At 45.1% G+C, this 133580-nt stretch overlaps 3 protein-coding genes and 1 long non-coding RNA gene across 4 annotated transcripts; 1 reads left to right on the top strand and 3 right to left on the bottom strand.

The window, feature by feature from the left end:
- Positions 1–14206: 14206 nt before the first annotated feature.
- Positions 14207–14978, bottom strand: LOC105260516 (programmed cell death protein 2-like). Its single transcript, XM_045042103.1, is given in 2 exon segments — positions 14207–14573; positions 14576–14978. Coding segments are annotated over 2 exon segments (753 nt in total). The 3' UTR covers positions 14207–14223.
- Positions 14979–16205: 1227 nt separating this feature from the next.
- LOC123381388 (zinc finger protein 669-like) lies at positions 16206–76049 on the top strand. The gene is made up of 4 exons (XM_045042095.1): positions 16206–16236; positions 20169–20314; positions 58389–58494; positions 75822–76049. Exons 1-4 carry the CDS (start codon positions 16206–16208, stop codon positions 75863–75865), a joined length of 327 nt encoding a protein of 108 aa, XP_044898030.1. The 3' UTR covers positions 75866–76049.
- Positions 76050–88468: 12419 nt separating this feature from the next.
- Positions 88469–131179, bottom strand: LOC101084776 (zinc finger protein 77-like). Its single transcript, XM_019815693.3, has 4 exons — positions 131087–131179; positions 99088–99214; positions 91375–91534; positions 88469–90729 (listed from the first exon to the last, which is right to left on the bottom strand). The coding sequence occupies exons 1-4, from the start codon at positions 131087–131089 to the stop codon at positions 89460–89462; spliced, it is 1560 nt and encodes a 519-aa protein (XP_019671252.2). The 5' UTR covers positions 131090–131179; the 3' UTR covers positions 88469–89459.
- LOC123381669 lies at positions 117589–130919 on the bottom strand. The gene is made up of 3 exons (XR_006588957.1): positions 130845–130919; positions 122634–122760; positions 117589–119104 (listed from the first exon to the last, which is right to left on the bottom strand). It is a non-coding gene; the product is annotated as an uncharacterized LOC123381669 (long non-coding RNA).
- Positions 131180–133580: the final 2401 nt, after the last annotated feature.

Here is a 133580-nt window from a genome sequence, read left to right as displayed (position 1 = left end):
GCTGAAGTCGGACGCTTAACCGACTGCGCCACCCAGGCGCCCCTTTTTCAGTCTTTATTAATGAAAGATACATTTTCACATCACTTCTCTTTTTCTTCAGTTTAAAAATATTTTTTTTAATGTTTATTTTAGAGAGAGAGAGAGAGAGAGAGAGAGAGAGAGAGAGAGAGAGAGAGAACAAGTGGGGGAGAGGCAGAAAGAGTGGGAGACCCAGAATCCAAAGCAGGCTCCAGGCTCTAAGCTGACAGCACAGAATCCAATGCAGGACTCAAATCTATGAACTGTGAGATCTTGATCTGACCCAAGTCAGACACTTAACCATCTGAGCCATCCAGGTACCCATTTTTCATGAAGTTTAAAATTATGATATTGGTTTAGCTTTACTGGGACTAATTATTGGTGTCTTTGGTTGATTTTGTTGCAAATTATGACTTTGAAGGACATCCCTTTGGACCATGACTCAGTTTTGCCTTTTTGTTTCCATGAGCAGTGACTGGAGTGGAAATACAAGTGGGGTTCTTTCCTCTTTCCCCCAGGAGGTAAAGTGTGTTGTGGGTTGGGGATGGGTGTCCATCTTCCTGTCAAATTCCTGTCTCCGGGTTTCCCTGTGATCAGCTGAATCCTACCTGGTGAAAGGAGGGAGGACCGCCACATCCAGGGGTAGTAAATCTTGGAATGGAGATCAGGGGGCTCACCATGGTCCCGGTAGGTAAACTCAAATCGAACTAGGCTGAGGACACTTTAGTGCAAAGTGCTAACAAGAACCAGGTGCAGTCTCAGATATCCTCCAGCATCTTCAGTGAAATGGAACCAGGCTTTGCTTTTTTGTGTGACAGAGATGGAGCAAGAAAGCCCACTGTCCGGGTCCAGCCCCTGTGGTGAAGGACAGATTTGTTGGCTCAGTTCCCCATGGCCTTGTTCCTCAGCTCATGGATGCTCAGAGTGTGGGCCACCCACAGTTCAGGGGCCTGTGGAGAGGACAGTGGCCTGGGTAACGTTTGGGTAGGAAAGGGGTGTTGTTGGGCAGTGTCAAATGAAGAATCCGAATTGAGTAAGGAGAGTCCTGTATTGAGCAGAATGATTGCATAGCCTGGGTGGGGAGATAGGCACTGTTGCACTGGGGGCAGGGGCCGTGTAGTGGGAGCAGAGTTGCTGTTGTATTAGAGGCAGTGACTACATCAGTGGGGAGAACACGGTGATCATAAGACCTGCAGGTGTCTGAAGGCAGGAAAGGAGTAAACAAACCGGGCATAAGAAGGTGTGGTGCTGACATGGTGGTTCCCTGAGGCCAGCCTGTCCTTCTGTCCCCCAGGAGGGGCTGTGTGTGGCTCAGTCTGAGAGCAAGCCCATGTTAAGGGTCTGGAGGAAGGAGAAAAGCCAAACCAAAGTGGGACTAGCAAGCTTTTGTGCCCCTGTTCAGTGGGACGAACAGCTGAGCTAATCATGGATGAGCCACAATGTGTGGACTTGGGAGGTCTACACCTGGTCCTATCATGGGTGAACAGGGGGACTTCCTGTGAGTCTTCTCCTGGTCTGATGGGGGAGGGGCCCTCGTACATCCTGCTGTTTTCCAGACCCAAACAGGGTGGGGGAGGGAGTGCCTTTCCCTTCCACTGAGGTTTTCCAGGGAGAACAGGGCTCAGGTAGGCGTCTGCACGTCACCTGTCACCTGTGAGTAGCACAGTCCCTGTCTAAGCACTGATGGCTTTCTTTTATGCCAGCCTCATGTTTAGCAGGCATAAAGTTACTGAATTCTTTCTGCCTCCTTTCTTCCCCTTCAGGGCAGAGGGTAGTAAATGTGTCAGGTCTTTCCTGTTCTTACTGACTCAGGTTACTCTGAGACTTATCCAGAGAATGTTCACTGGGGAAAAGTGTCTCAGAACAAAAAATGCATGGATTTCCACACCTTCATGCCAGGTGGGTGTAGTCATGGATTAAAAGGATTGAACCAAATGCTAGTGACTGTTCCATGCAGAGTGGAGTTAAAAAACTGTGATCACAACCCACTTCCTGTTCATTGCTGGTGGTCGGAGATACATGCAAATTCTGTGAAGTGGGATGTATTCAGTCTGTCTTCCAAATTGCTATCATGTGGATAAAATTAAAAAGTAAGTTCTGAAAAGCATGGTTTCCTTTTTTTTTTTTAAACCATAACATGCCTGAGAATTTACCTTCTTTCTTTTATCTTGAACACAGGGAGAAGCAGTGATTCTGCATGTTTTTCTTCATATGTTGGGATGAGGTCTTTATGTCCTTGAAATGACCCAGGGTGCTCAATTGCTCAATACAGGTCTCAAGTTCATCTTTTGCTTTTGTTGGCAGTCCTGCTTAGTGGTTTTGTGTCTCCAAAAGTAAATGCATGTAATTTTTACACATTGTGGTAATGGCATATTGTAGATTGAGGGAAAGTTAAAATTTATGAAGAAATGTGAATGCAGTGTGTGAATCACACATCAGTGCTGATTCCTTTCACTTGTGGCAATGGGTGTTAACTGGCTTTATTTTCTCCAGCTGAACTATGTGACACGGGGTCTCCTTGATAGCACACATTTATTTTTCTAATTCCCCTGTGGCTCAGCATTTCTTATGTGTGGGGTTCCCTCTTCTGTGGAAGCATTTACAATGTGTTGTCACCTGTAACTCACGTGTCTGCTTCCTGATGTCTTCTGTTTCCTTCACGTCCTGTGGACACTGATGCTATTTCATTTCTATGTGTTGAAAATGTTTTCTCCAGGTCAGGGTGTATGATTTCTCTCTGTTGTCTGTGTGGATGGGCCTTTCACATTGTTAGTAGACTTGAAATTCCCCAACTATTCCTGTGTAGAGTACCTCCTTTTTAAAATATTTATTTATTTTAGAGGGAGAGAGAGAACATGTGCATGCCCTTGTACACGCCAACACCAGAGATGGACAGAGGGGGGGGGGGGGGCAGAGAATCCAAAGTAGCTCTGTGCTAACAGTAGAAAGTGATGTGGGGCTCAAACTCACGAACCCTGAGGTCATGACCTTAGTCTATGTTGGACACTTAATTGACAAAGCTACTCAGGTACCTCTAGATTACCTTCTGTTGTTCTGTGAGAAAACTCCACCATCACTCAGATCATAATTACACATGCTGGAAGTTCCTTTCTGTGTGTTCTATTTGTTTCCATGACAGTTAAATCCACATGACTTGGTTAATGTCCATGAAGTTGATGAGAGAAATGAGTCCTTTCTTCCCTTAGATAACCAGTTTTCCCTGGACCATTTGTCGAAATGTCCCCATTTCTGCTGCTGCCCTGTGATGACTGCTGGGTGTACATCCACTTGTGAACCAGGGGTGCCTGTCTCTGTAGTCCCTTTTGTCCATCAGGGTTTTGTCTGTGTGTTAATGCCAGTTGTTCTAGTTAGACCAAGATACATCTAGGATTTAGCTTCCTTTTTTTTTTTTTTTTGTTTTTGACCTCCAAAATGACAAGACAGGAATTCAACTCAAAAGAAAGAACAGGAAGAAATCATCACAAGGGATTTATTCAGCACAAATACAAGTAAGATGTCTGAACTAGAATTTAAAACAACAATTATAAGTCTAGAAGACACTATAGAATCCCTCATTGCAGAGATGAAAGGACTAAAAACAAGTCAGACTGAAATAAAAAATGCTCTATTAGAGATGGAAACTAGTTGAGATCCATGACAGTAAGGATGGATGAAGCAGAGGGATGAATCAGTGATATAGAAGACAAAATTATGGTAAGTAATGAAGCCGAAAGGAAGAGAGTAAGATAGGTATTGAATCACAAATGAACACTTAGGGAACTAAGCAAGTCCTTAAAGCATAATAATATTCCTGTCAGGGAAGTCCCAGAAGATGAAGTGACGGAAGAAGGGGCAGAACAGTTATTTGAGCAAATTACAGCTAAAAAGTTTGCCTAATCTGGTGAAGAAAAAACAGACCTCAAAATGAAAGAAACGCAGAGAACACCCATTAAATTCAACAAAAGGAAGCCATCACCAAGACATATCATAGTCAAATTCACAAAATACACAGACGAGGAAAGAATCCTGAAAGCAGCAAGGGGGGAAAAAGTCCTTAACGTACAAGGGAAGACAGATCAGGTTCAAAGCAGGTCTGTCCACAGAAACTTGGCAGCCCACCAGGGAGTGGCTTGATATATTAAACATCCTGAATGGGAAAAAATGCAGCCAAGGATACTTTATCCAGCAATGCTATCATTCAGAATAGAAGGAGAGATAAAGATGTCCCCAGACAACCAAAAACTAAAGGATTTTGTGTCCACTAAACCAGCCCTGCAAGAAATATTAAAGGGGACTCTTTGGGGGAAAAAAGACCAAAAGCAACAAAGACTAGAAATAAACAGAAAACGTCACCAGAAACACCAACTTTGCAGGAAACACAATAGCACTAACTTCATATCTTTTAATAATCACTCTGAATGTAAATGGACTAAATGTTCCAATCAAAAGACATAGCGTATCCATGCATAAAAGAGAAGACCTATCTATATGATGCCTACAAGAGACTTGCAGACAGAAAGGCACATGCTTGCAAGTGAGGAAATGCAGAACCATGTATCTTGCTAATGCACATCAAAAGAAAACTGTAGCATACTTAAATACCTATATATCCAAGGACTTATATACATGCTTATAGCAGGCAACATAGATTTTATTTTTAAAATTTTATTTTTATTCATTTTGTCAGAGAGAGAGAGAGCAAGCAGGGGAGGGACAGAGAGAGGGAGAGAGAATCCTAAGCAGACTCCACACTGCCAGTGCGGTGCCAAATGTAGTACTCAAACTCATGAACTGCGAGATCATGACCTGAGCTGAAGTTGAATGCTTAACTGAGTGAGCTGCCCAGGAAGCCTAGAGAAACTGGATTTTCAACCAAAAAACTAGAACAACAGATGAATAAGTGCATTACATCATAATTAAGGGGCTTATCCATCAATGCCTGCAACTTGAAAGCAGCCAGAGATAGAAAACAATTAGTAGCAAATTAGTTGTTTGTAGTAAACTCATTAAGGGGCATCTGGGTGGCTCAGTCAGCTAAGTGTCTGACTTTGGCTCAGGTCATGATCTCACGATTTGTGAGTTTGAGCCTTGCATTGGGCTCCATGCTGACAGCTCAGAGCCCGGAGCCTGCTTTGGATTGTGTCTCCCTCTCTCTCTGCTCCTCCCCTGCTTGCACTCTGTCTCTCTCTCTGTCTCTCAAAAATAAACAAACATTAAAAAAAATTTTAAAGGCACTCATTGATAATAATATAATAATGGTAGGGGATTTTACCCACAAGTAGCAATGGGCAGATTATATAAGAGACAATGAACAAGGAAACAGTGGCTTGACACACCGGACTGGATGGACTTAACAGAAATATTCAGAACCTTTCATCCTAATGCAGCAGAATACACGTTCTTCTCAAGTACACATGGAACATTCCAGGGTAGATCACAAATAAGCCGTCAAGAAGTACAAAAAAATTGTCAACGCTATGAAACTTGAAGTCAACCAGAAAAACATTTTGGTAAGGCCACAAATACATGGAGATTAAAGAACATCCTACTAAAGAATGAATGGGTTAACCAGGAAATTAAAGAAGAAATAAAAAATTACATGCAAGCAAATGAAAATGAAAACACGGTAGTCCAAAACACTTGGGATGCAGCAAAAGCGGGCCTAACAGGAAATTATAGTGCAATACAGGGCTATCTCAAGAATCAAGAAAAGCCTCAAATACACAACCTAACCTTATGCCTAAATGTGCTAGAACAGGAACAGTAAATAAAGCCTAATGCTGATACAAGATGGGAAATAATAAAGATCAGAGGAGAAATAAATGATATAGAAGCAACAACAAAGAATTGAACATCAATGAGACTAAGAGCTGGTTCTTTGAAAGAGTTAATGAAATTGATAAGCCCCTAGCCAGACTTATCAAAACAAAAAGGGAAAAGACCTAAATAAGTAAAATCACGAATAAAAGAGATTATAACTAACACTACAGAAATACAAACAATTATAACAATACTATGAAAATGTATATGCCAACAAACTGGACAACCTGGAAGAAATGAACAAATTCCTAGAAACATATAAACTACCAAAACTGAAACAGGAAGAAATAGACCCATTACTAGTAATTGAACTAGTAATAAAAAAATCTCCAAACTGGGGGACCTGGTGGCTCAGTCAGTTAAGCATCTGACTCTTGGTTTTGGCTCGGGTCATGATCTCATGGTTTTGTGTGTTCAAGTCCCATGTGGGGCTCTGTGCTGCCAGTGTGGTACTTTCTTGGGATTCTCTGTTTCCCTCTCTCTCTCTCTGCCAGTCCCTCATTCATGCTGTCACATAGTGTCTCTCAAATAAATTTTAAAAGGTCAAACAAAAGAAACAAATGTCCAGAGCCAGGTGGAGTCCCAGGGGAATTCTAGCAGCTATTTAAAGAAAAGTTAATGCCTATTCTTTTCAAACTGTTCCAAAACATAGAAATGGAAGGAAAACTTCCAAACTCATCCTATGAGGTCAGCATTACCTTGATTCCAAAGCCAAAGACCCCACTAGAAAGGAGAATGACAGGCTAATATCCCTGATGAACATGGAAGCAAAATTCCTCAACAAGATGCTAGCAAATTGAATACAACAGTACATTAAGGAATTATTTACCATGACCAAGTGGGATTTATTCCTGGGCTGCTGGGATGGTTCAATATCTTCAAATCAACCTATCTGATACACTACATTAATAAAAGAAAGGATAAGAACCATATGATCCTATCAGTAGATGCATTTGACAAAATATAGCATTCATTCTTGATAAAAACCATCGACAAAGTAGGTATAGATGGAACATACTTCACATCATAAAAGCTATTTATAAAAGACCCACAGCTAATATCATCTCATGTGGGAAAAACAGAGAGATTTATGTCTATGGTCAGGGTGAAGACAAGGATGTTCATTCTCGCCGTTACTCTTTAACCTAGTTCTGGAAGTCTTAGCCTCAACTATCAGACAACAAAAAGAGATAAAAGGCATCCAAATCAGCAAAGAATTCAAACTTTCACCATTTGTCCATGACATGATAATCTATGTAGAAACCTGAAAGAATGCCAAAAATATAAGAATATATGTATTCAGCAAAGTCACAGGATATAAAAAATGTACAGAAGTCTCTTGTATTTCTCTACACCACTAATGTAACAGCAGAAAAAGAAATCAAGGAATCTCTCCCATTTACAATTGCACCAAAACACTAAGATACCTAGGAATACTAACCAAAGAGGTAAAAGATCATACTCTGAAAACTACAGAAAAATTGTAAAAGAAATGGAAAAGGACAGAAAGAAATGGGAAAACATACCATGCTCATGGATTGGAAGAACAAACATTGTGAAAATGTTGACACTACGCAAAGCAATCTGCACATTAATGCAGTTCCTATCAAAATACCATCAGCATTTTTCATAGAGAAAGAGCAAATAATCCTAAAATTTGTATAGAACCACAAAAGACCCTGAATAGCCAAAACAATCCTGAAAAGGAAAAGCAATGGTGGAGGTATCGCAATTCCAGACTTCAAGCTATGTTATAAAGCTATAGTCATCAAAATGGTATGGTACTGGCACAAAAATAGGCACTTAGATCAATGGAAGAGAATAGAAAATCCAGAAATGGACCCGCCACTCTATGGTTAACTAATCTTTGATAAAGCAGGGAACACTATCCAACGTGAAAAGACAGTTTCTTCAACAAATGGTGTTGGCAAAGCCAGAGAGCAACCTGCAAAAGAATGAAAATGGGTCACTTTCTAACACCATACACAAAAATAAATTCAAAATAGAGGAAAGACCTAAATGTGAGACAGGAAACCATCAAAATCCAGGGGGAGAACAGAGGTAGCAACCTCTTTGACCTCAGCCGTAGCAGCTTCATGTTGGTGGGGGCAAGGGAAACAAAAGCAAACATGAACTTCTGGGACATCATCAAGATAAAAAGCTACGGCACAGTGAAGGAAACAAACAACAAAACTAAAAGACAGCTTAGGGAATGGGAGAAGAGATTTGCCAGCAACATATCTGATAAAGGGTTAGTATCCAAAATCTATAAGAACATAGCTAACTCAGCACACAAAAATCCCAAGTAACCCACTTAAGAAATGGACAGAAAACATTAACAGACATTTTTTCCAAAGAAGATGTATGGATAGCTATCAGACACATAAAGAGATGCTCAACATCATTCATCATCAGGGAAATACAAATCAAAACCTCAGTGAAAGTGGCTCCTGGGTGGCTCAGTTGTTTAAGCATCCAAATTCAGCTCAGGTCACCATCTCACAGTTCATGAGTTTGAGTCCTGAGTCAAGCTACAGGCTGACAGCTTGGAGCCCAGAGCCTGGAACCTGCTTTGGATTGTGTATGTGTCTCTCTCTCTGCCTCTTCCGCTTGCACTCTGTCTCTCTCAGGAATAAATAAACATTTTAAAAAAATTAAAAAACCACGATGAGAAACCATCTCATACCCATCAGAATAGCTAAAATTATCAACACAAGAAACAACAAGTGTTGGCGAGGATGCCGGGAAAGGGGAGCCCTCCTGCACTGTTGGGAATGCAAATTGATGCAGCCATCCTGGAAAACAGTATGGAGGTTCCTCAAAAAGCTAAAAATGGAACTACCCTTCAATCCATAAAGTGTATTTATCCAACGGATACAAAAGTACAGATTCATAGAAGCACATGCACCTCAATGTTTATAGCAGCATAATCAACAATAGCCGAACTATGGAGAGAGCCCTAGTGTGAACTGACTGATGAATGGATTAAGAAGATGTAGTATAGAGGCACCTGGAGGCTTTGTTGGTTAAGTGTCTGAGTCTTGGTTTGGGCTCAGGTCATGATCTTACAGTTCATGAGTTCAAGCACTGTATTGGGCTCTGTGCTGACAGTGCAGAACCTGCTTGGGATTCTCTGTCTCCCTCTCTCTCTGCCCCTCCCCTGTTTGCTTTCTCTCTCTCTCTCTCTCTCTCTCTCTCTCTCTCTCTCTCTCTCTCAAAAAAAAAAAAAGATGTAGATACATACAATGGAATATTACTCAGTCATCAAACAGAATGAAATCTTGCCATTTGCAGTGACGTGGATGGAGCTAGATGTATTATGCTAAGCAAAATAGTCAGAGGAAGACAAATACCATGATTTCACTCATGCGGTTTTTAAGAACCAAAGCAGATGAATATATGGGAAGGTGGGGAAGACAGAGAGGGAAACAAACCATAAGAGACACTTCACTCTAGAGAACAAACCGAGGGTTGATGGAGGGAGGTGGGTGGGGAATGGGCTACGTGGGTGATGGTTCTTATGGAGGACACTTGTGAGGAGCACTGGGTGTTGTATGTAAGTGAGGAATCACTGAATTCTACTCCTGAAATTAATATTGTACTGTATGTTAACCAACTAGAATTTAAAAAAAAATTAACGAAACAGTCTTTTGTAAAGAGGCACACTTAGATTCCTGAAACAATTTGGAAGTATGTACATGTACCCATTAAAATGTGTATCAAATACAGTGCTTCAGAATTATGACTTTCTAATGTAATTTTCAATAAAACAAGTTTGGGGAGATTGGATATTCCCCATAAAAGACGTTGTAGTTCTAAATTATCTTTGGCTATGTTGGTTCATTTTGCTAGAAATACACATTAGGAGAGACCTTGGTTTCCAAACCTAAAACTGTCCAGGGTCGCGGTTGGGGGTCCCTGCACAGTGCTTTGATGACTGAAATCCATTTCTTGGTTGTTTTCTCTAAACAAAATAAAAATTTCTTAACACTGGTTTCTACAGGAGTAGCCTCTTTGCAGAAGAAATCAGACTGAAGTCGAGTGCATTTCCATCAGGCACAGTTCCAAGGGGAACAGTCCGGTTCTGAAAGGTAGTCAGAATAAAAGCCAAATGAGTTGTCTCAGAAAGAACAAACCCATAAAACAGATCTGAAATAACTCTGGACAGCATAGTCACAGAGTGTGGCTGTGATCCCAGGACAAAACTTACATTCCATTTCAGGTTGTGAGAAACCATGAGCTCAATGGGCTCTGTGAGACCTGCACCTGTTTGCTCATGAGCTCGAAGTGGTTTGGGTCTTCCCTGGGTCCACTTGTGATCACTAAGTAATGTTAACCTTAAAAAGAAAACCGTCTTTGTGACCATCCTAGTGAATGGGTCTCTGCTTGTAGTTTGATGAGCGTTTCCCTGATGACTGTCTAGCATCTTTTAATGAATCTATTGACCATTTGCATATCTTGTTTGTAGAAGTGTCTGCTGAAATGTTAGGTGTGGACTTTTCCTAGCTGCCCCTTACCTGGGTGAGGAAGTTCCTTCTGTTCTTGATTGGCTCAGTATTTTTGCCAGAAAGGGTGGTGGGTTTAGTCAGATGTCTTTTCTGTCTGTTGACATGATCATGGGGGTTTGTTTCTATTATTTATGTTCATAAGGTTGATGACTGCTATTTTCTTGCTGAACCAACCATTTTATTCCCAGATAAATCCCACTTGGTCAAGTTGTAGAATCCTTTTTACATACGACTGGTTTTGGTATGGGGACTAACTGGCCTCATAGACTAGGTCAGAAGTGTCTGAGCACACACACATAAGATTTTCTAAAGCTTCGCCGCCAGAAACTTTGTGTTTTTTAAATTTTAAGTCTGTTTATTTATTTTGAGAGAGAGAGAGAAAAAGCACGGTTGGGGGAGGGGCAGACAGAGAGGGAGAGAGAGAATCCCAAGCAGGCCTCCCACTGTCAGCACATAGCCTGATGTGGGGCTCAAACTCATGAAACCTGAAATCATTACTGAGCCGAAGTCGGACGCTTAACCGACTGATGACCCAGGTGCTCCTGTTCCCCAAACTTTCTACAACATTCTTTTACACTCAGATTTTGTCCTCAGATTGTCGTCATTTTAAGACAACCTCATTTTAAGACTTTCTTTTTTTTTCTTTTTTTTTTTTTTAATTTTTTTAACGTTTATTTATTTTTGAGACAGAGAGAGACACAGCATGAATGGGGGAGGGTCAGAGAGAGGGAGACACAGAATCTGAAGCAGGCTCCAGGCTCTGAGCTGTCAGCACAGAGCCCGATGCGGGGCTCGAACTCACGGACCGCGAGATCATGACCTGAGCCAAAGTCGGCTGCTTAACCGACTGAGCCACCCAGGCGCCCCAGACAAAATTACTTTCTATGTCAACAAAATGTATTCCCATCCCTTACATCTTTCTTATCATGTCCTTCTTTACTATATGCAGACTTGTTTTCCTCATTTCCGTCAGTCATAATTACATTGGTACAATTTTAACACTTAGAAACCTTGTTCTCCAGTAAAACTAATTGTAAACTGTCTATTACACCAGGATTCTTTAGATGACATACTTACGAATACATCTTACAGTTTTTAGCAATGTGCCTTTTTCGTCGAACAGTCTTATAGTGAGGTACAAAACTTGTTTTCCAGTTATCCTGATCATCTTTGGTTTCTCTGCAAGAAGAAGTCAAAAGCTCTTAAAACTTATGCTTGATAACTAACATGTCAGTATTTTATTTTCTTTAGAAAAGACTGCAGTGCCTGAGTGACTCAGTTGGTTAAGCATCTGACTTCGGCTCAGGTCATGATCTCACAGTTTGTGGGTCCGAGCCCCATGTCAGGCTCTGTGCTGACAGCTCCAAGCCTAGAGCCTCTTTGGATTCTGTGTCTCCCTCTCTCTGCCCCTCCCACTTGCACTCTGTCTCTCTCTCAAAAATACACACTTAAAAAAAAAAGACTTATATGCCAAGTGAATTATACCCGATTTATCATTGAACTTAGGGAAACTTCAAAGTTTCAGGTTATGAAAGATTTTGAAATCTATCTTAACATTTACCCAGGAGAACTTCATGAGATAGACAAAACGGACTATGATTTTAAGCTATCTTTTCCTGACAAATTACAATAAAGATAATGTGAGCTCATTTGATGTTTAGTAAACCTTGGTAGAATATAAGTGTTATGTGTGATGTGGATAACTCTAACAGAATGTCTATTTAATCATATCACAACCTTACATTAGCTTTAATACCAAATAGTTTGTAACTGTGTCCACACAGGTCAATCACATTGTTCCCCATTGTCAGTTTTTACCTTGGGTTCCCATACATTATTCTAAAGGTGACAGATTAAGTCCATTAGAAGCCCCCTGCAGGGGCTGAAACTAGAAATACTTATATGAGATAAAGCAGACTTCAAAACAAAGACTGTGGTAAGAGACACAGAAGGCGAATGCTTGACGATAAACAGATCAATCCAACAAGAGCACAACAATGGAATATAACTACACACCCTGCAAGGAACACCTCAATATATAAGCAAATATTAATAGAAATAAAGGCAGAATATGACAGTAGTACAATAATTGTAGAAGAATTTAACACTCCATTAATGTGAACGTGTAGAACATCCGGACTGATAGTAAGTAAAGGGTAGATTTCAGTGACACATTAAATAAACCTGGTGGACTTAACAGATACATGTGGACAATCCACCCCAAGCAGCAGAATACACATTCTTTTCAAGTGCACATGGAACATTCTCCAGGATAGATCATATGTTAGGCCACAAAACAAGTCTCAGTAATTTTAACAAGACTGAAATCATACCAAGCATGTTTTCCGTGCACAGCAGTATGAAGTTACAAGTCAAGTACAAGAAAAGAATAGGAAAAAGCTCAATCATGTGGAGGATAACAGCATGCTACTAAAAACCAACAGGCCAACAGAGAAATTAACATGGAATCATCAAATACTCGGAGCCAGATAAAAATGAATGAATGCTGTGATGGAAAATTTTTTGCACGTGTGGCACACACAGTCCTAAGAGGGAAGTGCATACTGACACAGGCCTACCTCTGGAAACAAGGAAAATCTCAAACATTCTAACCTCACACCTAGAGTAACTAGAAAAAGAAGAACAAGCAAAGCCCAAGTCACAGAGAACAGAGCAGAAAGAGATGAAATGGAGATTTAAAAATAGAAAACATCAAGACAACTAACAGCTGGTTCCCCACCCCCTTTTTTGGTCTTAATTAGGCCATGAACCCATTTTATTGTAGAAAGAAACAAACATACAGATAAAACAATTATTTCACTTACTCCCACTATTCATAGTTAATTAGTTCACACCGAGTATGTGTCTTTCCAGATTTCTGTGGACAAACACACATATAAATACTTTTACAAAGATACATACTATGAATATCTTGTCAGCTGAAAGCTGTATGTTTTTTCTAATACAAGTTGCTTTAAAAATTTTTTTTAGGGGCGCCTGGGTGGCGCAGTCGGTTAAGCGTCCGACTTCAGCCAGGTCACGATCTCGCGGTCCGTGAGTTCGAGCCCCGCGTCGGGCTCTGGGCTGATGGCTCAGAGCCTGGAGCCTGCTTCCGATTCTGTGTCTCCCTCTCTCTCTGCCCCTCCCCCGTTCATGCTCTGTCTCTCTCTGTCCCAAAAATAAATACACGTTGAAAAAAAAATTTAAAAAAAATTTTTTTTTTAATATTTACTTAGTTTTTGAGAGAGAGAGCATGAGCACGGGAGGGAAGACAGAGAGAGTGAGTCACAGAATCCGAAGCAGGCTCCAGGGTCTGTACTGTCAGCACAGATCCCAGCATGGGGCTAGAACCCACAAACCGTGAGATCATGACCTGAGCTGCAGTTAGACGCTCGATCAGCTGAGTCACCCCGGTGCCCTGTAAATCTGTATCTTATTTGATGTGCATATAGGTCTGTATCATTAAGACTCCACTGGGGCTCCTGGGTGACTCCATCAGTTAAACATTTGACTTTGGCTCAGGTTATGAATTCCCAGTTCATTAGATCAAGCCCTGCGTCAGGCTCTGTGGTGACAGCTTGGAGCCTGGAGTCTTCTTTGGATTCCGTGTCTCCCTCTCTCTCTGCCCCCACCCCACATTCTCTCTTTCTCTCTCTCTCTCTCTCTCAAAAATTAAAAAATATATATTAAAAAAGAAAAGACTGCATTACTTTCTGCTGTAGGGACCCACCAAAATTTATTGAATTACTTGTCACTGGACCTTTTTGTTTCACTAATATTTACATATTGTAAACTCACCTAAAACAACATCTTTGTCTCTGGTATAGGTATTTCCTTAGGATACAGTCCTAGCACGGGAATGGTAAGGTCTAAGAGGTTATGAGAATTCGTAAGGCTTTATGACCTTGTCTTCAGGTGTATCTGTTATATCTTGCTTCCAAACCAGTTCCTCTGTGTAGCCAATCCCCTGTCTAAAGCTTTCAACACAGGTGGAGACAGCCAGAGCACCCCAATCAACACTCCTGCCGAGTCTGTTGGCCTTTAGGTGGTTGAGCCACTGAGGCATGACCTGGAATTCAAATATTCTCTTGGCCCCACAGGGGCAAACTGGAATATCCTTTTCTTGAGGGACATTTTCACCAGAGATCCAGATGGGTGCAATCCCTCTGGCATATCTAAGAATCTGTTCTGGCTCTAGGGCTATTTTAGTTTTAAACTTCTGGAATTTTTATCTTCCTTGGGTTCATATTTTGCCGTGGAATCCAATTCTTCATCAGGTGCTTCACCCATGCTTCCTGTAATTTCTGCTTCCCTTCCCTTTTCAACATCTTCAAGTATAACCTCATCTTCTGTTCTTATTACAATTTCAAATTCTGATTGTCTACAAGCCTGCTTATGTCCCCATCTCCAGTCTGGAGTATGATGCTCCTTAGTTCGGTAACATGCCTCGTGACATCTGGAGCATGTTTGGGGGCTTAAACTGCCACCAACCCTGCAGAGATGAACCCCAGACTTGAGCTGGAGGCACACAGACTCCCCTGTCTCTGGAGGAGGGTCCTCAGAAAGTGGCTGATAAGAGTAAAAGTCATTTTTCCTGGGTAGCTGATTTCTAAGAACTTGCTTGGGATCCATGCTGACACTGCTTCCATGAAGCTCTGCTCAGCTGGTCTGGCTGAGGTGACAGCCACGGAGAAAGAGCGGAGGACTGCTCATGTGCTCGCACTCTTAAGAGCTGGTTCTTTGAAAAGATACAATTGATAAAATCTAACAAAACTAATCAAGAAAACAAGAGAGAAGACTCAAGATCAGAAATGAAAGAAAATTACAGTCGACACCACAGAAATAAATGGATTAAAAGAGATTACTTTGAGAAAATTTATACCAACAAATTGCACAATGTAGAAGAAATATACACACATTTAGAGGCTATAATCCTCAAGAGTAGATCAGGATGAAACAGAAAATGTAAACAGATCTATTACTAGAAACAAAATTGAATTACTAACCAAACCACTTCCTGGAAAAGTTCAGGACCACCCAGACAACCTCTCAGGGGCATTCTACCAACATATATAGAAGATGTAGGAGCCACACTACACAAACTATCCCAGACTGTAGAAGAGGGAGGAATACTTCTAAACTCTTTCAAGAGGGCAGAATTCCCCTCATATTAGACACCATACAAAAAAATTATAATATATAATATAATATGTCTACATGTTAGACTACTACATATACAGACTACTACATATTAGATGTATACTATATGTCTACATTATATAATATAATATGTCTACATATTAGACATCCGTACAAAAAAATTATGGATGAATTTCCCTGATGAAGATGGATAGAAAAATACCAAGCAAAATATCAGCAAACGGAATTCAAAATACATTCAAAAGAGCATTCTCCACAATATAGTGGGGCTTCAGGGATGCAAAGTTTTTTTTAATATACGTATATCAATCAACATGAGATACCACATTAATGAAATAATTTACAAAAATCATGTGATCATCTACATGGATGTAGAAAATCATTAGACAAAATTCAACCTCCATTCCATTGTTTTTTTTTTAAGTTTATTAACCTATTTTGAGAGACAGAGTGAGTGCGAGGTAGGGGAGGGCAGAGACAGAGGGAGAGAGAGACCCCAAGAAGGCTCCCTGCTATCAGCGTGTAGAACCCACCAACAGGGACATCATGATCTCGGCTGAGACCAAGAGTCAGAGATTCAACGGACTGAGCCACCAGAGTGTCCCAATCTCCATTCCCAATAAAAACTCTCAAAATGGGGTGTACACAAGGAATGTACCTCAAAGGCCATATATAACAGACTCACAGCTAACATACTCAATGGTGAAGAGCCAGAAGCTTTTCCTCTACGGTCAGGAACAAAGCAAGGATGTCCACTCTCACCACTTTCATTCAACATAGTCCTGGAAGTCCTAGCCATACTAGTCAGAGAAGATAAAGAAATAAGAAATATGGAGACTGTTAAGAAGGAAGAGAAAATTATCAGTATATGCAGATGATAAGAAACTATATATAGAAAGTCCCTAAGACTTTACAAAATTATTAGAAATAATAAATGAGTTTAGATTCATTACAGAATACAAAATTAATACACCCAAATCTGTTGCATTTCTATTCCTAATAAAAAAAATAGCAGATGAGAAACTAAGAAAACAAACTCATGTTCAATGTCTTCAAAAACAATAAAAGACAGTAAATGTATCCAATGAAGTTGAAAGACCTGTACTCTGAAAGGTATAAGACATTCAATGTACAAAATTGAAGATGATAAAATAAATTCAAAGATATACTATTGTCATGGATTGCAAGGATTAATATTGTTAAAAATGCCCATAGTGTGAAAAGCACTCCACATATTCAATGCAATCCCTATCAACATACTAACAGTATTTTTCAAAGATCTAGAGCAAGAAATTCTAAATTTTGTATGGAAACAGAAAAGATTCCAAATAACCAAAGCAGTTTTGAGAAAGCATACCAAAGCTGAAGATATAACAGTCCCAGATTTCAGACTCTATTAAACAAAACAGCATAATACTGGCACAAAAACAGACACAGAGCTCAAGGCAACAGAATAGAGAGTCCAGAAGTCAACCCATGTTTATGTGGCCAGATTATCTGCAAAGAAGGAGCTGAGAATATACAGTGGGGAAAAGACTGTCTCTCCAGTAAGTGGTGTTGGGAAAATGAGACAGCTCCCTGCAAGATGAAACGGCCAGCTTCGTACCCCTTACCTGGAAGGAAACTCCGTATGGATTAAGTACCTACATGTAAGACTTGAACATGTACACCTCTTAAGACAAAACAGAGGTGCTGAACTCATGGATGTCAGCCTTACCAATATTTTTGTGGAATTATCCCTTCAGTTAAGGGGAACAAAAGGAAAACTTAAAACTTGAAACAGCATAACATTTTCCCACAGAAAACATAACATGCCACTTAATTCATGAAAAGCTGCTCACTATCACTAATCATCAAGGAAATGCACATCAAAACCACAACGAACTATCTCTTCACAGAAGCCAGAATGGCTAGTATCAGAAAGATAAGAAATAACAAGTGATGGTGAAGGTGTGGAGGAAAAAATCTCCTTATTGTTGTTGGGATTTAAATTGGTGCAGCCACCTTGGAAAACAGTATGGAGTTTCCACAAAAAAGTAAACACGATTACCGTATGTCCATAATTCCACTTCTGGGTAGGTAAACTTAGCAAATTGGGGTGCCTGGGTGGCTCAGTCGGTTGAGCATCTGACTCTTGGTTTGGGCTCAGGTCATGATGTTATGGTTACTGGGTTTGAGTCTTGCATAGGTCTCTGTGCTAACAGTGCAGAGTCTACTTGGGATTCTCTCTCTTGCATTCTCTTTGCCTCTTCCCTGCTCGTGCTCTGTCTCAAAATAAATACACACGAAAATAATTTTTTAAATGCAAATAAATTTTTTAAAAGCTTGCTATGATTGGGGCACCTGGGTGGCTCAGTCGGTTAAGCGTCCGACTTCAGCTCAGGTCATGACCTCACAGTTTGTCAGTTCGAGCCCCAAGTCAGGCTCTGTGCTGACAGCTTAGAGCCTGGAGCCTGCTTCATATTCTGTTGTCTGTCTCCCTCTCTGCCCCTCCCCCACTCACACTCTGTCTCTGTCTCTTGCTCAAGAATAAATAAACATTAAAAATTTTTTCTAAAAAGCTTGCTATGAGGGAAGCATCATGATGAAGGTATGGACATATAGAAGTATATTCAATAGGAGTCAAAGTCATCACTTAAGACAGAAGTTCCGTTACAATAAATTTCATGTTTTTTCACATTAAACAACTGTCCAGGGACATGTGTGTTATGTGGAGCATCTCAGTTCCAGGCCTTGAAAACATCTCTGCTGAAAATCCCCAGCCCTGAAGGGCCTGTCCTGGATAATCCGAGAGTGAAAGAAACTCAGGGAGAAATCTTCATGAACTTGCATTCGGTAAGGTTTCTTAACTGACAGGATAATCACAAGGAACACAAGAAAAGTAGGTAAACGAGGCTTCAGCAGGATGAGAGTCTTGTGCATCAAAGGTCATTATCGAGAGATTGAAAGGACACCCATAAAATGGGAGAACAACCTTGTAAATCACATCCATGATAACATTTTATCATTCAGAATACACAAAGTCTTAAGTGAGTAACAAAAACCTGGCCCAGTCAGAAAGCGAGCAAAACCTTGATCAGCCATTTCTCTTAAGATGACGCACAAATGTCTAATAGACACATGAAACGATCCTCCCATCAGGACGATGCGAGTCAGAACCACGATGAGATGCCACTTCCCACTCAGGAGGACGGCTAGGAGCCAGAATCCAGAAAAGAAGTGGCGTCCAGGATGTGGATGGAGAAAGCGGAACCCTGCGCTTGGCTGGTGGGAGTGTCAGGGCAGCTGATGTGGAAAAAAGTTTGGTGGTTCCTCAAAAAGTGAAACACAGAACGGCAGTGTGACCCAAGTGTTTCAGGCCTACGTAAACGGAAACAGACACTCAGATGTGTGTACAGGAATGCCAGGTGCAAAACTTTTCTTGCGTTCCCCGCAAAAGAGGGAAACGTCCCAAGTGTCCCCCAGTGCGTGGATGGATGAACAGGGTGCGGCATAGACACAAGACGGACGGTGATTCAGCCCCAGAGAGGAATGAAGGACAGACACATCATGCACGTGAACGTATGGTGACAGTGTTATACCACGTGGAAGACACCAGCCACACAGACCACGTGGTGTGAGTCACTTACATTAAATAGAGTGGGCAAATCCGTAGAGACACGAAATATTTCAACAGTGCCCAGGAGGCATGATTTCCTGGCTATTGTGGCCTTTAAATTTGCTTAGGAAAATGGAGATATAAGTCGCACACCATGGGACTCACACATGTTTTTAAATGTTTATTTATTTTGAGAGAGGGAGCAGGGGTAGGGGCAGGGAGAGATGGGGACAGATCTGAAACGGACAATATACTGACAGCAGTAAGCCCAATATTGGGCTCCAACTCACTAACCAGGAGCTCATGACCTGAGCTGAAGTCCTTGGCTCAAGCAACTGAGTTGCCCAGGTGCTCCTGTGCTCACACTTTTAAGAGTAAAACTCAGTGTTCTCCCCTCCCCTCCCCTCCCCTCCCCTCCCCTCCCCTCCCCTCCCCTCCCCTCCCCTCCCCTCCCGTTGCGTGTTCCCAGAGCTGTCCCACATCAACACACCACCTGAAGAAGGAAATGGAGCTTTTACGTTCCACATTCACAGGGACTGATTACAAAGTGGATCTGCGTGACTTTCCTTGCAGAATATAACGCACACCTGAGTGTTGTAACGTGTCACACCTGTGGCTGTGCCCGGGCGACATTGCCTTCCGCTTGGTGACGTCACCGGTCATTGAGCTGTTCCTAAACACAGTGGTCCAGTGTGGACCACGGACAGAGGGTCACCGGGCCCTTCTGTCGCATCCTAATCCAGCGCCGGACAAGGGAGCCTCCGCAGAGAAACTGAGCCAGATTCCTGGGACAGAAGAGGGATGCGGCGGGGGAGGGGGGGGCGGGGGTTCAGCTCGCCCGGAGCGAATACCGCTGCGAGTGGAGCTGGGCGCGGACTGGGCGCAGGGGGTTGGGACACGTGTGTACCCCCAGCCTGTCACTCAGGGAGCAGGAGGCGGGGCCTGGAGGAGCTGTCCAATCTGGGGCCACAGGGGGGTTACCCTCCAATCAGACCGTGAAGGGCCGCAAGCCGTCCTATCACGGCGCGGGGGCCGCAATTATATCCCGGGAACCCTCCAATCAGGCCCGGGGGCGGGCGCGATCCCACCTCGTGGACGTGAACCCGCGTTCGCCGCGGGCTCTGGCTCCTCTGCGCGGAGCTGGCACCCGCCTGGGGCCGCAGTGCCGAGTGGAGGACGCGTGGAGAGCCCGGAGCGGAGCCGCCAGAGGGTGAGTCCGGCCCAAGTGAGACCCGGAGGGGCTCGTTCCCACCGGCAGGAACCCCTGGGAGGGGCCGCGGGCCCGGGTCTCCCAGACCCCGGGGGTCTGGACCCGATTTTCAGCCCTCGTCGGCGGGGTGGAGTTCCGGCGTTCTGTCCGCTCCCCGCGTCTTGGTTCTGGGGTCCCCTCCCGATTTTCTGCCGTGGGTCTCGGGTTGGGCTCCAGGTGTCCCGTCACCTCCCCGCGTGCGGGTTTTCCTGTGACCACCTGAGTCTCTTGCTGGTGGAAAGAGGAGGGGACCACCACGTGCGGGGGCAGTAAAACCTGGGAATTGGGGTCGGGGAACTCACGATGGACCTGAGAGATACATTCAAATCTGCGCCTGGCTGAGGACAGTTTATTACAATCAATTCCAACAGGACCAGCTCCCATCTCAGGGACCTGCCAGTGAAACAGAACCGGGGCGTGGCTATTCTGCGAGAGGGGGGTGGGCAGGAAGGCCCAGTGTCAGGATCCCGCCCCTGCGGTGCAGGAAGGCCTCGGTGGCTCAGGTCCCCAGGGCCTTGTTCCTCAGCTCAGTGGATGCTCGGCGTGTGGGCCTCCCACAATTCAAGGGAGGACAGTGGCCTGCGTAAAGTTTGGGTGGGAAAGGGGCGGTGGTGGACAGGTGGTCAAACCAGTGTCAAATGAAGATTCCCAATTGAGTAGGGAGACTCCTGTATTGAGGAGAATGATTACAAAGAGGGGCGAGGGGACTGTTGCACTAGGGGCAGGGGCTTTGCAGGGGGATGGTGTGTGTGTGGGGGGGGGGGCTGTTGCATTGGAGACAAGGGCTGTGCAGGGGGGTGGGGGGCTGTTGTATTAGGAGTAAGAGATACATCCACAGAGAGGACACTGTGAGCGTAAGACCTGTGAGTGTCTCAAGAGTCGTGTAGAAGGGAGGAGAGGAGGAAAGAAACCAGGCGTGAGCAGGTGTGGTGCTGACGTGGAGGTTCCCTGAGGCCAGCCTGTCCCCCTGTCCCCAGGAGGGGCTGTGTGTGGCCCAGGATGAGGGCAAGCCCACGTTCAGGGGTCTGGAGGAAGGAGAGAAGCCAAAGCAAAGCGGGACCAGCCAGCATTTTGTGCCCCCTGGTCCCGGGGACAAGCAGCTGAGCTGATCGCAGATGAGGCACAAAGTGTGGGTGTGGGGGTCTGTGCCAGGCCCTGTCGTGGGTGAGCCAGGGGGACTTCCTGTGAGTATTCTCTCTCTCTCTTTTTATATTTATTTTATTTATTTTGAGGCAGAGGGTGTGAGCAGGGGGAGGGGCGGAGAGACAGGGACGGAGAATCCCAAGCAGGCTCTGAACCCTCAGCTCAGAGCCCCATGTGGGGCTCGAACCCACGAACCATGACGTCACCACCTTAACCAAAATCAAGACTCACTTGATTTAACACTTAACCAACTGAGGCACCCAGGAGCACAGGGCTCAGGTAGGCGTCTGCAGGTCACCTGTCACCTGTGAGCAGGACCTGTCACCCTGTCCAGCTCAGCACGGATGGCTCTGTCCTCCACCAGCCTCGCGTTGAGCAGGTGTAAGACGCCCGAGTTCTTTCTGCCTCCTTTCTTCCCCTTCAGGGCAGAGGGTGGTAAGTGTGTCAGGTCGTTCCCGTCCCTGCTGACCCGGGTTACTGGGGGCTTTATCCGGAGAGCGTCCCCTGGGGAAAAGTGTCTCGGGACAGAACTGTCCTTCTCCATCAGGGTTGGGGGCTCCACGCCTTCATGCTGCTGTGGTGACTCCGGTGTTCACGAGCACTTCAGACCTTTGGGCCGTGTTTGCAGGTGTATGATTTTCCTCTTGTAGTGCGTGAGTGTCTGTCCCTGGGGACTGCTGTTCTTCTTTCTTTGCAGCCCCACCTCTGTTCTCATCACCAAGCAGTGCACGGCTTGATTTTGCCCCTGTTGAACTTGCAATGAGGGGGTAATCCTAGAATAGTCTTTGATGTCACGGGAGCGTGTGGTTTCACAGCCCTGCTCTGTCTCACCTGGGCAGGTGTCTGAGGCTCAGGTGGTTCGGCCAGCGTACTCCTTTCTAGTGCTTCTGTGCCGTGGGGCACGTCACGGTTGGTCAGTGCTACTGCCTTCGTTCTTATTTTTGTATCCAAGCGCACAATGCCACTAACATTTCTATACTTTAGGGAAAAATTGTGGGATGGAACGTTGTGGCTAACTTCAGTTTACCAGGAAATGCTGGTGGGTCGTAGGAGTTGTGCCCTCTGTTCCCCCACTTTGTGCCTTCCACGTGATTGCCAGCACGTAGAAATGCCTCGCGTGTTTCTTTCCATCTAACATGTGAGCCAGGATCTCCCTGTTTTGACATATAGTCTTGACTTGTAATTAAGGTAGTGCAGGCATTTTCTCCTGGAGGGTGGTTTATACTTTCACTCTCTTTATTCAGTGCTACTGAATATATATATATATTTTTACATATTTATTTTGAAAGCGAGCACCAGGGAGAGGGGGCAGAGAGAGAGAGAGAGAGAATCCCAAGCAGGCTCCCTACCGTCAGCACGAAGCCAGAAGTGGGGCTTGAACTCACGAACACGTGAGATCACAGTCTGAGCTGAAGTGTGACAGTCAACTGACTGAGCCACCCAGGCACCCCCTGGGCTCCTCTTAATTTTAAGACAATCATGATTATCAGTACCTTCCTTTAGAACTTACTCTTCTTCAGGGGTGCCTGGGTGGCGCAGTCGGTTAAGCATCTGACTTCAGCCAGGTCACGATCTCGTGGTCCGTGAGTTCGAGCCCCGCGTCGGGCTCTGGGCTGATGGCTCCGAGCCTGGAGCCTGTTTCCGATTCTGTGTCTCCCTCTCTCTCTGCCCCTCCCCTGTTCATGCTCTGTCTCTCTCTGTCCCAAAAATAAATAAATGTTGAAAAAAAAATTAAAAAAAAAAACTTACTCTTCTTCCCTTTATATAAGGTAACCTTGTAATAGGAAGTCCTAGAACACTTGTGTTGACATTCTTCTGGCCTACTGCACTGTCCCAATTCTTTGGTTATTTAAATGCCTTAATGTGTTTTAGGGAAAGTCTCTTCCCCCTTTTTCTGTAGAAAACTCAGCTATTTACGGACATTTGCCTTCAATTTCAGGCTTTCAAAGTAGTTTATCTTTTTTGATGTTTATTTTTGATAGAGACAGAGCATGAGTGGGGGAGGGGCAGAGAGAGAGGGAGACACAGAATTCAAAGTAGGCTCGAAGCTCTGAACTGTCCACACAGAGCCCTACACAGGGCTTGAATTCAGAACCGTGATATCGTGACCTGAGCCAACGTCAGACGCTTAACCAACTGAATCACCGAGACGCTCCTTAAACTAGTTTTCCATAAACTCAAAACTAAAAAGTCCAACCTGGTTTGGATTTAATGGAATTTCATCAAAGGTCTAGAGTTGGTGTTGTGGTGGGTGGTTCTCTTTCCGAGATCATGTGCCGACCTTCCATTTCTGCCTTTCCACTTTGGTGTCATCCAGTAGCATTTTATGATTTTTCCTTTATGGTCATTTTGTGTTTTTATTAGACCCTGCATCTGCAAAGCCTCTGGCTTTCCTATGTCTTTCAACTTTACTCAGAACGCCAGCTCTGACCCTTCTGGTCACTGCACTGGTAGGGATTTGCCCCACCTCAGGCAATGCTGGGCACCAGCTGGGTGTCCTACAATCTAACTCAATTCCAACACTTCCTACCTTGAGACAGTGTCAGACCCCACCAGAGAGGGGCTCAGTCCCATAAGACTCCCCACTCCACATGCCTACTGTGGTTAGTAGAGCTCTAGGTTACCCACAGCTGCCCCTTGGCTACGGACCAGAGGTTCCCATGATCCCCTCCTTGGATTTATTTGCCAGAGCATCTCACAGAACTCAGGGACCAAACACTTAACACTTTCCAGTTTATGAAAGAATATGATAAAGGATACAGATGAACAGCCAGACAGAGAGGTGCATAGGGGAGGACTGGGAAGGTCCTGAGCCCATCATCTTCCGGGTGTGGTTCAGATCACCCTGGTGGATGCTTTCTGAACCCCATACTGTTGGGATTCTAAAGGCTTCCTCACCTCAGCATACTCAATGATTAACTATGATTCCAGACCCTCTCCTGAGACTGGAGGATGGGGAGTAGGGATGAGAATTCCAGGCTTGTAATCATGGCTTGATCTTTTTTTTTTTAAGTAAATTTAATTTAATTTAGTTTTTAATTATTATTATTTTTAATTTATATCCAAGTTAGCATATAGTACAACAATGGTTTTCGGAGTAGATTCCTTAATGCCCCTTACCCATTTAGCCCATCCCCCCTTCCACAACCCATCCAGTAACCATCTGTTTGTTCTCCATATTTAAGAGTCTCTTATGTTTTTGTCCCCCTCCCTGTTTTTATATTATTTTTGCTTCCCTTCCCTTGTGTTCACCTGTTGTCTCTTAAAGTCCTTATATGAGTGAAGTCATATGATAATTGTCTTTCTCTGACTAATTTCGCTTAGCATAATACCCTCCAGTTCCATCCACATAGTTGCAAATGGCAAGATTTCATTCTTTTTGATTGCCGAGTAATACTCCATTGTATATATAGACCACATCTTCTTTATCCATTCATCCGTCGATGGACATTTGGGCTCCTTCCATACTTTGGCTATTGTCGATAGCACTGCTATAAACATTGGGGTGCATGTGCCCTTTCGAAACAACACACCTGTATCCCTTGGATAAGTACCTAATAGTGCAATTGCTCGGTCATAGGGTAGTTCTACTTTTAATTTTTTGAGGAACCTCCATACTATTTTCCAGAGTGGCTGCACCAGTTTGCATTCCCAACCGGAAATGCAAAAGAGATCCTCTCTCTCCGCATCCTCGCCAACATCTGTTGTTGCCTGAGTTGTTAATGTTAGCCATTCTGACAGGTGTGAGGTGGTATCTCTTTGTGGTTTTGATTTGCATTTCCATGATGATGAGTGATTGAGCATTTTTTCATGTGTCGGTTGGCCATCTGGATGTCTTTGGAGAAATGTCTATTTATGTCTTTTGCCCATTTCTTCACTGGATTATTTGTTTTTTTGGGTGTTGAATTTGATAAGTTCTTTATAGATTTTGGATACTAACCCTTTATCTGACGTGTCATCTGCAAATATCTTCTCCCATTCTGTCGGTTGCCTTTTAGTTTTGCTGATTGTTTCCTTTGCTGTGCAAAAGCTTTTTATTTTGATGAGGTCCCAGTAGTTCATTTTTGCTTTTGTTTCCCTTGCCTCTGGAGATGTGTTGAGTAAGAAGGTGCTGCAGCCGAGGTCAAAGAGGTTTTTGCCTGCTTTCTCCTCGAGGATTTTGATGGCTTCCTGTCTTCCATTTAGGTCTTTCATCCACTTTGAGTTTCTTTTTGTGTAAGGTGTAAGAAAGTGGTCCAGATTTATTTTTCTGCATATCTCAGAAAACTGCACCACTTGCTGAAAATACTGTCTTTATTCCATTGGATATTCTTTCCTGCTTTGTCAAAGATTAGCTGGCCATACATTTGTGGGTCCATTTCTGGGTTCTTTCTTCTGTTCCATTGATCTGAGTGTCTGTTTTTATGCCAGTACCATACTATCTTGATGATTACAGTTTTGTAGTATAGCTTGAAGTCTGGGATTGTGATGCCTCCTGATTTGGTTTTCTTTTTCAAGATCGCTTTGGCTATTCGGGGTCTTTTCTGGTTCCACACAAATTTTAGGATTATTTGTTCTAGCTCTATGTAGAATGCTGGTGTTATTTTGATAGGGATTGCATTGAATATGTAGATTGCTTTGGGTAGTATTGACAGTTTAATATTGTTTGTTCTTCCTATCCAGGAGCATGGAAAATGGAATATTTCCCCCCCCCCTTTTTTTTTTTTTGGTGTCTTCAATTTCTTTCATAACCTTTCTATAGTTTTCAGTGTATAGATTTTTCACCTCTTTGGTTGGATTTATTCTTGGTATTTAATGGTTTTTGGTGCAATTGTAAATGGGATCGATTCCTTGATTTCTCTTTCTGGGGCTTCATTGTTGGTGTATAGGAATGCAACCTATTTCTGTGCATTGATTTTATATCCTGCAACGTTGCTGAATTCATGGATTAGTTCTAGCAGTTTCTGGTGGAATCTTTTGGGTTTTCCATATAGAGTATCATGTCATCTGCAAAGAGTAAAAGTCTGACCTCCTCCTGGCCGATTTCGATGCCTTTTATTTCTTTGTGTTGTCTGATTGCAGAGGCTAAGACTTCCAATACCATGTTGAATAACAGTGGCAAGAGTGGACATCCCTGTCTTGTTCCCGACCTTATGGGAAACCTCTCAGTTTTTCCCCATTGAGGATGATATTAGCATTGGGTCATTCATATATGGCCTTTATGATCTTGAGGTATGATCCTTCTATCCCTACTTTCTTGAGGGTTTTTATCAAGAAAGGGTGCTGTATTTTGTCAATTTTTTTCTCTGCATCTATTGAGAGGATCACATGGTTCTTGTCCTTTCTTTTATTGATGTGGTGTGTCACATTGATTGTTTTGTGGGTATTGAACCAGCCCTGTGTCCCAGGTATAAATCCCACTTGGTCGTGATGAATAATTGTTTTTAAATGTATTGTTAGATGCAGTTGGCTAATATCTTGTTGAGGATTTTTGCATCCATGTTCATCAGGGAAATTGGTCTATAGTTCTCCTTTTTAGTGGGGTCTTTGTCTGCTTTTGGAATCAAGGTAATGCTGGCTTCATAGAAAGAGTTTGGAAGTTTTCCTTCCATTTCTACTTTATGAAACAGCTTCAAGAGAATAGGTGTTAACTCTTCCTTAAATGTTTGGTGAAAGCCATCTGGCCCTGGACTCTTGTTTTTTGGCAGATTTTTGATTACTAATTCAATTTCTTTATTGGTTATGGGTCTATTCAAATTTTCTATTTCTTCCTGTTTCAGTTTTGGTAGTGTATATGTTTCTAGGAATTTGTCCATTTCTTCCATATTGCCCATTTTATTGACATATAATTGCTCATAATATTCTCTTATTATTGTTTTTATTTCTGCTGTGTTGGTTGTGATCTCTCCTCTTTCATTCTTGATTTTACTTATTTGGGTCCTTTCCTTTTTCTTCTTGATCAAACTGGCTAGTGGTTTATCAATTTTGTTAATTCTTTCAAAGAACCAGCTTCTGGTTTCATTGATCTATTCTGGGTTTTTTTTGTTTTTTGTTTTTTTTTTGGTTACGATAGCATTAATTTCTGCTCTAATCATTATTATTTCCTGTCTTCTGCTGGTTTTGGGTTTTATTTGCTGTTCTTTTTACAGCTCCTTAAGGCGTAAGGTTAGGTTGTGTATCTGAGATCTTTCTTCCTTCTTTAGGAAGGCCTGGATTGCTATAAAATTTCCTCTTATGACTGCCTTTGCTGCATCCCAGAGGTTTTGGGTTGTGGTGCTATCATTTTCATGGACTTCCATATACTTTTTAATTTCCTCTTTAACTGCTCGGTTAACTCATTCATTCTTTAGTAGGATGTTCTTCAGTCTCCAAATATTTGTTACCTTTCCAAATTTTTTCTTGTGGTTGATTTGAGTTTCATAGCGTTGTGGTCTGAAAATATGCACGGTATGATCTCGATCTTTTTGTACTTAGGGCTGATTTGTGTCCCAGTATATGGTCTATTCTGGAGAACATTCCATGTGTACTGGAGAAGAATGTATATTCTGCTACTTTAGGATGAAATGTTCTGAATATATCTGTTAAGTCCGTCTGGTCCAATATGTCATTCAAAGCCATTGTTTCCTTGTTGATTTTTTGATTAGATGATCTGTGCATTGCTGTGAGTGGGGTGTTGAAGTCTCTTACTATTACGGTATTACTATTGATGAGTTTCTTTATGCTTGTGATTAATTGATTTATATATTTGGGTGCTCTCACATTTGGCGCATAAATGTTTACAATTGTTAGGTCTTCTTGGTGGACAGACCCCTTGATTATGATATAATGCCCTTCTGCATCTCTTGATACAGTCTTTATTTTAAAGTCTAGATTGTCTGATATAAGTATGGCTGCTCTGGCTTTCTTTTGTTGACCATTAGCATGATAGATGGTTCTCCATCCCCTTATTTTCAATCTGTAGGTGTCTTTAGGTCTAAAGTGGGTCTCTTGTAAACAGCACATGGATGGATCTTGTTTTCTTATCCACTCTGTTACCCTATGTCTTTTGATTGGAGCATTGAGTCCATTGAGTTTAGAGTGAGTACTGAACAATATGAATTTATTGCCATTATGATGCTTGTAGAGTTGGAGTTTCTGGTGGTGGTCTCTGATCCTTTCTAATCTTTGTTGCTTTGGTATTTATATACCAAATATACTGGAGAGGTCCTGTTAATTCCCCAGAGTGTTGTGTCTGTTATGCCTGCTTGCCCAGACTTTGTGAGACAACTGTAGTTTTACCCCTAAGAACTGTGCCATAGACCTGGTGTGACTTATCCCAGTAGAAACCCTTCGGAGTGAAAGTAATCAGAGTGGCCACTGGATTTCAGATGAGGACGAATCCCAGGCCAGGAGTCACAAGCACCCAGATGGGAGAGTCCCTTCCAAGGAATCTGCCCCTGTTCCCAGCAGAAATCAGGATACCAGAGGGCAGAACGTCAGAAGGACTATAGATAGTCCCCCATGTGGGTCACCAAATTCGTAATTGAACCAACAGGGTTTTTCTCCTTGGTGACTCATACATAGAAAATACATCAGGTGAGTGGCCACACAAAGGAAACTTTATTGGCAGCCGATGCAGAGATCAGGAGATCATGGAGAATAACTTCCAAAGCCCTGACTCCCTGGAGGAAGGGTGGATGGGCTCCTCTGGTTTAGGGCTGGGATGGATATTTCCATGGGGAAGCCTCGTCATCCTGTGTGGGGTGGGCAGGAGGGGTGCTACGGGTGAGCCTTAGGGCAGCAGGCCTGTCCCCACATTGTAGGTCACGTAAACGAGATTGTGCTCCTCCCCCAGGGGAGACTTTAGTGTGATAATGAGGTAAAGGTAATTGCCAGTCACTCCAGAGGTCACTCCAGGTCCATTTGCACAGGCGTGAGTCTGGGACAAGACCGTCCAGGCAGTCAGTGTCACCTGAGGGGTGGTTTTAGGTTTCATTTGCCTGAGATAAACCAGAAAGAAGAACTTAAGGAAAAATGTGGGACAAAGGGCAGTGAGTACAAGCGGGTGCACAGTAGAGGTCAGGTCTTGGGGTGTAGCTGGTGACAGTATTTGTTTGCAAAGGTAAAGTTTAGCTTAACAGAGAGTCTTTTCCTATCTGGAAGCACAAACATTAGGTAAACATGAATGTTCCCTGGCACCTGGGGGGCTCAGTCAGTTAAGTGTCCGACTCTTGATTTCTGCTCAGGTCTTATGGTTCATGAGTTCGAGCCCTGCATTGGTCTCTGTGCTGACAGTGTGGAGCCTGTTTGGGGTTCTCGCTCTCCCTCTCTTACTGCCCCTCCCTGCTCTCTCTCCCTCTCAAAATAAAGAAATAAATTTAAAAAAACCGTAATGTTTTTTTTTTTAATTTTTTTTTCAACGTTTATTTATTTTTGGGACAGAGAGAGACAAAGCATGAACGGGGGAGGGGCAGAGAGAGAGGGAGACACAGAATCGGAAACAGGCTCCAGGCTCCGAGCCATCAGCCCAGAGCCCGACGCGGGGCTCGAACTCACGGACCGCGAGATCGTGACCTGGCTGAAGTCGGACGCTTAACCGACTGCGCCACCCAGGCGCCCCAAAAACCGTAATGTTTTAAACAAGAGGCATAACAACTAGAATCCTCCTCCTCAGTTCATCCCACCCTGTGTTATTCTTGCTGTGTTGGAATCCGGTTTTTCCACTAGTTCCAGTAATGCTTTCACAGTTCAGTTCCCTGATTCTATGGTTATCAGAATCCTGTCTTGTCAAAAGTCCTTTCCACAAATCCCCTTGAAAATGAAGCACTTTTGCAGAAGCATCAAAGCAAAAACAATAGCTGTAAATGACAAAAGACTACATACAATATGGCCATGGTTAAAGATCTGACGAGAAGCTTTGAATGTGGCAGACATGGACATTTGGTTATTTCTGTGACACTCACAACTTCAGTAATTAGAATTACAGGTGCTTCCATACCAGGGCATATCAGATTTCTAGGAGTTTCATCTAATTTCTAGAACACTTATATACCCACACAAATACAGCCTAAAGAAGGCTTAATATTACTTCTTATTTGACAGAGCTTCCCATGTAGTTTAATGTATCCACTAAGTCTACTTCAACATAAATCCTCTAGAATGTTCCAGGAACCCTTCTGGGGAAATCCCAACTTTTTTTCCATGTCAAGAAGATTTAGAATTTGATTTGGGGAAGTTTATCAGAAACATCAAAAGGAGTTTTAAAGCACTTGGTCAAGTAGAACCATAGGTCACTGTGAAACAACATGTTGGTTATTAACCAAAATGACAATAAAATAAAGACAAATACAGCAGATTATGTGGTGGTTGGCAAAACTTAACTTTTAATATTCTTAAGTAATCAAAGACCTGATAAACACAGGAAATTACGTTGGTGAAACAGAATCCTTGTTTTCTAGGCATGACCATTAGAAGATTAAAAAAACCCTTCATAATCTTTTATCAAGAACACTACAATAGTTCAAAAAAACTTAATTTTCTTTTATCTGTTAAAAAGATAAAGTTCCAGTTTTACCTAAGTGCACTATTGATATTAAAGCTTATTTTGAAAATCCTTATAAGAAATCCATTCGATCTTATCTGTTTTGATCACACATAAAATTTGTTTGCCAAGATTCCTTTTTCATAAGCCTACAACTTCCTGTGTCTATTTTAGCCGGTCCCTTGTTCTCTCCCATTCAGAAATAATCAGCTTTACTTTAGAACAAAATTACTTTTGTTTCCCTCAAAAAAAAAAAAAAAAAAAAAAAGAAGCATTTCCATTCCTCATACCTTTTCTTACCAAAAACATTCTAGTTTCTTACATAGAGAGTTGATGCTGTTATTATTTCTAGAATTAAATATATATTAATTATATTTCTTTAAAAAAATTTTTTTTAACGTTTATTTATTTATTTTTTTTAAATTTTATTTTCAACGTTTCTTTATTTTTGGGACAGAGAGAGACAGAGCATGAACGGGGGAGGGTCAGAGAGAGAGGGAGACACAGAATCGGAAGCAGGCTCCAGGCTCTGAGCCATCAGCCCAGAGCCCGACGCGGGGCTCGAACTCACGGACCGCGAGATCGTGACCTGGCTGAAGTCGGACGCTTAACCGACTGCGCCATCCAGGCGCCCCTTAACGTTTATTTTTGAGACAGAGAAAGACAAAGCATGAATGGGGGAGGGTCAGAGAGAGGGAGACACAGAATCCAAAACAGGCTCCAGGCTCTGAGCTGTCAGCACAGAGCCCGACGCGGGGCTTGAACTCATGGACCGCGAGATCATGACCAGAGCTGAAGTCGGCCGCTTAACCGACTGAGCCACCCAGGCGCCCCAATTATATTTCTTAACTTTTAGAACCTCCAATTACTAGTGAAAACTAATCAGTGAGCAATTGTGAGCTGTTTATTACATCAGCATTCTTTAGATTGGCAAACTTATGAATATGTTTCATAATTTCTAGAAACATATGCTTCTTACTAGTATGATCTTTCAGTAAAGCATAAGATGTGTTTATCAACAGACTCAAAATTATCTTTTTGTAATAAGACAAAAGTTAGGTAAACTTGGACTTGTTTAGCAATTAAATGTTTTAGCATTTTATTTGCAAACATTTATTATTCAGTGAACTCCCATCACTTAATTTAACATAGCAAAATTCTTAGCTTTATTTTATCTTTCTATCTATCTATCTATCTATCATAGCAAAATTCTAAGAATGGGAGTTACCAAAGAGATTTGGAAAGCCATTTAAGCAGACATACTGTAAAACATAATTATTACTAAAAAGTTCACCTAAAACTTCTTACATCTATCTAAATAATTTGCTTCTGGCAATTATGTTTAGATTATCCAGGGACTCTTCATGAAACGATGAAAAAAAAATCAGCCATCATTCTAAGTTATTTTTGCTGGCAAATTTTGCGACAGAGTGAACTTATGAACTTATTTGATGAGTAAGCGTAGGTAGGATAAAAGTTTTCTATTTAATGTTATTAACTAAAGACATGCTTATTTCAGTCAGCAAACTTCAATTAGCTTTTATTTATTAAAGGTTAATTCTAGATCATATGAAACTGAGAAACATTTGGATTAGTTTTTATATTTCTGAAAGTTTTAGAATAGCCACCCCTTATCAGTTCTTGCCTTCAAACCAGATAAACAGAACTCTTCCATAAATTAATTTTGGCAAAGCCATCCAGAAGCAGAAAAATACCATACAATGCATGGTTGTTTTTTTTTTTGTTTTTTTTTTTTGTTCGTGAATATTTATTAAGTGGCTATGATCTGCCAGGTTCAGGTTAATCTTCATTGTGGGGACAGAGGAAGAACAAGAAAAGTCTGTGCCCTCAGGGAGTTTACATTCTGGTGGGGATAGAAAATACGAGGTATACAAATAAATGGAGACAGCCAGTGACGAGGTCATCAAGAAACTAGGCAGAGACAGGGTACGAGCTTGGGTGGCAGGGAGGGCCTCTGTCTGAGGTCACTGTGGAACGACAGGACAGAGCCAGACAGTAAGCAACTAGGGGAAAGCATGTATGAACAGATGCAGAGACCTTATAGTCCCTAAGATTTGTGGAGATGTTTCATTTGTTCAATTTCCAGTTACTTCCTCTCCCTCTTTGTTTGTGATGAGAAACCTCTCCCTAAAGTTTGCACTTCAAAGAATGGCTCTTAGATGTTAGACAAGATGGGTAGAAAGTCTACATGACAGAGGCACAAAGAAAGTGTCCAAGTTTCTCCAAGGACTTTGGTTTCTCAGGACAACATGAACCTTTGGAGACAAAGAGGGGAGGTTTGGGAATTGGCCAAAATGACAGGCTGAAGGAGTTTGCCTTGTTTTTGGATAATTCTTGGGCCGTAATTAAAGATAAGGACATTCGCAGGGCACCTGGGTGACTCAGTTAAGCGTCAACTTCAGCTCAGATCATGATCTCATGGTTCATGAGTTACAACCTCACGTCGGGCTCTGTGCTGTCAGCTCAGAGCCTGGAGCCTGCTTCAGATTCATTCTCTCTCTCTCTGCCTTTCCCTCCCTTGTACTCTCTCAAAAATAAAACATTTTTTAAAAAGATAAGGACATTTGCTCTCAATTCCTCAGAGAATTATATTGCAACTTAAATGACATCTTGGGTTGATCTACCCATCCAACTACATTATCCTCAGTTTACTTCTTTCTCTCTGGGTACCTGGTTTTATTTTACCTTAGGAGAGAAAGCCTAAATTCCTATCAGGCTGAAAATATCAGCTTCCAATGTTGCCAACTTTTGACCACAGAGCTACTTTAAAAAAATTCTTTTGGGGCGCCTGGGTGGCGCAGTCGGTTAAGCGTCCGACTTCAGCCAGGTCACGATCTCGCGGTCTGTGGGTTCGAGCCCCGCGTCAGGCTCTGGGCTGATGGCTCAGAGCCTGGAGCCTGTTTCCGATTCTGTGTCTCCCTCTCTCTCTGCCCCTCCCCCGTTCATGCTCTGTCTCTCTCTGTCTGTCTCTCTCAAAAATAAATAAACGTTGAAAAAAAAATTAAAAAAAAAATTCTTTTGAAGATCGTGTCAGTTTTCAGCCCAAACAGTAAATAACTGATGGCAGTATTGAGTAACTTATCCCCGCCCCCTCCAAAGGAGGATGCAAAGGATACTGCCTTCCCAGGATACAGAGTCACTCCCAAATTTAGCCATAAGGAAGAAGTGACAACCTGTGTGTCCCAGGCAGGCAGACAAAATGAGCCAAGCAAGAAAGCAACAGCTATACCTGGGAGAGAAAGGACCAATAACCAGTGGGTCTGGATTTGGAAAGGAGGAGGCATCATGGAATTTTATCGTCTTATCCTGCCAGCCCCTGAACATCAGCCTTCAGCTGGTCATTTGTGGGAGAGCCCAGGAGAAATTCTAGTCCTCTGTTCCCTCTGTGATGGTGGGGGTGAGGGTGAGTAGCCACTGATTTTTCTAACTCTTCTCTGAATTTCGTATAATCTGCTGAAAAGATCTGCTGCTGTTCAGAGGACAAGAATTCTTTGGGTAGGGGCCCAGGACAGATCCATAAAGAACGTTACAGAGGAAGACCAGAGGCTGGCAAGCCCTGCCTGTCCCGGGTGCTTCTGACTTCCAGCATTTACCTGAGAAACCTGCATACCCCCAGGCCTAGAGAATGAAGGGAAGCTAAAACAGGCAGATGGGGCCGCATTGTGATAAGGGGAATTTGCACTGAATTTAATTTTTGTTCTAATTTCTGTTCTTCATCTTAAGGGACTCCCTAAGGCTAGCCGTTACATTTTTTTGGTGCTAGGTGTCTCCACAGGTGCCAATAAATTGATTGTTTAGGATGACAACTCTTCTAAGTTTTTTTTTTTTTTTCTCTCAAATATAGCCAATTCAAAGGATCCATCATCTGGTCATTGATGCATTGATGAGTGGTATCTGTCAATAGCGATTCAAACCATGAAGGCTTTTTGTGGCCCAAAGAGGCCTCACACAAGAGACTATGAAATATGCAGTGTTTACAAGATCCAGAAAGTTCATTCCCAGAGAGTGTAAGAAAGCAAAGGCCTTCATTCATAAGCAGCAAGGATGGTGTAGTCCAGTTCCCAGGAGAACATGAAATGCCTCCAGCCACAAACCCCCTTCACTGGGCAGGTGCTCACTAACAAAGTAATGACGATTGAAATGACAAAGACCCCTCATGGACTGGGACCCTTGATGACAATTCCCCTGAGGCTTGGCATGGCTCAATTGTGCTGCTTGGAACCCCAGCCTATTCAACGAGATGCGATGTCGCACCCCATTAAGTGTACCATCCAGATGGTGGAGCCCAGAAAGAATATTCTCAGTGGTCACAAAACCATATTCTCAGGATATAGAACAAGACAAAAGTTTTTTTTACATGCACATTAACAGCTTTAGCTGAATCTTGGGTCTCTCAGAGCCAAACTACTACCTCTCTCTCTGTGCCTGTCAATTGTGTGGCTTTGGCTTTCAGATGTCCCTTAGCAGCAGACTTCCCCTCGTGTGCACGTTAACCCATGGCAGAGTTTGGCCAGAAAGACGTGGTCTGGTGAGAGCAGAGCAGCCACCAGTCTGGGACACAGGCTTGGACAGCAGCCTCACGTGCAGAGTTGTGCCCTGTGGTTTCCCTTATAACAAACAACACAACAGAGAAAAACTAGGACCATCTCTGAGAAAAAAAGGACCACTAGAGTTGCTAATCCCAGGGAACCAGTTCCACAAATAAGTTCTCCTGCTAATCTAAGTTTAGAAAAGGAAAAAAAAAAAAAAAAGGGAAGGAGACTCACCACTGCTTCCACTGGACTGTGCAGGTAGACACCCAAGACTCCAATGTAAGAATTCTTAGTTTTTGCCAGCTCTTCTCAGAGGTCCCAGGATCTTTCTACTGCAACAGGTGTGGGGTGAGCAGTACCCAGATAGTGAGGTCTCCTGGCTGGCTTGCCAAAAGTGTTGGGGAGGAAAAATCTTCCTGTACCCTTCAAAGGTTCTTCTGGCTGGTGTAAGAATTACATTGACATGGGACACATTAATAGGAAGAAATCAAACTTAATTTTGTAACATATGGGAACCTAACATACAAGAGAAATTCAAAGACAGGTAAAATGAGGTATGTATGCCATCCTGAGCATAGGAATGGGATAGGGGCCTGGGGCTTCAAAAGGGAGGAGGGCAAATTCACAGGCCAATAAGAAGAGATGTTTGGGGGCACCTGGGTGGCTCCATCAGTTAAGTGTCCGACTCTTGATCTCGGCTTGGGTCATGATCTCATGGTTTGTGAGTTTCAGCCCCATGTTGGGCTTTGCACTGACAGCACAGAGTCTCCTTGGGATTCTGTCTCTCCCTCTCTCTGCCCCTCTCCTGCTGTCTGTCTCTCTCAAAATAAGTAAACAAACCTAAAAAAACAGATGTTTGGTAATCAGATGTTTGCCTTGTCATACAGATAGGTCACTCAGATAAGATTTATCTTTTTAATTGACTCTTATCTGGGAAAGGCCCCCAACTTGGATTTTTCTAGGTAGTTAAGGGAGGGACCAAAGTTTCTCTCCGGGCATTAGATTCACAGGGTCTCTATTGCCTGCAGCTCAAAATAGTCCTTGTGCAAAAGTGGCATGTTTTAGATTTGATCTGAATCCCTTCAGGAGTGAAATATATTGAGTGAATCTAGGCCGGCCAAATAGAGGCCCTGAGCTTCTAGGATGTCATTTATCATCATCTCTATTACATTGGGGATGGGAGAATTAATGGCAGGAACATATGCATCTAAACTTCCATTGTTAGAGTCCATTCACTGCCACCCAGTTTTAACCTGGCACATTAGGCTACTGTGGGGCGGGGGGGGGGGGGGGGGGGGGGAGGGGGCGGCTAATGACCTCAGGATTAAGTGTGTTTTTCTTATGTTTGTTTATTTTTGAGAGAGAGGGTTGGGGGGAGGATCAGATAGAGGGAGAGAGAGAGGGAGACACAGAATCTGAAGCAGGCTCCAGGCTCTGAGCTGTCAGCACATGTCTTACACTGTGCTGCATTTACTGTTTGCAATGGCAGGGCAGTTGCTAATGCCAGTTGGCATTCCCTATGGATGATTAGCATCCTGTCTGTGGTGCCAGCTCTGATTTTTTAAGTTAGCATTTGTTAGGTGGAGCCCAGAGCCCTAGGGTTTCTAACGAACAGTCCTGGTTCAGCAAAAATCCAAGGGGAACTGAAGTAGAATTGATCACACACAGCTCTAGAAGAGGTGCATGGCACACTTGAGGGGCCAGCTGGGAGGTCACTGCAAGTGCCAGCAGAGTGTCTCCTGTAGAGAGAATACAGTCAGGTCATGTTTCATGATGCATTCTGACCACCTCTGCCTTTTGTTGTGTTGTATGGTCCTTTCACACTTAATGTCATCATCGATGTGGTTGTCCTGTGTCCCCATTCACTCCTGGTGTGTCTCGTGCCTTTGTTCCTACAGTCCTCTACTACTTTGTTTTGCATTAATTTTTTCCAGTAAAGCATTTCAATTGGTTTAATTACATTTTTCAGTATTTTTTTCTTTTTAAAAACTTGGTTGTTTTATGATTGCCATATACACCTAATCAGATCATCTTCAGATTTAGGATTGCTCAATTCCAGTGAGGTACAGAAATGTTACTCCTAGGTAGTTCTTGTCCCCCCTTTATGAGACATTACTTCTCTATATGTTACAAAGCCAACAATGCATGTTTTAATGTATACTTTATCATCTTGAATCATTTTCACCTCTTTTCCATTACAGTTTTGCTCCTACCACCGCCTTTGTGCTGTTTTTGGGAAGTAGATTACAAATATTTAATACATCATATGTGTTATACACCCAACAATACATTATAAACATTCTACACCATTGCCTTTGAAGTCAGGAAAGTTAAGGAGAAAAATATGCATTTATGTCACTACATTTATCATTTTTCTTTATTATTTTAAAAAATTTAATGTTTATTTATTTTTGAGAGAGAGAGAGAGACAGCATGAGCAAAGGGGGTGGGGAGGGATGAGGGAGAGGGAGACACAGAATCCAAAGCAGGCTGCAGGTTGTGAGCTGTTAGCACAGAGCCCGATGCAGGGATTGAACCCATGAACAGCGAGATCATGACGTGAGCCGAAATTGGACACTGAACCAACTGAGCCACTCAAGTGCCCTGTTCTTTATTTTTTCATGTGGATTCAACTTTCCATCTTGGAACAATTGCTATCATTTTTTTGTTTTGTTTTATTTTTTTCAAGTTTTTATTTAAATTCCCATTGGTTAACATACAGTGCAATATTAGTTTCAGGAGTAGAATTCAGTGACTCATCACTTACATACAACATCAGGTGTTCATCATGACAAGTGGCCTCCTTAAAAAGTGCCCTCCTTAATACCCATCACCCCTTTAACCCATTCCCCTGTCCACCTCCCCTCCAGCAACCCTCAGTTTGTCTCTATAATTAAGAGTCTGTTTTCTGGTTTGCATCTCTTTTTTGTTTTTTGTTTATCTGTTTTGTTTCTTCAGTTCCACATATGAGTGAAATCATACGGCATTTGTCTTTCTCTGACTTATGTCACTTAGCATAATACTTTCTAGCTCCATCCATGTTGTTGCAAATGGTAAGATTTTATTCTTTTTATGGCTGAATAATATTCCATACACACACACCCCACATCTTTACCCAGTCATCAGTCGATGGACACTTGGGCTGTTTCTATATCTTGGCTATTACAAATGATGCTGCTATAAACATTGGGGTGCGCGAATCCCTTTGAATCAATATTTTTGTATCTTTTAGGTAAATAGTAGTGCATTTACTGGATCATAAGGTAATTCTATTTTTAACTTTTCGAGGAAACTCCATACTGTTTTCCAGAGTGGCTGTGCAGTTTGCAATCCCACCACAGTGCAAGAGGGCCTCCCTTTCTCCACATCCTTGCCAACACCTGTTGTTTCCTGTGTTGTTAATGAGGTGTGAGGTGATACCTCATTGAATTTTATTTTTATTTCCCTGATGCTGAGTGCCATCAAGCGTCTTTTCATGTGTGTTGGCAATTTGTATGTCTTCTTTGGAAAAATATGTATTCATGTCTTCTGCCCATTTTTTAAAGTGGATTATTGGTTTTCTGGGTTCCGAGTTTTATAAATTCTTTATATGCTTGGATATTAACCCTTTATCAGATATGTCATTTGCAAATATCGTCTTTCATTCCAAAGGTTGCCTTTTAGTTTCGTTGATTGTTTCCTTTGCTGAACAGAAGCTTATCTTGAGGAATTCCCAATAGTTTATTTTTGCTTTTGTTTCGTTTGCCTCAGGTGACCTATCTAGTAAGAAGTTGCTACAGCTGATGTCAAAGAAGTTACTGCCTGTGTTCTTCCCTAGGATTTTGATGGTTTCCTGTCTCACATTTAGGTCTTTCATCCATTTTGAATTTAATTCTGTGTATGGTGTAAGAAAGTGGTCCAGTTCCATTATTCTGCATGTTGCTGTCCAGTTTTCCCAACACCATTTGTTGAAGAGACTTTTTTTTCTTTGGATATTCTTTCCTGCTTTTGTCAAAGCTTAGTTGACCATACAGTTGTGGGCCTATTTCTGGGTTTTCTATTCTGTTCCACTGATCTATGTGTCTGTTTTTGTGCCAGTACCATTCTGTCTTGATGACTACAGCTTTGTAATATGACTTTCACAATTGCTTTGGCTATTTGGGATCTTTTGTGGATCCAAACAAATTTTAGGGTTGTTTGTTCTAACTCTGTGAAAAATGCTGGTGGTATTTTGATAGGGATTGCATTAAATGTGTAGATTACTTTGGTTAGTACAGACATTTTTTAAAAAATGTTTATTGGGGCGCCTGGGTGGCGCAGTCGGTTAAGCGTCCGACTTCAGCCAGGTCACGATCTCGCGGTCCGTGAGTTTGAGCCCTGCGTCAAGCTCTGGGCTGATGGCTCAGAGCCTGGAGCTTGTTTCCGATTCTGTGTCTCCCTCTCTCTCTCTGCCCCTCCCCCGTTCATGCTCTGTCTCTCTCTGTCCCAAAAATAAATAAATGTTGAAAAAATTAAAAAAAAATGTTTATTTATGTTTGAGAGACAGAGTGTGAGCAGGTGAGGGGCAGGGAGAGAGGGAGACACAGAATCCAAAGCAGGATCCACGCTCTGAGCTGTCAACACAGAGCCTGATGCAGGGCTCTAACTTACAGACTGCAAGATCATGACCTGAGCCGAGGTTGGACGCTCAACCTACTGAGCCACTCAGGCGCCCCATTTTCTTTCGTCAGTGTTTTATAGTTTTCAGAGTACAGGTCTTTACCCTCTTTGTTAGGTTTATTCCTAGGTATCTTAGTGCGTTTGGTCTAATTATGAACGAGAATGATTCCTTAGTTTCTCTTTCTGCTGCTTCGTTATTCGTATAAAAATTCAATGCATTTATGTATGTTGATTTTGTATTCTGAGACTTTATCTAATTAATGTATCAGTTCTAGCAATTTTTTGTGGAGACTTTTGAATTTTCTATATAGAGTGTCATGTCATCTGCAAATAGTGTAAGTTTGACAACTTACTTGCCAATTTGGATACCTTTTATTTTGTTTTGTTGTCTGTTTGCCGTGGCTAGGACTTCTAGTACTATATTAACTAACAGTGGTGAGAGTGGACATCCCTATCTTCTTCCTGACCATAGAAGAAAAGCTCTCAGTTTTTCCCCATTGAGGATGATGTTAGCAGTGGGTTTCTCACATGTGAGCTTTATGATGTTGAGTTATGTTCCCTCTATCCCTACTTTGTTGAGGGTTTTTATCATGAATGTATGTTCTACTTTGTCAGATGCTTTTTCTGCATCTATTGAGAGGATCATATCATTCTTATTCTTTCTTTTATTAATGTGGTGTATCATGTTGGTTGATTTGTGAATATTTAACCACCCTTGCAGCCTAGGAATAATTCCCACTTGATCGTGAATGATTCTTTTAATGTACTGTTGGATTCAATTTGGCAGTATTTTGTTGAGAATTTTTGCATCTATGTGCATCAGGATACTGTCCTGTAGTTCTCCTTTTTAGTGGAATCTTTAGTTTTGGAACCAGGCTAATGCTGGCCTCATAGAATTAGTTTGGAAGTTTTCCTTCCATTTCTATTTTTTTGGAACAGTTTGACAAGAACAGGAGTTCACTCTTTCAATGTTTGGTAGAAATCCCCTGTGAAGCCATTTGGTCTTGGACTTTTGTTTGTTGGGAGATTTTTGATTACTGATTCAGTTTCTTTGCTGGTTATCAGTCTAAGTTTTCTATTTCCCCATTTTGGTTTTGGTAGTTTACATGCTTCTTACATGCTTTTACATGTTTTTATCCATTGCTTCCAGATTGTCTGACTTCGTGGCATATGATTTGTCATGATATTATAATTGTTTTTATTTCCGTAGTGTTTGTTGTTATTTCTCCTCTCTCATTCGTGATTCTATTCATTTGGATCCTTTCTCTTTTCTTTTTGGTAAGTCTGGCTACGGGTTTATCAATTTTATTAGTGTTTTCAAAGCACTAGTGTTCCTTGTTTCATTGATCCGTTCTACAGTTTTTTGTTTGAAGTTTCTGTATCATTTATTTCTGCTGTAATTATTATTTCCCTTCTGCTGGCTTTTGGCTTTGTTTGTTGTTCTTTTTCTAGCTCCTTTAGGTGTAAGGTTAGGTTATGTATTTGAGATTTTATTGCTTCTTGAGGTAGGCCTGTATTGCAATATACTTTCCTCTTAGGACCACTTTTGCTGCATCCCAAAGGTTTTTGACCATAGTGTTTTCATTCCCATTTGTTTCCATGTACTTTTTAAATTTTCTTCTTTAATTTCCTGGTTAATCCTTTCATTCTTTAGTAGGATGTTCTATACCCTCCATGAATTTGTGGTCTAAATTTTTTCTTATGGTTGATTTCAGGTTTCAAGTGTTGTGGTCTGAAATTATGCAGATATACTCTCAATCTTCGGTACTTGCTGAGGCCTGGTTTGTGACCTAGTATATTATCTATTCTGGGGAATGTCCCATGTGCACTGCTTTAGGATAAAATATTCTGAATATATCTGTTAAGTCTTTCCCATCCATTGTGCCTTTCAAAGCCTTTGTTTCCTTGTTGATTTTCTGATTAGGTGGTCTGTCCACTGATGTAAGTGGGGCATTAAAATCTCCACTATTATTGTATTATTATCAACGAGTTCCTTTATGGTTGTTATTATTGATTTATATATTTGGGTGTTCACAAGTTGGGGGATAAATATTTACAATTGTTAAATCTTTTGAAGGATAGATTCCTTAATTATGATGTAATGCCTTTCTTCATCTCTTGTTACAGTCTTTGGTTTAAAATCTAATTTGTCTGGGGGCACCTGGGTGGCTCAGTTAGTTAGGTGTCTGACTTTGGCTCAGGTCATGATCTCACGGTTCATGGATTCGAGCCTTGCATTGGGCTCTGTGCTGACAGCTCGGAGCCTGGAGCCTGCTTCAGATTCTGTGTGTGTGTTTCTATCTCTACCCCTCTCTAGCTTGTGTTCTGTCTCAAAAATAAATAAACAAACATAAAAAAATAAAATCTAGTTTGTCTGATGTAAGTGTGGCTACTCTGGGTTTCTTTTGATGTCTGCATGATAGATCGTTCTCCATTCCCTTACTTTCAATCTGCAGGTGTCTTTAGATCTCAAATGAGTATCTTGTAGGCAGCATATAGATGTTTGTTTTGTTTGTTTGTTTGTTTGTTTGTTTTGACACAGAGAGTGCAAGTGGAGGAGGGGCAGAGAGAGAAGGAGGCACAGAATTTGAAGCAGGCTCCAGGCTCTGAGCTGTTGGCATAGAGCCGGATGCAGGGCTCAGACTCATTGATCATGAGATCATGACCTGAAGTCAGACGCTTAACTGACTGAGCCACCCAGGTCCCCCTAGATGGGTCTTGTTTTCTTACCCATTCCGATATCTTTTGGTTAGAGCATTTAGTCTATTTACATTCAGAGAAATTTGTCATTGTTTCTGGGGATATTTCTGTTTCTTTCTAGTCTTTGTCACTTTTGGTCTTTATTTCCCAAAGAATTCACTTTTAATATTTTTTGCAGGGCTGGTTTAGTGGTCAGTAATCCTTTAGTTTTTGCCTGGGAAATTCTTTATTTCTCCTTCTATTCTGAATAATAGCCTTGCTAGACAGAATATTCTTGGCTGCAGATTTTTCCCAATCAGCACATTGAATATATCATGCTACTCTCTTCTGGTCTGCCAAGTTTTGTGGAGAGACCTGCTGCTAACCTTATTTGTCTTCCCTAGTAAGTTAGTGACTTCCTTTGTCTTGCTGAATTTAGAATTTTTCCTTATCTCTATATTTTGCAAATTTAACTACACCATGTCTTGATTTTGATGTGAGTTCTTTGTGCCTTCTGGATTTGGATGTCCATTTTCCTCCCCAGCTTAGGGAAGTTTTCAGCTATTATTGCCTCAAATAAACTTTCTGCCCCTTTTCTTCTTCTTCTCCTGGGACTCCTATGATATGAATATTATTACATTGGATCGAGTTACTGAGTTCCCGGAGTCTACTCTCAAGATCTATCATTCTTCTTTCTTTATTTTGTTCAGCTTCATTTTTTCTCCATAATTTTATCTTCTATATCACTTATTCATTCTTGTGCTTCTTCCATCCTTGTGTTCATTACACCTACATGGTTTCAAACCTCAGTTACAGCTGAAATCCTGACTAGGATCTCAAGTTCTTTGTTGCTTTAAATTCAGCATCAGGCATATTATTTATGTCTGCTTCAGTTAGATCCCTGGCCATGACCTCTTTTTATTCTTTCTTTTAGGATGAATTCCTCTATCTTAGAATTTTGTCTAGGTCTCTGTCTTCTTCTCTGTGTTAGGAAAGCCTGTGTCCTCCTCCTGGGCCAGCAGTACCTGCAGAGCACAAGGAGGTGGGACTTGGTGTAAGCAGGTTAGGTAGCCAGTGTTGATGCTGTGCTATTTACTGAAGTTGGTTTATGCTAAGGGGTGGGGTAGGGAAATGGCACCAACCAGTTCTTTTGCCCCTGAATTTGCTGCTCTCAGGGATGCCCTCCCAGAAGAGTGAACAAAGGCGCCCTAGGTTTTTTTCAGATCGCTATTCTTACACTGTCTGTGTCTGGGTTGCTTCTCTCCCTGGAGTGGTGCAGTGTACTTTGGGCTCTGTCCAAAGCTGGCTGATGTTTATTTTCTTTAAAAATTTTTTTAAGGGGCGCCTGGGTGGCGCAGTCGGTTAAGCGTCCGACTTCAGCCAGGTCACGATCTCGTGGTCCGTGAGTTCGAGCCCCGCGTCAGGCTCTGGGCTGATGGCTCGGAGCCTGGAGCCTGTTTCCGATTCTGTGTCTCCCTCTCTCTCTGCCCCTCCCCCGTTCATGCTCTGTCTCTCTCTGTCTCAAAAATAAATAAACGTTGAAAAAAAAATTAAAAAAAAATAAAATTTTTTTAAATGTTTATTTTTGAGAGAGAGTGGGGGAGGGGCAGAGAGAGAGGAGGAGACAGAGAACCTCAAGTAGACTCTGCACTGTCAGCACAGAGCCCAGTGTGGGGCTTGAACTCACAAACCAGGAGATCATGACCTGAGCCAAAACCAAGAATTGGATGTTTAACCGACTAAGCCACCCACGTGCCCCACAAGCTTGCTGACTTTTAAAATTACAAATTTCGGGGACCTGGTGTGGCAGGGACCTGCACTGGTCCTATGGGAAGGGTCTCACCATGCTGGGATTGATGCAGGTTTGACTCAGAAAGGCAGCCATACCAGATCACAGGGGCATGGCATTTGGAGCAAGCAGGCTAAACAGCCAGTGTCCATTTAACCACCCCTCAACAGGTGTCTCTGTGCCTATGCTGAGGGGTGAGGGAAATGGCACCTGTGGGCTCTTCTGTCCCTTGAGAGGTGACTCTGCGAATGTCACCTCTCACAGATGCACTCCATAAAGAGGAAAGTCTCTCCCTCTGCCCCTTTGGTGATCCTGAGATCATACAGTCAGCCCCAGGATTGTTTGCCTGCCTTCTCTCTAGGAGTAGGGCAGTGGTCTCAGGTCTTTATCCCAGACAAACATGCCAACCTCTGAAACTCCAGTCTTTGAGCCCTGCTGGTCCGCTCCTCTCATTTTCCCAGACAATGGTTTTGGAGAAGTGTTCTTGTCCATATCCCTGTGTGATCAATCTTCTCTCACCTTTCTCTGCAACCGAGGCTCCCTTTCCTCCATGGCACCCGCCATCTGTTTCTCCCCCAAACCACATCTCCACGCTTCCTAACTTCCTCAGTGTGGCCTCACCTCTCCCTCTAGTTACGTGCGGTTTGTTCTGTCAGTCCCCAGATTGATCTCTTAGGCATTCAGAGTGATTTGATGCTATCTACCTGCATTAGAGGGAGGAGGCAAGCCTGGAGTCCTCCTCCTATGTTGCTATATTAGCGCCACCCTTCGATTGCTACCAGTTGAAGGGATTTTCTTAGTATTTTCTTATAAGGTGCTTCTCTTAGGAAAAAAAATTCTTAGATTTTTGTTATTTGGAAATGCGTTCATTTTTGCCTTCACTGTTGGAAGTTAGCTTTCTGGATGCAGATTCTTTATTGGCAGCTGCCCATTCTCTCCGCGCTCCACAAACGTTATTCCATGCCCTTTGACCTCTGCTGTCTCCGCTGAGGATCAGCACTTGTCTTACTGTGGTTCCCTTTTAGGTGACAGGTTTTTCTCTTGCTGCTTTCGTGATTCCTCCTCAGGCCTAACTTCCACAATTTTTACTACGATATATCTGCTCGTGGATCTATTTGCAGTTTTACTCTTTGGAATCAGTCCATTGAGCGTCTAGATGCGTATTTGATTTTCAATAACTTTGGATCATTTTTAGCCATTATTTCTTTAAAAATTTTTTAATATTTATTTATTTTTTTTTTTAATTTTTTTTCAACATTTATTTATTTTTGGGACAGAGAGAGACAGAGCATGAACGGGGAAGGGGCAGAGAGAGAGAGGGAGACACAGAATCGGAAACAGGCTCCAGGCTCTGAGCCATCAGCCCAGAGCCTGACGCGGGGCTTGAACTCACAGACCGCGAGATTGCGACCTGGCTGAAGTCAGACGCTTAACCGACTGCGCCACCCAGGCTCCCCTAATATTTATTTTTGAGAGAGAGTATGAGCAGGGGAGGGCAGAGAGAGAGGGAGACACAGAATCCAAAACAGGCTCCAGGCTGTCAGCACAGAGCCCGACGTGGGGCTCAAACTCATGAATGGTGAGATCATGACCTGAGCCAAAGTCAGATGCTCAACCGACTGAGCCACCCAGGTGCCCCATTTTAGCCATTATTTCTTGAGTATTTGTTCTCTCCTGTCCTTGTATGGCCATCACATGTATGTTGGTACACTAGGCAGTACCCCACATTCCTTCCACATTTTTATTCTCTCTGTTCTTTGGATTGTATAGCCAATCAGTCTGTCTGCAAGTTCACTAATTATCCTGACCGTTTTAAACTACCATTAGCCCTTGTAGTGAATTACTTTACAACCCAGGGAGTTGATGGTTCTCTGTGTCAGGTCTTCAACACCAACCTCAGATATGAGGACTCACTATGAGGACTCAGGGAAATATTCCACAGAAGGACTTATTTCAGAAGAGCTGTTATGCACAGTGTTGCAGTTTATTACTGGGAAAGGGTCTGTATTGAAATTAGTGAATGGAAAAGGAACATGGGGCAGAATCCAGGAGATATCAGGCTCAAGGTCCAACTCATCCCCTCTCAATGAAATTGTACAGATAGAGCTTAATGTGTGACAACATTTGTGAAATATTTGTAGTCGGTGAACCTTGGAGGCCTTGGATTTTATTTGAGGATTGGTCATGGGCATCCCCATGTTGCTGGTCTTAGCTTCTTAGCATCCAGTTCCTCTAGAAGTCTGATACAATGTGCCCCAAGGCCCCAGGTGTACAAAAGGAGGCATGCATCAGAAATCACACTGTTAAATACTTGGAGACTAAAGAACATCCTACTAAAGAATGTATGGGCTGACCAAAAAGTTAAAGAGGAAATTAAAAAGTACATGGAAGCCAATGAAAATGATAACACCATAAACCAAAACCTCTGGGACACAGCAAAGGCAGTCATAAGAGGGAAGTATATAGCAATCCAGGCCTTCCTAAAGAAGGAAGAAAGGTTTCAGATGCACAACCTAACCTTACACCTTAAAGAGCTGGAAAAAGAACAGCAAATAAAACCCCAAACCAGCAGAAGGCCGGAAATGATTACAGCAGAAATCAGTGCAATCGAAACCAAAAAAACAAAAACAAAAAAAAAACGGATTAATGAAACCAGAAGCTGGTTCTTTGAAAGAATTAACAAAATTGATAAACCACTAGCCCGTTTGATCAAAAAGAAAAAGGAAAGGACCCAAATAAATAAAATCAAGAATGAAAGAGGAGAGATCACAACCAACACAGCAGAAATAAAAATAATACAATATTATGAGCAATTATACGCCAATAAAATGGGTAATCTGGAAGAAATGGACAAATTCCTAGAAACATATACACTACTAAAACTGAAACAGGAAGAAATAGAAAATTTGAATAGACCCATAACCAGTAAAGAAATTGAATTAGTAATCAAAAATCTGCCAAAAAACAAGAGTCCAGGGCCAGATGGCTTTCACCAAACATTCAAGAGTTAACACCTATTCTCTTGAAGCTGTTCCAAAAAGTAGAAATGGAAGGAAAACTTCCAAACTCTTTCTATGAGGCCAGCATTACCTTGATTCCAAAAGCAGACAAAGACCCCACTAAAAAGGAGAACTATAGACCAATTTCCCTGATGAATATGGATGCAAAAATCCTCAAAATTAGCCAACCGGATCCAACAATACATTAAGGAAACTATTCACCATGACTGTTGCAGGGAGTATGGCCGGAGTCGCAAAAGAAGAGTCTGCAAGCAAAATGGTTAAGTGAAGGTCCTCATACTTGAGTCGGAATGAGGCCCAACTCCAGAATGAAGCCCCCTTTTACTAGGGAAATTGCTAAAGGCTACGTGCATAAAGTCAGCTCAGCAAGTGTATTAATCAACTTAATAGTTTTGTTTTTCAAGGTTGAATTTATAGATAATTGTTCTTTATGAAGCCAGGAAGGGTCGGGAGTGAAGGAGGATCCGGCCCTGGACAATGCTAATGCCTCAAGGCATTCCTTAAGAGCAGCAGCCATGTTCAGCTGTGAAAACATGTCCTAAGGCCTTGCACCTGCTCCAGCCTTTCCCTTTTGAAGTCTTTTCCTTTGATGTTTTTCTCCTACATCTTCCACATCTTCCCCTTTTTCTTTCATTTGGCAAAGCTGAACTACAAAGACAGAGGCTTGTGAGGCATATTCTTGGCTTCGTCATTGGCCTCTTCTCCAGACTAGGTATATCCAAATAAGACAAAGATTAATATAAGAATACCAATTGCAGAAAAGCTTAAGGGTTTTGTATAATTCATTGGATTCAATTCTGAGATTCAATTAGTTATCTCAGCTAGAGAGGGAGCACCAGAAAGCATCTCAAGTTTATTTTTGAATGTATCATAAATGTCCTTTTGCAAGTGGGCTATATCCGTGGAGGTATTACCTTAAGAAGGTGTCGATGCACAAGGTCCCATGATATCTTGGACTGATTATATACATGGAGAGTGACACAAAAGGTGGTTACATTCCAATCACATTGAAGCTTTACCTGTTGTTGTAAACTAATCAGTTGATCTCCTAGAAAAAGAACGGCTTGTTGCAAGTCAGATGATTGGCTCTCTAGTTGGTTATCAATCAACCATTGGCTGTTCCATAGTCTTTCTGAATTTTGATGCCAGTGTTGTACAAAGTGGGTAGTTTGTACTGTCTGGGGCAGCACAAAACCAGCTGTAGCTGCAATAGCTATAATCCCAAGTACAGCGGTTACCAGTAAAGCTACAAATAGTCAGGTGCGATGTAATATGTTTCAATATTTCATCTATGAGAAACATTTCAGGGGAGTGTTGCCAAGACCAATCCATAAGTACAGGCATCCAAACCCGATTTCATGCCTTAAGGATATATAAGCTTTGCCTCTCCTGTTTAAAGGGATAAAATTATAAAAAGAGCAATCATGGCAAGTAAGAAGATTGTTTTCAGGGTCCCAATGAGGCATACCTAACATAAACAGAAAAGGAAGTCTGACACACGCTTGAATTTTATGAGTCTCATTTAATCTAAAAGAGAGGGAGAATTTACTTGAGACATTAAGCAGCCTTTCCAAGAGGACATGCCTAATGATCCAGTACCAATTTTCCAAAGCTCAGACAGAATGAACTGGCCCATCAGGTAAACCTGGGCTGGGGGGTTGTCATCCCTCCTTCATGCCATACAGTGGGTTCAGATGTTATATCCGAAAGGATGTCATCATGATATCGACACCATCAGAGTTCTTTTTTGGAGTATTTGGTCTGAGCAGAGCCTATAGGGGCCCAATCAATGATGCTTCCTTTGGAAGTATTAAGAAGAACTCTACCAACTTCTCTACAGAGCTCCTAATTAATCCGTTCCTCAGGATTTATGGTTTTTCTTGACATCAAGGCAATTTAGGAGGGTAATGGTATGTAGTTTTTTGACTTCTCATGGAGACCCCTTGTAGTAAATACAGTATGGGGACATTAGTCCCATTGGGTATTTCTGCTATCCATGCCTATGAATGAAACACAGTGGTCACCTGTTCCAAAGCATATAGGTGGCCCCTCTGCACCTACAGAATATTCAGGGATTACTTTTCCTTCTTCTTCTGGTTTAAATGGACCTCTATTATCATAAGGTCAGGCAACCAGACTGAATCATTTACGTAAGCCTGGAAAGAGGGATCATCCTATGTAATTAATCTATTAAGAGGTGGATTTGGAATATAAGCCTAATATGTGTGATTCTCTTTAGCACTCCCAGTTAAAGTAACAACCGACATCATGGCAATAAACACAGTAGAAGTCTTAAGTGTTCCCCTTTTTTGGAGGATCTGTTTGGCTTCTTGAGTCATCTTCACTTGTCCCCATGTTGGAGGTTTGGCTTTCATTGTATTTTTGGTTCTTATTTCTACCTTCCTTATAATCTTGGGTTCCAGGCTTAATTCTTCCATATCTTCCTCCAGTGGTCAAAAATTGTCGAATCTTTTCCTCTTTGTCCAACTGTTCATATCGTGGTTTTGATCACCAGGCTGGAAGCCAGATATCTCTATCTGTGGATACAAGAGCAAATCCTTGACCCCACAATTTAACATATCCAGGCACCATTGGTTATTATCATTTTTCCAAAATATCGGTTATGAAAGGGGTCTGGCATTAAAGATTGTGTGAGGTTTTCCGGCTGCGGTGAACTCTTGTTCACCTCTTAAATCCAAAAAATTAAGTGTAAGTAATGTTTTCATTAACTGATTCTTTGGATTCAAGGCCATATCCCCGTTTTTGTTTTTGTAACATGGTTTTTAATGTATGATCAGTGTGTTCAATAATGGCTTGACCCTGTGGATTATAAGGAATGTCCCATTTTTGGCAAAATACAAGGAAAGTGTGAGAAGTACAAGCCGGGCCATTGTCAGTTTTAAGATTCCAGGGGAGCCCCGTCGTGGCAAGCGCTTCTGAAAGATGCTGTATAACGTGGGCTGGTTTTTTCCCTGTCAAAGGTGTAGCCCGTATAAAACCGGAATATGTATCTACTGATACATGTACATATGCAAAGCGGCCGAATTGCAGAACATGAGTAACACCCATTTGCCATAAGTCATTAGGTTACTGACCTCTGGGATTAACCCCCTGGGAGTATGGAGGAATGACAATAGGCCCACAAGTAGGGCAGTGTGTGATGATTTCTCTAGCTTGTTTAAGGGGAATAGAAAAGCGTTTACTTAGGCCTTTAGCATTAAAATGAGTAAGATTGTGAAAATCTTGTGCTGTAGGAACAGGGGCTGTCAATAAGGAATCCGCTGTAGCATTTCCTTCTGCCAAGGGGCTGGGGAGGCCAGAATGAGATCATATGTGAGTAATGTATATAGGATGGCATTGGTGCTGAAGATATTATTGGACCTGAAGGAATAAGTCAGACAATTCTGAGCCATCTGAGTAAATATTAATGATTTCCAAATTTTCAATCACTTGCTTAGAATAGGCTGAATCCATTAAGATATTGATGGAGGAGGGAACGTCTTTAAGCAATAGAATATGGCCAAGTGTTCAGCCTTTTGTACTGAGGCTTACAGGGATTTTACACATTTAGAAGTAGGATCATAATATGCAGAATAGCCAGACTTGTTGGCATCCATGAAATAATTAGGTCCATTTACAGGTACTGATTGTACAACTCGAGGCGTGATGAAGGATTAATTTGGATTTAGATAATGGTTGTCAATGGGACCTATATAATCTGCAACTCCAAGTTGCCATGAAATGCACTGTCGATATGCCATGGATATTTGTGTGCATGAGATAGAGGTACTATGATTGTCTCAGGGTCTTGGGCTGTTATTTCCCGAAGTCTCTCTCAACCCTTAAAAATTAACATTCCTATTTTGTCTAAATATGTAGATAATTTTTTAAGGGCTTTGTTGGCTAGAAATATCCATTCCATGATTCCATTAGCTTGCCAAAGCACTCCTGTAGGGGAATGCGGTGACGGTAAAATTAACAAAGAGATGGGTAGTGAGGGGTTAATTCGAGGAAGCTGATTGGAAGCAATTTTCTGCTCAATCCACTGTAATTCTTGGGATGCTTCCGGAATTTTCTAGGGCTATTTAAACTGGAATCCCCTTTAAGTAGATCAAAAAGATGAGTCAGTTGATAAGTAGGTATGCCCAGAGTAGGCCGTAGCCAATTAATGTCTCCTGATAACTTCGGGAAGTCATTTAAAGTATGCAAAGTATCTCTACGAATTTGAACATTTTGAAGCATTATTGAATTTTGTACTAATTTTTGACCTAAATGGAATAAGGGATCTTCACGCTGAATTTTGTCTTCTGCAATAATAAGGCCATATTCTGAGAGGGTTGTCTGAGCTGCTAAAAAGAGTGCATATAAATCATGTCATTCGGGTAAAGCTAATAGGATGCTATCCATGTAATGGATGGTCTTAGCATGAGGAAACTGAGATTGTAAAAATCGGAGAGGTTCTGCAACAAAGAGTGGGACTATTTAACATTCCTTGGGGTAAAACCTTCCATTGAAATCGGCTTATGGGCTCTTCATGATTAACCACAGGAATGGAGAATGCAAATCGCTCAGATTCTTTAGGGCTTAAGGGAATGGAGAAGAAGTAATCCTTAAGATCAATAACTATAATTTTCCAATCTCGAGGGATAACAACAGGCGTCGGAAGGCCAGGCTGTAGAGCCCCGTTTGCTGTATGATTTTATTTATGGCTCAGAGATCACTCAGCATTCTCCATTTCCCAGATTTTTTTTTAAATAACAAAACCTGGAGAATTCCAGGGACTAGTTGAGGGTTCAATATGTCCCGCTTCTAATTGTTCGGAAACTAAAGATTTTAAAGCTGCCAGTTTTTTCTTGAGAAAGCGGCCACTGCTGTATCCATATGGGCTCATCAATAAGCCATTTTAAAGGCAGCGCATATTTTTGTTCTCTGGCAGTGGCCGTTAGGGTAAATTTGGATATCCTAGCCCTACGGTTTTATGTTTGGGGAAAATATCAAGGGGTGTTTTAATGCCCGTTGATTTTTACCTAATCTCTTCAATGGATCATATCCCATGATGCACATTATATTTTTACTTTGAATAGATATAGACGGGATATTAATATATGCACCCCATTGTTGAAGTAAGTCTCTGCCCCACAGATTAATGGCAATGTTAGCCACATAGGGTTTAAGAGTTGATCCTTGGGTCCTTCACATCTCATAATTTGTGGGCTTCTTTTTATTCACCCTAAGGAGCCAAGTCCTGTAAAACTTACAGGTATGTTGTCGACAGGCCAAGATGAAGGCCATAACTTTTCAGATATGATGGTTATGTCAGCTCCAGTGTCCAATAGTCCTATAAAATATGTATTATTAATTTTAAGATGTATTTCGGGGTGAGGATCTTTCAAAAAAGTTTGCCAATATAGTTGTTTGCCAGTACTACCAAAACCTCCATTTTGAAGAACAGGATTGCTTTGGCCCCCTATATAAGGAAGAATAAGTAACTGAGCAATTTTATCCCCTGGTTGAATAGTATAAGGGTTATCGGTCGATATCATAACTTGAATTTCATTTTCATAATCACAGTCAATAACACCAGATACACATGAATACCTTTGAGTGTAAGACTACTCCGTGTAAAAATAAGGCCTACTGTGTCTTTTTCCAAAGGCCCATAAACCCCTGTTCTAACTTTAACAACACCTAAAGATGGCTATGAAACAACTGGGTGAATAGCAGGGAGATCGAAGGCAGCACTCCCAGTTGTTGCATGACGGAGGTCTGTGACCCGTCGGTGTTGCGGTGTTGAGACCCATTGCTGACTGGATAAAGGCTCATTTTGTTTGTTAGGCCCTGAGCTAGGCCCCGTGAGAAGTTTCCCTGATTTTGATCAATATTAGAAGATTAAAGAGAATGCCCCATCTGTGTGATATTTGGAATGGCGCCGATTGGCCCGATGATGTCCTTTTTCGCAATGAGGGCATAAAGCAGTTGGAGGTATCGATATGGGTAGATTATTAGTACTGGTACTGTTATCATAAATTTGTCCTTCATTTTTTGACAGTCTTTCTTCCTATGGCTGATTTTCCCACAACCAGAGCATTCGGTATTAGACTTAAAAGGGCCCATCCCTTTTAAAGTAGGTTCATATTGTAAAGTGGGGTGCCAAAATCAGCACATGCTTTCACATAGTCAGCTGTGGACCCAGCAGCCGCTCTTACCGGACAGACGAAGAACTTGCTGGCATTCCAAATTAGCATTATTGGAGGCACAATGGGAAGCAACAAATCCCTTAGGCCCTCTTGAGGAATTGTTTTCCAAAACATCTCTTAATCTTGCTAAAAAGTCAACATAAGGTTCAGTAAATGAGGGGGTAACCTCGCCTGGAGTAGCTATATGTGGCCAAGCCATCTTGCAACAATTTTGTACTTGTTGTGTCGCTTGATCACTCATACCACATTGATCTCTTAGTTGAGAATATTCTCCTTGTCCAAAAAGTTGTTCTTTGTCAACAGGAATATCATCATGAAGGTTTCTTTCCCCTTGAATCTTAGCCTGATCTTCCCACCAAGTCATAAATTATAAATATTCAGCATGGGATAAAACAGTTCTAGCCAACATTTCCCAATCTTTAGGGAGCAAGCGTTCGGTGTCAGCAAATGCTGAAAGTAAGCTCTGCATAAGGGGAGTTAATGCTGTATTGGGCACAAGCCATTTGAAGATCCTTCAGGATTTTTACAGGGATCTGAGAATATTCAGCATTATAGCCTCCATTAAGATATTGTGCATTTGGCGGGAAAGCATTCAGAGTAACCGGAAATAGTTCTGATACCGGTTGTATCAATTCTAAATCTCCTTCCTCTTTAGCCTTTATCAACCCTCGCATCAGAGGTGTAATGATAGGGCCCTCATACTCCCTGCGAGGAACTAATATGCAGGGCTGGTTATTAGAAAAAGGATTGAAAGTAACTGAACAGGCAGTTTTTTGTTTAATATGAGTAGGAATTTTTGTATCCTCAGGTAAAGGAGGGGGGGGTGTCCTTTAATATAAGGGGGGGGCAGTAGCCTCCAAATTATCATTTGTGGGTGGTGGCGGAGGCCATCCTGGTGAAGTATTTTCCTCAGGTGCTACAGCCTTGATTCCCTCAGAAGGAGACTCATCCTCAAAACTATTGGATGTAAAATCCGACTCGTCTCCTTCATCCGGATGAGTTTTCATTTAGGTGAACCTATATTTTGTTCTGTGTCAGATGTAAAGGCTGTAAAGCCATCTCAATTAAGGAGCATAAAGACCAGACTTTTAAGGAAATGGTATCTCCATTTTGATGAGTGCATCTAAGCATTTTCATAATCAATCTCCATTGTTTAAGGTTTAAAAGATTTTTTCCAGAAGGGGTAAATCAATAGCAGTGTTTTCTAACCAACTACCAGAGCTCATCAAAAGTTCCCCTTTTTACTTTGACTCTTGAACTCTAATAAAGTACAGACTAATTTAGAGTAAGGCTCTTAATCATGAGATTGGGAGTTTCCCGTAACTTCACTATCCCAAAGCTGAGATTTACCTGTCCTACCGCTCCACTTTGGTCCTTCGCGACTGTAAACCAAAAGTAGTCTCGAAAACTGTTTGCCGCACTGTATCCTGCCGACTACACCAGATGTTGCAGAGAGTATGGCTGGAGTCGCAAAAGAAGAGTCTGCAAGCAAAATGCAGTTAAGTGAAGGTCCTCATACTCGAGTTGGAATGAGGCCCCGACTCCAGAATGAAGCCCCCTTTTACTAGGGAAATTGCTAAAGGCTACGTGCATAAAGTCAGCTCAGCAAGTATATTAATCAACTTAATAGTTTTGTTTTTCAAGGTTGAATTTCTAGATAATTGTTCTTTATGAAGCCAGGAAGGGTCGGGAGTGAAGGAGGATCCGGCCCTGGACCATGCTAATGCCTCAAGGCATTCCTTAAGAGCAGCAGCCACCTTCAGCTGTGAAAACATGTCCTAAGGCCTTGCACCTGCTCCAGCCTTTCCCGTTTGAAGTCTTTTCCTTTGATGTTTTTCTCCTAGATCTCCCACACATGACCAGCTGGGATTTAGACCTGGGATGCAGGGCTGGTTCAATATCCACAAAACAATCAATGTGATTAATCACATCAATAAAAGAAAGGACAAGAATCGCACGATCCTCTCAGAAGATGCAGAGAAAGCATTTAACAAAATACAGCACGCTTTCTTGATAAAAACCCTCAAAAAGTAGGGATAGAAGGATCATACCTGGATATCATAAAAGCCATATATGAAAAACCCAATGTTAATATCATTCTCAATGGGGAAAAACTGAGAGCTTTTCCCCTAAGGTCAGGAACACGACAGGAATGTCCACTCTTGCCACTGTTATTCAACATAGCATTGGAAGTCTTAGCCTCTGCGATCAGACAACACAAAGAAATAAAAGGCATCGAAATCGGCCAGGAGGAGGTCAGACTTTTACTCTTTGCAGATGACATGATACTCTATAATGGAAAACCGAAAAGATTCCACCAAAAAACTGCTAGAACTGATCCATGAATTCAGCAACGTTGCAGGATATAAAATCAATGCACAGAAATCTGTTGCATTCCTATACACCAAGAGAAATCAAGGAATCGATCCCATTTACAACTGCACCAAAACCCATAAAATACCTAAGAATAAATCCAACCAAAGAGGTAAAAAATCTATACACTGAAAAGTATAGAAAGCTTATGAAAGAAATTGAAGACACCAAAAAATGGAAAAATATTCAATGCAATCCCTATCAAAATAACACCAGCATTCTTCACAGAGCTAGAACAAACAATCCTAAAATTTGTATGGAACCAGAAAAGTTCTCAAATAGCCAAAGCAATCTTGGGAAAAAAAAAAAAAAAAAAAAAAAAAAAAAAGCAGGAGGCATCACAATCCTGGACTTCAAGCTGTATTACAAAGCTGTAATCATCAAGACAGTATGGTATGGGCACAAGAACAGACATGTAGATCAAGAATAGAGAAGACAAAGCAGGAAAGAATATCCAATGGAAAGTCTCTTCAGCAAGTGGTGCTGGGAAAACTGGGCAGCGACAGGCAGAAAAATGAACCTGGACCACTTTCTTACACCCTACACAAAAAGAAACTCAAAATGCATGAAAGACCTAAATGGAAGACAGGAAGCCATCAAAATCCTCGAGGAGAAAGCAGGGAAAAACCTCTTTGACCTTGGCTGCAGCACCTTCTTATTCAACATGTCTCTGGAGGCAAGGGAAACAAAAGCAAAAATGAACTACTGGGACCTCATCAAAATAAAAAGCTTCTGCACAGCAAAGGACACAGCAAAACTAAAAGGCAACTGGCAGAATGGGAGAAGATATTTGCAAATGACATATCAGATAAAGGGTATCAAAAATCTATAAAGAACTTATCAAACTCAACACCCCCAAAAAAATCCAGGGAAGAAATGGGCAAAAGATATGAGTAGACACTTTTCCAAAGAAGACATCCAGATGGCCGAAACATGAAAAAATGCTCAACATCACTCATCAACAGGGAAATATAAACCACAATGACAACCTAACTCACACCTGTCAGAATGGCTAACATTAACAACTCAGGCAACACAGATGTTGGCAAGGATGCAGAGAAAGAGGATCTCTTTTGCACTGCTGGTGGGAAACAGCCACTCTGGAAAACAGTATGGGGGTTCCTCAAAAAATTAAAAATAGAACTACCCTATGAGCTAGCAATTGCACTGCTAGGTATTTATCCAAGGGATACAGGTGTGCTGTTTCGAAGGGGCACATGCACCCCAATGTTTATAGCAGCATTATCAACAACAGCCAAAGTATGGAAAGAGCCCAAATGTCCATCGACAGATGAATGGATAAAGAAGATGTGGTATGAGTATTACTCAACAATCAAAAAAAAAAAAAATGAAATCTTGCCATTTGCAACTATGTGAACATTTGCAACTAGTGGGTATTATGCTAACCGTAATTAGAGAAAGACAAATAATCATAGGACTTCACTCATATGTGCAATTTAAGATACAAAGCAGGTGAACATAAGGGAAGGGAAGCAAAAATAATATAACAGGGAGGGGGACAAAACATAAGAGACTCTTAAATATGGAGAACAGAGCATTAATGGAGGGGTTGAGGGTGGGGGATGGGCTAAATGGGTAAAGGGCAGTAAGGAATCTACTCCTGAAATTACTGTTGCACTATATGCTAACTAACTTGGATGTAAATTAAAAAAAATAAAAAATCATATTGTTAGCATGAGCTCTGCCACGGCCCAAGGCCCCACCTATATGCACAGAGTTACCATTGTATTTCAAGGGCTTGCATGTTTGCTCCCAGGAGCTGGTCAAGGGCTAGTCCTAAAGAATGTGCTTTAGAACTCAGTTTAATGAGTCCTAAAGGATTATTGAAATAGGTTTGGATAATTGAACTCTGTTACCCTTTTACTGCATACTTTCCAACAGAAGTATTTATTTCATATGCATGGCATATCTGTCTGGGGCCTAATGATAGAAAGAAGTAAGACAAGAGTGGTCATAATAAATGTAGAGTTAAGGTTGATTCCTTAGTGGTTCAAGAAAGCCTATTAGCAGTCAGGTCACGTATTGTGAGACCAGAAGTTCCGTTTTGAACCTTCTATGAATTGATTTAGTTCCCCAGTGCTTTCAGACTTACCCTTCTTCCTCCACACACTTGTATATGTCAGGACTCAGTGGTCTTTGAGGATGTGGCTGTGGACTTCACCTTGGAGGAGTGGTCTTTGCTGGATTCTGTGAAGAACCTCTACAGAGATGTGATGCTGGTCTCAGTGGGTAAGGATGGCTTCAGGCCAACAAATATCTCTCATCTGTGCTTTTCCTAGGTTTGAAATGTGGAAAAGGAATACACTGGTAAATAAGACAGATGTGGTCACAGCCATCACAGACCTAGAATCTAATAATGTCTCCATGGTAGTGGAAATGTATTCATTAAACTGAGGTTTTATCAGTGTGGAGGTTCCTCAGAAAATTAAAAATAGACCTACCCTATGACCCAGCAATAGCACTGCTAGGAATTTACCCAAGGGATACAGGAGTCCTGATGCACAGGGGCACTTGTACCCCAATGTTTATAGCAGCACTCTCAACAATAGCCAAATTATGGGAAGAACCTAAATGTCCATCAACTGATGAATGGATAAAGAAATTGTGGTTTATATACACAACGGAGTACCACGTGGCAATGAGAAAGAATGAAATAGGGCCCTTTGTAGCAACATGGATGGAACTGGAGAGTGTTATGCTAAGTGAAAGAAGCCATACAGAGAAAGACAGATACCATATGGTTTCACTCTTATGTGGATCCTGAGAAACTTAACAGAAACCCATGGGGGAGGGGAAGGAAAAAAAAAAGAGGTTAGATTGGAAGAGAGCCAAAGCATAAGAGACTCTTAAAAACTGAGAAAAAACTGAGGGTTGATGGGGGGTGGGAGGGAGGGGAGGGTGGGTGATGGGTATTGAGGAGGGTACCTTTTGGGATGAGCACTGGGTGTTGTATGGAAACCAATTTGACAATAAACTTCATATATTGAAAATAAATAAATACACATATTTAGAAAAAAAGAGCAATGAGTTTGGAATAAAAACTTGAGTCTTTTCCAAAAAAACAAAACAAAACAAAACTGATGTTTTATTTTTGTCTTGGTTTAGAAGCCCTGAAGCTCTTTTGGTTTCAATAGTCTGGGTATTGGCTTCATGTGTTGTTTTGGTTCACAGAGAGGTTTCTTCTTGGAAACCTTGTGACAGTCATTACTAGTATACTATGTTGACCCCTTTTGCCTACCATTGATGAAGTTTTGAAAGCACTAAAGTCATAAAAATCTCTCTTTGCTCAGAAGTGCCTTCTTCCTCTAATATGTTCATTCACCTTTTTGTTTCTGATTAGAAGACACTGTTTAAAGCCAGTGGGTTGGTTCCACAGGATGCACTTGAGAAAAAAATATCTAATGAACAGAAAATGGCGAAATTCACAAGAAATAATTCTTGTGCCTACGTTTTAGAAAAAATTGGGAAGACCATAGCATTGAAGATCAGCATGGAAACCATGCAAGACATCTGAGGTGAGTTGCGTTCACAAGATAAAAAAGTCGCAATCCCAGGACAGAATTTTAGTAGGTCATGAACTTTAAAAAAAAAAATCCAGCTCCAAATCTATTTATTTAGAATTTTAAGAAAGTTTTCAAAAACTTGACTGAGACATTGAATGTTTGAAGCATAATTCAGTTAGAAATGATTCTAGGAAGACCCCATACATAACAAATAGTAATGAACAGTGAACATGCTGAGGTCACTTCCAGGGCTTTTAATGAACTCTGAGACAATCCACAGAGGGTAGAAAAACTTCCTGTATACTAAAATGAAGTTAATCATCTAGTTATAATACTTACTAGTTGCTAATAACAAATCACTAATAAACATAACATTGATAATGTACTTCTGACTTTTAACAGAAATCCTGTGACAGATTCTGTGAAAGCAATGAAGGAAATCAACACAGAGACACGTGCAGCCACTGTCCCCATCTTAATTCCCGCAAGAATATTTCTACTGGAGTAAAACTCTATGAAGGCACCAAGTGTGGAAATGGCTTCATACATCTTTCTTCCCTTAAGAGGCATGTCAGATCTCACTGTGGGCAAAAACCATATCCATGTCAGGAATGCAAGCAGGCCTTCATTTGTCCCACAAGCCTGAGAACTCACACTGGAGAGAAACTCTATGGGTGTAAATTATGTGGTAAAACCTTTCTTTATTTCTGCTCCCTCACTCAACATATCAGGATTCACACTACAGAGGAAAACAATGAATGCAAGCAATGTGGGAAAACCTTCCATGAATTCTCCAGTCTCACTAGACACATGAGAACTCACACTGGGGAGAAGCCATATAAGTGCAAGAAATGTGGGAAAGCCTTCATTTATCCCTCAATCTTTCAAAGACACATGATAACACACACTGAAGCCATATGAATGCAAATTATGTGGAAGAGACTTTTACCAGTCTTACTCCCTTACTCAACATAGGAAGATACACACTTCAGGGGGAAACCTATGAATGCAAGTGGTGCAGGCAAGCCTTCAGTCAGTTCTCAAGTTTTACTGGGCATGTGCAAATGCACACAGGAGAAAAGCCATATAAATATAAGGAATGTGGAAAAGTCTTTATTTATCCTTCAGTCTTTCCAAGACACATGATAACACACACTGGAGAGAAGCCTTGTGAATGTAAGTCATGTGGGAAAAGTTTCTGGCATCCCTACTCCCTCTCTCAACATATAAAGAGTCACACAGGGGAGAAAATCTATAAATGCAAGCATTGCGGTACAGCCGTCCCAGAGATCACCAGTCTTACCAGACACATGAGAACTCATACTGGGAAGAAGCCCTGTAAGTGTAAACAATGTGGAAAACCCTTCAGTTATCCCCAGTCTTTTCAAAGACACTAAAAGACTCACACTAGAGAGAAGCCCTGAGTGTAAGGAGTGTGGGAAAGCTTTCGGCCCTAAACCTTCCATATACATGTGAGAGTGCAAATTGGGGAGGAGCTGTTTAACTGTGGGCACTGTGAGAAATTGTTCAGTTCCCCCAAGTCCTTCCAGGGGCATGTGAGAACCCACACTGGAGAGAAACCTTACGAGTGCAAACAGTGCGGGAAAGCCTTCAGTTGGCCCTCAACCTTCTGAGAACATGTGAGAATTCACACTGAAGAGAAACTGTATAAATGTAAAAATTGCGGGCGAGCCTTCACTTCTTCCAAATCCTTCCAAGGCCACATGCGGACCTACACCAGAGAGAAGCCTTATGAATGTACACAATGTGGGAAAGCCTTCAGCTGGTCCTCGTCCTTACAGAAGCACTTGAGGATGCACACGGGAGAGACACCCCACATGTAAACAGTGTGGGAAAGCCTTCAAGTGGCCCTCATCCTTTCGAAACTATGTGAGGATGCACACTGGGTAGTAGCTCCAGAAAGGCATGGAATATTTGAAAAATTTGTTAAGTCATACTTTTTAGAGGGGAGTTCCTTAATTGTAAGTAATGTTGGAAAACCTTGCACTGATTTATATATAATATTCCAGAAAATTCATGCCAGGAAAGAAATATAGAAGATATAAATATGGTATTGTGTTTGTCATTACCTCATTTAAAAAATGGACCCCTGGGGCGCCTGGGTGGCTCAGTTGATTAAGCGTCCGACTTCAGCTCAGGTCACGATCTCACGGTCCGTGACTTCGAGCCCCACATCGGGCTCTGGGCTGATGGCTCAGAGCCTGGAGCCTGCTTCCGATTCTGTGTTTCCCTCTCTCTCTGCCCCTCCCCTATTCATGCTTGCGCTCTCTCTCTCTCTCTCTCTCTCTCAAAAATAATAAATAAACATTAAAAAAAATTAAAATTAAAAATGGACCCCTACGAGTGCCTGGGTGGTTCAGTCAATTGAGTGTCTAACTCTTAACTTTAGCTCAGGTCATGATCTCACAGTTCGTAGGTTCAAGCCCTGTGTTGGGCTTTGTGCATGGAGCCTGCTTGGGATTCTCTGTTTCCCTCTCTCTGTCTCTGCCCCTCCCCTGCTCTCTCTCTCTCTCAAAATAAATAAACTTAAAAAAATGGACCCCTAAATAGTGAATTTCCAGTTCTTTCACAAAAAAATGTTCATGTCAGAAATAACTCTCCAAGTCTTTCAGCTAGAGTGCATATGTTTGAATAGTGTTCCCCCGATTTTCCCGTTTTTCTTTCTTTGTAGTTTATTTGAACCATAGTAATTTCAAGTGTGCTTTTAATGTTACAGAAAGGTGCTTTTTTTTAAAAATGTTACAGAAAACTTAACTCTTCTGTATCGTAGGTAAGTGCCTGACAGTACATCCACTTCAAAGCTCCATCTGGAATAAACCTTGCTGGTTGTATAATACAGCTGCCAATAGAACCAATAGGTAGGGAACCACCCTCCACCCTTGACCCCAACATATGTAGAACACCCGGTGTGCATGCTCTCTGTACTCACAACCTTGCTATGTGGCCCAGGTGTGCTATGTACTCTCCAGGACTTGTATTAAACCTAGTTCTTGTAAGTTCCATGATGGCCATTGGTGAGGTGCATCTTACAGTCATATGAAGAACCACAAGGAACAGTCCAGTCATAACACTAGCTCTGGATGGGACATGTCTGTGGGGGCTCACCGCAAGTAGTATGGCTCAGGGGAGTGCCCCCAGGCATTCCTAGCCAATAGCATGGCTACTGACAGGCTGAGATGAACAAAACCATAGTTTTTCTGTATCATTAGAACAACAGAACTTTAGCAATTTTCTTACTGTTCTAGTATGGCACATAGTGGATATCACTTCTGTATTTTTCTTACTAAAATAGTCTTGTTTGATGCAAAATTTGGTAAGTATGCAAAACTCTACAAAGAGCAATCTTTATCTCCTGCAATTTTCTCTTTTCCTTACTTCTCCGTATGACCTGGACAGTAAGTTTTGAATTAAGAATAGAGACCTGTGACATAATGAAATGTATAGATGGAGTTGGAGATGGTTATACCGGATTTCATTACACAATTCGTGGGTAAGTCTGGGAATATTTCCCTAAATGTCTTCCCCACAGACTTCTCGGTTCAAATTCATTAACTGTCAAATATGCATGAGACATACAAAAAGCAGACTGAACACTGACTTCTAGACTATTGTAGTGATTCCTGCCCCTTTTAATCAAGAGTACCCTCAAAACAGACAGCGAGCACTTGACTTTCATTCTCAGGCTGTCAGCATTTCCATGTGATCCCCAACATGGATACTAAGAAATGTTCTTTTTTACTTTTCACTCTGGGGATATATTAAAACATCCCATTGCGATTATGGACTGTGAAATCAACTAATTACCAACTTAGGCAACACTTATTCTGTCAGGTTACTAGGTTTGTACAAATTCAAGGACTTTTCTTTCTGGTATGATTTTTTTTTTTTTAAGTTTTTATTTATTTTGAGAGCAAGTGTGTGCATGCAAGTCGGGGAGAGAGAGAGAGAGGGAGAGGGAGAGGGAGGGAGAGGGAGAGGGAGAGGGAGAGGGAGAGGGAGAGGGAGAGGGAGAGGGAGAGGGAGAGAGAGAGAGAGAGAGAGAGAGAGAGACTCCCAAGCAGGCCCTGTGCTGTCAGTGTGGAGCCTGATGCAGGGCTCAAACCCACAAATCTTGAGATCATGACCCAAGTCGAAACCAAGAATTGGATGCTTAACTGACTGAGCCACCCAGTCGCACCTTGATGCTGTTTTCTGAGCAGCCCTCATGTACCCAGCATTTTAGTCTCAAAATGTATACAGTTAGGTTTAAAGCTAACCAGGACATCCTAGGCCCTGGATGTAGAGGCATGACACAAACAAGTGTTAACACTCCTGGTCTTGTATTTTTGTGAGAAAAGAGAGATTGTCAACATGGCAAAGGTGTGGTTTATAAGGAAATAGGGACCTTTCAGGAAAGCAAACTGTGGCAAGTCAGATAACAGGAAATGCATGGGGTGTGATGTGTATTTTCTCTATGGACAGTAACAGTTGCAGTGAGGAGCTCATCATTAATTCATACAAACACACTGAATAAATTGTGAATGAAGTGTTTCAGGAACTGTTGGAAGTATTTGTAAATATTGGGAAGAAATACTTACAGCTGTGAATTTGTGGAGTTTACATGAATGACGTCGCATGAAAATAAAGGTAGGGGCATGCCTCAAGCTTAAAATCTTGACGGTTAAAAGTTTTAGGCCACCTGATGTGCACTCAGACTTTGGAAATGGGTATTACAGATCAGGGTCTTCCCAGTGTGGGTGTGAACTCAGAGTTACAAGCTGCGTTTGTAAAAGCTCTTGCCTTGGCGTACCACTCCCCTAGCCTCTCCTGCATTCTAGCCCATGATCTTACTTGGCAGCCCTAATGCCAACACTATAAATGCCAAATTTACTGCTCGGGGTCTGAGTAAATTTGTAATGATTAAAAAAAGGAGGGGGAGGTCGCAGGCTTTCTGTTTTGTGCTCTTGCTTCTGGATCGATGCGTGGATGGTAAAAACAGACACAAATGTTTGCAGCGATCATCTGATACACAGACCGACTGTACTGCTAACTTGTGATTCCTACCAAAAGCTGTTTGTTTGGGGAGGGCACAACACAGGGACAGTGGCCTCTCTGTCCACCCCTGACATCAGGCTCTGATGTCACAACTCTCATCACAACTCTCATCTGCTTTCTGGAAGCCTGACCCACCTCCCTTGCCCTTCCTCCTGGTATGCACACTGTACTAAGGTGGTGGTCTCCAGAAACATACTCCTCTCTTCTGGGCTGCTTGCTGGATAAATCATCAGGACAAAATGAGTGGGAGGTTGTGCAAATTCATTTTTGAAAACTTAGCATCTCGTCCTGAACAACTTTTAAATGGGATGTGTCTGAGTAAGTTGTATCAAAATGTTTTCCGTGGAAATGTTGTTATTCCTCTTCTGCACGCCTCTTCCACGGGAAAGGTCTGGATGAGAGGAGGGGCTGGTTTTGAAATGTCATGTTATAATGGCTAAGTGGGACACAAGTCTGGTGTCTAGTGAGGTGATGGGGAAGGCAGAGGCCAATGTCAACCTTGTTTCTCAGAATCCTTCCTGAAGGAAACCTCACGCCACCTTTCTAAAGTGCTGTGAGTGTCTGAGCGCAGATGGCTGGGCTGACCCATGTGAGTCTGGCTGGCACTGCCTGGCTCTGTTATTCCCATATGGAGCACCTGGAGACACTGTCCAGGCGAATGAAGCAGGGGGTCAGGGCAGGCAAGCCATCTGGGAGTGAGGCAGTCCTTCTAAAGTCAAGGACTGAACTAAATTATCTGGACAGGACAGAGAACTCTAGAGGCAGAAGGGGCCACATTAGAAGCCACACAGGGACCTCTGAGCCTGAACTGCCTGATGCACCAATGTGTGCTCAGGACACCCTGACAGCTGTGCCCTCTCTGCCTCCTTTGGGACTGTACTTCCTGTGTGTGTCACATGTGCTGACACTGCCTGAGCTGTGGGAGACATTCAGGTCAACTTCCAGTTACTGGGCAGAGTTGTGTTGTGTCTGAATTGATAGGCCAGCCAAAAAGGTGGATACAGAAGTTTAAGGAGGAATCCAGCTGGCTTTCTAAGAAAAGCCTTTCTTTTTTCCAAAGTCCACTATCCTTAAACATCATAACAGAGATCAGCACCAGCAGATGGTCTCATCCTGCCATATGGTTCCCACTGATAACTATTTTGCTGTAAACCAAGGGCCAAAGGCCTGGACTGTAGACAAGAGTTAACACAGCAGGCCCGACTGCTGTCCTTTGAAAGGTTGGCTACGTCTATACTGTTTGTATAAGCAATGTAGTTCAAGCAGAAGTCCTGCCCTCCTTCTGGGAGTCTGGAATGTTGGCATGTGACAGGCAGTCAGTACTTGTGTGAGCTGTTCCCCGATACAAACCTTGGCACTGTTTCTGTACTGAGCCTCCCTGGCTGGCAACAATTTACATGAGCTGTCACAAAAAATTCATGGAGTGCACCCTGTGTGCCTCCAGTGGGAGAACCCAAAAGCTTGGGCCTTGCTTCCCAAACTTGGGCCCATGGACCTATTCCTCTCACTAATCCTTTCCCTGTATCCTTTCCCTATGAGAGATCTTGGCAGTGACCGTGACTAGATGCTGAGTCCTGTCAATCCTTTGGGAATGCTGTGGCCATGAAACAAAAGCCCAGCCCAGTCTTTCCTATGGGGAATCGTAATCCTTGGGCCTCAGCAGCATGTCTCTCTCTCTCCAGGGCCTGTCCCGAGGTCTCCTCGAGCTCCAGTGTTCCCATAAGGAACCGAAGTGTCCTCCTGCTGAGAAGCATCATTAGTGATGCACAACTGCACCCACTAGGGAGCAGGTCTCTGTGGCATGAGGTGCGCAGGCTGGAACAGTGGCAGAATCCATGTCACAAGGACACACACTCCTCAGCCACAGCAATCCCCACGGCCACACAATCAGCTCAACACATGCACAGTCACATCCAACAGTGTCACGACTGCCAAGGATATCACAAAGGTACATGCACCCATGTGTCCTTCAATCACCCGCTATTCTGTTATGTACCCCAGCCTATTTGTAAAACACCAAGAAACAGAGGAGAGCATAAAGACAATGACAGCTATTCTCCACGCAGAACTTGCATACTCTTTGAAGCATTTGGTTAACTTATCTTTTCTCATTATTTTAGTTAGATTTTACTTCCAAGTATTTCAAATTGCTATCATTTTATTCAAACACAGAGAAGCGGATGGGTGGGTGCAGTAACTGTAACTGCACGAGGACTTCCTTTGCCCTCATCAACCCCAACAGCATATGGTTTCTCTTCAGCGATGGCACCTTTTCTCTGACAGCAGTGTTAATTACCATACTTTAAAATAGCTCAAATTGGGGCACCAGGGTGGCTTAGTCGGTTAAGCGTCTGACTTTGGCTCACGTTACAGTCTCATAGTTTGTGAGTTTGAGCCCCACGTCAGGCTCTGTGCTGACAGGGGAGCCTGGAGCCCGCTTCCGATTCTGTGTCTCCCTCTCTCTCTCTCTGTCCCCCCTGTTCACAATCTGTCTTTCAAAAATAAACATTAAAAAATAGCTCAAATGGGTCAAAGAAGGCATCACAAGAGAAATTTACAAGTACTTGAGAGAGGGGCGCCTGTGTGGCTCAGTGGGCTGAACATCGGACTTCAGCTCAGGTCATGATCTCGCAGTTCTTGAGTTCAAGTCTTGCATCAGGCTCTGTGCTGACAGCTTAGAACCTGAAGCCTGCTTTGGATTCTGTCTCCCTCTCTATGCCCCTCCCCTACGCACGCTCTGTCTCTCCCTCTCAAAAATAAACATTAAAAAAAAAAGTTCTTGAGAGAAATGAAAAGGATAAACTTACCAAAACATACAGAGAGCAGTAAAAGCATTGCTAAGAGAGAATGTATGTACATATGCTTACATTAAGACACAAGGACGACCTCAAATCAACAACCTGACTTCACAACCTCAGAAATCAAGAAAGAGGGACGAAATCCAAACCTAGCGGAAGAAAGGAAATAATAAACATTAGAGCAGAGATAAATGAAGAAGAAAATAGAGAAAATCAATGAAACCAAAACTTGGTTGAAAAGATCAACAAAATTGGCAAACCTTTAGCTAGGTAGACTGAGAAGGAGAAGACTCAAATTACTAAGATCAGAAGTGACAGGACATTGCTACTGAATCTACAGAAATAAAAAGGACTGGGGCGCCTGGGTGGCTCAGTCGCTTGAGCGTCCGACTTTGGCTCAGGTCATGATCTCGCGGTTTGTGGGTTCAAGCACTGCGTCAGGCTCTGTGCTGACAGCTCAAAACCTGGAGGCTGCTTCGGATTCTGTGTCTCCCTCTTTCTCTGCCCCTTCCCTGCTCATGCTCTATCTCTGTGTCAAAAATAAAAAATAAAACATTAAAAAAAGCAGTAAGAAAGACTACAAGAGAATACTATGAAGAAACGTACAGCAAAAACTTGGACAACCTAGATGGAATGGGGGAATTCCTAGAAACACAAAATGTACCGAGAATCAATCATGAGGAAACAAATTCCAAATAGAAATCTAATGAGGTTGAATCAGTAGTCAAAATTCTCCCAAAGAAAAGTCATGAACCTGAAGGCTTCACTGGTGTATTGTACCAAACACGTGAAGAAGAATACTAATCCTTATCAAAATTTTCCAAAAAATTGAAGAGGAGAGAAGGAACACTTCTCAAGTTATTCTGTGAGACAAGCATCACCCCCCAGGAAACAAAACTACAAACCAATATCCTTTATGAATTTGTATGCAAAACTCCCCAACAAAATGCTAGCAGATAGAACTCAGCAGCATACTGGAAGGATTGTACACTGTGATGAAGTGAGACTTATCACTGGAATGTAAGAATGGTTGGGCGTACAAAAATTGATCCATGCAATATGCCACATTAATGAGAAAAATGAAGAGAAAAAATCCAAAGGATTATCTTAAACTGATGCAGAAACAGCACGCAACAAAATTCAACACCCTTTTATGTTAACATTCCATCGACTAGGAGTAGAAAGGTACCACCTCCATTTAATAAAATCCGCATGAGAAAAACCCCCAGAGAACATCCCACTCAGTGGTGAGAGACTGAAAACTTATGCCCTCAGATCAGGAATAAGAATGAATTTCACCACTCCTGTTTAATGGAGTACTGGAAGTTATACCCAGAGCAATTAGGCAAGGAAAAGAAATAAGCATCCAACTTGGAAAGGAATAAAGATGATCTCCGTACAGCTTAGGTGTAGAATACTCTAAAAATCACACACACACACAACCATTAGAAATAATAAATGAACTTAGAAAAATATCAGGATAAAAACACAAAAGTTTCTTTTCTAAATCAAATAAAAAATCTGAAAAGGAAATTACAAAAACAATTCCATTTAAAACATCATCAAAAAGTATTAAGTGTTTAGGAATTAACCAACAAGGCAAAAGACTCATATAAGATAAAACTACAAATCATTGCTGAAAGAAATTAAAGATATGAATAATGGAAACATCATATATTCATGATTCAAAGACAATTTTTTAAGTATTTTTGTATTTTTAAACTTTTTATTTTTTTTAATTTTTTTAAATTTACATCCAAATTAGTTAGCATATAGTGCAACAATGACTTCAGGGTAGATTCCTTAATGCCCCTTACCCATTTAGCCCATGCTCTCTCCCACAACCCCTCCAGTAACCCTCTGTTTGTTCTCCATATTTAAGAGTCTCTTCTGTTTTGTCCCCTTCCCTGTTTTTATATTATTTTTGTTTCCCTTCCCTTATGTTCAACTGTTTTGTCTCTTAAAGTCCTCATATGAGTGAAGTCATGTGATTATTGTCTTTCTCTAATTTCACTTAGCATAATACCCTCCAGTTCCATCCACATAGTTGCAAATGGCAAGATTTTGTTCTTTTGATTGCCGAGTAATACTCCATTGTATATATATACCACATCTTCTTTATCCATTCAACCATCAATGGACATTTGGGCTCTTTCCATACTTTGGCTATTGATAGTGCTGCTATAAACATGGGGGGGGGCGGTGCATGTGTCCCTTCAAAACAGCACACCTGTATCCCTTAGATAAATGCCTAGTAGTACAATTGCTGGGTCATAGGGTAGTTCTATTTTTAGTTTTTTGAGGAACCTCCATACTGTTTTCCAGAGTGGCTGCACCAGGTTGCATTCCCAGAAAGACAATATTTTTTAAGGGCACCTAGATGGCTCAATTGGCTAAGCATCCCACTCTTGATTTCGGCTCAGGTCGTGATCTCATGGTTTGTGAGATGGAGTCCTGTGTCAGGCTCTGTGCTTGGAATTTCTCTCTCCCTCTCTCTCTCTGTCCCTCCCTATTCACACATCTGTGTGATCTCTCAAAATTAATCTTAAAAAAAAAAGACTTTTTTTTTTAAGTTTATATATTTTGAGAGAGACAGAGATAGCGTGACTTGGAGGGGCAGAGAGAGGGAGACAGAATCCCAAGCAGGCTCCATGCCACCAGCACAGAGCCCAACATGGGACTCAAACTCACAAAACTGTGAGATCATGACCTGAGCCAAAACCAAGAGTCAGATGCTGAATTAATTGAGCCATCCAGGCGCCCCCCCCAAAAAAAAAGAGACAGTATTTTTTAAATGTCAGTACTACTTGGGGCGCCTGGGTGGCGCAGTCAGTTAAGCGTCCGACTTCAGCCAGGTCACGATCTCGCGGTCCGTGAGTTCGAGCCCTGCGTCGGGCTCTGGGCCGATGGCTCAGAGCCTGGAGCCTGTTTCCAATTCTGTGTCTCCCTCTCTCTCTGCCCCTCCCCCATTCGTGCTCTCTCTCTCTCTCTCTATCTCTGTCCCAAAAATAAATAAAAAGACGTTGAAAAAAAAATTAAAAAAAAAAATTAAATGTCAGTACTACTCAAAGCAATCTACAGATTCAATGCAATTCCTATCAAAATCCCAATGGCTTTTTCTTTGCAGAAATAGAAACACCCATGCTAATATTCATAAAGAATCTCCAGCAACCTCAAATAGTCAAAACAGTCTTCAAAAGGTGTGGGGAATAAGCTTAGGAATCCCCTGGGCTTACACCAATGGGTTAACAAGGCATAAAGAAATACAAAGCCATAGGATACTCACAACCTGGGTTTGGGTAAACAAGAGTAGGGAGGTGCAAAGGCACCCCAGAATAAAGAGGAGGTGCAAAGGCACCTAGAGACGGGGTGCAGATCCCCCCACTCAGAATAGAGAGGGGTGCAAAGACCCCCAATACAAAGGTATATGAGGTAAGCAAGATTAGGGATTCAGGGCAAAAGTGCCCCCCAATTTAGTAGTATAGCAGAAAGCTGCTTTCATAGGAAGGAAGGACCAAATTAGGTAAGCAGGTAAATTGGGCTATAGACCTGCACTTCAGGTGAAGCAGCCCAGAGCAGAGATGATTAACAAAAGAAAGGTGCCTTGTTAACCCTGAGGTTATTTGTCCTCCCTGTCTCATCCCCTAGGCTAGCTAAGATAAACAGCTGGTGCCTCAGGTCCACTGTAAACAACCTCCTGCCCACCTGCCCAGCACCAATATTTTGTTTTGTATTAACCCAAACCCCTAACCCCAAATATGCTCAAGACCCCCTTTCCCTCATGTCCACAAGTTAATGTTCACAGATTCATTGTCTCTTTGTGCATGTCCATAGCCATGTTTGTAAGTCTTCTGATCCTAATAAAAACTGGGCAAGGACCCTTATTCTGGGCTCTTGTCTTTTCCTGGATATTAGCCATCTCTCGCTTTTCATCCTGCATCCCACTCTTTTGCTGGCCAAAAGAGAACTTTAGACTTAGAGTCTATGACAAAAAGGAACAAAATTTGTAAGTCTCCCTCTTCCTGGCTTACGAGTTAACTACAAAGCTACTATAATCAAAACAGTGTGGGAAGGGCATAAAGATAGACATATAGACCAAGCAGATAGAATAGAAAACCCAGAAGCAAATCCTTGCATACATGGTCAACTGATTTTGACAAGTGTGCTAAGACCATTCAATGAGGAAAGGATGGTGATTTCAATATATGGTGCCAAGGAACTGGAGATCTACATGCAAAAAAACAAAGTGGAACCTTTACCTAACACCATACCCAAACATTAACTCAAGATGGATCAAGAAACTACATGTAAGCCCTAAAACAACAAAACTCTTAGAAGGAAATATAGGAAAAAACCTTCATGACATTGGATGTGGCAGTGACTTCTTAGCTGTAACATCGAAGTCACAAGTAACGAAAGAAAAAATAGGCAAATTTGCCTCCATCACCCTCTTCCTCTCTTCCCGCTGAAAGTCCCTGTTCCTCTGAGTCTTGCCCCAATCCTTCCTCTCCTGCACCTGTTAAAACCTGCCCCTTTAAAACTAAATCTGATGATCCAAACAAACCCCAGTTTCTTCCCTGGATGAAAGCTGAACTGTGAGCCAGAGTGAATGAGTTTCCCAAAGTGACTGAAGACCCCCGTAGATTTGATGACGAATTTAACATACTTAAACTCCCCAAACTGATTTCTCAGATTGATATCAACTAGTCCCTATACGTGTTGGTGAGGGTCAGGCCACACACAGGATGAAGCCAGTCTGCCAGGAAATCCTTGAAAGGTATTTAGAGAAACAGACCTCTCACTTCTGGCAAGATGCTAGAACACACAATGAAAGTCTCCACCGGGCAAATGTGGTAGCTTTTCCTAAGCCTGCTGACTGGAACAGGGTTTAGGATTGCAAACAGCACCTGATGAATGAACCTGTTGATGACAATTACACTCAACTCCAAGTTGTCCTCAAGGAAAATGCTGCTCTTCCTTTAAGACGGGGAATCCGCCCAAGTAGCCTTTAACTAACTCCATGTTTGCTAATCGTCTGAACCAGGAACATGCTCTTCTGGTTAACAGGACCAGGATGGAAAGGGAAGACATATCCACTCCAGACTGAGTTAATTTGGCCATGCTGACAGATCACCTTTTGACTCCCCATTGCAGTGTATGGAAAACTAACTAAGGGATAGTTTTGATGGTTTACTGCAGGTTTTACCTAAAGGATGATAATGTTGAATGGGTTGAGTGTGCTATTGCAACTTATTTTTGAAATCACTGAGGGAGCACCCTTACTTGTGGCTACTTCAGCCTAACAGGTGAGTTATATTCCCTTATTTGAGCTTGTACTTTAAGGGTAAAACCACAGACTATACCAATCGTCAGTATGCCTTTGGGGTTGTTCATACTTTTGGAATATTGTACAAATTGTGTGGCTTCCTTACCCCCAATGGGGATAAAATTAAAATGACTCCTATGTCCAAAATGTATTAGATGCTATACTTTTGCTAGCTGCTTGGGCCCTACTAAGGTTCCCGGGCACTCCAGGCTAAACCCCATGGTGGCCCAAAGGAAATCACCTCGCTGATATTTCCATGAAAAGCACTACTCTCCAGGAAACCAAAAGCCAAATATCTGTCTTGGTCCAAAGGGATGTTCTCCCAAATGATAATTTGGAAAAATTAACAAAGGATACCCAATAATTGGCCTCAGAGAGGGAAAAACAATACTGAAAATCTAATAATTATTGATTCAGTAAAAAGAGAGAACATTGGTTTGGACCAAATAACACTCTGGCCCTACTGGAGATTCAACAATTCCCACTACTCAGCACTGTATATGCATTAAACCCTGGCCTAATGACACAGTGGTAATGTTCATGAACTAATATTGGCAAGGAAACATTAATAAAACCACAGAAAGTGCCTACCTCCCTGGTCCCACCTGTCCAAGTACAACCCAGGGAAACACATTTGCATTAATGGATTTCACACAGCTCCCTCTCTCCTGGACATGAATACAGTTTAGTCATGGTTTACGTGTTTTCTCACTGGACTGAAACTTTCGCTTGCAGACAAGCCAGTGCTTGTCCTGTGGCTGCAGTGCTGTGAGAAAACATTATCCTTACCTGGGGAACACCTCTCAAACTTCATAGTGATTGGTGAACCCATTTTGCCAGTCAGGTGCTTCCGTGAACCAGTCTGTTAAGCTGTTTTTACAAAACATTCCCTGCACATACCATCCACAATCCTCAGGCTTAGTTGAACACACTAATGGCACTATCGATGCTCAATTGACAAACTGGGGAGACATCCCCCCACCCCCTACACCATGTCCGAAAGCACTGTGGTTAGTCCTAAATCTCATATCCACCCTCCAGAACTCCTAGACTCCCACCCTGAGATATCACAGCACGTCCATTGCACTGGTCCCTGTTGACTTTGACCCTCAATGAGAAAGGGAGGTATGCTTCAGTATTGGAAAAGATTGGTCGCTTCTATTTGAAATAACCATGCTTTGGAAGAGCAGTCTTCATGGTACCCTTCTGGAGAGAGAGGAAGACCTGGATCCTCCCACCTTGCAACCCCAAGATTTCGCCTACTGACAAGACACCTCCTGGTTCTCTCCAGTCTCCCCCCTCTCAGCATCTGCCCGCCAGCCCTTGTGTCACCACACTCTAGGGCACAGACTCTTGGATGCACGTGACATGTCTAGACACACAGCAAACCCTGACTGCCTTGCACACCACGTGGTGATGTGACAGTAAAGGTTTCCCGGAACAGCAGCAGACCATATCTGTGCCACAGCCTTCCTGTGATGTTTGGCCCTGGTCTGGGGTCCTTTAGCTCACTGTTGTTTTCTTCTCTCTTCACCGAGAGATGCCCTGCCCTTGTCTGCATTTATAAAACACTTGAGGGAGGGGGAACCCTTTTCTTGGTCTTCTGGCCTTTCAGGAACAGGCTCATGAGCATCCCATGAGTTTTTGGAAGGGATAGAAAGTTCAGAAAATCAAGTCTTTCCTTCACTTGACCTATTAACTGACTTAGGATTCGTACCCAAGTTCATGGTCTCTTCATTTGCAACCTTACAGGCTGTATTATTGAGAACACATTTGGTTCCAAGTAGTTTGAGATAAAAATACTATTTCAAAATACCTTTCAAGTTTTGCTATTTTTTTTTCAAAAACTTCACCACTAAGCTTTGTGTTCTCCCCCGCACTGTCTCCTCCCATATGCCCTGGGTTCGTTCTCACCCTGTGCTTCTGCAGGGCCCACTATCTGCCCTCACAGTCTCCCAGGTGGGAACTTCCAGGAGGCATACAGGACTCTGGGTCTGCCTCCACAGGGAGAACTTTCCCCCTGAGGTTGGAATAAGTGCCAATAAACATTTCAGTGAGCTGCCTTCAGACTTGGGGTCCCGGATTAGATTCATCTTACAATTTGGATTTGTCATGTTACTTCTTTACTGTATAATATTTTAATTTTATTTGTTTGTTTGTTTGTTTGTTTATTGCCTCTCAAAACATTTTAAGAAAATGATATACCTGAGGGCACCTGGGTGATTCAGTTGGTTAAGTGTCCAACTTCAGCTCAGGTCATGATCTCATGGTTCACGAATTCGAGCCCCACAGTGGGCTCTGTGCTGACAGCCCAGAGCCTGGAGCCTGCTTCATATTCTGTGTCTCCCTCTCCCTCTGCCCCTCCCCTCCTCATGCACTCACTCTCTCTCTCTCAAAAATAAACACTAAAAAAATAAAAAAATAAATGATATACCCAATAATGTGATGTTGGCTCAATGCTTTGAGATAATTTCCAAAGCTTATCACCTCCAGAAGATAGAATATTTAATTGGCAAGTGCCTGAGAGTTTCTCCCTCCCAACCTTCCTTGTGTCTCAAATGTGGCCTTAACTGGTTCCCACTGCTCTGTACGTTCCCCCAAACATAAGACACAGGTAGGAAAGGTTCTTCTTGGCAAAAGACAAAAACACTAAATACGGAAAAACTGACTCTTGATGAGCAATGCTTTTGAGGAAGGAGCTTGATTGAAAGGGGCAAGTGTGAAAATTAATAAATGGAAATGTGCTTTAGAATGGACTCAGGAGAAGAGCAAGGCAGCCCTTGTCCACTATGACTCGTGCTTAATTGCAGATCCCACAGAAAGAGAAAAGCCTTACAAGTCAGTAGGACCTTAGCTAATACTTTACTCCCCCAGGAGCAGGAAGAAAGGCTTTCACCCTCTGCCAGCCCAGCCAGTGAGCAGCCACAACGCGTCCAACTGCCAGTTTCCTACAATGCACCCTTGGTTCACAGCAACCCTCCCAACCTTCACATTCCACTAGAAGACTGTTTGTCTCCTTTGTTCTCTGGACTTGTGTGGTTCTGCCATTGCTTGTTCCAGACTGTAATTATCTACTGTCTGTAAATAAACCAATTTACCAAATTTATTTACTTATTTGCTGGTAAAATAACTAAGAGTTCATTTTGAAGGTTAACAAGGTTGACACTGATTTCTCACTTGAACTAATGGCAGCACAAATACAGTGCAGTGGCATATTTAAAATGTTAAGAGCCGGTGCGCCTGGGTGGCTCAGTGGGTTGAGCCACCGACTTCGGCTCAGGTCATGATCTCACCATCCGTGGGTTGGAGCCCCATGTCTGGCTCTGTGCTGGCAGCTCAGAGCCTGGAGCTGTTGCAAATTCTGTGTCTCCCTCTCTCTGACCCCACCCCACCCCCACTCTCACTCTGTCTCTGTCTCTGAAAAATAAACAAAAAAAAAATTTTTAAAGGCTAAAGGCAAAATTATCTGTCAAACTAAATGTCTATACTCAGCGAAAACATCCCTCAAAATGAAGAGGAAGCTAGAGACTGGGTCAGACAGATGAAAGGGGAAGGAATCCGTCCAGGTAGACAGGCTCCACAGGCCTGTCTTTCAGGCAGAAGAGACCTGAGTCCAGCTCAAGTTGAGGTCCCTACAAGATGTCTTTCTTGCCACTTAAACCTAAGAAACGTTTAATTATTTCAACGTCATGCTGACCCAACATATTATAGGGCAAATACATGCCTAAAAGTGTGGACAACCAGGTGCAGCCTCATGGCTTCCACTCTGCGGTCACGGCTACGGTGGGAGGGGCAGTCTAGGGCACCTGGGTGGTTTTAGGGAAGCGGAAACTGTTCACACCTTCACGAAGCAGTTAACCTTTAACTGTATCCTCATGCTAACAAGTCTTAAATTAATGAGAATTGACCACATCTTCCTTCACTGAATTTTCAGAGTCCTAAGGATTTTATGAATTTTTAATCGCTCCCGCACCCACTTCCCCTTAGGGTGCGGAACTGTGTGTGTCGGCTCTTCCAGGACCTTCCTGAGACCCTGCTCTGGTGGCACTCCCACAATGAGCCCCAGAACAACATGGGACAACACTTGGAGGTACTTCCTCAAGGACAGAAACTTACTCTTCGCCAGAGAACAGCAGACAAGGCCGTTTACCCAAACCTCAGGCCTGTGTGAAGTCAGTACTATCAGCCCGTGCAGGACACAACTGTCGTTACAAGACAGATCCGTGGGGGGTCGTCCCAGACCCGAACCCCAAAGCAGCAGTGGGCCCCTTCGCCCTCTGCCCCCCTACGTTGCCGACAACTGGGGTTGGGGGTCCTGGGACCACCACTCCTGCACCCCACCTTGCGGACAAGGACGGAGAGTCAGGTGAGGACCGACAGTGACCCCAAAACCAGTATGGGACACCGAAACCCCACTCGGGAAGACGCCTATAACTCGGGGCCACACCCCTGGGATCTGGGAGACCTGGGCCCATGACTCAGCCTTTCTCAGTCCCACTCCAGGCTCTCAGAGCATCTTCCTGGTGGTTCTGGGACTGTGGAAGGTAAGAATGTGGACACCACACCTAGAGCAGAGGGAGGCATGTGGTTATGACCCAGCTGCACTGGAAGAGCCACCTTGGAAAGCATAAGATCCCGCCTGCCCCCGAGCCTGATTGGATGGTTTCTGAGCACAATGATATAATTGCGCCGCGTTATGCACCCCTGTGACCTGATTGGGCATTGCTTCAGGTCCTGACACCTGATTGGACACTGCTCTGAGAAACCCGCTCCCACCCGTGATAGGACGGCCTGCAGCCCCTTCACGTTCTGATTGGAAGGTGATCCTGGCACCACCCCTGTGTCCCAGAATTGGGCAGATCTGCTAGGTCCCACCTCCTGCTCCCTGATAGGCTGGCGGTACACACGTGTTTGACCCGCCTACCCAGAGGTCAGCTCCCAGCAGGATGGCTCCTGGCCAGGGGATGCACCGGCATCCTCCTTCCTTCAGGTAACTAAGTTTCTCCAGGAACCTCCCTTCTCCAGGAAACCTGCCCAAGTGAGACAGAGCAGGGCTGTGAAACCGCACGCTCCCGTGACATCAAAGACTATTCTAGGATTACTCCCTTATTGCAAGTTCAACAGGGGCAAAATCAAGCCGTGCACTGCTTGGTGATGAGAACAGAGGTGGGGCTGCAAAGAAAGGAGAACAGCAGTCCCCAGGGACAGACACTCACACACTACAAGAGGAAAATCATACACCTGCAAACACGGCCCAAAGGTCTGAAGTGCTCGTGAACACCGGAGTCACCACAGCAGCATGAAGGCGTGGAGCTCCCAACCCTGATGGAGAAGGACAGTTCTGTCCTGAGACACTTTTCCCCAGGGGACGCTCTCCGGATAAAGCCCCCAGTAACCCGGGTCAGCAGGGACAGGAACGACCTGACACACTTACCACCCTCTGCCCTGAAGGGGAAGAAAGGAGGCAGAAAGAACTCGGGCGTCTTACACCTGCTCAACGCGAGGCTGGCGGAGGACAGAGCCATCCGTGCTGGGCTGGACAGGGACAGCGCTGCTCACAGGTGACAGGTGACCTGCAGACGCCTACCTGAGCCCTGTGCTCCTGGGTGCCTCAGTTGGTTAAGTGTTAAATCAAGTGAGTCTTGATTTTGGTTAAGGTGGTGACGTCATGGTTCGTGGGTTCGAGCCCCACATGGGGCTCTGAGCTGAGGGTTCAGAGCCTGCTTGGGATTCTCCGTCCCTGTCTCTCCGCCCCTCCCCCTGCTCACACCCTCTGCCTCAAAATAAATAAAATAAATATAAAAAGAGAGAGAGAGAAGACTCACAGGAAGTCCCCCTGGCTCACCCACGACAGGGCCACGCGCAGACCCCCCACACCCACACTTTGTGCCTCATCTGCGATCAGCTCAGCTGTTTGTCCCCATGACCAAGGGGCACAAAATGCTGGCTGGTCCCGCTTTGCTTTGGCTTCTCTCCTTCCTCCAGACCCCTGAACGTGGGCTTGCCCTCATCCTGGGCCACACACAGCCCCTCCTGGGGACAGGGGGACAGGCTGGCCTCAGGGAACCTCCACGTCAGCACCACACCTGCTCACGCCTGGTTTCTTTCCTCCTCTCCTCCCTTCTACACGACTCTGGAGACACTCGCAGGTCTTATACTCAGTGTCCTCCCTGTCGACGTAGCCCCTGCCCCAAATGCAACTGCCCCCCGCCCGATCCCCTGCATGCCCCTGCCCCCCTGCACAGCCATTGTCCCCAGTGCAAAAGCCACCCCCCCTCCCCGTCCCCCTGCAAGGCCCCTGCCTCTAGTGCAACAGTCCCCTCCCCCCCCCCCCCTTTGCAATCATTCTCCTCAATACAGGACTCTCCTTACCCAGTTGGGAATCTTCATTTGACACTGGTTTAACCAACTGTCCACCACCGCCCGTTTCCTACCCAAACTTTACCCAGGCCACTGTCCTCCCCACAGGCCCCTGAACTGCGGGTGGCCCACACTCTGAGCATCCACTCAGCTGAGGAACAAGGCCCTGGGGACATGAGCCAATGAGGCCTTCCTCCACCGCAGTGGCCGGATCCTGACACTGGGCTTTCCTGCCCATCCCCCTCTCGCAGAACAGCCACGCCCCGGTTCTGTTTCACTGGAGACACTGGAGGATCTCTGAGACTGGACACTGTCCCTGTTGGAGTTTTTTGTAATTAAAGTGTCCTCAGACAAGCTGGGATTTGAATTTCTCTCTTAGGTCCATCATGCGTTCCCAGGATTTACCGCCCCACGGGTGGTGGTCCCGGCCTTCTTCCACCAGCCAGGGACTCAGCTGGTAACACGGAAACCAGCACGTGAGAAGGGGACAGGACGCCGGGACTCCACCTCGCGGACGAGGGCTGAAACTCGGGTCCGGTCACCGCGGTCCGGGAGACGTGGGCCCGCGGCCACTTCCAGACGGTTCCGGCCAGTTGGAACGAGCGCCCCCCACCCCGTCTCAATCCCGCCGGACTCACCCTCTGGCGGCTCCGCTCCGGGCTCTCCACGCGTCCTCCACTCGGCACTGCGGCCCCAGGCGGGTGCCAGCCCCGCGCAGAGGAGCCCGAGCCCGCGGGGAACGCGGGTTCACGTCCAAGAGGTGGGATCGCGCCCGCCCCCGGGCCTGATTGGATGGTTCCCGGGTGATATAATTGCGGCCCCCGCACGTGATAGGACAGCTTGCGGCCCTTCACGGTCTGATTGGAGAGTAACCCTGACACGGCCCCGGTGGCCTCAGATTGGACAGCTCCCCCAGGTCCCGCCTCCTTCCCCCAGAGGGTCCCGCTCGCGATACACCTGTGCGGGATCTGTGAGCCCCCAGGTGGGCTCCCAGCAGAATACACTCTTGGCCCGTTGACCCGTCTGCACCCTCCTTCTGTCCCGAGAATCTGACTCACTTTCTCCGCGGAGCCTCCCTTGTCCGGCGCCAGAACAGGAAGAGACAGAACAGAAGGGCCCGGTGACCCTTGAGTCCGCGGTGGACACGGGGTGGCGGTGCACGGATCCCCTGTATTTAAGAACAGCTCAATGACCGGTGATGTCACCAAACAGAAGATAAGGTCTTCCTGGGTTTTGACCTGACCCTTTGGCACCGCGAAGCCCCACTCTCCATCCCCGCCCCACTTCTCTGGCCTCAGGTCAACCAAACATGCCCTGTGTCCTCAGCCCCCACGAGACGTGGGATCCCGCGATCCCAGCAGGACACAGTCACAGGTGTGCATGGCTAGGGGAATGTAAACTAGGGCACCTGATGTGGATAAAATCTTGATTGTTTCTCAAGAAGTTAACCACGGAATTATAATGTGACCCAGGTATTGAGTCCTACCCACACCGAAACAGATTCTCGGATGTGTGCACACGAATGCCAGTTGCAAAACTATTCAGGACCCACAAGAGGGAAATGTCCCAAGTGTCCCCCAGTGCGTGGATGGATGAACAGGGTGCAGTGTATACACAGGATGGTGATTCAGCCCCAGAAAGGAATGAGGCACAGACACATCATGCACGTGAACCAATCGTGAAAATGTTATATACCACGTGGAAGACACCAGCCACACCAGGCCACATGGTGTGAGTCCGCTTACGTTAAATAGGCAGAGTGGGCAAATCCATTGTGACATTAAGTATTTCAACAGTGCCCAGGAAGCATGATTTCCTGGCTATTGTGGCCTTTAAATTTGTTTTGAAAATTGAGATATAAGTCACATACCGTAGTGCTCACACTTTTAAGAGTAAAATTCAGGTGTTTTATTTGGTGTGTTCTCAGTGCACCATCTGAAGAAGGATATGGAGCCTTTTACATTCCACATTCACAGGGACTGATTACAAACAGGATCTGCTGTGACTTTCCTTGCAGAACACAATGCACACCTGAGTATTGCAACACATCACACCTGTGGCTGTGCCCAGCTGGGGGTCCTGATAACACACATCCCTAGACATTGTTTAACGAGATAGGCCATGAAGGAGTTTCCGGTTTAAGTGATGATCTTTGATTCTCATGCAAATATACATCTGTACATCCATACCTTCATCATTATGCTTCCAACATACAAGTTCTTGATGACTGCTCAATTTGGGGTAAGTCCCTGTACCTCATTTTATAAAAATTCATGTCTCTGAACAATTGTTCCTATGTATAAAAATTTGAAGTGGGATTTGTGAAGTTCCAAGAAAAATTTGGTATAATGCTGATGGAATTCTATTAAAATGATTCAACTATTTGTTAAGTATTGACACGTGGGAAGATTTCCTTGAACCTCTTTCTCAGCCCACCTACAAGCCAGGAAATTCTGATGGCTCTAACTTCAAATACTTTCTGGGCTTCAACCTCCACATCATAGCCATTCTACCAACCCAGTGTGATCCACCACCTTGGCTGAAATCACCATCCTACTGTCTGTTGTCATGGTAACAGAAGGATACTCTGCGGGTGCCTGATCAACTCATCTTGAGAAATCACCATCCTAAGAGACCTGAATGTGAGACAGGAAACCATCAAAACACTAGAGGAGAAAGCAGGAAAAGACCTCTCTGACCTCAGTCGCAGCAATTTCTTACTTGACACATCCCCAAAGGCAAGGGAATTAAAAGCAAAAATGAACTATTGGGACCTCGTGAAGATAAAAAGCTTCTGCACAGCAAAGGAAACAATCAACAAAACTAAAAGGCAACCAACGGAATGGGAAAAGATATTTGCAAATGACATATCGGACAAAGGGCTAGTATCCAAAATCTATAAAGAGCTCACCAAACTCCACACCCAAAGAACAAATAATCCAGTGAAGAAATGGGCAGAAAACATGAATAGACACTTCTCTAAAGAAGACATCCAGATGGCCAACAGGCACATGAAAAGATGCTCAATGTCACTCCTCATCAGGGAAATACAAATCAAAACCACACTCAGGTATCACCTCACGCCAGTCAGAGTGGCCAAAATGAACAAATCAGGAGACTATAGATGCTGGAGAGGATGTGGAGAAACGGGAACCCTCTTGCACTGTTGGTGGGAATGCAAACTGGTGCAGCCACTCTGGAAAACAGTGTGGAGGTTCCTCAGAAAATTAAAAATAGACCTACCCTATCACCCAGCAGTAGCACTACTAGGAATTTACCCAAGGGATACAGGAGTACTGATGCATAGGGGCACTTGTACCCCAATGTTTATAGCAGCACTCTCAACAATAGCCAAATTGTGGAAAAAGCCTAAATGCCCATCAACTGATGAATGGATAAAGAAATTATGGTTTATATACACAATGGAGTACTACGTGGCAATGAGAAAGAATGAAATCTGGCCCTTTGTAGCAACGTGGATGGAACTGGAAAGTGTTATGCTAAGTGAAATAAGCCATACAGAGAAAGACAGATACCATATGTTTTCACTCTTATGTGGATCCTGAGAAATTTAACAGAAACCCATGGGGGAGGGGAAGGAAAAAAAAATGAGGTTAGGGTGGGAGAGAGCCAAAGCATAAGAGACTCTTAAAAACTGAGAACAAACTGAGGGTTGATGGGGGGGGGGGTGGGAGGGAGGGAAGGGTAGGTGATGGACATTGAAGAGGGCATCTTTTGGGATGAGCATTGGGTGTTGTATGGAAACCAATTTGACAATAAATTTCATATATTAAAAAAAAAAAAAAAAGAGAAATCACCATCCTACTATCTGTTGTCATGGTAACAGAAGGATCCTCTGCGGGTGCCTGATCAACTTACCCACCACCAAAGTCCGTCTTCTTGACTGACCAGCACATTCAACCCACCCCATCCTCTCCTCTCACATCTGCTGTTCCTCCTCCCCCCTCACTCTGCTGGGGGCACAGTGGCCTCTGGTGTCCTTCAGATATCCGAGGTCCCCTCCGTCCTTCAGAATGCATTCGTCTCCTGGGGCTGCCATAACACAGCATCAGACAGACATTTGTGGTGTCACAACTGAGGCTGTGGAAGCCTGAGATCAAGATGTCTTTCAAGGTTGGTTCCTTCTGGAGGCTCTGAAGGACAAACTGTCCCAGGCCTCCCTCCCAGCTTCTGGGGGTTGCCCACAACCCTTTGCATTCCTTGAGGGGGTAGACACATCATGCCAATCCCTGCTGGTGTCTCACATGGTCAAGCCCTGTCTTCAGTGCAGGCCTCTGTGTCCAAATCTCCCAGTTTTATAAGGACACCCATCATTGGGTCAAGACCTACCCTGATCCAGTGTGGCCTCATCTTCCTTACATGTGCAAACACCTTATTTTTCTTTAAAAAAAAATCTTTTCATGTTTTTATTCATTTTTGAAAGAGCACAAGCAGGGATGGGGGCAGAGAGGGGGTGTGGAACACAGAATCTGAAGCAGGCCCCAGGCTCTGAGCTGTCAGCACAGAGCCCGATGGGGGGCTTGAACCCACGAACCGTGAGCCAAAGTTGGATGCCGAACCAACTGAGCCACCCAGGTGCCCCTGAACTACTTATTTCTAGAGAAGGTTGTATTCTGAGGTTCCACGTGGACATGAAATTTAGGGTGTACAATACTGAACCCAGAGTATGTGTTTGTACTGCATATACCTTGTCATGAATTTATCAACTTCCAGTGTTACCTGAAATTGTTATTTTAGTCTTCCACTTTCCTATTCCCACCAACCTCCTAAATATATATCCCTGATATTTTAATTAAATAGAACTTGTATAGCAACAAAATGACACCCTGTTTACTTTTCACTGGTGAGACTTATATATAAAAATGATATTTTATCTGTTTACATTTATGGGTTGTCAAATCAGCCTTGCAGTTTTTCAAGACAATTCTTGTCCATATTCTCATACATGCTTAGTCATAGTACCAGCTACATATGACCTCATGAATTTTTTCCTTATGAATCAATTTTTAAAATTCTTATCTATTAAGACTTTTGTGATTAACATGATTGTAGTACATTAATAAGACTAAGATAATGACTTTGTCGATGCCCTGAGCCAAAGACCACCAGGACCACACCTGTAGTCAGAGAGAATCATCCTGGATTAGCGCATCAAATGACCACAACTCATGAAGGAGGGTAGAGGTGTCAGTGTGAGGGACACACTGTGACATGAGCCGCGTGAGGATGTGTTCTGACATGTCACATTCAGACATGTGATGGATGATGTGTGTGGGATGTTCTCCTTTACTCTGGACTGGGTGCTGTCTAATCCAGATACCATCAGGAGGTACGTGTAAATTTATCATTGAAAAATTGTCATAGTTCTTATGTTTTTTTTTTTTGAAAATGTTTATTTATTGGTGCACTTGGGTGGCTCAGTTGGTTAAGCATCCCACTTTGGCTCAGGTTATGATCTCATGGGTCTTGAGTTTGAGCCCCACATGGGGCTGTCTCTCTGTTGTCAGCATGGAGCCTGCTTCCAATTCTCTGTCACCCTCTCTCTCTCTGCCACTCCCTTGCTTGCCCTCTCTCAAAAATAATTAATAAATTTAAAAACAATATTTTGAGAGAGAAAAAGAGAGCAGGGGAGGGGCAGAGAGAGAGGAAGAGAGAGAATCCCAAGCAGGCTCCACGCTATCAGCAGAGAGCCCACCGTGGGGCTCGATCTCATGAACCATGAAATCACGTCCTCAGCCAAAATCAAGACCCGGATGCTGAACTGACTGAACCACCCAGGTGCCCCCACAGTTCTTATCTAGAAAAAAGAATGCAGTGCAGCTCAAACTATGAATAAAGAGGCAGCCAGCACATCAGCAAGAAGCAGGGAATATTTGGTGAGTTTTATGGACTGGACTCTATTTTCAAGCCTTTTATAGACATGACCATAACATGGTCTTCCTGTGCCTCGACACATCACAGACAAGGAAGTGCCTCGTCCGAGGACAGGTGGGTGAATGGTTTCTGCTCAGTGAGAGAATGTCACAGCCCAGTACTGAGTGCCGGGCCGGCTTCCGTGTCTGAGGCTATGACTGCCATTGTCGCTGACTGTGTGAACACTTGACCTGCTGCTTACTCATACCCGGCAGTGTGTTCCTTCCATAAAGGAACTCCACCAACATATATAAATCCAGTTTCCCCTGAGCAAAATCTGTAAGATAGATATTTTTTATCTCCTTGTCTGAGTTGCCTGAGGCCTACAAATGCAGGTGATTTTCCAGAGGACACAAGAAGAAAGGAAGCACTCAGGATGGTCACTGAAACTGAGCCTTCTTTCCCAGATTCTATACTGTCAGGTAATAAGTAATGAGCCTCCCTCATGTCCCACACCGTTGGCTCAGAGCACACAGTGATGTTCCATGCCGATCCAGGCACTGCAGACACTTGCCCACATGGCCTCGTGCTCATGGCCGCCCACCCTCTTGCTCTGCTCGCTCACCCCCGTGGTGCTCCCCAGTGTCACCCCCTCTTTACATGCACTGACTGTCCTAGGATGTGATCATAATACACGATTATCCTGGGCCTTTCTGTGCACCTGGGTTGGTCACACGAACTGGCTACCGCTAAAGGCACACAGAACACGTGCAGAGTCACAGCCTACAGACATCAATGGGCATCCCAGCAAAACTTCTCAGAATCTGAAGGCACTACAAAGAATAGAACTCCAGCTTCAGAAGGAAAACTGCCACTGGGTATGCAGAAGGGCTAACAACTTATAAGCCAGTGTGACAATGATGTCATGGGTCTGCTAAGAAAAAGAGAGTTGCATGGAATGTCCAGCTTGAACTCTTTTCCACCGGTGATGAAACAGAAGCGTGGTTCTGATCCACGGCTTCCATGCTGTCCTAGTTCAGCGCAGCTATATCTGAGCCTTATTAGTGTGTGGTATCCACGTGACCAGTGGTCGTATCGATTGGTGAACTGAGGACAGCAGAGAGGAAGGCCCATTCTGACAGTGGTTGGAATGACTAGACATAAGCATTCCTCTCTGCAAACACTGTACAGATACCTTGATTTTCCATTTAAACTACCACATTGCTGAACATTCCCTTTACCATTTCCTTCCCCAAGCCCCCGTGGGACTGCTCACCTCACACATCATCTCAGACATGAAGCCCAACTCCACCCGAAATACAACCAGACTCCCACCACGCCCAGGACCAGGGCATCATCCCTGGAGGCCATGTGACACAGAGATAGAAACTGATCTGTGTCAAATGGGGGCGGACCAACAGAAGCATGAGTGGTCTGAAGGAAAAGGGAAAGGCCTGGCCCATTTTTCCTCCACTGGAAATAAGGAAACACCTCTGAGTGAAGCAATACCAATCAATTACCCATCCTTCGTGGGAAGAAACATCCTTTTCAGCACAATTTCTAGCAGGGAGGAAGTACAGGTTTTCATTCTGGTATCGATTTTCAAGTAAACATCTCAGAGCTATTTTGGACAACAAACATTGGAAAGATGCGTTTCCAGATATTAGCAGTTACGCCTGGAGCTCCATAGGAGAACTCATTCCCACCACCACTAGACTCACCTCATCAACAACACTGTTTCTTCTAGTCGTTCACAGACAAGTAGGAAAGATGCATGTGTCTGGCTCCTCCTCCCATACTTTTGAGCAGGACACTCACAGCCCAGCTGATGACACGCCATCACAGCTCCACCACTGAGAGGTGGTCATAGACCAGCCAATGAGAAGGCACCATCTTCAAACCCCCAGTTTGTCCCAATGGACTTTTTCTTTACCACAACCACTCCCAACTCTCCCCATTTCCTATAAAAGAGCATCCTCTCCTTTCTTCTCTGGACTTGCCCATGGATTGGCCATTTCTTGCCTGTCCTGATTTGCAATCCTTGCTACTCCCAATAAACTCGTTTTTGCTTGTAAAATAATAGACACTTAAAATTAACGTCACTTTGGGGTCAGAAACCGCACCCGTTAGAAGTGTGCTTTCAGTCCTACTCCTGTGCGGACTCAGACTCTTCCTACCTGGACCTGTGCAGGCCTTTGGATCATGGCCTTTTGAAACCAGCCAGTTTGCGGGAAACTGTGGCTTTTAGGGGTTTTAGGAGATCCCAGTCATCAAATGCCTTGAGGAAAGAGACTACATTCGGATCCAGACAAACCTCCTCAGGACTGCAGATCGCCGACACGTCTCCTTTTGATTGGTGGCATTTTACACGTCACTCCTCTGAACAATGAAGACTTTTCATAGTTTACGGATAGGTCTTTTAAATAGGATGAAAGTGGTAAATATTAGCTTGGGTGTACTATCGGAAATCTTTTTTGTTTTTTAAATAACATCGTATCATTTTTTAAAACTATCTTGACAGCCAGTATGGGGATGGAACCCACAACTCTAAGGGCAAGAGTTGCCCACTCCACTGACTGAGCCAGCCAGCCTGCAAGACCTTTTTTAAAAGGTACTAGAGCAGCAATGCTTTCCCTTTCACATCCAGCCCAGTAGTAGGAGTTACAAACTGCTACTCGGCCATATGCCTTAGCCACGGGCAAAACCAAAAACATTTAGCCCGATAGTTGATACACACTTGGGGTACCTCAGGACTCTGGAATATTATGGAAACAATGAGGTGTTTTTATCTCCAATGGGGATAAAACTGAAGAGGTTCCTAGGTCCAAAATTTATCAGATGCTATATTTTGGCCAGCTGATCTGGCTGATATCAGGGGTACTAGGCACCCCAGGTATTATGTCCTGGGGGCCAGAGGAAAGCACCTCATAAGGATTTCCACCACAATCACTGCTCATGGAAACAAACGGGCAAACCTGAGTCATGGTGCAAAGTCACAACTTGGCACAAAATTGACTGACACCAAAAATTAGTCCCAAAAAAAAGAAACAATATTGGAAGTTTACCAATTGTCCATTCAATAAAAAGAGAGAACTCGGGGCACCTGGGTGACTCAGGCAGTTAAACATCTGACTCTTGACTTCCACTCAGGTCATGATCTTGCAATTCGTGGGATCAAGCCCTGCATCGGGTTGCATGTGGACAGTGTGGAGCCTGCTTGGAATTCTCTCTGCCCCTCCCCCACTCTCTCAAAACAAATAAATAACAAAAAAAAAAAAAAAGAGAACTGATGTGAAAATATATCCTTTAATAATAAGGATTGAATAGAAGAGTAGGTACTGACTCAGGAAATTCCAGTATCTGCAACAGAGAACAGAACTTTCAACAATAGAAGTCTACATGTTGTGATCATATACTAGAAACATTCTGCAAGGTGAAATTAAAGAAATCTTTTTCTATAATTATATAAAGTTGTACACACACTGCCACACACACACACACACACTCTCTTCTCACTCCTGGGTATATACTAATGGAAAGGAGACATGTTGTGCATAACAGTGTGATTACTTGAAATCTGAGACAACAACATCTATGTTGTACAGATGCAGAGGAGAAAGAAGGCCACTTAAAACCATTAGCATTCATATCAGTGACATGAACTAGGAATTCATACATTTGGGATCCCCATTAAGGAAGAGGCACTTTGAAAGACAAAGTCATATTCATAACAATGAAAAGATTTCTGTCCTGCCGGAATTTTTGTGAACAAAATACATCAAGTTCTATACCTGATGTTTTCCCAAAATCTTGTTTGTTCAGGATCATCTCCAGTGTGTTGGCTCACATTCCCAATAAAATTTTAAGGGAGAATAAATGCTTTCCCACAGTGTGTCTGTGCTCACAGATTCCTGGGATACCTGAAGGCTTTTCCACGGTGCTGAAGTTCACAGGGTTTCACGTCACTGTGCTTGCCCGTGTGTCCTTGAAGGGAAGAGAGACAAACGAAGGCTTTCCCACAGAGCAGACATTTACAAAGTTTCCCCAGTGTGTGTTCTCATATGTACCTGCAGATGTGTGTGATCCCAGGAGGCCACACTGCTTATTCAGTTTCATTGCACTGTGCGTGTTCGAGTGACGTTTGAAATGTTCACGCTTCTGGAAAGTTTGTCCACACTCCTTAAAATCATGGTGTCTCTCCCCAGTGTGTGTCCACGTGTGTGTTTCCAGGTGTGATGGACACTTGAGGGCCCTCCCACACTGCTGACATTCATAGGGTCACTTTCTAGTGTGTGTCCTAACGTGTACTCGCAGGTTCTCAGAGGAGGTGAAGGCTTTCTCGCAGTGCTGACATTTATAGGGTCTCTCCCCAGTGTGTGTCCGCGCATGTATTTGTAGGTCTCTGTGATACCTGAAGGCTTTGCCACACTCCTCGCATTCATAGGGTTTCACTACATTGTGTGTGGTCATGTGACGTTCAAAAGGTCGATGCTTCCTGAAAGTTTCCCCACACTCCTTACATTCCAAGTGTCCGCCCACTGAGTGTCTTCTCGCAGTATGTAGTACGAGGGTGTGGTGTCGAATGAAGGCTTTTCCACAGTGCTGACATTTATAGGGTCTCTCCCCAGTGTGTGTCCTCACATGAGCTTGCAGACTTGAGTTGTACCTGAAGGTTTTCCCACACTCCTGACATTCATAGGGTCTCTCCCCCGTGTGTGTCCGCATATGTTCTCGCAGATTTCCAAGATATCTGAAGGCTTTCCCACATTGCTGACATTCAAAGGGTCTTTCCCCCGTGTGTGTCCTCATATGGATTCGCAGATCTGTCTGATCCCGGAAGGCTCTGCCACACTGCTTACATTCACAGGGTTTCACCATACTGTGCATGGTCATGTGCCGATTAAAATGTCCACAATTCCAAAAAGATTTCCCACATTCCTTACATTCATAGGGTCTGTCCCCTGTGTGTGTTCTCACATGTCTTACAAGGGCACTGCGACCAGAGAGGGCTTTCCCACAGTGCTGACATTCATAGGACTTCTCCCCAGTGTGTGTTTTCTTATGTGTCCGCAGGCTTGAGTTATACCTGAAGACTTTCCCACACACATCACACGCATGGACTCTCTTTCCACAGTCACCTCGCACATGGCCCTGAAAGGAAGACGTGCGAGTGAAAGCTTTTCCACATTTCTTGCACTCTAGAGATTTTTTACTACTGAGCCTCTTCGATGTCTTAGATACTCTCCCAGTGTCCTGACTTTCATAGGGTTCCTCTATAAGGTCTGTATCCGTGTGAGCGCTGAGGCTCACGACGCAGCTGCAGGCTAGCCCACACTCCTCACCGGGACTAAGTTTGAGTCCTGGGTGAGATCCTCTTGGCTTCCCAAGGAAGGAACCATCTGCGAAGGCTTCTCTACGCTTAGCATGTTGACAGGATTTGCCTCTAGTAGGATAACCCTCATGCACAGTAAGACTTGTAATCGGGTTCAGGGTTTCTCCACATGGATCTCCTTCAATACGTTCACAAACACTCTCCACCAAAGGACTTCTGTTCAAAATAGGAAGGCACATGGTTAGGGAATAATGCTTATAAGCGATCTCTTTATTAATTAATGATATATTGATGTTTGTTAATCATTATTGGACTACCTAATGGCCATTGTCAATGAATGGGTATGTTTGTGGCACTGTCTCCATGCTTACAAAGTGGTACAAGCTTACTGCTCTGGCTAAGGACTCAAAGTCATAACTTTCTGGGCTTCTTACATATAGTTTTCCCTGATCATTCTTCCCAACTGAATTGTTTTACAGATGATCAGTATCTACAATGCATTTATAAAAACTTTGTCTTGTGGGGCGCCTGGGTGGCTCAGTCGGTTCAGCATCCGACTTCAGCTCAGGTCACGATCCCACAGTTTGTGGGTTTGAGCCTCGTGTCGGGCTGTGCTGACAGCTCAGAGCCTGGAGCCTGCTTTGGATTCCGTGTCTCCCTCTCTCTCTATTCCTCCCCCACTCATGCTTTGTCTCTCTCTCTCTCAAAAATAAACATTAAAAAAAATTTTTTTAAAAACAAAAAACTCTGTCTTGTGAAAATTCCGACTACACAATTGTTGTGCTAGGCTTACAGCTGTTCTTTAATTTCTAGTCTCATAATCGCCAACATCCCCGTTCCTCCCATGCAAGTGTCAGTCACCTTGAATGCCCTTCCTGGGTTTGCAGGTGATCTCCTCTGCTACAAAATGTCTGCTTTTCTCCAAAAACAGAACACGAATCTTTTCTTGTAAATATTCCTGTTTTCAGCAAAATGCTCCACTGAGGCCTTGATGCACTTGTGTTACCTTGACTTCGACAACCTGCAAGAATTAGTAGCATAATTTAATTTCTTGGGAATGGTCTGAGGTTTCAGGATAAGAAATAGACCTTACATCGACTTCCAGTCAGATACCGATCCCAAAATGTAAAGGAAGTTCATCAGGAAGAATGGACACGTGACCACAGAAAAATTCTGGGGACCCTAGTGGTTTGGGACTTTGCCATTAAGAAGAAGAGTGTATGAAATGGCAGCCTCTTTACTCAGCAATACTTCAAAATATATGGAGACCAATGTGGAGATAAGTATTATCAGATTATTATCAGATACTAACTAGGCAAGATACACACATCCACCCCTACCCCTACAAGAGGAACACAAAAGGCTCACTTTGAGGGTGAGAATGGATGAAAAGTCTGGCAGGGAAGCCAAGTGAATGACAAACATCATCTTCTCAAAGAAAGACTGAGTCACCTTTCTAATGGATGTGTCCAGATGCTTTTCCCTTCTCTGGCACCTGGTGCACCTGAGGGTTGCTGGTCTGTCCTGAAGGCACAGAGGCCCTTGGTGAAGCCTTCTGCACTGTCCCAGCTGCCAACGGGAGGTCGGGTGGTGTGTGTGGCTACTGCCCTGTCCCTGGAGAACAGCTCAGCAGGGGGGAGTATTTGAAGGGCATCAAGCAATTTGGAAGATGGATTCATAGTCTTCAAGGTCATTGCTAATGGATACCTGTGTTTTGTTTTTAGTGGAAGCATATTGATCTACACTATTGTCAGTTGTACAACATAGTGGTTGGACAATTATATACATTAAAAAGTGCTCACCATAATAGGTATAATTACTGTCACTATACAAAACTACTATAAAATTATTGACCATATTCTCTGTGCTCCACTTTTCCTTCCTTCCTTATTTATTCAATAAGTGCAAATCTGTTCTTCTCAATCCCCTCCATGATTTCACCTGTCTCTCCATCCCCTTCCAATCTCACAAACACCATTTTATTCTCTGTAGTTCTAAGTCTATCCTTATTTTCTGCTGTTTGTTCGTTCATTATGTTCTTTAGATTTCACATATAAAAGACAGTGTTTGTCTTTCTGTCTTATTTACTTGGAATAATACCCTCTAGACCCATCCAAGTTGTCACAAATTGCAAGACTTCATCCATTTCATATTGCTGATAGTCCCTTGTATGTAGATACCACATCTTCACTATCCATTCATCTGTTGATGGACACCTGCATTGTTTCCATATCTTGAGAATAGTGACTAATGCCACAAAGAATGTGGGGGTGCATGTATCTTACTGTCCTGGTTTTTTCTTGGGTGAACTACCCAGAAATGCAATTATGGACCATATGGTACTTATGTTTAGCTTTTTGTGGAAGCTCCATACTGTTTTCCAACGTGGCTGCACCAATTTAAATCCCACCAACAAGATGAGTTTCCTTTTCTCCACATCCTCACCAATACTTGTTATATCCTGTGTTTTTTGGAGGTAGCCATTCTGGCTGCTTTAAGGTGACAGCTCATTGTGGTTTTGATTTGCATTTCTCTGACGAAAAGTGCTATTGAGCAGCTTTTCATGTGCTAAGTGGCCAACTCTATATCTCCTTTAGGAAAATGTCTGTTATGTTCCTCATCCCATTTTTTATTTTTCCTTTTGTTTCCCTTACCTGAAGGGAGGATTCCACAAAAATATTGCCAAGGCTGATGACGTCCATGAGTTTATCTCCTCTGTTTTGTCTTAAGAGGTATGTGGGTTCAAGTCTTACACATAAGTATCTAATCCATACTGAGTTTACTTTTGTGTGAGATGATATAAGAAGGTGGTCGAGCCTTACTTTTGCAGGTAGCTGTCTCATTTTTCTAACACCATTTATTGAAGAGACAGTCTTTTTCCCATTGTATACAATCAGCTCCTTTTTTTGTGGATGATTTGACCATATAAGCATGGGTTTATTTCTGGACTCTCTTCTGTTCTCTTGATCCATAGGTCTCTTTTTGTGCCAGTACGATACTGTTTTGTTTCATATAGTTTTGTAGTATAGTTTGAAATCTGGGACTGTTGTATCTTCAGCTTTGGTATGCTTTCTTTCTCAGCATTGCTTTAGTTATTTGGAATCTTTACTGTTTCAATAAAAATTTTAGAATTTTTGCTCTAGTTCTTTGAAAAATATTATTAGTATGTCAATAGGGATTGCATTGAATATGTAGAGTGCTTTTCATAGTAGGGGCATTTTTAACAATATTAACCCTTACAATCCAGGACAATGGTATATCTTTCCACTTACTGTGTCATTTTCAATTCATTCATTAAATGTCTTATACTTTCAGAGTACAGGCCTTTCAACTTCATTGAGTACATTTATTCACTATATTTTCTTGTTTTTGAAGGAACTGAACATGAGATTGCTTTCTTAATTCCTCTTTCTGCCATTTTGCTATTATAGAAAAACAACAGACTTAGGTATTATTACTTTTGTATCTTTCAATGATTCTAGTTCTAATAGTACTTGGTGAAGTTTCAAGGATTTTCTATAAATAGTTTCAAATCATCTGCAAATATTGACCATATTTTCATCTTCCTTAACAGTTTGCATATTTCTTAATCTTGTCTGACTTGTTTGGTTAGGACTTCCAGTACTATGTTAAATCAAAGTGGTGAGAGTGGACATCGTGTTTTGTTCCTGATCATAGAGGAAAAACTTTTGGCTCTTGACCACTGAGTATGGTAGCTATGGGTTTGTCATATGTGGCCTATATTCTGTTGAGGTATATTCCCTGTATACACACTTTTTGAGAGTTTTTATGAGGAATGGAGGTTCAATTTTGTCCAAAGATTTTCTACATCTATGGAGATGATCACATGATTTTTAATAATTTATCTCATTAGTGTGGTGTATCATATGTTGATGGATATGCTTATGTTAAATCCTTGCATCCATGGAATAAATCCCACTTGATTGTGGTGAATGCTCCTTTGAATATATTTTGAATTCAGTTTGCTAACATTTTGTTTTATATTTGACATCTATGTTCAACAGGGATATTCCTGTGTAACTTTTTTTCTCTTTGTAGTGACTTTGTCTGGTTTTGGTATCAGGGTAATGCTGGCCTTATGGAATGAACTTGCAAGTATTCTTTCCGCCTCTATTTTTGAGAATAGTTTGAGTAGGATAGGTATAACTCTTCTTTATGTTTGGTAGAATGTACCTGTGAGGCCATCTGGATGGTTCTGGATTTTTCCTAGGAGTTGTTTCACTAGTAATTCAATTTTGTTTCTTGTAATGGATGTATTTACATTTTCTATTACGTCTTGATCTAGCCTTGGCAGATTACAGTTTCTAAAAACTTGTCTATTTCTTCTAGCTTGTGCAGTTTGTTGGCAAACAATTTCTCATGCTAATCTATTTTAACCCATTGTATTTCTGTGGTGTTGATTGCAAGTTTTCTTTCTAGTTTCATTAGTTTCATTTCTAATTTTGAGCCTTCTCTCTTGTTTTCTTGATTACTTTCACCAGATATTGTCAATTTTATCTTTTCAAAAAACCAGCTCTTCTTGCAATTGATCTATTTTTAAATCTCATTTATTTCTGCTCTGTTCGCTATGATTTGGGCTTTGCTTGTTCTTTTTCTAGTTACTCTAGGTGCAATGGTAGAATGTTTGAGATTTTTCTTGTTTCCTGACGTAGGCTTGTGTCACTATACACTTCCCTCTTCAAACTGCTTATGCTACACATGCCAAAAATCTTCCATCACGGCATTCATTCAGTGAATACCTGGAGGTATTTAACAACTTCACTTTAATTTCTTTGTTGTTTAGTAGCATTCTGTTTAGGCTCCATGCGTTGGAGCTTCCTTCTGTTTTCTTGTACTTGACTTGTACTTTCATACTGCTATGCATGGAAAACATGCTTGGTATGGTTTCAGTCTTCTTAAATTTACTGCAACTTGTAAAATTTTGGGCCTAACCTATGGTCTATCCTGCAGAATGTTCCATGCAGACTTGAAAAGAATGTGCATTCCACTGTTCGGGATGGACTGTCCTGTATACATCTATTAAGTCCATCTGGTCTGATGTGTCATTGAAATCCATTCTTTCCTCACTGATTATTAGTCTAGACGTTCTATGCATTCATATTAGTGGAGTGTTAAATTCTCTCACAATTACTGTACTACTGTCATTTTCTGCCTTTGTATTTAGTAATGTTTGCTTTATATATTGAGGTGTCCCTGTCAGATGCATGGATATATGCAATTGTTATACGCCCCCTGTTGGATTGATCTGTTTGTCATCGTGTCATGCCTTTGTCTATTACAGTCTTTGTTTTGAAGTCTGCTTTATCTCATAGAAGTATTTCTACCTCTGCTTTTTCCCCCACTTCCATTTGCATGGAAAATCTATTTCCATCTGCTTGACTTTCAGTCTGTGTCCACTGGGTGACAGTGACTCCCTTGCAGGCAGAATATACATGGGTCTTTTCTTCTTATTCATTCAGTCACTGTAGATCTTTTGATTGGAGCCTTCAGTCCACCTACACTGAAAGTAACTATTGAGAGGCATGTACTTCTTGCTATTTCGTTCAATGTTTTCTAAGTGCTTTCATAGTTCTTCTCTGTTCCTTTCTACTCATGCTCTCTCCTCGTGTGATCTGACAACTTTCCCTAATGTTTTGCTTGTGTACCTTTCACTATTTTCTGTGCATGGATTATAGGGTTTTGGTTTATGGTCACCATGAGGTTCATATGTAGTATCTTGTGCATACAGCAGTATGTATTACATTAATAATTGCTTATTTGAACACATTCTAAAACACATTTATACTCCCCCACATTTTATGGGTATGATGTCATACTTCATGTCTTTTTTTCCCCAAGGGTTCACACCAATGAATATGGGGCTTGAACTTATGACTCTGAGATGAAGAGTCACACACTCTACTGACTGAGCCAGCCAGCAACCACATATTTCACATCTTTTCTTGTGTATCCCTTGAGTAACCTCAAGATACAACTTTTGAGTTTACTACTTTTGAGTTTTACCTTCATACTAATTCTGTAAGTGATTGGTTTACTATCTTTACCACACATTTGCTTCTACCAGGAATTAAAAATATTTTTTTTAACGTTTATTTATTTTGAGAGAGAGACAGAGTGTGAGCAGAGGAGGGGCAGAGAGAGAGGGAGACACAGAACCCAAAGCAGGCTCCAGGCTCTGAGCGGTCAGCACAAAGCCTGACGTGGGGCTCGGACCCAGGAACTGTGAGAATATGACCTGAGCTGAAATTGGATGCTTAACTGACTAAGCTGCCCAGGTGCCCCTCTGCCAGCAATTTTGTTTTTCCTTTCATACTTTTCATGATTCTACATATGGCCTTTTCTTTTCCATTTAAAAGAAGTCCTTTGAGATTTCTTGTAAAGCTGGGTTAATGGTGATGAACATCTTTAATTATTTTTCTCTGGGAAGCTCTGTCTCTTTCAATTCTGAATGATTAACTTTGCCTGGTAGAATATCCTTGGTCATAGTTATTTCCTTTTGGCCCTTCGAAAGTATTATGGCACTCCCCACTGACTTGCCATGTTTCTGCTAAAAAAATCAGCTGACAGCCTTACGAAATTTCCCTTAGAGTTTACAGTTTGCTTTTCTCTTTCTTCTTAGACCTTATCTCCTTAGTTTTAAGTTTGTTCCCGTTTTATTGTAAGTCTTGGCGTGAACGTCCTTTGGTTCATCCTGTTTAGGCTTGCTGTCCTTCCTGGATCTGGATATCTGTTCCCATCTCCTGATTAGGGAAATTCTCAGCTTTTGTTTCTTCTAGTAAGTTTCTGCCCCTTTCTCTCTCTTCCCCTCCTTAGACTTCTCTAATAAAATGTTATTCCCCCTGACATGGTATAGTGTGGGGCAGTTAGTTAGACATGAGTGAGGAGGGATAAAACAGATCTGGCCACAACCTCAGAGCCACCCCTACGTGGGGCGTGGCGGGGGGTGGGGCTAACAGCCACACCTACAGAGCCACCTCTAAGGGCTAACAAAACAGGAAAGGCCTAGCCACCGAGCTGGCTCAAAAGCCACAAAGGTGTGTATGAGGGAGGTGTGTGTGAGGGGTGTGTATGAGGGAGCCTCAGTGGCTCAGTCTGTTTAGCATCTGACTCTTGATTTTGGCTCAAGTCATGATACCAGGGCCATGGGATCAGGCCCTGCTTTGGACTCCGTGCTTAGCGTGTAGCCTGAGAATTCCCTCTCTCTCTCTCTCTCCTCTCCCTCTCCCTTTGCCCCATCCTCTGCTTGCATACTCTCTCTCTCTAAAAAAACAAATTCAAAAACAAAAAGCCACATTGGGACTTTCAAGAGCTGAGCCATGTGCAGAAAGAGTGCAACTTACTCTTAAGGTTACAGCAAAAGCTCATAAAACTCATAAATAGCAAAAACTCATAAATAGACAATATATAAATCTGTACAATTCTAACGGAATGAATCATGAGCAGGCACAGGCACAGAAGCCCAAATATTCTGCAACCACCATTTTGCCAGTCAAAATGTCAACCAAAGGCAAATTTACACGGACACGAAGCAGGCTTCAAAGGAGAGCATCCTGGGGCCACGGCCCCTCTTACTCCAGCAGTGGCCCCTTTTCTCTAATGGAAAGCGCAATGACTACGCATATCTACTCAAGCCACCCCAGCTCCCCATTCTGGTACAGGTCTCCGATTCTTTGGTGCATCCAGGACAAGAACCAAGCGGCCCAGTAGTGACAGAGGTCCCGGAACCTGTCCTCACTTATTTGTCAGTATTGTTCTTTTGCTGTTCATCCTGGTGGCTTCTCACTAGTGCATCTTCCAGATGACTGATCTGTGTTTAACATCCTCTTACCTCCTGCAGATTCCATCTGGCGTTTTTCAGGCCAGTTATGGAAACTCTGAGCTGAGACTGGTTTTTGTTTATAGTTTCTATCTTCTTGTTGAAGGTCTGTGTTTCTACACTCTTCTCTCAAAAGACTGGTGAGGATCTGCAGGACCATGACTTTGAACTCTGTCTCTGGTAGGTCTCTTATCTCCGTATCATGTAGCTCATTTTCAGTGGTTTTGTCCTGTTGTTTCCTTTACAACATATTTGTTTGTCTCCTCCCTGTGCTGGCATGTAGCAAGTCGGCAACATTTCTTGGTCTTAAAACTAGTGGCCTTGGAGTGCCTGGTGGCTTGCTCAGTTGGTTAAGCACCCAACTCTGGGTTTCAGCTCAGGTCATGATCTCACGGTTCGTGAGATCAAGTCCACATTGCGCTCTGTGCTGACGGTGCGGAGCCTCCTTGGGATTCTCTCTCTCCCCGTCCCCCACTCTCATGAGTAGTGTCTACACACACTCTCTCTCCCTCTCAAAATAAATAAACTTTAAAAAACAGGGTAATAAACAACCAATTTAACACATAAAACTATGCTTTTGTGGAAAAGCTATATGACTCCAGATAGGTTTCATGAATGCTTGGACCAACTCTGTCCTTCTTCCAACGTATTCCCATTCCTCCGGCCCAGTAAGAATACCCAATTGTAAGAAACATTTCTTCCCTAAATGACTAGTGAAGGTATGGAGCCATCCTTACCCACAGCAGACAGGTTCCTGCAGGTCTCCAGCATCACATCTCTGTAGAGCTTCCTCTGACCACGATTCAGCAAAGCCCACTCTTCCGGGGTGAAGTTCACAGCCACATCCTCAAAGACCACAGAGGCCTGAAACATACCACACATTCTATTGCAGCAAAGCTCCCTCTACACCCACATGTGTGGGAGAATAAAGGGTGACGGGCAGGGAGCTGCACTCCATTCCTAGGACCCCTGAGTCACAACAGAGGGTGAGGACAACAGCTGACATAGACTTACACACACCCAATTTACTGGGTTATTTACACTGAGACAGATCTGAGCAGACCAGTACTGTACAGACCGAAAACTGAAATATTCACTCGGACAACACACAGACCGGAGGACACACACTTGGCTTGCTCTAAGACGATTATGCCTCGTCAGCTCCAAGAACTGGAACCAGAATATCAGGATGCTGTGGACACTCAGATTCCAGGGCTCCTTGATGGGAGGAGCTCTTGCCTTGGAAGGAACAAGTCAAGAAGCCTGGTGGAATCCCCTCTCTTCCGACAGGCAGACATGACCCTTTCCCCAGATTAGTTGGGCTCTGGGCACGGACACAGGCCAGGGCCCGGGCGCCTGGCACACCTGATGTGTAAGACGAGTCCGGGGCCTTAAGAAACTTGGAAGTCAGCAGGGCCGCTCAAACATTTAACCCAGGGCCCAGAATTCAAGGAAAAGGGCACCAGAAGGAAGAGTCCCTGAGGGATTGATGGGGACACAGCCACCGCTCACGTTAACACAGGAGGAAGAATCACAGCGTATGGACGGACCGTTTTTAGGCAACAGGCCTGAGTGATGGAAAAATACGCAGCAAAGGGCACAGTGAGCACACAGCTGAATGCACACGGGCTCCTGAGTGACCTGCCTCGAAATGGCCACAGGCCCTAACTAACCCCTGCGACTTACAACCGGGCACAGGTCCCACACAGGGAGCATTCCAAAGGTTCCCATGCTCCCTCGTGATCCCATAACTGTAGCCCCCAGCACCGCCTCCTGGCAGACGGTCTCTTCTTTACCGTCCTGCCCGCTGCTCCCTCGCAGGGTATTCAGCAAACTCCCATCTCCTCTGTTCTGCCTTGGGGGGAATTCTCTCACCCCCCGAGCTGCGGGCCTCCCCTGATCGGGTCACCCCACATTTGATGGCCTTCACAGGGACCCTCTGCTGTACTGGGCCTCTCCTGGGATTTTCTAGGAATTTTCTGGGAGTTTCCCTTGGTGGCCTGACTCTAGTGTTCTCTGGGCACCTGACAACCTCCACCTGAGAGGTTCCTCCTTGGTGAGGATCCCAAGTCCCAGGGGGCGTCTACGGGGCACCCCTTGCCCAACAGGATGAGGGATTTCCCCTCTTGCCCTTCAGGGGGGATCCTTGACTCCTTCTCCTTTCTTTTTGCCCTTTGGCAGGTGTAACCACAGTCCTCACCAGGCAGCCAAAGTTCTCTATCCAAGGGGTCCCTGGTATGGTCTATGGGTCTGAGGGTGAACAAGGTCAGACCATTCGGGCCTGTATGCACGAATGACCCCTTTCCCCTCCTCTCCACTCTGTTCCCAAGGTCTATTCCCAACGAGTGGCACAGGTGGCAATGGCAGCTCGGCCGTGGTGAATCCGCACATGGGAAGGACTCAGCTGGGACCCTTCCTGCCGCTGGCTGAGTCTCGGCAGCCTTGCTTCTGTCAGATTCCCCCCTCAACTCCTTAGTTCCCATGGATGCAGCTGCCATCTTGATCTACAAGCAAACACATTCCGACACATCTGAGTGCTGAGTCCTCCCCTCCTTTTTGCTTAAGTACAGTCAGAATCTCTTCTCCTTGTAACAAGACACCATTGGTCACATTGGTTATTTCACCAAAGATTTGACAGGAATGTCGGATTTTTTTTTTTTTTTTTTTTTTTTTTTTTTTTTTTTTTTTTTTTTTTTTTTCAACGTTTATTTATTTTTGGGACAGAGAGAGACAGAGCATGAACGGGGGAGGGGCAGAGAGAGAGGGAGACACAGAATCAGAAACAGGCTCCAGGCTCTGAGCCATCAGCCCAGAGCCTGACGCGGGGCTCGAACTCACGGACCGCGAGATCGTGACCTGGCTGAAGTCGGACGCTTAACCGACTGCGCCACCCAGGCGCCCCAGGAATGTCGGATTTGAGACAGACCTGCATAGACCCAGAACTAACCAGACAGCTTGAAGGAATTAAGGTGGACTTTGTGGAGCCAATCAACCCCCCTGGAAATACTGGCCTGATGCCTTGCTGACAGAGTTCCCAGCAGCCTTACCAGGTGAGTCAAGTCAACTCCTGGCAGGTGCCGGAAACCTCAGGATGGTTTGGGGACCTTGAGAAGAAGAAATCACATAAATCTACAGGTCTTGCAGACAAGTCTGATGACAAATATTTGGCTTGTCTTCTGGCCTCGAGGGGCTATTAAAACTTCAGTCTCTAGAGGGGCACCTGGGTGGCTCAGTCGGTTAAGCGTCCAACTTCGGCTCAGGTCATGATCTCACGGTCCGTGATTTCAAGCCCCATGTCAGTGTCTGTGCTGACAGCTCAGAGCCTGGAGCCTGCTTCGGATTCTAAGTCTCCCCCTCTCTCTCTGATCCTCCCTTGTTCATGCTCTGTCTCTCTTTGTCTCAAAAATAAACATTTAAATAAATAAAGTTTTTTTAAAAAGTTCGATCTAGAGATTCCTTATGAAAATTTTGAGCAAAGCAAGCTTTTTAAAAAACTTATATGGCCAATCACTGTTCTTGCTGAGCGTTTGTAAATAACTAGGCCATTTTGTTAAAACTGGACCTGTTTTACAAACAAATCAGTCTTGATTTGGCTATCTCTAGAAATAAGAGTGAATGCAGAGAGAAAATAATTATGTTTTCAAAACAACATCTTTGTAGGTACTGGGTTTTTGGTACTATTTCTTATAAACCAGACTAGGTTTTTAAATTTTTTTTTTCAACGTTTATTTATTTTTGGGACAGAGAGAGACAGAGCATGAACGGGGGAGGGGCAGAGAGAGAGGGAGACACAGAATCGGAAACAGGCTCCAGGCTCCGAGCCATCACCCCAGAGCCTGACGCGGGGCTCGAACTCACGGACCGCGAGATCGTGACCTGGCTGAAGTCGGACGCTTAACCGACTGCGCCACCCAGGCGCCCCATAAACCAGACTAGGTTTTGAATTCTCCTGGTTTCCTCAAATATCTGGCTAGAGCTCTCCAAACTAAGGTTTCATATCTTCCTTTCTCATGACTTAAAATCATTAAAAGTTAAAACTGCTGTTTTTATTAAAATTCTGAATACCAACGCTAGACAACTTGACGTGAACTTCAGAGAGATTGCCACAATAACTCATGTACAGGGAATCGTCATGCTTGTTACTCTGTGTGGATAAGAACAGAACCCCAGGGACACAGCATTATTTGAACAGCTGGAAAATGGGAAGGACTCCCCAACAACTGCATGACTCAACTGTCACCTTGACCAATTCTGCATGGCTGTGATAAGAAATTCACTCCTTAAATGCTTGAGCATATCCCACTCCACGTGATTAACTATGGACTCACAGAAGTAAGGGATGCCCTCATTTTCCTTATATTGGATTGCATGGTGCAGGTTGGGACGTCCTTATCTCCGGGGAGAGGTAGCTCCCATTTGCCAGCAAGTCCTCATAATTAGGATATTGTTAAGGTTAGACATCAGGCATTGAAGGCTTATTAATGGTCCTCTCCTGTAACCATATTTCTCCTGGAAAACCTCAATGGATTTAAAATTACAAATAGAGGTTTTAGCCAGGCATACAACAGCCATCTTTAACCAAGCCCAACACACAGTCACCCACAAACGGAGAAGGTGACCCTCCGATACCCAATGGCCTGATATCCTGCAGCAGCTCAAAAAGGAACCTATGCTTTCGTTAAAACAGAGCGCCACGTATGCGCTCCAGATTACCCCCATAACGTAACAGGAGCGCTGACAGATACAAATCCTCACGTCGGTGCTTGAAAGGATCCCTCCCTCTCCTTTAATGACTGGCGAAACTCCTGGACTGGAGGAAGATCATGGTCAACTATCAAAGGTCTTTTCTTCAGGCTTATTTTCCTGCTGAATGTTGACATACCAGGGACATCTCTCTGCCCTCATTCGGCAGGAAGAAGCTACTGAAGGTGACACCCCTGTCCTAACGCCAAAGATTTGTCATTTTCCGCCTGTCAGGGGGATGTCAGGGCCACATTTAGACCACAGGCTTCACCAATGGAAAACTGAGTTAGGCAAGAGGGCCCACAGTGACCACACAGACGGATAAAAAACAGGCTCATGAAGTGACCCGCCTCTAGATAGCCACAGGCCCCAACTCTCCAATGGTCTACTTACAACCGGGCACAGTTACCACAAAAAGGGCGAATTTCCATGTGTCCCTACACTCCTTCACTCTGCCCTATGACCATAGCTCGTCACCACCCCCTGGTGGCCTGCAGCTCCCCTACAGTGCATTCAACAGACTTCTAACTCCTTTGTTGGGTAAATTCTGCTGTGGGTGAATTCTTTCACAGCCTATGCTGCCCACCCTCCCTCCCCAACCAATCTGAACACCCTACACATAGTATCTTTGGAGCAATATGAGGGCACCACATCACTGAAGGAAAAAGCAAACAATTATGAGAAAATAATCAGGAATTACTTAAATAAAAGACATGTTTCCACAACCTAAGCACACAGAATCCCAGCTACATCAGCTACAACGAAGGCAGCACCATTTCATCTGGGGCTGCAGCGTGGGTTTGCTAGTCACATCTGACACGAGGCTTGTAACCTACACAGGTTTTTCAAAACTTGTGTAACAACAATAAACAAGATTATATTATAGGTTACATTATAAAGACAAATAATACAACTAAATAACGGACAAAAAAATGTGAATGCACATTTCCCTAGGAAGATACAGAAGTGGCCAAAAAGCACATGAAATGAGTTCAATGTCACCACACATCAGGGATCCATATGCAAAATGCAACCATGCACAGACACTTCCAATCTACCCCATGTGGCCAGTTTATCCTGACACCAAAATTAATCCTATATGAAATGGATTCTACAGGGGCGCCTGGGTGGCTCAGTTGGTTGAATGTCTGACTTCGGCTCAGGTCAGGATCGCTCAAGTCTGTGAGTTCCAGCCCTGCCTCAGGCCCCGTGCTGACAGCTCCGAGCCTGGAGCCTGCTTCTGATTCTGTGTCTCCCTCTCTCTCTGCCTCCCCCGATCATGCTCTGTCCCTCTCACTCTCAAAAAATGAATGTTTAAAAAAACTTTAAAAATAGTAATAAAATGGATTCTACAACGTGACCAAGCGAGATTTATCTGGGAATAAAATGGTTGGCTCACCAAGCAAAATAGCAGTCATAAACTTCATGAACAGAAGAGAAACAAAAACCCCATGATCACTTACACACAGAAAAGGTATCTCCTTGAACCCACCACCCTCTCTTGACAAAAATACTCAGCCAACTAGGAACAGAAAGGAACTCCCTCATCCCGAAAAGGGGCGGCGGGGAAAAGCCCACACCTAACATTTGCGCACCCAGACACTTCTCCAAAGAACATATGCAAATGGCCAGTGGGTCGATGAAAAGATGCTAGACATTCGTCACGAGGGACACGCACCTCGAACTACCAGCAGAGGCCCCTTCGCACCCACCACACTGGCTATAAAGACGCCCCAGGAAGCGCCGGCGAGGCCGTGAGCAGGGCGCATTCGCCTTCATTTATCCTGCTCCGGATGTAAGCGGGGGCGGCCGCTTTGGAAGAGTCTGGTGGACCCCCAGCATGAGCAACGTGGAGTTCCCACCCAGCACGGCAGGTCCGCTCCTCGTATCCACCTGCCCCAGACCCGGGAGGACGAGCGCCATCACACACACGCGTGCGCACGCGCTCTGCTCTCCGCGGCACGACTCCCGATCGCCAGCGATGAAAACCACCCAGGAGCCGGGCACCTCTTCCAGGCTGAGTAAAGGCGACACGACTGAAGTGGAGTCAGGAGTCCACAGGGGAAGCTCCCGAACCTGCCGCTCAGGGCCAAGGGCAGACACAACACGGAGAGACGCACCTGCACACCCGTAATGCATCACTGCTCATGCAGGAGGAAGGATTATTTCCTCCGGTGGCAACAGCTCAGCCAATGAGAGACAATCATAGCCCAGCCAATGAGAGACAATCATAGGCCAGCCAATGAAAGCCAGTCACAGTCCAGCCAATGCGAGAGAGCCAGGGCTCAGCCAGTGAGAGCCACAGCCCAGCCAATGAGAGACAGTCACAACCCAGCCAATGAGGGATGGTCGCAGCCCAGCCAATGAGAGACAGCCACGCCTCGGCCAATTAAAGAGAGCCACAGTTCAGCCAATGAGAAGCCACTACACGTGGAACACCCAGTTTGCTCCAATGGCTTTCTGGTTTGGCACAGCCCCTCCCAATGTCCCCTCTCCTCTAGGAAAAAGCGTTCCTCCCTTTGTTCCTCCCTTTCTTCTCCAGACTTGCCTGTGGTATTGCTGGGGCTTACCTGTCCCAAATCCCAATTCTCTGCTATTCTCATTTTTTTCCTGGAGAAATAACTGCCGGTTTCATTTTTAAGTTAACGTTACTTGGTGATCACCAGGGGACCCAGAGGAGACCCCAACCACTCCAGGCTGGCGAGCAAACAGGTGCAGGTACCCACGGAGCCCACTGCTCTCTCTGCTTTCTTGGGGACCCTGAAGTGGAGGTTGTTTTGTGCTGAGATCAGAGCCCCGCTCCCTGGGTCTGCGCTCTCCTGTGTGTGCACTCTGCAGGGTTTATTCAGAACCTGTGTTAGGGGCTTGTCCTTTCTCAGAGAACTCATTTTTGTTCCGACTACTTTCCAAAACTGGACTGTTCCTCTTGGAATCGTGCCTGTTGGAAATGCACTGGCCCTTGGTCTGATTTCTTCTGGAACAAGGCTACTCCTATAGAGACTAGTGTTCATAAATTTTTATTCTGGTCTAGAGAAAACTACCAAGAAATGGATTCCAGTTATCAAAGCGCATGGAGGGGGCCCTCAAATGGAACCCTGGCCAATCTTATGTTTAAAAACCATGGTGCGGGGCGCCTGGGTGGCGAAGTCGGTTAAGCGTCCGACTTCAGCCAGGTCACGATCTCGCAGTCCGTGAGTTCGAGCCCCGCGTCAGGCTCTGGGCTGATGGCTCAGAGCCTGGAGCCTGTTTCCGATTCTGTGTCTCCCTCTCTCTCTGCCCCTCCCCCGTTCATGCTCTGTCTCTCTCTGTCCCAAAAATAAATAAACGTTGAAAAAAAAATTTAAAAAAAAAACAAAAAAAACACACCATGGTGCATCCTCGTGCATTTCTAACAAAATGAGCAACTGAACCAAATATAATTTAGAACTACAAGGGCCTTTATGGGGAACTTTCAATCTCCCCAAACATGTTTTATTGAATACTGTTAGAAAAAAATTTAAAAATTAAGAAGGAAGGAAGGAAAGAAGAAAAGAAAGAATGAGAGAAAAGAAGAGAAAAGAAAAAAAAAAGAAATTAGGAAGTCATGAATCCAGCAAACTGAATTTGATACATATTTTATTCGGTACCTCAAGACTTGCAAATATTTTCAGGATCTAAGTGTGCCTCTTTGCGAAAGACTATTTCAAATGAACGGAGGCAAACAACTGAAATAACGACAAATGGCTTCCGAAGTGTCTTTTTCTCCCGCCCAGGCTTCCCTGTCTGCAGACATCTGGCGGCTACTCTACACCTGGGACCTGCCTCCAACCGCTTTCCTCAACAAGCTCTGAACTTCCCCTTTTCTTCTGAACCTGCCCATGATCCCTCCTTACCTCAGCCTGTTAACCAGGCCTCTTTAAAGGGAAGGCTTCTCAAGATCTAAAAGCCCATGTTTCTCATGTTCCCTGGATTAAGGCAGAAGTTTCCAAAAGTGCCCAGGACCCCCCCATAAGCTCGCGGAAGAACATGACATGGCTATTCAACTTACCAACATGGTTTCCCAGATTTAGATCAACTAGTCCACATGCATGTTGCTGAGGCCCAGGCCACACATGGGATGAAACTAACCCAAGAGAGGGAGAGCGAGAGAGGCCCAACTTCTGAAAAGATGCCAAACGTCGGAAAATTCCCACCAAGCAATTACAGTAGCTTTTCCTAGGACTGTGAATTAAAACAAAATCCAGATTTCCACACAAAAGCCTGATGAACCTGTACGTAGCTATTACAATGGACTTCAGCCTATCTTCAATGTAACTTCTGGTCTTTCTTCACATGTGGAATCCATCAGGCAGCATTTAATGGGCTGGACTGGAATCTTTCTTTTTCGTTAAAAGGACCAGGATGGGCTGGGAAATCTCATCCCCTGCATATTTAATTATTTTGACAAACTAGGCCACTCACAGCCCACATGAAGGAAAGACGGCTAAAATTCTTAATTTGCACCACGAACAACTGAAGGCTTCTATAAGGAGCGCCTGGGTGGCTCGGTTGGTTGAGCATCCAACTTCGGCTCACCTCATGATCTCACAGTTCGTTGGTTTGAGCCCCATGGTGGGCTCTGTGCTGACAGCTCAGAGCCTGGAGCCTGCTTCGGGTTCTGTGTCTCCCTCTCTCTCTGCCCCTCCCCCACTCACACTTTGTGTCTCTAAAAATAAACAAACATTAAAAAAAACCCCACCAAATACCTCCTAGTTTGCACTATTATTGCCAACATCCAGGACATGTGAGGGAAGGTTATCAGCAGCCTGAATGCTCCAGGTGGGAGCCCTCCTCCCGGCCCCTCCCAAGCCCTCCTCATGCCCAACGGCTGGGCTCTAAGGACCACAGGGGCTCTGCCCCAAATTCCCTCCTGATCAGCTTGGAGAAACCACTCTCCAGATGGGGAGGGACTCTCTGTGCCGCCTGACACGGGACCTACACTGTGAAGCAGGTCCCGCCGCTGAGAGCTCACGGGGCTCCAACAGTGGAGTCTCTAATGAACCTGCACACGTTCCTGCCTCTGAACCCGCCCCCTTGTGTCTAGTCCCGTGTGACAGACACACCATTTTCACGTTAGTTCCTCCACCTCTAGTCATTCACTGCACAGATCCTCAGAAGGGATCACGCTGGAATTTCATTCTCCCACAAAGGGAAAGTAATTCTAGAACTGGATGAAGGTACTCAAAATACCTAACCAGGGGACGAAATGCCCTTTGGACACCTTTTATCTACTTCATCTCTGACGCACTAGAGTGGCATCTGGGGACACTAATCATTTGTCTCGGCTGGATCACCTGCCATCCTCTTTCTGAGCAAATCCCCAACTAATATTGGCAGAACCCACAGTGTACCTCCTATGAAGATTCAAATAAATCCCTCAAAGTGCTGTCGTATTTAATAAATTTCCTGTAAATAAAGAAGCCCTTAAAGGCACCAAGCCCATAGAAGATTACGAACCTGAGGCTATGATCCCATTATACCCTGCACCCATCCTCTTTTACCAGTGCCCAGACGATGGAGGACTGTCCGGGACACGGTGATCACTGGCACCTGCTGTTCCCAACTCCCACACGCTGACATCCCTTCCCACTGAGAGCAAATTTTCAAGGAAATGAAACCGCACAGTGCATTTTTCGTATCGCAGTTTGTGAGGATGAACGCAGTTATCTCTGCTTTCATTTGAAAGGAACAGAAACACGCCAGGGCACTCACGCCCAGGGCGGCACAGGCTTTCTCGCTTTTCTTGAATCTCAAAAGCTGGTCTGGATGATGGAAAATTGTTGAAGGCTCTGCTCTCTGATGATATGTAGATGGTTTCGGTCTCTGCTCCCCTTCTCAGACCTCTTCCCAGGAAGCCCGAATCCACCTGTTACACCTTTTGACCTTGAAAGGACAAAATGTCTCTAAAGAAATATTGCAGGTTGCTCAAACTCAGGATCGATACGTAGGGCGTCTGATCCGGGAATGAGCATGACCCGTGGACCCACGTGAAACCCCTCGTGACTGCTCAGCACGGACACAGCACCTTCTGACTCCCCCTGCAAACAGGAAGTGCCTCTCACGCACAGGTTCTATGATTTACTCTTATTTACAAATTGAAAACGGTAAATATCGTGCTGGGGATGCGACTGTAAGTCCCTTGAGGTCACTGAGCAGCACTTTACCTTTGGGCTACTTCAGCTCAACACGCCGAATGATCGGCCCTTCCTCTGGCCCTGCACCTTCACCAAGGGTAAAACACGTTCACACATGTTCATAGGGACAGTCGCCATGCCTGTAAGGGAGCTCATGACCTTGGACTACTATGGAGACAAGATGTCCTTACCCACATGGGGATCAATTAAAAATGGCTCCTTTGTCCCAAATTCATTAGATGCCCTACTTGAACTGACCTCTCTGGCATTACGAAGGGTCCTGGCTCCAGATCTGACTCCTTGGAGACCAAAAGAACCCATTTGGCTGATAATTCTTCAACACAAAAAAGGAAACACAGCTCTAGGAAACCAAGGCAAACTCATGTCATAGTTCAAAGGGATGTTCTCCCAAATAATAACATAGAGAAACTGAACAGAGGTGTCCAAAAACGTTCCCCAGAAATGTAAAAGCATTGATGGAAATCTAATAATTGTGACTTTAGTAAAAAGAGAACTCTGGTTGGACAAATACCAGTCCAGCAATATCCAGAGACACTATAATATGCACTACTCACCAGTGGACGGACATTAGAGCAGTGGCAACCTAATAGTGTTCGATAATGACTATGAGCGGAGAAATACTAATAAAGTCACAAAAGTGACAACCTCGCAGGTTCCACCGGTCCAAGGACAACCCCAGGGAAGCTGGCTCGCACAAATGGATGTCACACAGCTCCCTCTCTCGTAAACATGAATACAGTTTAGCCATGGTTTATATGTTATCTCACTGGACAGAAGCCCAGTGTTTCCCTATGGCTTCAGACTGTGAGAGAACAATATCCCTACCTGGGGAACACCTCTCAAACCTCACAGGGATCGGGGAACCCAGTTTACCAGCCAGGTGCTTAAAAGTTTACCAGCCAGGCTGGGAACCTAGTTTACCACCCAGGTGATACAAGCCAGAAGCACTGTCGAGTGGTTCATACTCTGCACCCCGTTTCCTGCTAACATGTAACTTACAAGCTACAATATGCAATGTCCCCCCAGCGCAGAAGGACTTACGAGGCATTTACCCTGAGGACAGGACCACACTAACGGCAACAGCAGAGCCCACAAAAGGAAAACATGAACTGGAGACCCCCACGCCCCACCATCCCGGGACGGAGGGCTTCACCGGACACACTGAGCCGCAAGCACCCGCCCGAGAGACACAGATGAGCCCTGGGCAGCCACATCACCGGTGGCACTGCTGATATTCCCCTCTCGCACCGCAACAGAGATCATCAGGTCGAGTGACGCCTGCTGGGGGGTGACGACACGGAAAGCTGCCAGCACAAAGAGGTATGGCCAAGGGACAAAAGTCCTAAGTGTCACCCACACTGGACTCCCGGGGCAGCGAGAGCCTCTCCAGGAACAACGGGCCGAGCACCAGAGCAGGAGCCGCTCAGATTGGTCACCCACGGCGCCCACACCACACATGACACCCCAGTGCAGAGGGTGACACCCAGTCCCCCCATGAGCGCCAAGCTCTCCCTGCTGACACCGGTCCTCTGGGATGGAAGGAGGGGACCAGAGACCCCTGGGGACTGAACTCTGAGCTCCACACGCCCCGCATCCCCTCCTCTGGGGCCACAATTCTCACCAGAGAGGAAACCCTCCCAGTTTAGGATCTGAACCCTACACGCTCTGTGTTCATGACCCTTCCAACGGCACTTGACCCCGAGGAGCCTTCCCTCAGTCTGACCTGCACAGACTTCCTGTTTCCACAGATCCCACTTAACCCCACAACCCCTTGGACGACGCCAACACTGGTCCTAGGGAGACACTCCAGGGGCGGCCCCAGCCCCTTCCCCACTGGTCCCCACTGATCCCGGGGGCTGGAGGCCACCTGCAGGTGAGCGAGACCCCACCGCACCTTCCCTCGCCTCCCACCAGGCCCAGCTTTGGAGGTGGCCGGTCCCCAGCCCAGAGGAGGCCCCAGCATCCAGCAACCCGGGTCATCTGAATGACACGGGGACCCCAAGCTGCTGTGTGGACAACCAGGTGCAGCATCACAGCTTCCACCCTGAGGTCAAGGCCACAGTGGGAGGGGCGGCTCCAGGGCACCTGCGTGGTTTCACAAGAATGGAAGCTGTTTATCCCTTTCAGAGAACAGGGACCTGGTACCGTTAGAATTGAACCCGTCTCAGTTGACAGAATTTGTGTGCATCTCTGACACCGGCAATTCCCAGGGGACAGATCAGGAAGACACTTTTCCACCTCTGGACCCTGTGTGGACCTGTCACCAGCATTTGGATGAATCCCCTGATGCATGACTCCACCCACCTGGCATGAAGGTGTGGAGCCCTCTGCAGAACCCCCCCCCCCAACCCTCATGGAGAAGGACAGTTCTGTCCTGAGACACTTTTCCCCAGGGGACGCTCTCCGGATAAAGCCCCCAGTAACCCGGGTCAGCAGGGACAGGAACGACCTGACACACTTACCACCCTCTGCCCTGAAGGGGAAGAAAAGAGGCAGAAAGAACTCGGGCATTTTACACCTGCTCAACGCGAGGCTGGCGGAGGTCAGAGCCATCTGTGCTGGGCTGGACAGGGTGACAGGTCCTGCTCACAGGTGACAGGTGACATGGAGACGCCTACCTGAGCCCTGTGCTCCCAGGAAAACCTCAGTGGAAGGGAAAGGCACTCCCTCCCCCACCCTGTTGGGGTCTGGAAAACAGCAGGCCGCACGAGGGCCCCTCCCCCGTCAGACCAGGAGAAGGCTCACAGGAAGTCCCCCTGGCTCACCCACGACAGGGCCACGTGCAGACCCCCCACACCCACACTTTGTGCCTCATCTGCGATCAGCTCAGCTGCTTGTCCCCGGGACCAAGGGGCACAAAATGCTGGCTGGTCCCGCTTTGCTTTGGCTTCTCTCCTTCCTCCAGACCCCTGAACGTGGGCTTGCTCTCAGCCTGAACCACACACAGCCCCTCCTGGGGACAGGGGGACAGGCTGGCCTCAGGGAACCCCAACGTCAGCACCACACCTGCTCACGCCTGGTTTCTTTCCTCCTCTCCTCCCTTGTACACAACTCGCAGACAACTTACACAACTTGAGACACTCGCAAGTCTTATGCTCACAGTGTCCTCCTTGTCGATGTAGCCCCCCGCCTCCTGCACAGCCCTTGCCCCTAATGCAACAGCCCCCCCCCCGTAGCCCTTGCCTCTAATGTAACAGCTGCCCCCCCCCATGGCTCCTGCATCTAGTGCAAAAGTGCCCCGCCCCTGGCATGGCCCCAGCCTGAAGTGCAACGGTGTCCCTGCTCCCCACTTTGCAATCATTCTTCTCAATACAGGACTCTCCTTACTCACTTTGGATTTTTGACTGAATTGACACTGGTTTGACCAACTGTCCACCACTGCCCCTTTCCTACGCAAACTTTACCCAGGCCACTGTCCTCCCCACAGGCCCGACTGCAGGTGGCCCACACTCTGAGCATCCACTGAGCTGAGGAACAAGGCCCTGGGGACCTGAGCCACCTGGGGACCTGAGGCCTTCCTCCACCCCAGGGGCTGGATCCTGACACTGGGCCTTCCTGCCCATCCCCCTCTCGCAGATGGGAGCAGGTCCCTGTTGGAACCGATTGTAATAAACTGTCCTCAGCCAGGCGCAGATTTGAGGTCATCTCCCAAGTCGGTCACCAGCTAGACCTCAAGCCAACGTGCTTGTACTCACAGAACTTTGCCCCACGTTTCCCTAAGCTGTCCTTTCCAGCTGTCCTCTTAACTCAGGCAAAGGACAGGAACCTGCCCCTGGAGCAGATGGCACATCGACTGCCCTCACCAGACCTCCAGAGCCCCAACCTCCCCAACAAGTTTGAGGAGCCCCGGGATTCCTGTCTGTGCAGAGGGACCTGGAGGGACCTCTGGAATGACCACCTTTACCTCATTATCACACTGAAGTCTCCACTGGGGGAGGAGCACAGCCTCCTGTACATGACTTACTTCCTGGGGACAGGCCCGCTGCCCTAAGGCCCACCTCCAGCACCCCTCCTTCCACCCCACACAGGACGAGGAGGCTTCCCCATGGAAATACCCATCCCAGCCCTAAACCAGAAGAGCCCATCCACCCTCCCTCCGGGGAGTCAGGGCTTTGGAAGTTACTTCCTGTGATCTACTGATCTCTGTATCTGCTGCTAATAAAGTTTTCTTCCTGGGACTGCTCAGTGTGGAGCAGTTTCTGACTCACCAAGCAGAGAACTCAGGTTGGTTGGGTGACAGGTCCACCCTGGGTCCCCCTATAAGCTCAGCGGGTTAAGGGGGTGCCCAGAAAAGCAATCGTTTTAGGACCCCCGCTCCATTCCGTGATCTACGCCTCTCCGGCTCTAATTGCCCAGTACACCCCTTGCAGAACTTCCTGGTCCGCGTCAGAATCACAAAGAAATGGAAAAACAGAAAACCAATCTCAGCCATTTACGACTTGAAGGGAACAGCGTGGAAGCAAAGACTGACAGTCTGCCCCAGGCCAGGAAACAGCCAAACCCGTGAAACTCTCCGCGCCGTTTCCAAAGTGAGAAAACCCTGCATTTCTTACCCGAGATCGCAGCCCAGGACCCCATGCGCGTGCACCTGCTCCCTCCGCGCGCGCTCAGCCCCGGCCCCACGTCCCACGCTTACCTCCGCTGGATTCTAACGTCCAAGTCTCAGCCCCCGGGAGCAGCTCTGGCTCCGTGACCGTCACACTGCACGCGTGCTTTCTGGGCACGTCTTCCAGCTCGCTCCGAGCAACCTCACGCCCGCCTAGACTGCCCCCGACAGAGCTCCCCCCCACCCCCACCGCCCGTCCCCGCTAGGGAGTCGCGGATTCAGAAGCTATTTCCTGAGGCCGCCTTATGGCTACAAATAGTTTCCTTTATGTGACAACTTACCCGGACAGTCTCTACCTGTCCTCCACCGAGGAGCGCAAACTCCTGCTTAGTCAGGTCGTCGCACACGCTCCCCCAATCCCGGGCCTCCCCCTGCCCTCCCCCAGCCTCCCTTCTCAGTTCCATCCGCCCAGGACCCAGGTGCGGACCCCTGGGGACGGGGACAGCCCGCCGCGGCCGCTTCCACCTAGTTCCGGCTGGTCCCATCCGCCCCGCCGGCCCGCGCACTCACCATCTTGGGGCCCGCTCCGCGCCCTCGGAGCTTCCACCTCCGACGCCCACACCCGCGCCCGAGGCAGCACTGGATCCAAGGGCGCCAACAGCTCCGGCTGAGAGCCACACCCCCCGGACTCTCACTCGGGCCTGGTAGGGTAGCTTACACGGCCCGGGCCCTGATTGGACGTTGCTTCAATCCCTGCGACCTGATTGGATGCTGTCCCGAAGACACCACCCCGAACCAGATTGGACATTACCTACCGCGCTTCCGCCCCGTGAGAGGACAGTCTGGGGCCTTCACGTTCTGATTGGAAGATAATCCTGACACCACCTCTGCGGTCACAGATTGGGCTGAACGCCCAGGCCCCGCCTTCTCCACTTTGAGTGACAGGTTGGAGGCACACACGTGGTTCATCCTCCGGCCGGGAGGTGGGCTCTCAGTCCAATGTGCTCTGGGCGGGGTCTCCTGCCTGCCTCCTCCTTTTCTGTCGCGCATTCCACGCAGTTTCTCTGTGGATACTCCCTTGTCCGGCGTGGGATCGGGACGTGACAGAACAGAAGGGCCCGTGGTCTACACGTGGTCACTACGTTTAAGAACAGCTCACTGACCGGTGACCTCATCGCACGGGAGCCAGGTCCACCTGTGTTTGGAGCTGACATTTGACACCGTGAGTGCCCACCCTCTGACCCAACCTCCACTTCTCAGTCCTCAGGCCAATCAAAAGTGCCCTGTGTCTTCAGCCACCGTGCGACGTGGGATCCCGCGGTCCCAGCCGGGCACAGCCACAGATATGACACGTTACAGTACTCAGGTGTGCGTTATATTCTGCAAGGAAAGTCACGGCAGATCCAGTTTGTAATCAGTCCCTGTGAATGTGGAATGTAAAAGCTCCACATCCTTCTTCAGGTGGTGTGTTGATGTGGGACAGCTCTGGGAACACGCGAGGGGAGGGGAGGGGAGGGGAAGGGAGAGGAGAGGAAGGGAGGGGAGGGGAGGGGAGGACAGGGGAGGACACTGAGTTTTATTCTTAAAAGTGTGAGCACAGGGGGCGCCGCGGTGGCTCAGTCTATTATGCGTCCGACTTCGGCTCAGGTCATGATCTCAGGGTCCGTGAGTTCCAGCCCCGCGTCGGGCTCTGTGCTGACAGCTCAGAGCCTGGAGCCTGTTTCGGATTCTGTGTCTCCCTCTCTCTGATCCTCCCCCATTCATGCTCTGTCTCTCTCTGTCTCAAAAATAAATAAACGTTGAAAAAAAAATTTAAAAAAAGTGTGAGCACAGGAGCACCTGGGCAATTCAGTCGCTTGAGCCAAGGACTTCAGCTCAGGTCATGAGCTCCTGGTTAGTGAGTTGGAGCCCAATATTGGGCTTACTGCTGTCAGTATATTGTCCGTTTCAGATCTGTCCCCATCTCTCCCTGCCCCTACCCCTGCTCCCTCTCTCAAAATAAATAAACATTTAAAAACATGGGTGAGTCCCATGGTGTGCGACTTATATCTCCACTTTCCTAAGCAAATTTAAAGGCCACAATAGCCAGGAAATCATGCCTCCTGGGCACTGTTGAAATATTTCGTGTCTCTGCGGATTTGCCCACTCTGCCTATTTAACGTAAGTGACTCACACCACGTGGCCTGTGTGGCTGGTGTCTTCCACATGGTATAACACTGTCACCATACGTTCACGTGCATGATGTGTCTGTCCTTCATTCCTCTCTGGGGCTGAATCACCGTCCGTCCTGTGTCTATGCCACACCCTGTTCATCCATCCACGCACTGGGGGACACTTGGGACGTTTCCCTCTTTTGCGGGGAATGCACAGTTTTGCACCTGGCATTCGTGGGCACACATCTGAGTGTCTGTTTCCGTTTACATAGGCCTGGAACACTTGGGTCACACTGCCCTTCTGTGTTTCACTTCTTGAGGAACCACCAAACTTTTTCCACATCAGCTGTCCTAGTTTATACTCCCACGAGTGTAGCTACCAGTGCAGCGAGGTTTTGCTCTCTCTTGGAGGCACAGAAATACACTGGACAGTCGTGCCCCAGGGACTGACGGTCTTCCTGTCGTTTCACAAACCACTAAAGCTGATCTGGAAGAGAGAGAGTCTTCCGCATCTCTACTTAGTTACAGTACGCAGGTAGTTTCATTGTCTGCTTCCCCCCAGTGGAAGACATCATGTACCTGTTGCCACTTTTGGCTTTAGAGGGACAGAAAGCCTCAAAAATCGGCAGTTTGTTCAAACTCAGGACCAATGCTTAGGGCACTTGATCGTGGAGCCAGACCTCATTTGGATCCAAAGAAAACCCCTCAGGACTGCTTAATGCTGACACGTCCCCTTTTGACTCCCCATGGCAATTTACATGCTACTCCTCTAAACAGTAAAGATTTTGCAATAGTTTACTGCTGGGTCTTTTAAAAAAAGATCAAAGTGGTAAATATTAACTTGCACGTACTATTGCAAATCCTTTTTTTTCTTTAAAGATTTGATTTTATTATCATTGGTTTTAACGTTCTCTCTACACCCAGTGTGGAGTCAAAATCCAAAAGTCCAAGACCAAAAGTTGCACGCTCCGCTGAATGAGCCTGCCAAATGCCCTGTAAATCCTCTTGAAAGTACTGAGGAAACAATACTTTTCCCTGTGACATCCAACCCAACAGGACAGTTACATATGCTTACTTGGCCATATACCTTAGTGAAGGGTAAAACCAAAACCATTTAGTCCCATAGTTTGAATGCCTTTGGGGTACCTAGGAACTGTGGAATATTATGGAAATGAGGTGTTTTTTTTTAAATTTTTTTTTTTCAACGTTTATTTATGTTTGGGACAGAGAGAGACAGAGCATGAACGGGGGAGGGGCAGAGAGAGAGGGAGACACAGAATCGAAAACAGGCTCCAGGCTCTGAGCCATCAGCCCAGAGCCCGACGTGGGGCTCGAACTCCCGGACCGCGAGATCGTGACCTGGCTGAAGTCGGACGCTTAACCGACTGCGCCACCCAGGCGCCCCAGAAATGAGGTGTTTTTATCTCCAGTGGGGGGATAAAATGGAAAAGGCTCCTGTGTCCAAAATTTACAAGATACCATATTTTGACCGACTGATCTGTCTGATATTAAGGGTACTGGTCTTTCCAGACTTTACCTCCTGGGGGCCAGAGGAAAGCACCCCACTGTATTTCCACCACAATCACTGTTCATGGAAAAAAAACAAAAACAGGCAAATCTGAGTCATGGTCCAAAGGGATGTTCTTCCAGGTCATAATTGGGAACAAAACTGACCAAAGATACCAAGAATCAGTGCCCGAACACATTAACCAATATTGGAGTTTTAACAAATATCCGTTAAATAAAGAGATAACTGAACTGGAAATGTATCTTTCAATAATAAAGACCGACAGTACACACAGAATTGGCAAATTCCAGTATCCGCAACAGCGAACAGAAATGAACTTTCAATAAGACAAGTCTGGTGTCATGATCAGATAGTAGCCATATTCTGGAATGTATAATTCAAGAAATTTTTCTCTAAAATTATATAAAGTTGCATGTACACCTCCCCTCAACAGACACTTTCTTATCACCCCAGGGCCCAAGAGACATTGTAATGGAAAACAGATATTTTTATATAACCATATGATTACTTCAAGTCCGAGATAACAACATCTACATCCTACAGACGTAGAGGACAAAGAAGGACACTTAAAACCATCAGTGTTCATATCAGTGACATGAACTAGGAATCCATACGTGTGGGAGCCCCATTAAGGAAGAGGCACCTGGAAACTCAAAGCGATATTCCCAACAGTGAACAGATTTTTGTCCCACCTGAATTTTCATGAACAAAATACATGAAGTTCTATACCTGGAGTTTTCCCAAAATTGTGTGCATTCAGGATTATCTCCAATGTATTGGCTCACATTTTAATTAAGATTTTAAGAGAGAAGAAGAAAAATAAATAAGATTTTAAGGGAGAATAAATGCTTTCCCACAGCATGTCTGTGCGCAAAGATGCCTGGGATACCTGAAGGCTTTTCCATGGTGCTTAAGTTCATAAGGTTTCATGTCACTGTGCTTGCATGTGTGTCCTCGAAAGGAAGAGAGACAAGTGAAGACTTTCCCACAGTGTGGTCGTTCATAGTGTTTCTCCTGAGCGTGTGTCCTCACATGTTTTCTCAGGCTTGACTTATACCTGAAGGCGCTCCCACACTCTTAACACTGATAGGAGTCTCTCCCCAGGGTGAGTTCTCACATAACGTGTAAGGTAGCAGTGATACATAAAGGTTTTCCCACAAACGTCACACTCATGGACTTTCTGTCCGCAGTGAACTGACACATGACCCTAAAAGGAAGACGTGCAAGTGAAAGCTTTTCCACATTTCTTGCACTCTAGAGATTTTTCACTACTGAGACTCTTCGCGTTTGTGTCAGATGCTCTCCCAGCATCCTGACCTTCATAGGATCTCTCTTCAAGGTCTACATCCACGTGAGTGCTGAGGCTTGAGACGGAGCTACAGCCCGGCCCACATTCCTCACAGGGACTATGTTTGAGCCCTGGGTGAGATCTTCACGTCTTCTCTAGGAAGGAACCATCTGTGAAGGCTTCTCTACGCTTAGCATGTTGACAGGATTTGCCTCTAGTAGGATAACCCTCATGCACAGTAAGACTTGTAATCGGGTTCAGGGTTTCTCTACATTGATCTCCTTCATTCAAAACGTTCACAGACACTCTCCACCAAAAGACTTCTGTTCAAAATAGGAAGGCACATTGTCAGGAAATAATGATTATAAGTGATCTCTTTATTAATAAATGATCTATCGATGCTTGTTAATTATTATTGGACTACATAATGTCCATTTTCAATGAATGGGTTCTTTTGTGGCACTGTCTGTATGGTTACAACGTGGAACAAGATTAATGCTTTGGCATTAATAACAGTCATAACTTTCTGGGTTTCTTACATATAGTTTTTCCTGACCATTATTTCCAACTGAATTGTTTTTCAGATGGTCAATACCTAGAATGCATTTATTTATTTTTTTTTTTCAACGTTTATTTATTTTTGGGACAGAGAGAGACAGAGCATGAACGGGGCAGGGGCAGAGAGAGAGGGAGACACCGAATCGGAAACAGGCTCCAGGCTCTGAGCCATCAGCCCAGAGCCCGACGCGGGGCTCGAACTCCCGGACCGCGAGATCGTGACCTGAGCTGAAGTCGGACGCTTAACCGACTGCGCCACCCAGGCGCCCCTGGAATGCATTTATGAAAACATTGTCCTGTGCAAATCTGACTATACGATTGTTGAGCTGGGTTATCGCTGTTCTTAAATTTCAAGGTAGTCTCACAATCTCTCCGGATCCACACATTCCTCCTGTACAACTGTCACTCACCTCACACACCCTTCCTGGGTCTGGGTTTCAGCTCCACCGCTATGAAACTTCTGTTTTTCCCCAAAAGCAGAACAGGAATCGTTTACTGTAAATATTCCTGTTTCCTCTTCACCCAATAGCCTATTCTGCAAAGCGTTCCACGGAGTCTTTGGTCCACACGTTTTACCTTTACTGGGAGAAACTACAAGAATTGGGAGCCTAATTTAATTTCTTTGGAAATGACCTGGTGTGTAAGGGAAGAACATAGACCATATGCTGATTTCTATTCATACACTGATCCTGAAATGTAGATGGAGTTCATCAGAAAGAACGGACACGTGACCAAAGAAAACTTCGGAAGACCCTAGCAATTCGGGACTTTGGCAGTAATAGGAAAAGGGTACATAATGGCGGCCCATTCGCTCACAAATACTTCCAAACAGACGGAGACTGGGGCGCCTGACCATTGGAAACTGTGGGTCAAGCAGCCGACTTCAGCTCTAGTCATGACCTCATGGTTCACGAGCTCCAGCCCTGTGTGGGCTCTGCACTGACAGTGTGGGGCCTGCTTGGGATTCTCTCTCTACTCCTTCCACACACTCTTTCTCTCAACGTAAATAAATAATCTTAAAAAAAAAAAAATAGACACAAAGTGGAGATAAGTATCAGACAAGCAAAGTAGGAAGGAACTGGGCAAAACACACGCGTCCGCACCTACCTCTACAAGAGGAACACAAAAGGCTCACCACGAGGGTGAGGATGGATGAAAAGTCCAGCGGGGAAGCCACGTGAATGACAGACATCATCTTCTCAAGCAAAGGCTGAGTCACCTTTCTAAAGGCTGTGTCCAAATGCTTTTCCTTCTCCAGAACTTGGTCAACCAGAGGAACACTGGTCTGTTCTGAAGGCACAGAGGCCCTCGGTGGAGCCTGTCTGCGCTGCCCCAGCTGCCGCTAGGAGGGAGATTAGATGGGGTGTGTGTGGCTGCTGTCCTGCCCCTGTGAAGAGCTCTCACCAGGGAGGATTTGAAGGACCACAAGCGATCTGGAAGATGGGCTCTTACTTTAGTCTTCAGGGTCATTAATGATGATAAGTGTGGGGCGTTTTTAGTGGAAATCTATCGATCTGTAATATCGTACAGCCTAGTGCTTGGACAATTACAGTCATTACAAAATCCTCACCACGATAATTGGAATTACCATCTGTCACTGAACAAAACTACTACCATATTACTGCCCATATTCCCTGTGCAGGACTCTGCATTCCCATGACCTCTTTACTGAATAAACCCAACTCTGTACTTTTCAATCCCCTTTACCTATTTCACACGTTCCCCCAACCCCTTCCAATCTCACAAACACCACTTTAATCTCTATAGTTTTAAGTCTGTTTCTATTTCTCGTTATTTGTTTGTTCATTCATCGTGCTGTTTCGATTCCACACATGAGGAAAATACACCGTTTGCCTTTCTGACTTATTTACTTGGAATAATATCCTGTAGGTCCAACCGTGTTGTCACAAATGGCTGAGTAACACCACATCTTCACTATCCGTTCACCTGTTGATGGACTCCTGGGTTGCTTCCATAGCTTAAGTATTGTGACTGATGCCACAGGGAATGTGACAGTGCACATATCTTTTTATGTTAGTTTTTTTGGTAAGTTGACCCACCCAGAAGTAGAAGTATGGACATATGGTACTTGTGTTTAGTGTTTTGTGGAAACTCCATACTGTTTCCCAAGGTGGCTGCACCAATTTAAATCCCAACAACGAGATTTTTTTTCTCTACATCTTCAACATCACTTGTTATTTCTTATCTTTCTGATACTAGCCATTCTGGCTTCTGTGAGGGGACAGCTCATTGTGGTTGTGATGTGCATTTCCCTGATGATCAGTGACATTGAGCAGCCTTTCATGCGTTAAGTGCCCATCTCTGTATTTTCGGTGGGAAAATGCCTGTTATGTCCCTGTTCCCGTTTTTTACTTTCCCTTTTGTTTCCCTTACCTGAAGGGAGAATTCCACAAAAATATTGCTAAGACTGACGTCCATGAGTTCAGCGCCTCTGTTTTGTCCTAAGACAAGTATGGGTTCAAGTCCTATCCTGAGGTGTTTAATCCATACTGAGTTTCCTTTCAGGTAAGAGGTACGAAGACTTTCCAATTTCATCTTGCAGGGAGCTGTCTCATTTTCCCAACACCACTTACTGGAGAGACAGTCTTTTCCCCACTGTATATTCTCAGCTCCTTCTTTGTAGATAATCTGGCCACATACACATGGGTTGACTTCTGGACTCTCTATTCTGTTGCCTTGAGCCCTGTGTCTGTTTTTGTTGCCAGGACTATATGGTTTTGTTTACCATAGTTCGAAATGTAGGACTGTTTTTTGCTTTCTCAAAATGGCTTTGTTTGTTGGGAATCTTTTCTGTTCTGACACAAATTTTAGAGTATCTTGCTCTAGTTCTTTGAAAAATACTATTAGTATATTGATAGAGATTGCACTCAATACGTAGAGGGCTTTTTATAGTATGGGCGTTTTCAAAGAAATTAGTCCACACGATCCGTGACAATGTCACCTTCGATGTCTTTCATTAAATGTTTTATCCCTGCCAGATTAAGATGTTTCAACATCCTTGGTTACTTTTAACATGGTATTCTATTGTCTTTGAACTAATTGAACATGGGTTTGTTTTCTTAATTTCTCAGCTACGTGGGTAGTAAATATAGAAATGCACAGATTTTGCGATATTAATTTGTGTTCTGCAACTTGTCTACATTCATTTATTACTTCCAATACTAATTAGTGAAGCCTGAAGGATATTCTAGGTACAGTCTCATATGATTTGCAAATATTGACCTGTTCTCCCTCCTCCTGAAGAGACCAGTGAAGGCATGGAGCCATCCTTACCCACAGAGGACAGGTTCCTGCAGGTCTCCAGCATCACATCTCTGTAGAGTTTCCTCTGACGTCAATCCAGCAAAGCCGACTCTTCTGGGGTGAAGTTCACAGCCACATCCTCAAAGACCACAGAGGCCTGAAACATACCACACATTCTATTGCAGCAAAGCTCCCTCTACACCCACATGTGTGGGAGAATAAAGGGTGACGGGCAGGGAGCTGACTCCATTCCTAGGACCCCTGAGTCACAACAGAGGGTGAGGACAACAGCTGACATAGACTTACACACACCCAATTTACTGGGTTATTTACACTGAGACAGATCTGAGCAGACCAGTACTGTACAGACCGAAAACTGAAATATTCACTCGGACAACACACAGACCGGAGGACACGCGCTTGGCTTGCTCTAAGACGATTATGCCTCGTCAGCTCCAAGAACTGGAACCAGAATATCAGGATGCTGTGGACACTCAGATTCCAGGGCTGCTTGATGTGAGGAGCTCTCGCCCTGGAAGGAACAAGGGCAAGAAGCCTGCTGGAGTCCCCTCTCTTCCGACAGGCAGACACGACCCTTTCCCCAGATTAGTTGGGCTCTGGGCATGGACACAGGCCAGGGCCCGGGCGCCTGGCACACCTGATGTGTAAGACGAGTCCGGGGCCTTAAGAAACGTGGAAGTCAGCAGGGCCGCTCCAACATTTAACCCAGGGCCCAGAATTCAAGGAAAAGGGCACCAGAAGGAAGAGTCCCTGAGGGATTGATGGGGACACAGCCACCGCTCACGTTAACACTGGGGGAAGAATCACAGTGTATGGACCGTTTTTAGGCAACAGGCCTGAGTGATGGAAAGATACGCAGCAAAGGGCACAGTGAGCACACAGCTGAATGCACACGGGCTCCTGAGCGACCTGCCTCGAAATGGCCACAGGCCCTAACTAACCCCTGCGACTTACAACCGGGCACAGGTCCCACACAGGGAGCGTTCCAAAGGTTCCCATGCTCCCTCGTGACCCCATAACTGTAGCCCCCCAGCACCGCCTCCCGGCAGACGGTCTCTCCTTTGCCGTCCTGCCCGCTGCTCCCTCGCAGGGTATTCAGCAAACTCCCATCTCCTCTGTTCTGCCTTGGGGGGAATTCTCTCACCCCCCGAGCTGCGGGCCTCCCCCTGATCGGGTCGCCCCACATTTGTTGCCCTTCACAGGGACCCTCTGCTGTACTGGGCCTCTCCTGGGATTTCCTAGGAATTTCTTGGGAGTTTCCCTTGGTGGCCTGACTCTAGTGTTCTCTGGGCACCTGACAACCTCCACCTGAGGTTCCTCCTCGGTGAGGATCCCAAGTCCCAGGGGGCGTCTATGGGGCACCCCTTGCCCAACAGGATGAGGGATTTCCCCTCTTGCCCTTCAGGGGGGATGCTTGACTCCTTCTCCTTTCTTTTTGCCCTTTGGCAGGTGTAACCACAGTCCTCACCAGGCAGCCAAAGTTCTCTATCCAGGGGGGTCCCTGGTATGGTCTACGGGTCTGAGGGTGAACAAGGTCAGACCATTCGGGCCTGTATGGACGAATGATCCCTTTCCTCTCCTCTCCACTCTGTTCCCAAGGTCTATTCCCAACGAGTGGCACAGGTGGCAATGGCAGCTCGGCCGTGGTGAATCCGCACATGGGAAGGACTCAGCTGGGACCCTTTCCTGATGCTGGCTGAGTCTCGGCAGCCTTGCTTCTGTCAGATTCCCCCCTTAACTCCTTAGTTCCCATGGATGCAGCTGCCATCTTGATCTACAAGCAAACACATTCCGACACATCTGAGTGCTGAGTCCTCCCCTCCTTTTTGCTTAAGTACAGTCAGAATCTCTTCTCCTTGTAACAAGACACCATTGGACACATTGGTTATTTCACCAAAGATTTGACAGGAATGTCGGATTTGGGACAGACCTGCATAGACCCAGAAATAACCAGACAGCTTGAAGGAATTAAGGTGGACTTTGTGGAGCCAATCAACCCCCCTGGAAATATTGGCCTGATGCCTTGCTGACAGAGTTCCCAGCAGCCTTACCAGGTGAGTCAAGTCAACTCCCGGCAGGTGCCGGAAACCTCAGGATGGTTTGGGGACCTTGAGAAGAAGAAATCACATAAATCTACAGGTCTTGCAGACAAGTCTGGTGACAAATATTTGGCTTGTCTTCTGGCCTCGAGGGGCTAATGAAGTTCAATGTAGAGATTCCTTATGAAAATTTGGAGCAAAGCAAGTTTTTGGAAAACTTATATGGTCAATCACTGCGTTTGCTCAGATTTTGTAAGTAAGTAGGCCATTGTGTTAAAACTGGACCTGTTTTACAAACAAATCAGTCTTGATTTGGCTATCTCTGGAAATAAGAGTGAATGCAGAGAGAAAAAAATTATGTTTCAGGAACACATTTTTGTAGGTATTAGACTTTGATACTATTTCTTAGAAACCAGACTAGGTCCTGAATTCGTCTGGTTTCCTCAAATTTCTGGCTACTGTTCTCCAAACTAGGGTTCCCATCGCCCATTCTCTTGAGTTAAAGTCATTAAAAACCAATCTGCCCTTTTTCCTCAAGTCCTGAAAACCGATCCTGAACAACTTGAGGTCAGCTTCAGAGAACCCACCGTACAGCTCACGTAGACACAATCTCCATGCTTGTGTCTCTAGAGGGATAATGACAGGACCCCATGGACACAGGATTTTGTGATCAGCTGGAAAATGGGAAGGACTCCCCAACAACTGCATGACTCAACTATCACCTTGACCAATCCTGTGTGACGGGGATCTCAAAATCGCTCCTTAAACCACAGCGTACCCCACTCCATACGCTTAATACGGACTTGTGGAAATAACGGATGGGACCACATTCCCCATCTTGGACTGGAGGATGCGCTTGGGGATGCTCTTATCTCCCAGGACAAGTATCTCCCACTTGCCATCGATTCCCATAATGAGGATATAGTTAAGGGGAGACTTCAGTCGCCCCTGATTTAGGCAAGTGGATGTCCACATGGCAAGTGCCGCAGGGCGGTGGCAGAGACAGGGACACCAGGACACAGGGGGCCAGGGAAGACTGGTTTTCTAAAGGGTAAAAGGGATCATCAGATTCACGGACAATAACCGAGTCTGGTGGATTTAAGTGGAAACAAGAGGAACACACGGACAGAAAGTTCCAGCACGTGTGATCAGACCTGAGCGATGGAGGAGTTTTCCCACAGAACAAAAGACGGTTGTCTACACAGGAAGAGACGGGGAAGGACAAGTCTACTGACAACGCGAAGGGTGCATCCACGCAGACAACCCAGAGAAAGGATACACCCTGACGTGGAGAAAACACAACATGTAGAAATGAAACAGCTTGAATGTCCCCACGACGTGAAGGAAACAGAACATCAGGAAGGAGACACGTGAGATACAGGAGACAACACGCTGGAAACGCTTCCACGGAAGAGGGAACCCACACGTGAGAAATGCTCAGCCCTGGAGGAATCAGATAAACCAACGTGTGACGTCCAGGAGACCCCGTGTCACACACTCGAGCTGGATGTCATGAAGTCGCAAGCGAAGGGACCCAAAACCGACACGTGGTTCACACTCCGCACCCCGTTCCTGCTAACGTGTAACTTACGAGCTACAACATGCAATGTCCCCCCAGCGCAAAGGACTTACGAGGCACTTACCCTGGAGACAAGACCACACTGCCGGCAGCAGCAAAGCCCACAAAAGGAAAACATGAACTGGAGACCCCACGCCCCACCATCCCGGGACGGAGGGCTTCACCGGACACACTGAGCCGCGAGCACCCGCCCGAGAGACACAGACGAGCCCTGGGCAGCCACATCACCGGTGGCACTGCTGACATTCCCCTCTCGCACCGCAACAGAGATCATCAGGTCGAGTGACGCCTGCTGGGGGGTGACGACACGGAAAGCTGCCAGCACAAAGAGGTATGGCCAAGGGACAAAAGTCCTAAGTGTCACCCACACTGGATTCCCAGGGCAGCGAGAGCCTCTCCAGGAACAACGGGCCGAGCACCAGAGCAGGAGCCGCTCAGATTGGTCACCCACGGCGCCCACACCACACGTGACACCCCAGTGCAGAGGGGGACACCCAGTCCCCCCATGAGCGCCAAGCTCTCCCTGCTGACACCGGTCCTCCGGGATGGGAGGAGGGGACCAGAGACCCCTGGGGACTGGACTCTGAGCTCCACACGCCCCGCACCCCCTCCTCTGGGGCCACAATTCTCACCAGAGAGGAAACCCTCCCGGTTTAGGATCTGAACCCTACATGCTCTGTGTTCATGACCCTTCCAACGGCACTTGACCCCGAGGAGCCTTCCCTCAGTCTGACCTGCACAGACTTCCTGTTTCCACAGATCCCACTTAACCCCACAACCCCTTGGACGATGCCAACACCGGTCCTCGGGAGACACCCCAGGGCGGCCCCAGCCCCTTCCCCACTGGTCCGCACTGATCCCGGGGGCTGGAGGCCACCTGCAGGTGAGCGAGACCCCACCGCACCTTCCCTCGCCTCCCACCAGGCCCAGCTTTGGAGGTGGCCGGTCCCCAGCCCAGAGGAGGCCCCAGCTTCCAGCAACTGGGTCATCCGAATGACACGGGGACCCCAAGCTGCTGTGTGGAGAACCAGGTGCAGCATCACGGCTTCCACCCTGAGGTCAAGGCCACAGTGGGAGGGGCGGCTCTAGGGCCCGTGTGTGGTTTCACGTGAACGGAAGCTGTTTATCCCTTTCAGAGAACAGGGACCTGGTACCGTTAGAATTGAACCCGTCTCAGTTCACAGAATTTGTGTGCGTCTCTGACACTGGCAATTCCCAGGGGACAGATCAGGAAGACACTTTTCCACCTCTGGACCCTGTGTGGACCTGTCACTAGCATTTGGATGAATCCTCTGATGCATGACTCCACCCACCTGGCATGAAGGTGTGGAGCCCCCTGCAGATCCCCCCCAACCCTAATGGAGAAGGACAGTTCTGTCCTGAGACACTTTTCCCCAGGGGATGCTCTCCGGATAAAGCCCCCCAGTAACCCGAGGAAGAAAGGAGGCAGAAAGAACTCGGGCATTTTACACCTGCTCAACGCGAGGCTGGTGGAGGACAGAGCCATCCGTGCTGAGCTGGACAGGGTGACAGGTCCTGCTCACAGGTGACATGGAGACACCTACCTGAGCCCTGTGCTCCCAGGAAAACCTCAGTGGAAGGGAAAGGCACTCCCTCCCCCACCCTGTCGGGGTCTGGAAAACAGCAGGCCGCACGAGGGCCCCTCCCCCGTCAGACCAGGAGAAGACTCACAGGAAGTCCCCCTGGCTCACCCACGACAGGGCCACGCGCCGACCCCCCACACCCACACTTTGTGCCTCATCTGTGGTCAGCTCAGCTGCTTGTCCCCGTGACCAAGGGGCACAAAATGCTGGCTGGTCCCGCTTTGCTTTGGCTTCTCTCCTTCCTCCAGACCCCTGAACGTGGGCTTGCTCTCAGCCTGAGCCACACACAGCCCCTCCTGGGGACAGGGGGACAGGCTGGCCTCAGGGAACCCCAACGTCAGCACCACACCTGCACTTGCCTGGTCTCTTTCCTCCTCTCCTTCCTGTTACACGACTCGAGACACTCAGATGCCTTTTGCTCACAGTGTCCTCCCTGTTGATGTAGCCCTTGCCCCCTGCAAGGCCCCTGCCCTTAGTGCAATAGTCCCCTCTCCCCCCCACCCCTTTGCAATCATTCTCAATACAGGACTCTCCTTACTCAATTGGGAATCTTCATTTGACACTGGTTTGACCAACTGTCCACCACTGCCCCTTTCCTACCCAAACTTTACCCAGGCCACTGTCCTCCCTTGAAGTGTGGGAGGCCCACACTCTGAGCATCCACTGAGCTGAAGAACGAGGCCCTGGGGACCTGAGCCACTGAGGCCTTCCTGCACCGCAGGGGTCGGATCCTGACACTGGGCCTTCCTGCCCATCCCCCTCTTGCAGAACAGCCACGCCCCAGCTCTGTTTCACTGGAGGGTCCCTGAGATGGGAACAGGTCCCTGTTGGAACCGACTGTAATAAACTGTCCTCAGCCAGGCGCAGATTTGAGGTCATCTCCCAAGTCTGTCACCAGCTAGACCTCAAGCTGATGAGCTTGTACTCACAGAACTTTGCCCCACGTTTCTCTAAGCTGTCCTTTCCAGCTGTCCTTTTAACTCAGGCAAATGACAGGAACCCGCCCCTGGAGCAGACCCACTGCCCTCACCAGACCTCCAGAGCCCCAACCTCCCCGACCAGTTTGAGGAGCCTCTGATTCCCTCCTGTGCAGATGGACCTGGGGGACATCTGGAATGATCGGCAATTACCTTTACTTCATTATCACACTAAAGTCTCTACCCAAGAAGGAGCAAAGCCTCCTGTACACGACACACACACTGGGGACAGGCCTGCTGCCCTAAGGCCCACCCCCAGCACTCCCCCTGCCTGCCCCACTCAGGGTGACGAGGCTTCCCCATGGAAATACCCATCCCAGCCCTAAACCAAAAGAGCCCATCCACCCTCCCTCCGGGGAGTCAGGGCTTTGGAAGTTATTTCCTGTGATCTACTGATCTCTGTATCTGCTGCTAATAAAGTTTTCTTCCTGTGACTGTCGATACGCTGCGGTTTCTGGCTCACCAAGGAGCTGGTGTGGTTTTGGAGTGGGGGAGGGGTTCGGAGACTGACCGCCAAGAAAAAATTCTCGAGATGCAAAAAGATGGTTTACTACAGCACGGGGCCAGGACCCGTGGGAGAAAGAGCTGCACTGGGTTTGAGGAGTGACTGATTCCGTGAGACTTTCTACCCTATGGAGGGGAGGGTGATATTGGGGTCCAGGAAACTGAGTCTATAGGTTCCTGGAGATTTCTCTTTTTCCTTGCAATTTCCTAAGACCTTTGTAGGCTGGGGGCAACTCAAGTCTTGCTTCACTGTGCTCTCCATCACTTAATTGCTGTGGGAAACAAAGCAGAAGGAAATGGCAGATAAAATTCAATTTCCTTACAATCTGGAGACCATTGACAAATATTTGAGGTTGGCAGAGTAAAAGCCTCTCCCCAGGAACTCCCTTAGTCTTAATGCTTTGCTAGATGGAAAAAGAACCTTAGCTAGACAATGGCTAGCCTGACCCCCCCCTCCATCCTCCGTGTCTTCTTTAGCATATGGAAATCACATTGGAAACTTCCCCAGGACTAGACCTCCCACAACCCCATAGTATATAAGCAGACTCTCCTCAAGTCCTGGAGCAGCTCTTCCCGCCCTCGGGTCCTGTCCTCGAGCTTTAATAGATTCACCTTTCTGCACCAAAGATGTCTTCAAGAATTCTTTGCGTGCGTAGGCTCTGGACCCCACCACCCCACCATCACCCCAAAACCTCATCATTAACCATTTGTTTTTCTCTTTCCTTCATTCTTGGGCGGCTAAAGGTGCCTGAGGAATGTCACACATACGCCACCTGCGGGGAGGAGGGGTGGGTTGTCAGCTTGTACTGTGCCCACAGCCTCCTTTGTTTCCCACATCAGAGCACAGGACTCAGGTTGGTTGGGTGACAGGTCCACCGTGGGTCCCCCTATAAGCTCAGCGGGTTTAGGGGGTGCCCAGAAAAGCAATCGTTTTAGGACCCCCGCTCCATTCCGTGATCTACGCCTCTCCGGCTCTAATTGCCCAGTACACCCCTTGCAGAACTTCCTGGTCCGCGTCAGAATCACAAAGAAATGGAAAAACAGAAAACCAATCTCAGCCATTTACGACTTGAAGGGAACAGCGTGGAAGCAAAGACTGACAGTCTGCACCAGGCCAGGAAACAGCCAAACCCGTGAAACTCTCCGCGCCGTTTCCAAAGTGAGAAAACCCTGCATTTCTTACCCGAGATCGCAGCCCAGGACCCCATGCGCGTGCACCTGCTCCCTCCGCGCGCGCTCAGCCCCGGCCCCGCGTCCCACACTTACCTCCGCTGGATTCTAACGTCCAAGTCTCAGCCCCCGGGAGCAGCTCTGGCTCCGTGACCGTCACACTGCACGCGTGCTTTCTGGGCACGTCTTCCAGCTCGGTCCGAGCAACCTCACGCCCGCCTAGACCGCCCCCGGCAGAGCTCCCCCCCACCCCCACCGCCCGTCCCCGCTAGGGAGTCGCGGATTCAGAAGCTATTTCCTGAGGCCGCCTTATGGCTACAAATAGTTTCCTTTATGTGACAACTTACCCGGACAGTCTCTACCTGTCCTCCACCGAGGAGCGCAAACTCCTGCTTAGTCAGGTCGTCGCACACGCTCCCCGAATCCCAGGCCCCCCTCCCGCCCTCCTCCCTGCCCTCCCCCAGCCTCCCTTCTCCGTTCCAACCGCCCAGGGCCCAGGTGCGGATCCCTGGGGACGCGGACACCCCGCCGCGGCCGCTTCCACCTAGTTCCGGCTGGTCCCATCCGCCCCTCCGGCCCGCGCACTCACCATCTCGGGGCCCCGCTCCGCGCCCTCGGGGCGTCCTCCTACGCCGCGCACACCCGCAACCGTGGCAGCGCAGGATCCGACTGCGCCAGCCGCCCCGGCTGAGAGCCACACCCACCGGGCTCTCGCTCGGGCCTGATTGGGTGGTGTACAGGTCCCGGGCCCTGATTGGGCGATCCTTCAGTCCCTGCGACCTGATTGGATGGGTTCCGAAGATAATCCCCCAGAACCCGATTGGATGTTACCAAGCCACCTCGCTTCCTCACCGTGGATAGGACAGCCTTCAGCCCTTCCCGTTCTGATTGGAGGGTAGTCCTGGGTGGCCGAAAATTGGGCAGATACCCCCAGGTCCCGCCTTTTTCCCCCCTGAGTGACAGGCTGGCGGTACACACGTGTCCGATCCGCCCGCCAGGAGGTGGGCTCTCAGCTGAAAGAGCTCGGGGCGAGCTGAGCAGCCTGCCTCCTCCTATTCTGTTCAGGGAATCCGACTCACTTTCTCTGCGGAGACTCCCTAGTTCAGGGGTCGAATTGGGACGCGAAAGAACAGAATGGCCTGGTGACCCTGTGTTCGTGGTCGACACGGGGTGACGATGCACTTGTCCCCTGTGTTTAAGAACAGCTCACTGAAGGGGTGCCTGGGTGGCTCAGAGCCTGCAGCTTGCTTCAGATTCGGTGACTCCCTCTCTCTCTGCGCCTCCCCACCCCCCCCCCCCCCACCGCTTGTGCTCTACCTCTGTCTCTCAAAAATAAAAGAACATTAAAAAAAATAAAAAATAAGAGAGAAGAAAGGTCACTGGTGTGTGGCCTCACCTAAGGGATGATTGGTCTCCTTGAGTTTTAACTTGGCCCTTTGAAAGCATGAGGCCCTGACCTCTGAACCAACCTCCACGTCTCAGGCCTCAGGTCAATCAAAAGTGCCCTGAGGCCTCAGCCACCAAGGGATGTGGGACCCCGCGGCCCCAGCCAGGCACAGCCAGAGGCGTGACACGTTACAATACTCAGGTGTGCGTTATATTCTGCAAAGAAAGTCATGGTAGATCCAGTTTGTAATCAGTCCCTGTGGATGTGGAGTGTTGATGTGGGACAGCTCTGGGAACACACAAAATAAAAAGAACGCTGGGTTTTACTCTTACAAGTGTGAGCCCTATGGGATGTGAATATCTCCATTTTCCTAAACAAATTTAAAGGCCACAATAGCCAGGAAATCATGCCTCCTGGGCACTGTTGAAATACTTCGTGTCTCTGCGGATTTGCCCACTCTATTTAATGTAAGTGACTCACACCACGTGGTCTGTGTGGCTGGTGTCTTCCACGTGGTATAACACTGTCACCATACGTTCACGTGCATGATGTGTCTGTCCTTCATTCCTCTCTGGGGCTGAATCACCGTCCATCCTGTGTCTATGCCACACCCTGTTCATCCATCCACGCACTGGGGGACACTTGGGACGTTTCCCTCTTTTGCGGGGAATGCACAGTTTTGCACCTGGCACTCGTGTGCACACATCTGAGTGTCTGTTTCCGCTTACGTAGGCCTGGAACACTTGGGTCACACTGCCCTTCTGTGTTTCACTTCTTGAGGAACCACCAAACTTTTTTCCACGTCAGCTGCCCTGACACTCCCACCAGCCAAGCACAGGGTTCCCCTTTCTCCACATCCTCGCTGCCGCTTCTTTTCTGGATTCTGGCTCCTAGCCGTCCTCGTGAGTGAGAAGTGGCATCTCATCGTGGTTCTGACTCGCATCGTCCTGATGGGAGGATCGTTTCATGTGTCTATTAGACATTTGTGCATCATCTTAAGAGAAATGGCTGATCAAGGTTTTGCTCCCTTTTTGACGGCGATGAGTTTTTGTCATTCAGATAGGAGTTTTTTGTGTATTCTGCAGGATAAAGTCTTATCATACATGCGATTTACAAGGACGTTCTCCCATTTTATGGATGTCCTTATAACCTCTTGTTAGTGACCTTTGATGTGCAGAAGACTTTCATCTTGCGGAAGCTTCATTTACCTACTTTTTCTTGTGTTCCCTGTGATTATCAGGTCACAGTTAAGAAATCTTACCGAATACAAGTTCATCAAGACTTCTCCCTGAGTTTCTTTCACTCTCGAATTATCCAGAACAGGCCCCTTCAGGGCTGGGGATTCTCAGCACAGCTGTTCCCAAGGCCTGGAACTGAGATGCTCTGATAACACACATGTCCCTGGACACTTGTCTAATGTGCAAGCCCATGAAGGTGTTTCTGTTTTAAGTGATGATCTTTGATTCCTATGTGAAAATACTTCTATGCATCCATACCTTCAGCATTATACTTCCAACATACAAGTTCTTGATGATTGCTCGTTTTTGGGTAATTCCCTCTACCTCATTATATAGAAAAGCATGTCCATGATCGAACAATTGTTCTTATGTATAAAATTCTGAAGTGGGATTTGTGAAGTTCCAAGAAAAACTTGGTTATAGTATTGATGAAATTCTACTAAAACCATCCAACTATT

This window comes from Felis catus, chromosome A2 (assembly GCF_018350175.1).
Source record: "Felis catus isolate Fca126 chromosome A2, F.catus_Fca126_mat1.0, whole genome shotgun sequence".
NCBI classification, from domain to species: Eukaryota; Metazoa; Chordata; class Mammalia; order Carnivora; family Felidae; genus Felis; species Felis catus.
Note: the sequence above shows the minus strand (reverse complement) of the source record. Positions and strands in the feature narration are given on the sequence as shown.

Excerpts from the sequence above, each read along its gene's own strand:
- LOC123381388 (XM_045042095.1), top strand. The coding sequence starts at position 16,206 with ATGGTGAAGAGCCAGAAGCTTTTCCTCTACG. Across the intron at positions 16,237-20,168 it reads CCAGAAGCTTTTCCTCTACG|GCCCGGGGGCGGGCGCGATC; the intron begins GTCAGGAACAAA and ends CCCTCCAATCAG. Across the intron at positions 20,315-58,388 it reads CGGAGCGGAGCCGCCAGAGG|GACTCAGTGGTCTTTGAGGA; the intron begins GTGAGTCCGGCC and ends TGTATATGTCAG.
- LOC101084776 (XM_019815693.3), bottom strand. Across the intron at positions 91,535-99,087 it reads CAGGAACCTGTCTGCTGTGG|GTTGTCGAAGTCAAGGTAAC; the intron begins GTAAGGATGGCT and ends TAATTCTTGCAG. Across the intron at positions 90,730-91,374 it reads ACCCAGGAAGGGCATTCAAG|AAGTCCTTTGGTGGAGAGTG; the intron begins GTGACTGACACT and ends TATTTTGAACAG.